The sequence below is a fragment of the Cheilinus undulatus genome, linkage group 5, assembly GCF_018320785.1.
Source record: "Cheilinus undulatus linkage group 5, ASM1832078v1, whole genome shotgun sequence".
Lineage (NCBI taxonomy): Eukaryota > Metazoa > Chordata > Actinopteri > Labriformes > Labridae > Cheilinus > Cheilinus undulatus.
The window spans coordinates 37,501,515-37,645,693 of NC_054869.1; the positions used below are offsets into that span (position 1 = coordinate 37,501,515).

The following is a 144,179-nucleotide window of genomic DNA, read 5'->3' on the forward strand; positions in this document are numbered from 1 at the left end:
GCGGTCAGATGGACGAGTCTGGGTTTGGCAGATGCAGGGTGAACATTTCCTGCCTGACTGCACTGTGCCAACTGTGAAGTTTGGTGGAAGGATAACGGTTTCGGGGCATCTTTCAGGGTTTGGACTAGGCCCCTTATCTTCAATAAAGACCAATCTTAATGCTTCTGCATGCCAAGACATTTTGAACAATGCTATGCTTCCAACTCTCAGACAACAGTTTGGGAAAGGGCCTTTTCTATTCCAACATGATTGTGCCCCAGTGCACAAAGCAGGACTTTAAAAGCACGGCGTTTATAGTCGGTGCAATTTTGGGATGAACTGGAACTGAGATCTAGGCCAGGCCCTCTCATTCAACATCAGTGCCTGACCTAATAAAAGCTCTATGAATCGGCATAAATTCCCACAGAGAAACACAAAAGTGGGAGATGTTAGAACTGCAAAGGGGGGCAACTCCATATTAAAGCACATGTATTTGATTAAATGGCTTTACAGTCCATGTTGGTGTAATGATCAGGTGGCTGAATACTTTTTACCATTAAGAGGAAGATAGTCTTGCACTATTATCACAAAACCAGACAAGAAAAGGCTTCATTATGCTACTTTCTAACAAATAATTGATTATTTACTCAAATATTTTTAATTAAATATTCTGAGTAGTCTGAGACTATGGATCTGACTATATTGGCCATTAGCAGTTTGTTCCTAACTTTATTTTAAAACCTTTCCTCCCCAAAAAGTGTGTTAGCTCATTAATGAGTGGGTTTTAGTAGGTGGTCTGGCCCTGCTCTCCTTCCCTCTGTGGCCATAATGGAGGTTGGATTAGATTGTTGGCGGATGAGGGCGCTTCACCGCCATTTGAAACACATACACACACACACACTCACACACACACTCAGCCTCTGCCTGAGCTACGCAGAGTGTGTGCAGCCCCGAAAGCAGGCTCGATGATGAACCGAGCAACAGATTAGACAACACGATATCTCAAAGCAAAGCGACGAAGAGTCAGATCCAATGCGTGGCTGATGTGAAAACCTTGATCGGAGGGATCGATCGCTGTGGGACGAGCAGACTGGAGTGAAGGAGCAGGACTTTTTTCTCGCCCGCTGCTCCTGCTGCTGCTGCTCACGTTGAACACCAGATGAACAACTTCTGAAAGTCGATCATTGCAGTTTTCAACACGAGTCTTCATAACAAGTAAGTGCTTTCTTATTTATGAAGAGTGCGATAAAGCTTTTCTGTAGTTATCCAAAACTTCACGTTTTACGCAGCCGACGCACGACTCGGTGAAAACTTCAAATTTCAAGGCATTATTACACTACTGGCTGTTTAGGGCTAAAACTTTCGAACCTGTCATAAACTTATGCTCGATTCACCACGTGATATAATGCACAAAGTTAGTAGCCTTAATGAAGACAGAAATCTGAGGTTTGAAGGTCTGACATTACACTGAAAGTTGGTAAAGCTCGAGCAGTTAGACACCCAGCAGGGGATAGGATGAAGTGACAGCCATGGTTAAAATGCATGCATGTAGCCTTGTGTTAATGACTTTTAAGAGACTTTTAATTGGCCTTGAGTCTAACATACATAATAACAGTGATAAACATCAAAATTTGGGGGTAGATTCAGACACATTTGACTGAAATGAAATTTTAAAGGCAAGGCTTTAAATCATGGAGATCATGCTGTATTGTTGACATATTTATTGGGCCATATCTCAGAGTTTTAGAGATAGAGATGTCTGCAGGACATGTGGAGAGCAGGTATCAACTGAATTGAGTGGATGCTCATTTAGATGCTTTAAACTTCTTTCTTCTGTACTTATGGTTTGTTTAAGCTACTTTTGATTGACACTGGATAAGTACCAGAGAAAGCACAGTCCTCTCTGTCTTTTCTGTTTAAGGGCGCTGGAATCAGATCAGCTTTAAGTTTAGGCTTGTTAGATAAATATGTGGGTTGAATCAATGCCACCAGGTGGTTCAATTCAGTTCAGTTTATCTTTATTTATACAGCACATTTAAATAACCGGGGTGACCAAGGTGCTTTTGCAGAGTATAATGTAAAACATGAAACAAGAATACATCATGATAGAATAATATTAAAACAGTAAAATCAACCAAATCATACCTTTTACCAAAGGTAAAGGTTAGACATAACCTTGTCCTTGTGCTCCAAGGAGTCTTAGAATATAGTCATTACGCATGTGCATCAAATATGAAGTACACTGTATGTCTGAAATTACTTTTATTTGTTAAGATGTGTATTCTGAATGTTAATAAGGAGCAAACAGTACACGGATGTTATTAATGTAGATTTTGATGACCAAAAATGTCTCAACAATAAAGCCAAAGCTCCCCAGATAGGACTTAAATATCCTCATATCATGTAAATTATTGTACTGTGTGGTGAAATGACATGCAATAATAAAAAACTATGATTTTTGGCAGAAGAATAGACATTGCAATGGTGAGCTTGCATGTTTTATTTTTATTTTACACCTGGCCTGCAGAGTCATGTTCAAATGTTTAGATATTTTAGACACTGCGCCTTTGAGTTATGGTGCTTCTCTAAGAGGAAGAGCAAGTATTACTGGGGATTTGTGTATCTGTAATTCAGATCTGGTAGTTCTCTGGCTCTGTTAGCTGAAAAAGATGCTTCAAAACATTTCAATAATGTGCTACAACTGCTTTTAGCTATATGGGTAAGAGCCTATAGGGCTGGCAATCTATTTTGCATTAAGACTGACTCTTCAAAGTTAATGGCTGGAATCATTCTAACTTTTTTGTTTAATCAACTGTTATCTCGTTGTCTTCTTTTGCTCTCTCACAGCAGCATGACATATTTCATTGTTTTCATGACTGCTAAAATTGTAATTGAAGTAGAAGAACCTCATATTGTTTTTACTTCCATAGGGGCCTTCAATGACTAAAACTGGCCCCGAATGCCACATTTATTACTCCACAGTGCTAAGTCTAGTGGACTTTTTAATCATATTGCCCAAATTGCAAGAGTTTGCATGATGTAAAAATGATACAACAGATGAGAATAGTACTTATTGTCATTCCTTTTTAGTTCCCTCCCGCTACCTACAACTTAATATTATTTTACTTTGATACAGCAGTCATATCAAACTCTAACAGTTAGGAAATGCACCAAGATATGAAAGGAAGAAAGAAAATATAACGGCAAAAATGTAACAAATGGGCTGCCTGACGGTGAAGGGGTTTGTGTTGTTGGCCTCAAAGTGAGAAGGTTCGAATTCCAGTCAAACAGGGCCTTTCTGTGTGGAGTTTGCATGTTCTCCTCATGCATGATACTCTGGATTTCTCCCACTGTTTAAAGAAATACTCATTAGATCATTTGGTGACTCCAAATTGCCCATAGCTGTGAGTGTGTACAAGCCTGCCTGTTTGTCCCTGTATGTCTGTGATGGACTGGGGTAAGTCAGGGGTGTACCCCGCATCTCGCCCAATGACAGCTGGGATTGGCTTAAGCCTCCACTACCCCAAACCTCAAAGTGATGTAGATAATGGATGGATGAAAATGTAATAAAATACAAAGATGGTAAGAAAGTAAAAAAAGGAAAAATGTCCAGTTGCCTGTTGGATGAAAATTCCAGGCTGCAAAACTTGTTTCACAACAATTTAGTGGAAAATGATCACGCTAGTATTTGCTAAGTGGTTTTCACTCATTTTTATGATCCGGTTTTGAAGGATCCAATGTCAACATAGTTTGATCTTAATCAGTGACTGAAATACTGTTGCACTGAGTATTAATACAGCACCTTTGCTCTTCAGCTGTTTAATATAGAAAGTTTAACACGTTGCAATAAAATGCAATATCCGCACACTCAAATAGTGACATAGTGCCATGCCAGCAGAAGGTAAACATTCTGTGCCATTACGCGTGCATTGTTAGCTTGTTAAACAAGCGAGATGACAGAGAGGACAGCAGGCCACTGTGGAATTATCCCCATTATGATGGATTTTTGGATAAAAAGGACAAAAACAGCATCCTGGTGAACCGTAAGTTTAAAAGCTCCGTTTGCTTTCACTGAATCAGCTGTGCAGCTGTTCCAATTACGCACTGTAATTACGCACAGCGTTCGAGTGATTCTGTCTGCCTTTGCTCAGCTTGTCTGATTGTGAGCATGTTAAAGAGCTGTTAAGGTTTTCCTGTCTGTCAGTGGAGTTCTCAGGCTGCAGAGATACAGATTATGGGCTGTAAATTAGACTGTACATTGGCATTAGAGTCTGCAAATTCAAATGCAGACGCGCAGACTAACGCGCAGTTAGTAATGCAAAAGTACTCTAACACGTTAGTTTTAAAAGTAGATAACGCAGTAACGTAACAAATTACTTTTTTCAGTATGTAACGCAATAATCTAATGAGTTAGTTTCAACAGTAACGCTGCCCAACACTGAGCATGGCACACAATGAGTGGCTGACCAGTATTCAGCTGGGCTGATTATTGATGCCAATATTTGTCATTTAGCCGGTTATCAGTATTAGCTTTTATATTTTACCAATGATTGATAAAATCAGTTAATTCAAAGGTGTGCTACTTTGGCTTCACTACAAAGTGTGCCTTCCTTTGTGGCTTTATTTTCACTCTGTGCAGCAGTGGTACTCAACCTTATTCTACCAAAGAGCCACATTGTCTAAAAAATACTTTAGCAAGAGCCACAATACAAACCTGGAATGTAAGGTAGATAGAAGATCAGTTATTCTGTAGTTGAAATGAAATAAAACAGTGGATTGGTGGATAACTATGAGGTTAAATGGGATACAAATGTCTGTATAGTGTCAGAAGAACCAGTATGTCACTGATAATAGCATATATTTATTTTATTTATCACTAATATCAGGCTAAAACCTTGTATCTAAACTTTTCATGATTTTTATTTGTTTTTATGAATCAGTGCACCCTTTACATCGGTCAGTGGGATTTAACCAATTTTAAATCAATGTGTCGAAAGATTCTTTTTTTTTCATTCCCTGAAAAGTGATCATTTTGGAGATACCAGTCTTTGGCCCAACACCGGCGTTATGAAAGTTCCATCTGGCCTAAAGATTTTTTAAGACATAAGAATGTGCTGAGTTTGAGCAATGAGATGCTTTTCAAAGAAAATGATGAATTATGGTTGGCTATTTGAGTATTTATATCTCACACTGGGGCGTTTACTGGAGTTCTGTGGCTTTAACATAAAAGAGAGGCTTTCTCATTTTTTTCCAGTCATTATTATTTTTTTAGTCAAAGGGGGAGGGGCCTCATATTGGTCTTTGCCCTGGGCCTCCAGATGACTAAAACCAGCCCTACCTCACACCTGCAGCTCTACAGAGACATTGTTTCACCCTGCCTCATTTTGGAGCTTTGGTTTTATATTTCTGCTCTTTTGACAATATTTATGATCATTAGTGCATTAAAGATCAAATTAAACACCCACGTTTAGACAACTTACACTTGATATTCAATATTACGTTATCTCCACATGTGAGCCGTGTGTGTTATGCTCATTGATGATGACACGCACCGGCATAATTGTCATAAGATCTGGGTGTGAGAGAGCATTGGCAGGAAGTGGCTGGAGAAAAAGTTAAAATGTGAAAATGACAGCACACCTCAATGAATGAACTTAACTGAAGACGCACCACTGGCGGACTTCCTCTGCTCTCTTCTCTTACACACGCTCCTCTGTTGATTGCATCCGACAGTGATGATATACAGATTTTAAATAATAACTGTTTAAATCTGGAAGTTAAAGCCTGTATTCTTTGTGTGGGTAACAGATTTATTGATGTGACCTACCATGAATCTTAACTGATGACAGTGTTTTACCTTCATAAAGGTTTTTAGTAAAGGAATTTTTTTTTCAAGTAAGCCTGAAAAGAGCCCTAACTGGTCACTAGAGAGCCACATTTGGCTCGAGAGCCACAGGTTGTGTATCGCTGCTGTACAGTCTCATCTAATGTCCTGCATACAACACTGTATGACTGGCTTGATTTCACACAATCACCAGCCAATTTGTTTTGAAAGTTTGCTATATTTAACATATTTTCCTCAATTGCGTTCATTTCAAGGGCTCTAGGCTACCATTTTATCTATATAACATGTAAGTATATAAAACCCTGCTCATTTTATGTGTATGTGATGCTTTTCAGAGTCTGATCTAGATAATCACCAATCTGTGATGCTGTGCTATAAATGTTATACGATGCCATCGATACCAACTTCTTTCTCTAAGGCTGAATGGTTTGCCGATGCTTACCTGAAAGCACCTTTTAGTGGGAGTTATTGTTGCAAAGGTTGCTCGGTAGGTACTAACGCAGAGAAAAAGCATGATGAGGGACATGCCTAATGGCAGCCATTATAGCATTCAGCAGGTAGCTGCCTGCAGGGAGAGATGTTTTAATAGATGAGGCACAGAGTTTTAAAAGACCACTTCCAGCAGACTCTTTCTTAGTGTTAGCTGCATATACTCCCACATCCAACATTAAATACAAAACTGCTGTACTATACCTTTAGAGCGCTCAGGAAGCTATTTGATTTTACAAACATGCAGGTGCACTAATGCCAGGATGTGTGTGTGTTTGTGTGACAGAGAGCAGATATTAGAGGAACAGGCTGCAAATATACAGTGTATTAAGAAGTCCAAAAAGGACATGTTATAACCTTAGGCCAGGAAATTAATTGAGATTTAGATTAAAGTGGACAAATTTTACCATTTTAAGATGAGTTTATATTGTTCTCACAGGTCCCTAAAACATGCCTGTGAAGTTTGTTGCTGAAAAACACTCCAGTTTTGAATTTTTGAATGTCTAAAAGCCCCTCTGTTTCAGCCCTGCTCAGAACGAGCTGTTTCTGTGGCTTTAAATGTCACTGATCTGTCTGACTCCACCCCTGACCACACCCCTCTCAGGGAATGGATGTAGCACTCCTGATGTTAGAACATTACAGACACTTTTATCCAAAGTTCAGGACCTGACTAGGATTTGAACCATCAACGTCCCAGACCAAAGTCAGCAGGGTAACCCACTGAGCTGTCCTGCATCTCATCTGGCACCTGAGTGGAGGATCAGGAGAGGAGGGTGGGACTTTCTTCCAAGCAGGGAGGGCCAACTAAACCTGGGGGCGGTGCTAACTCCCTGCATGAGGTCATGAGGGGAAAATCTGAGAATGGCTTGTTTCAGCACACATTTTCTGAAAGGTGGAGAAAGACGGGGGAAGGGAATGGATTTTTCTGGTATTTGAGGGGACTGTGAACAGGCCAGGGGCACATTTTTTTTGCTAGAAAAACCTGTCCCCTTTAAATCACAATATGCCCTACTGTGATTTTCAAATCACAGAAGATGCAGTACCTCTTTAACTTGAATTGTGTGTCAAAATACCAGTTTAATACTTTTTATGCAGCATAGATGTTACAATATTATACCAAGTCCAAATGTCATTTTTTTAGAATAGTATGCAAAAATCCTACTTACCTTATTTTCTAATATGTTTTTCTTAGTCAAATGAGAATGACATGAAAATGATCATTCCCTTTAATAACACAATTAATATCAATTTGGTACCAGCAGACTATCATTGCTCTGGGCAGAAAAACTATCCAAAAATGTTCATGTTCTGCTTAAATAAATCGAATGCACATACATCACTCAAATTCCATAAGGTGTTTCGTGCCTTTCATTCGAACTGACAGTGGCTGCAATGAAACCCAGGATCGCAGAGCACCCAAATGAAGCATAGAAGTCTGTGTTGTTAAGCAGTAAAACATAAATTTTAAAAAAGTAGGAAATCATAAAATCTAATTCCATGAGCACATGTAGCTAAATTAAACTTTTCTAGAGTGACCATCAAAGGCATACCATGTCAGTGTCAGCCATGACAGGTGTGGATGAAAAAGTTTGATTTTGTGTGTAAATTGTTTCATTTTTTAATGCCATAGACAAACTGCTGCATGCCCGTGCGTGCACAAATGCTGTGAGGAATGCTGTGAAGCAGAGATTTTCCACAAAGATCACTTTTACAACACAAACGTTCTCTCTCTCTCTGCTGGAGTCTGAAGCGTCTCGCCTCACCTTTCTCCTCCCTGCTCCGATACACACACTTGATTTTGTGCTCTAACACGTGCACACACTCACACACATACACACTCTTTCCTTTTGCTCTATATCCACACACTCTGTTGCTGTGTGTGCAGATGTGTGTCCCGATCTTCTTCCAGCACGGGCTCTTCTCATGCCAGCGTGCTGACTCTGAGTTTTCCACTCTGTCTTATGAAATAAGAGTCAGAGACATTAGAGCCATCCAGATCTGCATGCCTGAGAGCACAGAGCTTTAAACTGTTGATCAGTCTGCTCCTATACCCCCTACACAAACACGAACATACTCTCTCCTAATGACTCACTGTAAATAAATCCAGCAGTTGAAGGTCTATAGGAGCAGCTGTTTGAGCTGCAGGTTTTTAGGCCCAGCCCTCTGTCTGACAGGCTCTGCTTCACCAGTGTCTGGTGTAACGTGCAGACTCAGTTTGGAGTCTGCGGTATGTTTACTCAAATTTTGTTGATTTAAAAAAAAAAGAGGTTAGTGGTGAAGGGATGGGTTGAGGGCAGAATTTCTGTTTGCATGATTCTTGACCAGACAGTGGACTTTGTGCGACTTTTTGTGTGATTGTTAAGAAATAATCATGTTAAAATTTAACATTTCCACCTGAAATGATGGCATGCAAAACAGTGCACAGATTTAGAGCCTGTTGGAGATGGTGTGTTAAAATGTGTTCTATTTAACCTGAATTAATAGATAAAGCCGTGGCAAATAAAGCCTGTAGTGCTGGTAACATTAAGATAGGCAAGTTGTCACTTCTGTGACAAGTTTTGCCATTTATAGATTCTTTTTTTTTCTTTTTTTAAATATTATTTATATTAACATCTTTATAATAACAAACATTAATCATCATAACCCCACCCCCAGCTACAAAAACAAATAAAAAAAACAACAACAAAACACAGAAACAGTCACCAATATGCACTTACACACTTGATTGATGAGGAGGGGTACAGATACAAAAAAATTCATCTTAACTCTTGACAAAGGACACAAAAAGGTATCTATTATGCCTTCCATGCTGATCCTGTTAAACATAAACATTTCATGATGGAGATTTACATTAGCAAACAGTAGAAGAAAACTGTAACACAATCAATGCAAATGCATCTAAGATGATTCCAAATGTTGCAGAAGGGGACCCCATGTTTCCTCCAGTTTGAGTTGGCACTGAAGATTATCATTTCGCAGTTTTTCTATGTGAATCTGAAACCAGTTCATGCATACAGTTTCTGAAGCATGGTGGAGTTGGTGTCTTCCAGTTTTTTAGAATCGATTTTTTTTTTGCTAACACTATGCCCATTAGCAGCGCTGCTTGAATGTGTGCGGGAAGCACTGATGAGTCCTCTGAAGCTCCGAAAAGAGCAAAGTCCCTGTCAGGAGAGAGTTTCCTATTATAAACCCCAGAGAAAAAGGCAAGAATTCTAGACCAGAACTGGTAAATTAACCGACAGTCCCAAAATGAGTGCAACATTGTACCATCACTGACTTTACATCTATCACATTTAAGAGACACAGAGGGGTAAAACTTATGAAGCCTATCTTTAGAACAATAAAAACAGTGAATTAAATTAAACTGTATTAAGCTATATCTGCTATTGATTGAACAGCTATGAATATGGGAAAGTGTAGTCTTCTGATTTTTTTAAATGTAATATTTATTTTTTTTGGCCTTTCCATGCCTTTATTAGATAGAGGAGGACAGTAGATAGACTCGGAAACAGGGAAGAGAGCGGCGAGAGACATGCAGGAAATGATGCCACAGGCCAGACTTGAACCCGGTCTGCCCGCGTACATGGTGTGCGCCTTAACCACTCGACTACCAGCGCACCTGTCTTCCATAGTTTATCAGAAAACCCAACATTAGTTTCTCTTTCTCAAGCTTTCTTAATACTATTGGCAGGTACTGAGTCATCTGAAAAGTACTTGACAAATTTGGTAATGAACTTCTTACTATTTGGCAAGAGAGAAAATTATTCAAAAAGGGTATGTCTCTCACAGTCTGACTCAAAGTGAGGGATATTTTCTCACACATAGTGCCTTAGTTGCATATAATGAAAAAAACTGGAGTGAGGTATATCATATCTGGAGCTTTACTGCCCAAATGCTGCAGTTATTGTCTAAGTAAAAATCTCCTATACACCTTAACCCTGTCTCACACCCGGATATAGACTGAATGGCTCTGATGAGACATTATTAGTTATGACAGAGGATTTGGGAGAACAATAAATCAATTTAATCCAATCCACGAAAGTCTTTCCAACCCCAAACCTCTTTAAAGTTTCAAATAAATACGGCCATTCAATGGAGTCAAATGCTTTCTGAGTATCCAAGGTTATGACAGCTGCTTTGGTATTTTCACATAGGTCAGAATACAGTATGTTCATCACTCAGAGCACATTAAAAAAAAGAAAGTCTACCTGGTATAAAGCCTACTTGATCAGGGTGGATAATAGTTTCTATGAATTTATTTAATCTGGTGGCTAGAACTTTTGTTAAAATTGTGTGGTCTAGATTAAGCAGAGAGATAGGCCTGTAATTAGCAGGATCTGTGGGATCTTTTCCACTTTTCAATAACAAACATATCTTTGCCTTGTACAAAGACTGCGGCAGTCTTTTTTTTGCAACCGAGTCATTTATAATCCTGAGTAAGTAAGGAGTTAAAATGTCCTTAAATGCTTGGTAAAACTCAGCTCCAAACCCATCTGGTCCAGGGCATTTACCAGTAGGGAATGCCTTGATTGCCTCATTTTGCTCAGCAACAGAAAAGTCCCTTTCCAAAAATTGCTGGTTTCTTTCATTTAGTTGTGGCAAATTTGAAGAATCAAAAAACTGAGAGTAAACTCTATCTGTTGCTGCTGAAGTAGAGGTATAAAGATCAGAATAAAACTCTCTAAAGCGATTATTCATTTCTTTTTGGTCTTTGACTTTGCCTGTTCACCTTTAAGTTGTCTTGAAAGTAATTTATGAGGTTTATCATTCAACTCAAAATGTTTTTGGCGGGTTTTGAGTAGAAGATTATGATTTTCACCTCCCATTATAGAATTGTACTCAGATTTAAATCTCAGAATCATATTATAGTCAGACTGCAGCAGAGAAGTTTTATGTATTTGTTCAATTTGAGTAATTTCTTGTTCTGTTTCTTTTTGTCTCTTAAGTTTTTCCATAGGTTTCAAAAGAAATAATAGCTCCTCAGAATGTGTTTCTGATATTTGAAATCAAACTGGCATCAACTATAAAATAATCAATTCTAGTATATGTCTGGTGAACATTTGAGTAAAAGGAATGTTCCCTGACATCAGGGTGTTTTATTCTCCAGATATCTACCATGTTTCTTGATTTAATCAAATGATTAAGGGTCTGAACAGAATTAATGGTTGGAGGAGATTAAGTGGATGATCTGTCTAAAATTAACCCCCCCCCCACACACACACACAATTTCAATATTAGAAGATCCATCTTCTGGGAGTAAATCAAAAACTTTGCAGAAAAAAGTGGGATCATCAGAATTAGGCCCATAGATATTCAACAAGGTAATGGGAAATGAATTGATAAATCCAGGAATTAAAGTAAATCTCCCATCTGGATCCACAATTTTAGATTTCTGTACAAAAGGAATGCTATTTGGAAAGAGAATTGCAACCCCCCTTGCTCGAGATGTGAAAGGAGCATGGTACACCTGTGAGATCCAGCTTGGTTTTAGCTGGTTTTCTGTAGCTTTGAGAGTATGAGTCTCTTGTAGAAACAAAATGTCTCCCTTCAGTGAGTTCAAATGAGAAAAAACATTCCCGCATTTTAAGTCATTGCCAAGGCCCCTTACATTCCATGTTACCAGTGAAATTGTTTCATTTAGGTTCATTGACTTAACTGTAAACAGATTAAATAATCAGAAATTGAAATTCTATTTAAGAACTTCATACATGACATACATATTATGATCAATAATAACAACAGAGTGTACCCTCTCATAGAGGAAACCAGGATCAACACATCTCTCCCCCACAGCCTCATCACTCGCAAACGCATACCGCCACACCCCACCCCCCAAAAAGGAAAAAGAAAACCCCCATCAATAGTAGAAGAACGCATGGCAAATAGCCAGCAGTCCAGAATCCCTCTGTGTAAATGGACTTGAACACAGGCAATGGACAAAAGAGCCCACAGTCACTCCACAGTGGAAACAGAAAAGAAAAATACAAAAGTATTCATAACACTTAATCCGCCGTTTCTAATGTAGGAGGTAGACGGTAAGCAGATGTAGATAACTTGCTGTTCTCAAAGTTCTCAGTTCAAAGGTCTGCTTCAAGAAGTTATTTTTTTCATGTCATGTTCTATAAACGACAGAGCGTCTCCTGATCTGGTAAAGATTTTTACCTGATCGGTGAATTTTACCTCCCTCTCCCTGAGCGCCTGTCCAAATCCCCTCCGTTGTGCCATCACCTCCGCTGTATAATCAGGGTAATGTACACCCGCTGGCCGTTGTAGGTCATCTGTTGTTGCTGGCTCAGACAAAGGATCAGCTGTTTCTCATGATAGAAGTGAATTCTGGCGACGATGCTCCTTGGCTTTTGAACATTTTGGCACAGGTATGCGGTGCACTCGATCCACGGTCACAGGCTTCGTAAAGTTGTTCACCCTGAGTAGCCTCGGTATCAGCTCTGTGATGAACTCCGTAGTCCTGCCTTTTTCCTCACCCTTTGGTATTCCCACAATCTTAACATTATTCCGTCTAGATCGTCCCTCCAAGTCGTCGATTTTTGTTAACAGTTTTTCTTTACTTTTTTCATATCAGAAATGCACAGCTCCAATGTCTGTATGCTTCGCTCGTGGTCAGACCTTGCTCCTCTATGGCAGCAGTTCTCTCAGTCAGTACCAACTGAGTGCTCATGAGGTCTTCAAATTTATGATCTAGATGGTCGAATCATTTGTTGATTGATTCCAAGATTTTACCTGATATCTTCTCCTACAAAGGCAACGATTCTCCCCCTGCATCAGGCCCATCGTCCACAGCCGTGTCTGATTGTTTGGCGTGCTTCGTTTGACGTGTGTCAGGCATTGTCATGGCTTTCAAAAGTTGCAAATGAATAAAAAATCCCACAGTGCTTGATGCAGTGGTCAGAGGTGTTGATACAACTGATAACTTTAGTAAATATGACTTTAAGGCAGGATTAAAAGACAGAAAGAACTTGATTTCCACCTGGAGCTCTGAGAGACCTGACTACTCCATTTGCACCTGACTTGCGCCCCCTTGAGCAGACCCTCTCAGCTATAGATTCTTTACCGTGGTTTGAAACCGTGTTTAGTAATCAATCAGAAAATGTTTTGATCAGAGGGATCATGTAATGTGTGCAACATCAGGCCCTTTTCCAAAGCACAAGCTATATTTAAAAATAAATTATGATCCAAATTTTAAAGTGCCACAGATTTTCCTCAAAACACCTGAGTGCTTTTATAAGCATATTTTATGCTTTTATATTTCATATGAATGCCTACAGCTCAGTTGGTGCAAACCTGCACTAAACTGACTGCACATGCTCCATGATGTCCACTATGGGCTTTGACCTTGAAGTCATAACTGTGTACAGCAGAAGTCATGCCGTTATATATTTCTAGGGATAGCATCACATCTGTAGCAAAGGAAAAACCTGTTTGCCACTTGCTAGCTTGTAAGCATTGTTCAAAGGATGAAGGTCCATCTGTTAACCACCATGTTTATATAGATGGACGTTAGTCCAGGAAAAGGCCTTTAACGCTATAACTGGTGTAGGAGTTTGCAGCAAGGTTTTATTTAAAGAAAATTACAACACCTGCTGTTCTCTTCTTCTACTTTTGGTGCTGGAGTATCAAACAAGTGTCAGTATCTTTGTGTATGTGTGTTTTAAATCCTTGTATCACGACAACCCTGTAGAAAGATTCTATGTGGTTTTACAGTCCTCACAGATTTCTCATGGCAGCACTCATGCCTTATTCGTGTAGGCTTTATGCAATGATTACCACTGATTGCCTTCAGCTCAGCTTTGTCAGCCTTTATTTGGAATATCAGACTTTTAAAAGCTTGGGATTTTATTACAATTCAGACTAGTAATTCAGCAGCTGGTTCAAAATAATTAACAAGGTCATACTAAATTGATTCACATCATTCCTTTTCTTCCCCTTTAGTCCCTTGATTAGCCGTAAGTACTGAAAGGACCGGGTATTTTATAGTGACGGATGAGAGAATGAATAAGGAGAAAGGCTCAGATAAGGCCATAATGACAAGTGAGAAAGATAGAGATTAGAAATGCACTAATAGGCAGCATTATATCCACACTAATGTATCAAAGACTTGAGGAGTCCCTAGCACCTTGAAAGGGAGGCTCATGTGGCCTGGCATGCCTTGTACAATATAGATAGTTCAGCTTTTATTCAATGAGAAAAATCATCAGAAATCTAGTGGAATAAAGAGTGTCTCATACTCACAGCAGTGTACCACAAGGTGAGTGATTTGAATTAGAAACATTTCATTATGCTTCCACCAAACTGCAGACAGCACTGGCAAAGAAAACTATTTAAAAAGCAGAAATGTTTTTCTTGAATGAAGTATATACAAGAAGAATAACTTGGCTTTGCCAAAATGACATATAGTTAAGTGTATGTTCATGCAGGTACATACTTGTTAGTGGGCCATCAGGGCTCCATGCTTTAATGCCCACGAGGTAAACTGTGCAAGCAAAAGTGATCCCAAAGGTTTATGGCGTATCATATAATACCAGATGGGTTCATCAGATCTTGAAATAAAAGAATATAATCAATTATAAAACATGTCAGATTGTTTAATGAATGCTATTACACTATAAGGCTTCTGTGGAAATGGGAAAAAATCTGCATGTGCAATAACATTGTGTGTTATCATAGAATATATTTTATGGATGACAGTGCAACACCTCCTCACCTGTGAAGTCAAACAATTTCCTCTTCCCAATAACTGGCTGCAGTATACCTTCACATGGATCAAACTATGAAATCAAAATGCATCTTTTTTTTCCCTTCTAACCAAGTTGTGATAATTGTTGTAATAATAAAAGTGATCTTTTTTTTACTGAGAGGTTTGTCTTAAATTAGTTAAATTAATTAATTAATTAAATTAAACAACCACAGGAGTCACTTGTCTTTGCAAAGTAGGTGGACTTGTCAGATTCTATCTGTGTCATCAGGCAAATAAATCTTGAAAAGCTACAATCTACGTTTGTGCCATACTGATCCTTTTCAGACCAATCTGCTTCATTGAGGAAAATGAGGCAGTAGCTGTAGTTGTACTCAAGGCCATTTAAAATGGCTGCCTCTTGTTCTTTGATTAGCCTTGATATAGCTCAAGTCTAGCGTCAAATTTACCAGAGCTTGACTATGTTTCTGCATGAAACAATGAATCAAAACAACACTAAAAGCTTTTCATGATGAAAAATATCGTTTACACTCTTCTGCCGACCTTCTGCCGGATGAATTTGTGATAGTTGTGGGGGGAAAAGGTTTATTGTACTTTGAGTGGATTTGTACAATGGCTGCTAGTGGAGTGACTAGCTCAGACTTAGCCACAGCGGCAGTTTTGTCAGAACTGAGCAACATTTCTTTATTAAAACAAGGGCAGAGAGCAACACTGAAAACTTTTAAGAAAAGAAGTTTTTGCTCTTCTCTCGGTCTGCTTGGGCATGAGTTTGCAATTGTTACTGGTGGGGTTTGCCGGTGTATCCAATGGCTTCTGCTATGGTAGCTGTTACCTCAGATGTAGCTGTAGGAAAGCAGCAGTTTAATCAGAACTGAAGCGCATTTCTTTTTAAAACAAGAGAATAGAGCCACACAGAGAGCTTGTCCCAGCAAAGAAGACGTTGCATCAGTTTTATTCACCGAGAAGCCTGAACAGTAACCTGTTAGCACATGCATAGGTCACTTTGGCCGTTTTCGAATTTGCCTACTATACTAGCAGTGCATACTGGTTTGCCCAAAATGTAGTATGCAGTATGCGAACAAATGTGAAAGTTGCAGTATGCCAAAAATACCCGGATGACGTAATGATTCAGGAAAATTTTACAGTATGCATCGGACCAGTCTGCTTCGCCTACTTTTACGCAAAGCACCGGGTCAGAGTTCGTAATGGGAGAGAGCGGCGAAACTTTCACCGGAGCGGCTGACGGTTACAAAAAGTTCCACTACCTTTTATCTTTACCTTTTTAACATGTACTATAGCGAAATAAGTTGTATTAAGGTCACTGTTGTTTTTGTTTTGCCGTTAACGGCTTGTAACAGTCGGAAAGGTGCTGTCAATTGTGTCCTTTCACTGCACTATACATGCTAAGCTAAAAACAACAGCTATAAAAATCCCCAAAAATCTGATAAAAACACTTCCCAGATTTTTTCCGTATGTAAATGGATGTAACGTTGTTTGCAATTGACCAGGGTATGACGTATTTCTGTATACCGGAAACCAGCTAAACCGGGCCAAGCATACTACACAATAATGCCCGACTGGCAGTCATACTGCATACTACTGTCGAATGCAGTATGCAGTGCGCAATACATACTGCATACTGTGTTTGGCAGAAGTATGCAGTAGGCCAATTCAAAAACAGCCTTTGTCTTGTCGCTCTGATTGGCCCATCATGAATGTGATAGAACATTCCTCTAAACACCTCTCGAGATTTTTTTTTTTATATAAAAGTCTTGTCCTGTCTTGCTTTGGAGCTTTTCCAGATGAATGTGAAATATATTCATGCAGTGGATCCATGGAACAGTTGATCTGGTGTGTCAGATTATTAACTTTCAGCCAGACTCTAATGTTTCTGCTGTAAGTGGGATCTTTGACATTTTATCTAGAAGCTAAATGTGTGTTGTCATAAGCAGAAACAGCATGGCGTCAGTACTACAGTACTTTCGTTCAACTTCACAGACTTTGGCTCCAAATTCACAGTATGTCAGCTCCTGTCATGGGTATTTTAGGTGCATCTTTGTGCAACAGGGAGCAGTTCAGGTATGTCGTCCAACTTTATTTATAGTTTATGTTTGATATTGCAATGCAATACCTGTACCTGAAAGACCCAGCTCTTTCAAGGACACTATGCACAGCTAGACTCTTCTCCTCTATTGTGGTAGAATGAGTTTCCTAAAGTTTCCAGTTGGCTTGCACTGTTCCACTCCACTTCTCAAAGTTTTAAGCCCAGCTTTTTTAGAGCAACCCAGCACTTGGTTCTTTGGTGCAATATGGTGACGACAATGCAATTGATGATGATTAGAGGTCTCACACTAATGATTTGTTGTTTCATTGCTAATGTTTAGAGTTTAGAGGAAGAAAAGGCTTCTATACTATGTGCATTACTTCTTGCACTGCATGGCAGCACCTGTGTCTGATTGGATTATAGCACTTAATGGCACTCATTGATGTTGTTTCTTCCTGTCTAGATCTTTGCTTGTGTTGTACTCACTCTCAGATGTATGTCGCTTTGGACAAAAGCATATTCAGTGTGCTATTATAACCTTGAAGCTCCTGTATTCCTGCTGCTCCACATGTAGTGCATGTCCATGTGAAAGGCCAGTTTTTCAAACACAGATGTAAGTGCTGTAACCTTGCAAAGCTGCTGAACTGGCCAGACTCCATGCCTGTCATCAGGTCGTTTTACCTTGTGAAGCTTCAAGCAGAAATTTTTGCTCCCGGTCAGAGAATGAATGGACCAATCAGCATCATTTGAGGGGATCGAGGCACAGCTACAGGCCTGGTTTAGTTACATTTGAAACCTGTCGGCAATGGTTGAACTGAGCAAACTGGACATTTGATTTGCCAGCTGACTGCACTGATAGAGAACAAAGATAACGGCTGCCCGCTGATGTGTGTACTTTACCTGCGTAACATTTGCTCAGCTCTGATTGGCCATTTTTGAATCAGACAGACAGAACATTCCTCCAGTCACACTTTTTTCAAGGTTATCCCTCCCAAACAGCGTCTATGGGGTGTTGCCCAGATGGTTGGGAAATATATCCCGTAATATGTGAAACAGTTTATCTGGTTTGCCAGGCTGAATGCATAATGCATGCACATGTTTTTCTGACCAATTTCAACAAAGTTAGTCTTTTGAAATATGTGTTTAGCCCATCCTTGTATCACAAAGATAACACATTCGCAATTAATTTTACTACTTTATGTAAAATCATGTTATCATTTTCTAAAATACAGAAACGTGTTTTAGACACGAGTCATCCATGTACATTGTGGCAGAACAGATAGTTTTTTCCACCTCTTTCCTAGCTTGGTTTAATTTGGGCATGGAAAATATAGCGACCCACTGGCTTTTATGGGGAATCACCCCGCCTCACGAACGGCACAACAATATAAAATCACCGAGTAGTACATCTCAGTACAGTCTGTTGTTAGCTGATGTTACTGCCTTTATTGAAATATAGCTAGCTAAATGCTGTGTTTTTGTTCACTGTGAGGTAAATTTCCCAAGTCTATCAGGTACAATGACTTTGAGTCATTAAAAGCATCATAGCAGAGACATTTGTGCCAGAAAACAGTAAATTCAATCCCTAACTTCTGTTTATCTGCCTTGGCACAGAGCCAGGCAGTTGTGTTCTGGCCAGAATTCACCACAAGGTCAGGGGGAAGGCTAACTGCTGGAGTGCTTGTCTATTTTGTACTTGAACCAGATGCAGCAAGAACAGACATCTTATCTCTTGAAGGTGTTTTTTTAATTCATATTTCACTTGTCTTTGGTCCTGGCTGATTAAAAGAAGCAGGCTGTGGCTTTGTCTCTCTCAAAGCAGCACAGTTCAATCCCTCCTGTCTGTTAGTGTTAGAATGCTAAAGTTTAGTAAGGTAACCAATGATAGACTTGTTTTATTCCTGCCAAGTGTAGAGCAACATAATAAAATGTATGTCTTGGGTCACCTTTTCAGTAGTTACAGTAGCTGTACATTGGGCACTAAATATAACTACCAAACTGAACTGGTGCCTTCAATTGTAAGAATTTTAATTTTAATCATGACATAGGCTGCTTTGGCTACTAAACTATTTTACTCCTAGTGCAACTTCTTGAATCAGTGATTTGATTTGGGTGTGATTCTGCCCAAGTTGTGAACTTTCCTCATTGACAGTCGAATAGAAATGCATGACTCCCTCTCAGCAGCTTCACTCATGTTGTTTTTATCTCCAATGACACATCCCCCCCCTTACCTCCGCCAGCCCTTCTCTCTCACTGTGTCCGCCTCACACTTTGTTTCCTCTGGACCTGCAGCTGACTTCACTCAGTCAGTCACCACGACTATGTGATATTACAGGAATGTGAACAGAAAAAAAGGAAAGACTAAACACAAGACAAATATGAAAGCTGTCGTTAATTATCTTAACACTTTGCTGAATGTTAACGCTCTGTCTTCCACACTGTTCCATAAGAGCCTCACACACGCTGAGATGACTTTTCCTCCGTGGTTGTCAATGGAGAAAGAATCCACCGGAGTAAGGGTGATAATCCAATTTAAGGTCAAAGTCATTTTCATGTAAGCCTTTAAGTCTGTGCTTGTATTTGTTTATTTTAACGACTGTAAGTACACACTCCAGGGGAGTTTTCCTTTAGGTTTTTAGTACTTATGTCAATAACCAGAGTGTTCACATCTGCTTTAAAGTATTGTAAAACATACTGTGAAAGTGTTTACTTCCTCTTAAAACATTTGTATAGCTGATTATTTAAATAACTTATGCAATGCATGTGCTAGCAGCTATCTATACTGCAGTATCTCCTAATCAAAGACCGGCATTACATAGCTCTCATGCAATCCTCAAAATTTCTTGTGCTTAAAATTGCCACTGAAAAAATTTTATGCAACACAAACGCATGTGTTGTGTTGTGTTGTAGTGCACACACAAGGCATGATCAATGATGGAGGGTGATATATGATGGACAACAGCTCAGTCTGAGTCCAGCAATCAGTATGTTTCACTCCAACACTAGAGTCGCCAGGTAACAAACCTAATGTCACCTGTTTGTGTTGAGGTAATTAACGTGAAGCACAGTAATAGGATAAATGGGTACCGAATTCGATGCTTTTTTACTGTACTGATTCACGTAAAATCAAATGGTACCATGTTTTGGTACCTAAATGCATCCTTGTGACTGCAAGAGAGTGGAAGAGTAGTCAGTTTTCCATGCCGGACACGAACGCAGCATTGCACACATGTGGTTAATGACGTGGGTAGCAGCCAAGTGAATCAACAAAACAAGCATGGCTGACCGGCTCCTGCTGTTTCCTGCTCGTTCGCCTCCCTCCCTCTCGCTCTCTCGTAGCGAATCCTCACTTTAAACACCGTGCTTTCCCGTTTATCATGTGAATATCTACCATGGAAATATACTAGATAAAGGGATACATTTTTTCGCTCAGTCACCTAACAGACATTGAATCAAGGCATGGTGTGGATTGCCTAGTGTGACCGCTTCCTAAAACTTGCTCTCCATCTCTCCAACTTGACACAGCTGGTGCCGTATAAAGCGCTCTGTCAGGATGAAATGGATTCCTTGCTGCTTATTTCATCGCAGAATGAAACAATTTGCCACTTTCTATTAACTTTTTGCAGTAAATACAAATATAACGTAGCGGACCCTGTGCGTGACGTTTATGCTTCTGCATTGACGGTCACAAGACTGATTGATGAGTGAGGAGCAGACTCTGCTCTTACCAGAGAAAGATGACATCTTAGATTTGTTAGAAAAAGAAATGCATGAGGAAAGATGTGCTGTACATGTAGTTCATGGTAGAGGAAGTAATTTTTTTACTTTCATTTATAATACTTTAATTGGTAAAATTTTATACCTTTTATTTATTTAGTTAGTTATTTTGGCTCCATACTCTATTGTTCATTTGTTTTAAACTTATTCTCCCTGCATAGACCCCAACACACATTTTTCCAAGAGTGGAAATTAGAGGAATAGGAGGTAGTGGGCTGGGTTTTAATTTGTGCAATATAAAGAAAAAACACTGGGTAGTTATAGTAGTTTAGATTTTCCATGTTGGAGTAATTTTTTAAAAACACTTTTTTAAACACTGGTATTTGATAGCGTTTTTAATTGAAAATTCAGAAGTTTTGAGATTATACAACATTTATTATTGCATATTATTCACACTCAAAAGTACCGACAATGGGTACCGTTGTGTACCGGTATCGGTTCACAGGTACTAGGAATCGGTACCGTACCGGTTCAAATGCGAAAGGTACCCATCCCTGAATATGAGTGTTCTTTTTACTCCAAGTTTGATGTCTGTAATAACAGCAACATACAGCCAGTATGCTCACTTTACAAAAGCACCTCTGTCACCCTGTCTGGGGTGAGCTCTGTGCTCTAGTATATCAACTTGTTTTATCTTTACCCAAGTCCTGCAGCTATAACAGGTTTTCATGCTGTGTCACCTTTGTTTGCTTTGTTTTTAATAGGGCACCTGCACAGTCACCTATATTTTTTCTTATACAAAAATTAAAATCTCTAAGCGTACTTTTTGATGCCCAAAACATTTACATTGTGACGTTAATGTGCCTGCAAACACCAATTAATTCTTATTATAAAGAAACAGGGGATGAATTTGTATTTTTGGTGTAATTTGGGAAGGAAACACAAGTTGTCGAAAGCCAGACCTCCTAAATGTCTGCCCTCACTATCACCAGTTCATTCAACACTAGTTAATCTGTGACATCACCTGGCAGCCCTAATAGTAAGGCACAGGTTAGCGCTGCTCTCTATAACTCGATGTTTACTATGATTTGAAGTATGAAACTTGAAATTTATCATTAAAACATGCAAACATGATATATATGGGCAAGAATAAACTTATTCAAATTTTGTTTGAGGTAGTTTTCACTATTATTAATTATTCTTCCCTCCAGATTACGAACCCCTACCCTAGAAAATAACCTAAAATGTTTACGAGCAGGCATGTCCCTTTTCAGTCAGGACTGAACCTTCACCTCCTTATCCTGAAATGCCCTGCAAAGGCCCTATATAAATATCAACATGTAAATGGGTTGAAGTAGACTGAAAGATCAGCGTTGTTACATAGCTGGGCCAAGAAATGTGGAAATAGTTAATAAGGTAGGATAAGCAAACACTGCAGTCTTTCTGCTTTCTCTTTAAAGAAGTTTCAACTAAACTTGGACTCGCAGCTCTGTTTGCTCTTTTCCTCTGCAGTTATAGAAGAGCAGATACAACGTGTCCTCTCACTCTTAACCTTTTCTGTGCCTTCCTAGTCATACTATCTCACTCCATCTGCTCTTAACCTTCTCCCTGCTCTCTTGTCAGCTCCTCTTGAACAAACCCCGATGATTAATAGAGATTTAAGGGAACATGGGAGAGGCATGGTGCTGGCAGCGGGGTGGTAGGTCGAGATGTTGCGTACATGTGGGTGTCTGTGTGTGTGTTTCAGGGCAGAGGTAGTGGGAGGATGGTTGACCACAGAGGCCTTAAATGTTTACCGAGGGACCCCAGGAGGCCTGTACTGAGCCTCCCTCTTTCCTGATTGGCTTAGCCTGCTTTGCTGTGAATCTAAAAGCCTGTCATTGGCTGGCAGAAGGAAAGGAATGGGGGAGAAACGTGCAGGAGATGGAGATGAAGAAACAAGCTTTCACAGACGCGTTCACATGAAAAGGACAGACTAATATTGGGGTTACTTTGTGGCCTTCTAGTGAACTGAAGGGGCTGTTTGTCCCCCTCTTTTCTTTTGTTCCTGAACTCATCAAGCATATCTGGCTTTTAACAAAAACAATGCAAACCAAACTAGAAAAGGAAACAACTTAAGCCAGCATAGAGCCATTATGAAACTGGTTTGAAAGCATTCATTGAGGGTTGCTGAGTTCACCAGAATAATAGTGCACTGGCTTTTGATGAGGAGATGGATTTAATCATGATGTCAGAATGACAGATGATGAAAAGTAAAGAGTTATCAGGACAGAATGAGAGAGAGAGAGAGAGAGAGAGAGAATGGGGGAAGATCTGACGAGAAGTTAAGGCAGGATGATAAGGCAGGATGATAAATGCAGAAAATGAGCAATAATTGGTTGTAAATGGAGCATTTTAGTCCGGCCAGATGAGTCTGCTTCTTGACAGCCATAAATTCTTACATTGTATAACTTGGTTTTGTCTGGTCTCTAACACATGGAATTCATCCACACATCCTCTCCCACCACACATAGACATATACATTCTTGTGACTGAACAGTTGTACTAATGGAAATTTCAGTACAGCAGGCTAAATTGTGACATTATGAGTCAACAAGTTTTACAAAATAATAGGTCCAAACATAGATTTTATAAAGATGTTGTGTGTCTTTTTCTGATAGATTTAGTAAATGTTAAATGGACGGCACTAATACAGTGTTCCTACTTTTCCTGCTGCTCTGGACCGCCCTTTCACACACATTATTAACCCATTAAGCTAACCAGCTGGTAGAACAGTGTTATAATACACTGGACTGCATTGCAAATGTGGTGGAGGGTGGTGAGGTTTTTTTTTTCTGTATTAGATATTATGTAATCAGGCTGCTGATGTAATCAATGTCTAATGCAAAACAAATAATGTTAAGATGAACTGATTAAGGTTCTTACATTAGAAACTATGTGATGTCTTTAATCCGACTATCCATGCTGCTGTCACAGTCAGCAGGCAGCAGCAGATGCTGAGATGCCAATGCAGTAAAGGCGGCCAACACCAGTTGGCAACACCCACAAATCAGCTGCTATATTTGAATACACCTAAGGCCTGTTTTTAGGTGTTCTAAATATGCAGTCACACAGGTTGTATCCTTAGACTTGTGGGTCACTAAAAAGTGTGGGACATAAATTAAGAGTACTGCAGGCAACACTGCAACAATAATTGTATCTTATCATGGCATGTTGTGTATGTAACAAACTGTATTATATACATACTGTACTGCATTGCATTATATCGTATCCTATCTAACCGTATTGTATCGCTGCACTGCAGTGCATTTTATTATACCATTCTGCATCGTATCATATCATGTAATGCTGCATTGCATTGCATTTTTTGTAGCATACTGTTTCATATTGTACAGAACTGCATCCCATCTTATCCTATCAGTGTATCACATCATATTGTATTATATAGCATTGTATCGCACTGCACTGTATCTCATTGTATCAAACCTTACTACACTGTATCATATTGTAGCATAATGTATTATATGATATTGTACTGCATTGCATTACTTTGCTTTGCATAGTGTTATATCGTTGCTTAGCATATCGTATCATCGTCTAGTGTTGTATGGTAATGTACTGCAAGTATCAAACTATATAAGTATATTAAATCATACGTGATATCATATTAAAACTTTACAAAATTTAACCGGAGTGTATGGTATTATAACCAGTTGTTCAAATACCATGTTTTATAAGCACTTGTTCCTGTGAACGTGAAGGTACAGTGAGCAGAGTGCACACCTCTGCATTTGCGTCATAAAATCTTAAACAAAATACTCTGAGTTAAAAAAACAAACAAACAAATTGATGACAGGGTGACAGGAAGTGATTAAAAGTTCAAGCACTGTTTAAAACTTCACCGGTAAGCAGAATAAATGATGGCCAAACTGGCCCTCCAGCATGAGGTCTGCAAATTTCCTCCAGTATAAAAATGTAATCTTAACCTGGATAATTTAAAATATCTTTGTTATGTTATAAAAATTTGAAATTTGAAAATTATAATTATTATAGATAATTAGATCAAAAGTCAGAAATGTGGGAAAAGAAATTAATTTGTGTTTTGAATTCATATTTTCAATTTTACACCTCATAATTACAACTTAAACTTATGCTTTTGACTTTTTATGTCATATTTTGACCTTTTAGGTTTACAGTTTTAAATTGAAGTAATATTTTGATCTTTAAAACTTATGATATCGAATCGATCTATTATTATGGCCTTGTCAACCCATGATTTAAAATTGTATGTTATATTTTGACCTTTGAAACTCATGATTTCCAATTTTTATTTCATATTTTGACCTTTAAGACTTACAGTTTTGAATATAAAGCCATATGTTGACCTTTAAAACTAATAATTTTGAATCTCATCTCATATTTTGACCTTTAAAACTCATAATTTCAACTTTCAGTCTCACATTTTTGTATTCTAAAATCATTATTTTAACTTTAATTTCATGTTTAAACCTTTTAAACTAACAAGTTTGACTTTTTATCTCATTTTTGGACTTTTTTAATCTCAAAAGCATTTATCATCAGTGCTAAGTTTTTTTCCAATAAGTCATGACAGGTGACAATGAGGCTGACAGTTTATGGTTTAATGTTGACCCTGTTAGACTCTCAAGTAAGACCTAAATTCAGAATCCAGCTCCTGCAACTCTTTTTCACCCAAAGGGGAAATATGAGAAATAATAATCTACAACTATTACATGGTATCTAAAATTGTGAAATAATGTTCAGCATGCTTCTAAACAGATAAAGATTGACCTTGGTTATACTTTATTTCCATGTTGCAAAGCCTGGTTTGCTCTGTCCTGCAGCAAATTCACTTTACAGAAGATGATAAAAAGTTACAGACTACTTTAGAGCCTAAATAACCAACAGGCACTGATATATGTTTATGTATGCACATATATATTAACATGTGGTTATTAATGGCTTAATCTTCATCATTTTTCATCTCTGATCGACACAGAAAAGGAAGAATTAAAATGTGTTTTAACTCATGTTGCTGTGGATCACATTACAGCCTGCGGGGCATGTTTTAACAGTTTGACAGCAGCTGTGTCAGGCCATGACACACGCCGGTATGGCATTGTCGTTTACCAAAATAGCCTAAAATCATTAGTGACATTTCAGCTGAACTGAATCAGATCATATCTTACATGCTGTTTTGTACTGTACTGCATCACTTCAAATACCATCCCATTGCATTGTATCCTGCAGTATCGTATCCAGCTGTCTTGTGATTCCCACCCTCACTTTGATCTACAGCCAACCTTAAATGTATTGTGTTTATGATTTTGTTTCTCTTTACCATTTTTGCACTTTTCTCTGGGGGGGCAAAGTTGTATTAAATTTAATCCAGAGTGAAGGAATGTCTGGGTTTTCTCTATTTTAACTAGGTGCCTTTCTTTAATGATATTATAAGAAGACTTGTAAATTTTCCTGAGGCATTTCTGTCCACTTGGGCCTTAAATTAGAGCATCTCAGGCGTGAAAATGTGCTTGATGTTACCACGTTTTCTCAGAAGTTGTCGCTTTTTATATGAAAGTGAAAAACTGCTGTAAAACAATCCTCTTGTTCTAAAGTTGTGTCAGTCTGAGGTTAAACTGCCATGGCGCTCCAAGTGTTGCAAAATCTCTGGGAATTAAAAGGCTATCTGTTACTGTGTGTGTTTGAGGTCCTCTGTCCTCAGACTTCACCAGAAGTAGGGAAAAATACAGTGAGTGTTGCCCTCAGAAGCCCAGCCTCCACGTTTAGGTTGTTGGCTGCCCAGCAAACTCGTGGAGAGGCTGCTGTAAATAGCCGAGGGTGCGGACGGAGAGTTGGGCCTATATTTAGTGGTCAGACTTGCTGGTAGAACTTGTCCTCAAACAGCAGCTCAATGACCAGGAAGTCTTTGTCATTGTTTGGTCTTTATAACAGAACATACTAGTCCAAAAAAAACCCTCTTTTTCTGTGTAGGTAGGTGGCCTGAATGGATGATGCAGACACATCGCATTGATATGGGGAGGATCTCTTGCTGTATGGGACGAGTGAAAGGGGAAATCAAGAAGATGTAAAGGGCAGGCTGTGCTGAAGTGAATGTTAATGTTGCTCCCTTTCTCCTGGATGGTCAAATGCTTGTGATTTTGTTGACAGCATCTTGACAGATGATCATCTACCAGTACTTTTGTTTTTCAGGCTGCACATCTGGAGACTCTTTTATGCAGTTTTATTTATCCCTCGTCATAGCCAGGGCCGTAAAAGGCTTAACATCATTGACTGTCCTTGAGAATAACTCATCAAAAGTTTAAAAGTTTCATTAACCAGATTTAATATGCTAGATGGCACAACTGGGAGTCACATAACAGTAACTTTTCACCGCTACTTTTCAGAACTAGATATAAAGAAATTAAAAATACTAATTCTCTGATACTTTTTCAATACTGCACATTTAAAACTGCGCAGTCTGTTAATTAAATGACTGATTGTTTTTGCAAATAAAGACTTTTAAAACATGTATTTCTTAGAAGAGAGCTTAATTCTTTGGCTACAGCTAAGAAGTCCTAGGCACCCAGTGTTGGGTTTCTTGTTTTCAATTATGAAAAATTGCAGGCACCATCTTAATTGCAAAACATCATTGGTAATGTTTCAGTAACAATAACAGAAAACAAGATCATACAAATTTGAGGTACAGAGGACTTGTTTTTGTCATTGTGGTATCAAAACAGGTATCACTTTTGTTAGATTTTTATCAGCCTAGCTACATTTCCACCAAGTTTGGTTTAGTTCAGTTCAATATGGTATGCAATTATTTCTGTAAGTTTTGGACTGTCAAAAGTTGATTCAGTTAAGTCCAACTCAGTTTGGACCTAATCTATGTGAATAGGTCTCAATCATATTGGTCTCATCAGACCAAATAACTGTCTCCCACTTGACAATGGAGTATCCCTCATGCCTTTTGGTGAACTGTTGTGGAGATTTAATATCAGTTTTCTTCAACAGTGTCTGTCTTTTCCACTCCCCATCAAGCTTTGACTGGTGAAGAACCCGGGCAACAGTTGCAGTAAGCAGAGTCTCTCCCATCTCAGCTGCTGAAGCTTGTAACTCCTTCAGAGTAGTCATAGGTGTCTTGGTGGTCTCTCTCACCAGTCTCCTTCTTGCACGGTCACTCAGTTTGTTAGGACAGCCTGATCTAGGCACATTTACACATGTGCTATGTTTCTTTTATTTCTTGACCTTTTCTCTGAGTTAGTTGAAGTGTTCTTTTGTCTTTGTGGTGTAAAGGTAGCCAGGAATACTGATTAACTGGTGACTGGACCAGGTGTCTTTGTCTTTGTCTCTTGCTCAGGTGATCCCCTTTTCACTAATTGTTAGACTACTAACACCAATTTGCTGGGCCTCTTGAGTTTGGTCAGTCAAATATAACATAATTTTTATAATTAACATGACTTTGTAGAAATCTGTTTATGGTTTATTGTATTTTTTTTGGTAAAAAGAAAAAGGCAAATTTTATTTACCATGATTGATTTATAACATCAATAAAATGGTACTGGACCGCTCAGTGGAATTGCACCAAAACAAAGGTTCAAAATTCTGGTATTGCAACATTATAAATGCTGGATTGTAATCCTTAAATTGTTGTGTTCAAATAAGTAGTGATCAGTTTCAAAATTGTATCAAGGAGATTCCAAAAACTCTATCAACACATGAACAGAACAACCTCCTTCAACTTCTAAATGCTGCGGCAGCAACCTGACATGATAATTAATTATGCCCTGTTCAGTGTTAGGTTTCACACACCCTAGCTGAAAATAAATGGCGGCCAGAGTTTGTGCTCACAGGTCAGGAAGAAGGAAAGAGAGAGAGACAGAGCGAGGAAGACTAAGAGGAGAGAGGGAAGGACTTTCTTTTCACACAGGCATGTCATGGAGTCCCACAGTTAATTATAATCACAGTGCCTCTGTCTTTCTCTCATTCTGCCTTCTGTCTCTCTGCAGCATCATGGCCGTCTCGTCATCATCACCCAGTCTCCTTCTCCTTCTCCTGGTTTCCTCCCTGGATTGGCTGTCTGCTCCGGGATCTGGATTTCTTGTGGGTCAGGACCCTGTGACATCATCAAGTAGGTTTTTTTTTTTTTTTTTTTAATGTCAGGACAAAGTAAGAGGAAAAAAGAGATGATAAACAAGTGGTCCTTCAGACAGTTAATCAGTCCCTCTCATCAAACATTAACAAATGGGATTGAGGTTGTGTGCATGACATGCTGCTGCTGCTTGTTATCAGGACTTATGTCAGACATCAGTTGCAGAATGCCATGTTTGCTCTCATACATGTGGAAAGGTTTGCTGTTGAGCAAATGCGCCGCTTTCCTGGTTTGGCTTGTCAAACAGGCTGCTGATCAATAGAGCCTGGGTAAACATACAGTCTGAGCTTTGCTGTCAAAGTCCAGGGACAGGACACAGACGTGTTCAGCCAGCTCATCCGGCCATCACCAAGCAATTTGGGATGATTAGGCGAAAGAATGTATTTGGCTGAGATCAAAAACCAAACTTTAATTTTGATCACATTTACCGCATTAAATCAAAAAAGCAAAGATGACCAAGAGATTCTCAAGGGCCACTATGTCGTCTTTAACCACATAATTTCTGCAATTGAGATGCATCTACATTAACAGACTGATTTAGCATCTTCTCTACAGGATTCAGCCAAAGTTTGAAGCCCTGCATCACAAATTATTGTACTGTCAAAGAAAGGACAGGACATGACTGAGAGAAAGTCTCACAGCCAAGCCAAAATATGTCTCTAGACTTTGGAAAGAACATGACCTTCTTTTGCTGGATTTACTGCACACATTTCTCTTTTTTTAATCAGAAAACTTAACCACTCTAATCATCATAATCTCCATCATTAGCTATGCTCAGGAGACCATTCAGTACATTTACACTTAGAAAAAATTGAATAATTAGTCCGTCTAAAACTGTAGTTTTAAAATGGACATAAATGGCTGGGGATTGATTTACTCTTAAATGTGCCAGAGTCTGACAAAAAATGGTCTTGGCATTCTGCACATGCTTCACAGTTTCCATGCCAGACTGTGATTTAAAAGTTGATGAGCATAAATGCTTACCACAGTGCAAGTTGCATTGTTTATTCAGAGATATGAACGAGCTGATGGGATGGTGGGGATCTTCATTCTGGTGTAGCGCTGATTTCACTGATGGATGATCTAAATATTAATGTTTGTGATAAACATCTGCACCAAGAGGGATAGGGTGCATTATTTTTGTGCCAAAAGTAAAGTGCAGAGTATGCATAAAATATACTAAGCTGTAAATTTGTCCATGTTTTCACTGTGCAACACACAGCCTGTTTACTTGTCTGCAGTGTAACAGGAAGAAGGTTCATAGCAGCTTGCAGAAACGGGTTGAATTGCCATCTTCCATAGTAGAGGCCTCCTGTCAATAAACTGACTGTCCCAATGTGCTTGTATACAGCTTAACTTCACCATGCATTTAAATGTACTGATCATGGAGTAGCTCTGCATTCAAACATTTTCTGTTTCATTTTGGATTATTGCACTGTCATATACCAACTAACTTCCTGTTTGGAAACAGACCTATTTTTATGGAAGGGATGGAAAACTTATAACCAAAAATCACTGGCAAAAATAATCCATGTCCAGGCACTCAAAATGGTTTGAAAAATGAAAAAGGCCTTATTTCATAAATACACCAGTGTTTATTGGCTTGCGCATTCTCCAGGGTGTAGTGAGCTTTTCCTTTCATCAGCACCAATGGTTTGAGGGACACCAGGATTTAGCAAAAATGTCCAAACTGACATGTGCGATTTTAAACCTGTGAACATTTCTTGGTTCTCTGTTGTTCAACCTTTACATGCTTCCACGTGGTTCAATCATTCAGAAACGCAATGTCTCCTACCATTCATATGCTGATGATACACAGCTTTATGTCTCATTCTCCCCTGGTAATCTCAATCCCATGAATCACTTGGTCAAATGCATCAATGAAATAAACCTCTGGATGTCACAGAATTTACTTCAGCTTAACACAGATAAAACAGAAATCCTGATTGTCCACAAAAACAGAGACAAGAATTCATTTAAGTTTATTTTCAGTTCTTTCAAGTGCAGTGAGCAAGTCAGAAATCTTGGCGTTATCATCGATACAAGCTTAAACTTTCAACATAATATAACTACCATTACCAAAACAGCCTTCTACCACTTAAAAAACTTGTCCAAACTAGGGCTGAATGATTTGCAAAAATAATCTAATTGCGATTTTTTTCCCCAATATTGCAATTGCAACTTAATATGTTAGTATTAGGTTCCTCATCGTGTGTGTTTTTCATCAAATTCAAGCAATAGATCATTCTATGTTATAACCTACACTCAGTCAGGAACACACTCATCATACATTTAAAAATTTTATTGCAAAATGAATATGCAGTTTTACTTGGCAGAGAAAAATCTGCTTAAAAGATGCTCCATTGGTTTGTCAAGCAGCATGCTTTGACTTTCCAGGGAGCACATGGCTAGAAACCTCCATATGGATACATTTACGCCACTGGAATTGATCTCAATGATATTATTTAAGAAGTAATCAATCCATATTAGCATGAATCTGAGTATGAGAGTGCAACAAGCTTTAAGCTATAAAGGAGGAGGCTTGGGTGGAGGAGGTGAAGCTTTGCCAGAAGCAACCTGGTGCATCAGCATTAATGCAAGCAGGGATTAGTGAGTATGTCATATTTAAATGGACCGCAATGTTGACACTTTAATGTTTGCATAACATGCACAACATCTCTGCTGCAAAAAAGGAATCTATCAAACTGGAATTTTGACACAATTCAAGTTAAAGAAATATTGCAACTCCTGCGGTTTGTAAATTGCAGCTGGCCATGTTGCAGTTTAATCTAATTTGTGATTAATTTCCCAGCCCTACTCAAAACTTAGATCCTTCATGTCTCAACCGGACCCTATGCTGGACTTCCAAAAAAAGTCTATTTGCCTCCAACTTATCCGAAATGCTGCAGCTCACATTCTAACAGGATCAAAGAAAATAGAACACATCACACCCATTCTGAAAAAATCTTCCCCGGTTTCTGGTCAAATACAGAATTGATCTTAAAGTATTACTTCTTGTTTATAAGTCACTGAACGGTGTGGCACCCCGGTACATTTCTGACCTGCTCACTCACTATCATCCAACCAGGTCGCTCAGATCTTTGTTTGTTTTTAATCTTCTGTAAGCACATTAAGTTTATATATGAAATGTGCTATACAAATAAAGCTGAGTTGATGTGTGAATGAGGATGGAAACAGTGGAAGTGTGACCTGCTGTATAAGGTGTTTTGAGTAGTCAGATGACTAGAAAAGGGCAGTTTAAGCTCATTTACATTTAGTAATTTACAGACTCAATAAAGAAACTGACAAGCTTGAATCAAAAAACAGATGGAAGAAAGGCCGCTCAGTGGGGTGATTTTTTAAAATTTAAGATGATAAAAATTAATGATAAAATACAGTAAATACGGAAAAGCCTAAAATATATTAGTGTGAAATAGAGCTCAATAATTAAATGAAATAAAACTGGATTGGACTGTATACTATATCTGTAGATAAAACATTACTCAAATTCAGCCTCTCCTTACTGTGGCACTGGTGACACAGTGAATGTCATATCAATACTTTAAGTCCCCGTGAGTAGATTTTAGCCCGTTAAGGAACAGCCTGCATCTTTTTGACTTACAAAAGCAAATTTCAGCAGCAGTAGCATCGTCTATTTCTACTGTATGTGATTATTTTTGCCATCTGAAACTACTTCCATGTGGTGGGTGTCTGTCGGCATGGTTAACTGCACACAAAACTATAGCTTTTTTATTTTCCAGGGCAAAGATTCTCTGCAAATGATTTATTTTACTATTAAAAAAGCAGGACGAGACTTTTTTTTTCTTTTTTTTTTTACTCAGACGCGTACAGTCCAAGATCAGTAAACACCACTTTGTCCATAATGATCTCAAAATCTATGCAAAATCCTGAATCTTCATTTAAAAATACTGCAAGTTTTCCTTTACCTTACTGTTTAACTTCAGTCAACTTGGCAGAACTTCTCTCAGTTAAAGGAATGTTTGGATGAAGTCAGTGGCACTAAAAACATTTGGCACCAAAGATAAAAAAATGTCCTTGAATATAAATTTTAATAGACGCCAACTACTCTGTGTATTCTTAGACACATCAGCTGAAGGCCATTTGTCTTTTGAGACCTGAGACATCTCTGAAACGTCTCTGTCTGGCAACCACTGTGAAAGAGTCACCTGAAGAAACCTTGTGGGGATTGCAGTTCTGAGATTTGGGAATTGTTTGAGGCTCTATTCTAATTTAATACCAGCTCATGCACAGTGGACAATATCTCAGAACCTTACATTTGCTGTGGTATTGCCTTTCTGTCCTCATGATCCCTTTAGAAATACTGAAAGTGCACTTGTGGACAGCTGCAACATGACTCCAATGCTATTTGAGTTATGACAGTCCAGACAGCAGAATAAGGCTATATTATCTGTTAAGCCCAGTTCAGACCAAAGATTCATGATGCTATGACAGTTTTAAAGCATTGTGTGGGACCGTTGTATTTGTCTTAGTGAGCCATTGCAGCTTGAATCAGGATGATTTCTGATACCTTAAGCTTCTAAAGTTCAGTTTTTCCCTGTGATTGAATTCAAAAAGTTAAACTTCCATATATTCTAGATTTATCTTAAACAAAGTGAAATAATTCAAGACCTTTTGAAAATAATGTGGTTAATGGTTACAGCTTACAGCTCACAGAAAATAAAAATCCACTTTCTGAAATAGAATATTGTGGAAAGTCCAATTTCTTGTCATTTATTTCTCTTATTCTGGTTCAGTTCACACAACCGCAATCATGAGGAAGAATGCTGACTTGACATTTCTCTAGAAGACAATAACTGACATCCTCCATGAGGAGGGTAAGCCATGGAAGGTCAATGCTGAAAGAGCAGGCTGTTCTCAGACGCTGTTTCAAAGCTTATTCATGGAAAGGACAGGAAAAGGTTAGGAAAAGGAGCACAAGCAACAGGGATAAGCTCAGCCTTCAGAGGATTGTCAAACAAAGCAGATTCAAGAACTTAGGGGAGCTTCACATGGAGTCAGATAGAGTCAGTGAATTAAGAGTCTCCACAGCAGTGCCACAGACTGGTTGCCTCAATGCCATGTCACATAGATGCAGTATTTTGTATAAAAGGAGCTCCAACTGAGTGCATAAATGAGCAAAATTTCCCAGGCCAACATATCTTGTTATAAATCCTCTTTATGGACTGGTGTTTTGTGATATTCTAATATTTTGGCATCATTGATTTTAAGTCACAATTAGTCTGCATAAGAGTTATCTTCCTCTACCTCTTTAAGACCCTTAGAATGTTATTATGCCATACAGAAACAATGACTCTTCATCTTTTCTTTGTGCAATGTTACTGAGAAACAGATGGAAGTATCAACACTGACTAGATGACAAATACCAACTCATTTGTATTTTTTTATTTAATAAAGACCAGCTCCTCTCCTCTTATTGTCTGTTTTATTTTCTCCTCATGGGAGAGTTACTTTCCATTGGCTTAGCCAGCTCACTCAGCACAAAGATACGGTAAATAAACACAGGAGGACATTGAAAAATGAGCATTGGTAAAGTCAAGTTTTTGAAACTACTCAGTGGACGAATATAGTGCAGTAAACATTGGTTATCCTCTGAACATGTTGTCCTTTGAAATCATGTTGAAATCCAGTTTAGTTTCTCCAAGCCAGACCACAGAGCCAGATGTGAGACCCAACCAGATTTTGGTTTTGAATCGGCTTTTTTGTGTTTTCTTTTAGAGGGCTAATTAGACCATCACTTAGAGGATATCTGCTATAACGCTGAAATCATTCCAATATGAATGAAGCAATAAATATTGTCTTTCTGTCATTTTGGCTCTCTAATGAGAAATGAATGGTTGTATTTGGGTTTTTGGCTTATTGTAATTTATATTTTATTATTTCATGCCTTTTGGTCTTAATTTTATTTGTGTTTGTGTTTGGGAGCAGAACAGATGCTGCCTGAGTAGGCTGAGTGATTTTGTTGCCTTATTGGGTGCACATGAGTTTTCTTCAGAATCAGAGTCTGTGTAAGATGTGGGATAACATCAAACTAGAGCAGCTCCATCATTCACATGATTTTTATAGAATGGGGCCACTTACATATATCCTTTATTTATACTGGACTATTTTTCACAGATAAAAGGTGATGTAATATTCCAAGGTACATTAAAAACACTAGTGTAAAACAGAAAGGCGTGCTTGCACTGCACCATTTATTATTTGGAAAATCGCACAGAGTCCTGAGGTCTTTGCCCTCTGGCTTTGTGACTTTCTATTTGCTCATTGAGTGTAGCAAAAGTCTTTATCTGTATGGGTTTAACGATAAGCTCACAGACAAACCACTGAAAGCCAGGTGAGGTCAAACCATGAATCGATCTGACTGGCCCGCCTCCTTCAGTCGTTAAAATGGCCTCCAGTGAGCTCTTTGGTATCTAGCTCATGGTCCTCCTCAACAACCATTAAAGCAAATGTAAACACAAAGCAGCAGCTGATAACATGAGCAAATACACACAGCTTGTGCCTTTCTCAAATGCACTAATGTATAAACTCCAAAACTGATAGTCTGCTTTACTTTAAACCTCCTATATTTGACCTTTTACCCACAGCTGTTTCTCTCAGATATCAAGCAGATACTCATAAGAATGTAAACAGTTATGCTTTCAATTTTGGTTGTTTCATTAAAAATTCAGAAGAGAATCGTCACACAGAAGGCATACAGTTCATGTGAAAAGCATTCACCCCCTTACATGTTATGTCAAAGTAGTCAATTAAACAAAAAACATGTACGGTAAAATAAGTGATTGCATAAATACTCACCCCTTTAAAGCGAGTGACCTACTTCAACAGAGGTCCAGACAATTGGTGTTAGTAGTCTCACAATTAGGGATCACTTTAGTGCAGTGAATGTGTCTCAAGTGTTTGTAGTATTAAGCCATCTGTGTCTGAAAGGTCCAGTCACTGGTTAATCAGTATTCCTGGCTACCATTACGTCATGAAGACAAAAGAACACTCCAAGCAGCTCAGAGAAAATGCTTTGAAAAGTATAAGTCAGGGGATGGATACAAAAATTCCAAAGCACTGAACACTCCCCCGGAGTTCAGTTAAATCCATTATCAAGAAATGGAAGGAATATGGCACATGTATAAATCTGCCTAGATCAGGCCTTCCTGACTGAAGTCCTCACAAACTCTGAAGGAGTTACAAGCTTCAGCAGCTGAGATGGGAAAGGATCTGCTTACTGCAACTGTTGCCTGGGTTCTTCACCAGTCAAAGCTTAATGGGAGAGTGGCAAAGAGAAAGCCACTGTTGAAGAAAGCTCATCAAATCTGGACTAGAGTTCTCCAAAAGTCACGTGGGAGTCTCCATTGTCAAGTGGTAGAAAGTTCTTTGGTCTGATGAGACCAAAATGTTGATTTTGGCCATCGGACAATACGCTATGTTTGGTGAATGCTAAACACTGAGCTTGTCCTCAAACACACCATCCCCACTGTGAAGCACGGTGGTGGCAGCATCATGCTGTGGGGATCATTCTCGGCAGCCCTGGAAGGCTTGTAAAGTTAGAGGGCAGAATGAATGAGGCAATAAATAGGAAAATCCTGGAGCACATAAGATTTTCGGCAAGATACTAGTCCTAAGCACACAGTGAAAGCTACAAAGAAATGGCTGCAAGAAAACAAGGTGAATCTGTTTTCACTTTGACATTAAAGTTATTCTTTTTTCAAAAAAAGCCAAATCGTACTGACTATGATTAGTTTATAAGATCAACAAAAGGTAAGAAAGTTTCATCTACTCACAGTTTTACTTTTAACACATGCTTAAAAATTGATGGTTAACCACAAGATTTAAGGTGTACCTAGCTCACAACAGTTATGGCGCAGAAAGCTTAACTACTTACTTAAAATACTCAGTACAGCTAATGCTGATAGTAAAACAAGACTAAAACAGTGCTGAGGCACTGAAGGATTAAGCTATGATGGCTTTCCGTACAGCAGCTAACAGCTACAGTAGGGTAATGTATGGTTGCAGCAGCTAAATGTAAGAAAAATTTAGTTTACTTCTTAATTCCTGATAGTAAATTTACAAGAATTAAGGTAAACTAACATGTCTGCAAAGGCTTACTGCTACTGTTACCTTTAATACATGCTCATAAGTAAATCTTATACTGAAGTTAAACAACAAGACTTGAGCCTAACTGAGGTAATGACAGTTATAAACCTTTCCTGAAATTCTGTGGTTCTTTCCACTCTCTGTAGGATTTTTATGTTTTCTGTTGTAGAGCTAGCCACACAACAAGCCGAGAGAAGACATGTGGAGACACTCCTATATATTTAAAGGCTAACCAGACGATTACAGCCAGTGATAGTCATTTGTCTTCCCTCACACACAGACTTTTTCCCCTTCCAACCTCTCCTGTCGTTCTCAGGAGCACTCTTGGCCCTGGCTCTTGCATTAATTTTGCTGAGTGAGGTTGTGTTCTTGGCCGCAGAGGTGGTAATCGTCAGTAAAAGTGTAGAGGCTTGGTCCATCTGGCTTCTATATACAAGCTACGGTTACAGCTGCTTCAAAGACCAGCAAGCAGTGGGTGTGTTTGCTCTCAGCGGTGAATGTTGGGGCCTTCTGTGGGATATGCTGTTTGAAGCTAAACACAAAGTTGCAAAATGTATGCTGCAGAATGTGGGAGGGAGAATACATGCTTTTCTTATAATGCAAGAACAGCTGCGGAGAAACAGATGAAAAGGGCAACACTCTGCAGGGTGTTAATGCGTGTTATTAAAAAGGCCAAGTTTAAAGGACAAGATGTATGAGAAGCAATGCAGCTGAAAAAAATAAAGAGGAAATGTTGTAGAGATTAACATCTATGATCAACTGTGCTATGAAATTATTTCAATAATACTGTGTATAATTTTACAACTTTACATGTTGACTTTTTATGATCATACAATGGTGCTGATACTAGGGCTGAACGATCTGCAAAAATAATCTAATTGCATTTTTTTTTCCTGCAATATTGCAATTTAAAACAATTAATTATTTAGGTTCCTCATTTTTTTCTGTTGTTCAAAAAACATGAACAGGAAATCACTCTATATTATAACAATATTAGATAAGTTAAACTAGGGCTAAATTTAGAAAAAAATATCTTACTGCAATTTTGGCTCGTATAGCAAATTTGATATCAATTGCTTTATTGAAGGGGATGATCATTTCTTATATTATTCACATTTTGATGAATAAAAATAAATGCATTAGTACAAAAAGTACGATTTTTGTAAAAAAAATATAAAAGGTTACTTGAAGGTTTGAAGGCTTTTTTGCCTGTTTTGCCACTTTTATCCCATTTTTGCCCTTTTTTTACCATGTTTTTCTCCCCACTTTCACCCATTTAAGCTACCTTATGCCATTAAATACCAATTCTTTCCATTTTTTTGTCAATTTTTGTCACTCTTGACTGCTTTTTGCCCATTTTAGTAACTCTTCACTCATTTATTTGCCACAGTTCTGCCACTTTTGGACCATTTTATGCCAACTGTAACTCATTTTTTTGTCACTTCTCACCCAGTTTTTGCTACTTTCTGACCCTTCTCCTCCCCATTTTTGCTCATTTTCACCCATTTTTGTTGCTTTTTGAGCATTTTGCCACGTTTAACTTATTGTTATTGCTACTTCTAGCTGTTTTTGCCACTTTTCACCACTTAGATTGTGGCTCTTGCAAAGGTATATTTTCAACATTTTGGCTCTTTGGTTGAGCAGGGTTGAGTAACACGTGTATAAAGCATAAAAAAAAAGAATGTATCAAACTGATATTTTTAAAGCTTTTCTGGTTAAAGAAATATTGCACTGTCTGTGATTTGAAAATTGCAGCATGCCATATTGCGATTTAATCTAATACTAATTTGCGATTAATTGCCCAGCCCTAGCTGATACCACAGTAAATCTGAACTAATACATTTCAGACCCATACATACAATACATGCTGATACGATATGCTGTTACAAAAGCCAAAAGACGACAACAGTCCATCTTAATTTATTCCAATTTACCACACTTCTGCTTAAATAAGCAGAATTAAAGTCAATTAGTGGACTTAATGATCTGTTCAAGGTCAGCACAGTAATGTGACTGGTTGGCCACTAAATAAAATGTCAATAAGTGTTTGAATGTATTATTTAGGAGAAGGAAATGTTCTTGACAAGAAACTTGAATAAATTACAGTTGTGAGGATGAGTTGTTTTTTTTTCAGTAATATAAAATAGCTGAATCAGATGGAATTACAATTTTTTGACTCAAACTCTACTCAGTTTATGCCCCTTCAGTTAAAAATATGTTGTTGTATCTTTCCACCGAACAATGACAGCTGATACTCGCTTCAGTCCATGGCTTCTTGTTGAATTTGACACATGGGCTCACACGTGTATTCAGTGACCAGCTGAGCCGAGCATGTTGACACATTTAATACCCTGCAGGAGACCTAAAACAACCTGCCAGAATATAAATAAATAAATAGTGCAGGTGTCTGCCATCAGCCATAAACCTGCTCATTTTTATCTTCTCTACTTTGGACACAACATGGCATTACAAAGAGCCGCACTGTGGTCTGTAATGGCATTAACAGGAGATTAACATCATTAGTTCAGGCTGATAAATCTGCAGGACTAGAACAGGCTGTTTAAGGTCGCCTCATGGTTGAGTGTGTGTTAAACTTCAAAGCTGTGAACGATGATGGGAGTCATGTGGATCATATGCTGTCAACCTGCAGTTTTTAACTTTAACCCAGAGAAAAAGCCATAGGTTATTGTTAAATGGAAGGAAAGGCTTCATGTATTCAAGGAATTGGACAATGGCGCTTTGATATTCTTTGTCGGTTTTTGTTTTGAAGGTGTAAATTCAATGCGTGTGTTCGTACAGGCTGTGTGGTGTCCTGAGGTTATTTATACCACCTGTTTACATCCCCTTGTTTGTATCTTGTTGCAGTCTCTCACCTTTCTGCCTCTCTCTTCTGGCCTACTTCGCAAACTTTCTGGCTCTCTTGAATCCTGCACAGTGTCCTCCTCAGCTTTGACCTTTAATATTAAGCCCACTCTATCATGTCCAAATATTTAAAAAACACAATTTGGAAAATTTTTGGTTAAAACAACAAAATTCTTCTAAATTTTCCAGACAAGTCTTAATCCTCTTTTCTGGCATTTTCTCTTTGAATCTTCCAGTCATATCTTCACCTCAGCATCCAAGAGACGGTCTCTTTAAATGAGAAATGATGCCGTCTGCTAAACACATATCTATTGCATGTGCTTGCTCTTGCATTCGTGTGTGTGTTTCTATGGGCTGTGGAGCTGGGACACTCAGAAGCTTGGCCTGTGCAGACTGATGGGCAGTTTTATTCTTCTTTTAAAGTATCAGCACCAGCTGCCAAATTCTTCATCTGCTGAACAGAAACACACATGCAGAGAGGGTGATGTTTCAGCAGAAAGTAATGTGGATCATCCTGCATGGATGCTGCTATGGCAAGACTTGGTTCACTTCAACGCATCTATAAATTGAAAATCTTCATGTTGAAAGAGCTCCTACTGCACCCTACAGAATGCTAAACGTGCAATATTGTTCTACTTCTGTCTCGGTTAAATTTAGACCTGCACCTGCAATTCAGCTTTGAGTGCCTTGTAAAGGGCCTATAAAAAGTATTCATCCCCTCAGATGTTTGAATAATAACTTTATTTATATAGCACTTTTAAAAACAGTTGTTTACAAAGTGCTTTACTCACAGCCAGATCAAAACTCAGGAAAAAATGAAAATTAACAATCAGAGCAGAATAGGAGCTCTGTAAAATCAAACAAGACGGGAAGAACATAATGTGGACGCTGGGGAAAAATAACAAAAACGAAAATGACACAAGTAGATCTTGAATGGCAGTTACAGTAGAAGATTATAAAATCTAAAATATAATGGAGTCAGTGAAAAAGAATATGATTCCTATGATAATATTCCAAAAGATATCGTAGGATGTGGGAGAAGGAGAGAGTTAAATACATATATTCAAACAATAAAACAAACAAATACATGAAGAAGGTGACATCACATCAGTGGGGATAAAACAAAGATAAGATTCAAGACAGAAAACGCAATAGAAACGAGTACAGGTAAGTAAAATTTAGGTAGGTGAAGACGAGATGATAAATCAACATGAGATAAGAAAGAAGGGTATAAAATTATAAAAAAGATAAAGAGTGGCAGTGTAAATAAAAGAGAAGTATTAAAATAGATAAATAGTTAGAAGGGACGTCACATAAAAGCAAGTCTGTAAAAGTCTGTTTTAAAGAGTGATTTAAAAGATAACACCAAATCTGCCAGTCTTATCTCCTCGGGCAGCTTTACCCTTATATTGATTTTTTAATCAGTCATGGGAAATAAAATTTGACTTTTTGACAAAAAAAACAACTATTTAATGTCAAAGTGAAAACAGATTTCTACAAAGAAATGTCAATTAAATAAAAATATGCAAAAATAAGTGACTGCATAAATATTCACCTCTTTCAACTGAGAATTTAGTAGATGCACTTTTGGCTGCAATCACAGCACTTGGCTGCCAAGAAGCATCCCAGCAGCATGATGCTGCCACCACCGTGCTTCATAGTGGGGATGGTGTGTTTGTAGTGATGTGCAGTGTTTGGTGTCCTGTCTGATGGCTAAAAGGCACTATTTTTGTCTCATCAGACCAAAGAACTTTCTACCACTTGACAATGGAGTCTCCCACGTCTTTTGGTAAGCTTTAGTCGAGATTTATCGAGTTTTCTTCAACAGTGTCTGTCTTTTCCACTCCCCATCAAGCTTTGACTGGTGAAGAACACAGGCAACAGTTGTTGCATGTAGGGTCTCTCCCATCTCAGCTGCTGAAGCTTGTAACTCCTTCAGAGTAATCATAGGGGTCTTAGTGGCCTCTCTCACTAGTTTCCTTCTTGCACGGCCACTCAGTTTGTGAGGACAGCCTGATCTAGGCAGATTTAGACAATGTACTATATTTATTCCATGTCTTGATGATGGATTAAACTAAACTCCAGGGGGTGTTCAGTGCTGTTGAATTTTTTTTATCCATCCCCTGACTTCTACTTTTTAATAACCTTTTCTCTGAGTTGCTTTGAGTGTTCTTTTGTCTGCATGGTGTAATGGTAGCCAGGAAAACTGGACCTTTCACACACATGTGTCTTTATACTAAAGTCACTTGTGACACATTCACTGCACTCAGGGTTTTTTTTTAAAAAGCAAAGTGTGCAAATATAATAAATTGTATTGACCATGATTGATTTTTGAAATTAATAACAGGGTAAAACATCCATGGGGGTGAGTAGTTTTTATAGGCACTGTAATTACGTTTGTCTATGTCAACAGAGAGCAGGGTATGAGTAACATGAGTGACGCGATCTCAAGGACAGGCAGTTGTACTGTATAGCAGCAGCTTTTGTGTTCTCTTCAAGCACAAGGCAATCTAATCAATGACATGCTTTTGCCAAGATGAGGAGATACTAAAGAGCCTAAAGTGTTTGTGGTTTTGATGGCATGGTAGGGAGGCTTTTGTCAGACAGAAAATAAATACCTCCTACAAAAAGAATCCCAGAAGTGGACTGGGATAGTAATTCAGGCTGGGAGTTTGACTCCACCCCAGTTCACCCCGTCCACATGAACCATCGACTGCGTCGAGTAATTTTGTTCTACTGATGTCAAAAACATTACTGTTTGGTTAACACATCAATAAATGTCACAACATCATGATTTTACTTATTAGAGAAGAAAGAATGAAAATTTAATCATCTCTCTCATTGTGAATTCTAATCACATATCTGTCAAAATATCTGCAGTAAAAGTTTTTGAACATATTGAGCATCCCTAACAAAAACTCTGCACAACAATAAAAATCTGGATTTCTTAAAAACATATTTTACCTCTGAGGGTAAAACATCATTTTACAGGTCAGTGTATACAGTCACATGACAAATACAGGTGCATCTAAAAAATTAGAATATCACGTAGAAGTTTTTTTTTTTTCTTTTTTGTAATGTATTTCAGAAAGTTACATTTTCATATTTCCAATATTCATCTCTTATAAAGTGAAACATTTCAAGACTTTTTTGTTTAAACTTTGATGATTATGGCTTACAGCTCATGAAAATCAAAAATATGTCTAAAAATATTGGAATATTGTGGAAAAGTCAGATTTCAAACATCACTTTTTCAGGCTTTTCTAACAAAAATATATGCCCCTGGCGTGTCCACAGTCCCCTCAAATCCATTCCCTTCCCCCCTCTCTTTCTCCACCTTTCAGAAAATGTGTGCTGAAACAAGCTGTCCTCAGATTTTACCCTCATGACCTCATGTGGAGAGTTAGCACCACCCCCAGGTTTGGTTGGCCCTCCCTGCTTGGAAGAAAGTTCCACGCTCTTCTGCTGATCTTTCTCTCAGCTGCCAGCTGAGATGCTGGATAGCTCAGTGGGTTGATGGTTCAAATCCCAGTCAGGTCCTGAACTCTGGATAAAAGTGTCTGTAACACCAGAAGTGCCACATCCATTTCCTGAGAGGGGTGTGGTTAGGGGCGGAGAAATGGCTCGTTCTGAACAAGGCTGAAACAGAGGGGTTGTTAGACATGCAAAAATACAATACTGGAGAGTTTTTTTCAGCAACAAACTTCACAGGCATATTCTGGGGGCCTCTGAAAACAATATAAACTTGTCTTAAAAGGGTAAAATATGTCCCCTTTAAAAGAAAACAGGCAGACGTTTGCGTTTGTGCATCAGAAAAAGTGCTATGGGTATCATTTCTGCAGACAGCTTCTGGGACACAGTGGCAACTTAATAAGCACAATAGACCAGTGGTTCACAGCAACCCAACAGTGGGTCCAAAGCTAGTTCATGAATGTGTGCCAGGAAAAAAAAATGACAAAAGTCTGTCAAAAAGCTCAAAGTGGACTGTACATTACACTTTTTTTCCTGTGATGACTAGCAAATATCAGTCTTTTTCAATATTTCAACCTATTTATCTCCTTTTCCTGGATAAAGAAAGAAAATGAAGCATGATGCATGCATGTCCTTCTCTACTGATGTGTTTTTAAACATGTTTCTTCTGTCCTGCCTTGTTGTTCATTCATGTTTTTCCATTAAGGGTCCAAACTGTAACCTTATAGTCCGAAATACATTTGAGATTTTGTTGAGGAATGTGGACGTTGTGGTGGGCCCTGATTAGGGCTGAACGATTTTGGAAAATAATCTAATTGTTATATTGGAAAATAATCTAATTGTGAGACCCAAAATTGCCACTCTTTAGTGAATGAAAAAACTTTATATTTTTCAGTTAATTTAACACTGATCATAGCATCTTTTTGAAATTTGTATCGCTTTACAGTTTGTTAAAACCCACTGACAGATGTAAAAGGTGACCAAAAGCACTGATTTATAAAAGAAGTTAAAAATGGGGATACAAGGTTTTGGCCCAACACCAGTGATAGTGCATGCATGCAGAGAGCTCCATTCACTCATTGTTGCTGTCTGCACTGACGGCTCACAGCAGGCCAGCTAAAGCCTCAGGTTACTGTGAAATGTTCTAGTGCTCCTGACATTAAAATCAGGGCTTCAGCACAAGTGATGAATGTTTTTTTTTTTTTTTTTTTTTTTTTTTGTACAATGTGTGCAAGCATAAAACACCACATGTAAAATCTTTACTTTCATCCAGACAGCACCACAGAGCAGCGTTCTGGACTAAATTAAGACAAAAATGTCAGTCTGTGAAATAACACAATGTAATGAGTCTCTGTAGTCAAGTGTGGGAAAATGTAAAGGCCTTTTCTATAGAGGAAAAGTGAAGGCAGAGCACAGTAATGGAGCCAAAGTTGAGCCCTGAGGGATGCGACGAAGAATTAGAGGTGTGACAGAAAATGAATCACCTTCAGACTCTCAAAGGTTTGTTGTTGAACAGTCGTAGATGAGCTACAACACCAGATCACAAAACAGCCATCAAACATGTCATTACTTGAGCTGTGAGACAACATCTTTGCTTTACTGTCTGGTTTTCATTTTTGAAGCCTAAATAACATCAGTATTGTCTATTATGTAACGACTCAAGTCGTCTTCACTGTGGTATTTCTGGTTTGCAGCCAGGCAGTTCTGATTTACGACTTATTAATCTACACGTTCACTTTTTCTCTGCCATTCTTTTCTCCTATATCCTTACCTTGAATCCTTTTCTTCCCTTTAACAGCTCTCTGAAATTTTATTAACCTTAAACGCTGACTTAAATCTACAAATGAGCTGGAAAAGGTGGCATTTTATAGCATCATAGCCTCATTTCCCCTCGAGCATTTTACATTTCTGATAAGGCCTGCTTGCACTTTTCTCTGCACCTTTTTAATGTTGTTTACCAGCTGTTGCAAGGACCTGGATAAGAGTGCTTTATTCAGGCTTTTTACTGGATTTTAAACCCTAATGGCTAGAGCTTTGGTAAGTGGTTTTCCTCTGAGTGGACTCCTGTGCTCACACAGCAAGACATTCAGTATCTAAAGCAAGGAAGAGCATGAACAATTAAGTTTCTTCTTCCATGGGAATCGTTTAATATCAGCTGGCAGGTACTGGCAGGATTTAGCCCCTCATCAGTCACACAGTTATTTATTAGGAAGAAATGTACAAGTCTGCATAAGGCAGACAATCCACACATAGCTGTGGAGATGTCCCCTCTGGCTTGTTAGCCGGTTACAACTTGAAGGTTTTCCATTTTAGGGCGCACTCACACTAGGCCATCTGTACAGTGCCTGGGCCCGTTTCAGCCTTAAGTCCGGTGCGTTTGGCCAGTTTGAGTGCAATCGTACCGTTCTTCGGTGTGGCACGCTTTGCGGCCTTGGCACGAAAGGATGAGGTGGGCCTAAGCACGGCACGGATGCAAATGAAGGAGCACAAGCGCGGTAATGTGACATAACATGAAGTAACAACAAAAGAACCCGCTTCATAGCGCAGAGAGCACACCAGGCAGCAGCTGCATGTTAGAGACAGCAGGATTTTTTCTAGAAAGATAGCGAGAACTATGTAGTTTGTCTCATTGTAGTTCAACAAGTTACAAATATTTTATCAGAGCTGAAGAATTTAACTTCACACAGCTCCACTACGACCTTATTCTAATGGATCTCAGTCCAGTCCACATTTCTGGCCAGTTTCTAGCAAAGTCAGGCTTTAATGACTGTGAGAAGTTTTTTAGTTTGTGAAATAAAGCTTCTTCCCTTGACTTAGTCACAAACTGCAGTTCACAGGATAACAAACACCTTTCATACTCTGCGCATAAAGGAGAGTCTGCCAAATATGCGGACAAGTGTGTTAATCTCACGACTGATATAACCTCTTTTATCATAAAATTAAAATGCCATACTATCATCCACTGAAGGTTAGAATACGGCACGTTACGGATGGCCTCATGTGAGTGCGCCCTTATACTGTGAAAAACAATCACAGTTAAGAGAGAGGATTTCCAACTGTAAATTACACAGCCACACCATAAGACACCACAGAGGGAGAGCAAGAGACGGCATACTGCGAGACACTGAGAATAAGGTGAGAATTTTGCAGGTGTTGCTGCACTTCTTTTCACCTCTGAATCACTTCACATCAGCCAAAGTTGTCGACTCACAAACTTTTAAAAACATGGCTGACTCTTCTGACCTTTAGCAGCAGAGCCTCATTATTTATGATGAAGAGCATCCAAACAAACTCCTGTGTGTGTTTCAAAACTTGTGCTACAGAGGAGAACATGTGAGATGACACTACAAGATCCCTCATTAAGTGAAATATCAGTTTTGAATGTAATATAATAATTTAAAGAGCAAAAAATTAGAAAAAGAGTTGTCTAATGGACTGAGTGATGGTAGAAAAATTGGCATTACAGTATTTTTCTTTGTTATTTTTATTGCAAAAATTATAGACTGTGGAAAATGTTGGACAGTATGCGTTATCAGCGGTTCCTGAACAGGGTAAGGCACAAGCGATGACCCTGGAGGGATATCATCAGCATATTTTACTTCAACAGAGCAGTTAGGAAATAAGCAAACATCCCCTGTTTGTGTTGGTGTAATTAACTTGAAGCACAACAAGGATCACTACTCTCCAAGTATAATGTGTGCAATTAAAGCAACATACAGCAAGCGTGCTCCCTCTGCAGACTCTCTGTCGGCTTGTGTGGATCTTTAACACAAGCTGGGAGCTCCAGCGGTCACCTCAGTTTGACATGAACACAAAGTGGCGGTGATTCTAAATGTATTTTTATTTTATTTATTGATTGATTGTAGGTGACAGTGAACATTAATGAACATGGACATGTAAATGTGCCAGATTGTAGCCATAGGCTAATTTCCATCCGAACCCCCCAGCAGGTTGATGGTATACATATAAAAGTGTACATCAAGCATGTACAGAATTAAAATAAAAAATATACATAAAATCAGACAACAGAAGGTGGCTATATGACTTTGCTTAAAACTGACCAGAAAAATAGATAGACCATTGCAGTGAAAGTGCATAGGGAAGATGGAAAAGTGCCATAGTGCTAATTTGCTGTTGCTAATGTTTAAAGATGTGAAGTGTTTTTTTTTTCATCCTCATCCCCAGCACTTAAAAGTCTGTTTAAAGTACCGAACTTTGTTAATTTGTTTATCCTCAAACTTTAAACTAGATCAGTGGTTTTCAACCTATTTTTTGCCGAAGACATACCTAAGATCAAGCCGAAATTTCAAGGCACACCAAATCCATATCTATACAAAATTGCCCATTTAAAACATGTTACAGTTAAACAGGAATATAGCATTAGTGAAGGCAGGCATGGAGTCAAGCATTGCTATTTAATTGAGAGCAGCTGATCTCACGCAAGCCCTCATTAGCAGAGGGCCAGGTGATTTGATCTTTTGGTTAATTGCACTCATGCTGCCATATTAAAACTGCTCTAACATGGCTTACTGCGCCCTCTCCAAGCCACGTTTTACAACCTTCCTCCACCCCAGCTCCTCCTTCCCAGAACAGCCACATATGAATAACAGCAATAAGTGCAAATTTACAACTACTAATAAAGAAAAACTACTTACGACTGCAAAACATGTGTGTTTGTTGACAAAGTGATCCTGACTGGGCTTAAGTTAATGTATAGCTGCAGTCATTATGGATGGTTGTACAGATTGCTTAAACACCAAGACTTGGCTCTTGCCACACCACTTGAGAACCACTGAACTAGACAGATACTTTTTTGATCTCAAGGGAAAAGTCAGAATGAATTTAACTGTTCTTTCATTTTGCACACTAAGGCCTTGTTTACAGGACAATGTTCTGCTTTGCTTTCTGTTTTCGTTTTTAAATAGTTCCACATTTAGACAGCAACATTTTGAAAACAATCTCCATCTACACTCTGTAGAAAAGTGTTTACTCCCCAATAAATCTGTCTCTACAACAAGGACAGAACTGCACATTCACAGTCTTTTATGGCCAGGACCTTTCTGTGTGGAGTTTGCATGTTCTCCCCATGCATGCCTGGGTTTTCTCCAGCTACTCCAGCTTCCTCCCACCACCAAAAACATGCTCGATAGGATAATTGATGACTCTAAATCGGCTGTAGGTGTGAATTTGAGCGTGCCTGGTTGTCTGTCTCTATATATCAGCCCTGTGATTGACTGGTGACCAGTCCAGGGTGTACCTTGCCTCTTGCCCAATGACAGCTGAGATAGGCTCCAGCCCCCCCATGAGATATGCGGTATAGAAAATGGATGGATAGAGTTTGTCATGCTGGTTCCGGCTTGGACAATGTAATGTCAAGGTCACCCCATTATGGAGGTCTGCAACAGATGAGCCCAAAACATCCCACAATTGAGGTTTGCAGCCAGATCCTCTTGGAGATAGGAATTTATTTTTTCGCCTAACACCTTTAGTACATAGTGAGTAAAAGTGTTTCTTGAACTCTTGTATTTATTGGGATTAAACTGTGCAATTTGTTTTTGCAAATGCTCATATTATGATAACAAAATTGTGATAACAGGGTGCAGTAATAGTTCTGCAGATTCCAATGACTTTATTTAAAAATCAAACTATATCCTAACCCATTTCAATACAGCAGAAATTACAACTGAGAGATCCAATATTTGGTCATTTCTTGTTATAAATGGCCAAAAATGTCAGGCAAACTTCTTCCTCACTGTCTAAATTGCAAAAATAATTCTTTGTGTTTCTGTAGAGTTTACACAGTGCTTTTAATCTGTCTTGTGTGGGAGCTTTGAATTAACGGTAATGTAATTGTTATGATACACATACTGTGAATAAGTACCAAAAAAAGTGAAAAGTATTCGAAAACTTTCTACAGATGAGTCACTAAGCTGACAGGAAAAAGATACATTTCAACCCTGCAGCATTTGGTAACAGATTGCTGTTGATGTCAATTTTCTTGTTTTAGTTCTTAGTTCCCTTTTTTGCCCAGGGTCTGCAGAAGCTCTCTGATAATCGCAACTGGGTTTTGCTGAGTGGGGGAGGGAGGCCTGGTTGAAATATTGGATGAAGGAGAGGAAAGGGGATGGTAGGGTTTGAGAGCTGGAGGCACTATGGTATAGGAATGCAATGAGTGATGAGGTTACACCAGAAACTAATCAAAGTAATGGTGTGAATAAATTCTGAGTATTTTCAGTCCTGCTTGTCTCAAGTTGGCCTTTTTGAAGTTGTTTTGCTTTAGTTTCATTTGTAGAAGGGATGCATGCTGGATGTGTGCTCAGTTCGTGTAGGCATGCACATTGTGCGCATGCTTCATTTCATCATTTTGAGGTGATATTATGAAGCATCAGTGAGTCTATGTAGAGACGATTGTTTCTCAAAGCGATCTTATGCCCTGATGCATGTGCACAGTGTTTCTTCTGTCTGCCTCTTATTCCCAGTCTGGTGTTGTGACTCATGTTTATGCTCTTGCTGTGTTTGTGATTTATCCTGCTGCCAGCTCTGGAGGAGGACGGCCCCAGCAGAAATCGATGATACCTTCAGACGCTTATTTATGGTTGCACCAAACCCAGACTGGAGGCTGGATGAGAAACAAGTCCCTCGCAGGAGAGGAAGATGGCAGGGGGTTGGGTTTATGGGTAACGAGAAGAGGGGGGTTGCTGAGGAAGGGGTGATAAGGATTGGGTAAGGGCCTCAGGGTGGGGCAGAGGACAAATGGTACCAAACGCGTGGACAGATTTAAAGGTTCCAGAGACATGGTGATGGGTTTTTGATTCGATGCAACACCTTCTATCACAAGCTGTGAACCCACATGTGCATCAGTGGTTTACAGGTTGTTTAAAGCTATTTTTAGATTATGGTGAGCTGCAGACTGCAAACTAGCTTTATCTTCAGCCTGCAGAAGGTGCTCAAGTGTTACAAGGCTTTTATCCAGGCACTCTCTTGTTTTCATGCTGCCATAGGTCAGTCAGTCCATCTTTATTTGTATTTAGCCAATTCATAACACACAAAGAGCTGGTTTAGACTATACTCTTTATAATATTATTTACAGAGACCCAGCATTAGTCCACCATGAGCACAACACTAAACAATCAGGAAAGTTAATGTTGCGCCTATACCTGACTACAAGCTACATCACTAAATGACATATTTGGATTGCTAATGCATGCTGCATGTGCTCATTTGTTAGAAAAATGGATTGAAGTACATTTACAATCATAGATACTTGAAATCTCATGCTTTGACTTTGAAGCTGGGTTGTGTGAGGCACATATGCAGACAACCCTGAAATTTACTAGAAATTTTCAGGTTAGCCCACCTGGAAATTTTCCTGACTTTCTTGTTCACACTTGTCCCTCGCAGCGGGAAGTTTTCCTGCAGAGTTCCTGTCAGTCAGTGAAAGGATGGGATGGGGAAATACAAGAGTGCTAGAGTGCATGGAAATTTTAGGGTGAAAAACTCTGCTGTTAGCATCCACCCAGATGAAGTACATTTTCCAAGATCGTCTGTCTGCAGACCGGAGCTTTCAGACGCCACTCCTTGCAGACCACTACTGAGAGACAACAATCTGTCAGAACAAAAATATGCGCTACAACTTTCAAAATGATATCAGATTAAACCTCTGGTTTGGGTTAAAGTAAGGATTAGGATACCAAAAATTTAAAGTAACAAACCTAGCCCACAACACTTAATTACAAGATGTTTATCAAAGCAGAGTAAACAGTCTGCCTACGGGACAAAAGCATGTCCTCCATGAAAACACTCTAATGCAGCTAAAGTAGCTAAGGCTAAAGCCAATGAAGCAGCTACACTAGCTACACAGATAAATAAGCTATGTATCTACTGAGCTAATTCTAACAAAGCTACATTAGCTACGTTGGCTATTTAAGCTACATAGGTAATGTAGCTAAATCTAAGACTACCAAAGATACATTAGATATGTGGGTAACATAGCTGCTAGGGCGGGAGAAAAAATCAATACAGCATAGTATCATGATATTTTGTCTGGTGATATAGTGTATTGTCTTGTCCATCAAGTATCGTTCTTTTTTTTTTTTTTTTTTCAAATTAATCACTGATATAAACTGAAGTGAATGATAATAGAAAAATAAAATTGTTTGTCCAGTGAGGCTGGCAGAGGTGACAGTCATAGAGCAGGAGGAAGTTAGTACAACAAACATGGCAAGAACTAGGGGAAGGACATTAGGAATGCAAGTAGGGCACAGTTAAGGTGGACATGACACATGAGGTTTGCAAGAAGTGCTACATGAAAATACTAGAAAAGCACTCGGAGAGTGCAGACCTCCGCCATTAGCCCTATCTCCCAATAGTACAGAATCTTTTTTAAAAAATTCCTGGATCCAGACACTGATCCGGATCACTCCGAAAATCTAAGTTCTTCCTTGTGCCATTTCTGCCATTTCCTGAAAATTTCGTCAAAATCCATCCATAACTTTAGGGTACCAGGGAGGTAAAAATACTGCGGAAATCACACAAACATGAGGGCAAGACTAATGCTAAATCAGCCAAACAGTTCAAAAAAATGGTATAGATCGCAATATATTGTATCACAATACTCACTGTATTGCAAAATGCTTAAAATCACTGTAGTATCAAACAGTGACCAAAGGATCGTGATAATATTGTTTCGTGGGGATACTAGTGATTCCCACCCCTAATAGCTACCAACATAGCTATAGATAAAGCTAAAACAAATGAAGCTACATTAGCTACACATGCGATCATGCCATATTTACTAAAGCATTTTGGAAGTAGTTATGTTAACAGTGGCTCGCTTAGCTTTAGCTAAAGCTGACGTAGCTTCATTGCCTTATGATGTTATTGTATTCATATCTACGCATGGTAACGTTAATTACATAGCTAGTTAGCTATGTTAGCTTTAGCTAAAGATAAGGAAGCTAGAGAAAGCCTGGTACTGGTACGTTCCTTCTATTCTGACAGATGCAGTGTCCCACAGTAGTGGTCTGCAGTCTGAGATATGGGATCTAAAGCCAGACCCCTCTTAAATTTTCAGGAGTTTTGTACAAGTGTGAATAGCACTACAGTGTTTTCAAGCAAACACAATACAGCTGAAAATTACCAGATGTGCTTCATGTGTGAAAGCCAACTAACTACTTTTCCTGACAGCCCATGAAAAATTCCTGTACCAGGTTGGTGTGAGCCCACGAGTGGGACTGCATGAAATAATCAGGAGCTTGATGCTGAGACATAATGGAAATTGTCATTAAAAGACTAAAAGAATATGATCACAGCAAGCTTGCTAAAGAGCTGATTTATTTTTCCTAACAGTGTCAAATATAGTAGACTGCTTTTTAATAGTCATTAGTCAAAAGTTGGTGCCCTGTGGGCAGAGTAGACCAAAATGATCAATCAGTCAGATCAATCAGAAAGTCAATGGGGTTTGTCATGGCCCTTGTCTCTCTTTTACTCTTTGGGAATGAATGGAAGCTGTTGCTTCAGTTTTAAGCTGTTCAAAAATCTCCCCAATTGGAGCTATTACATTTTTTCTTGTAACTATCAGCTTTGGTTTCTACTCTATGCTTCAGCAATATGATTCTAATTCTAAAGAGCAATATTTCTGAGGTGCAGATGCCTTGTGGTTACGTTGCGCCCCATGTGCCTGGGTGGCCAGGGTTGATGTCCGTCCTGTGAACTCTCACTGCTGCCATTCTCCGTCCGACATTCTCTCTTTTTGGTTCTATCCACTGTCCTATCTTTTTCAAAAAAAGGCAAAAAGCCCCAAAAATAAGTCTTAAAAGAATAATTTTCTTGATGCTAGTTTAGAACAATTAATATTCTAAAGTTTCATTTTGGACATTTTATTTCTTTATTGGGATTGGGCAGTGAATGGAGTTGGGAACTGGGAAGAGAGAGTGGGGAATGACATGTTAGAAAAGAAACAAAGGCTAGACTTGAACAGTCCTTACATGGGGACTTCCTATTTTTAACAATGAAAGAGTGAAGATAATGTGAACAGTGGCGTAAATTGGCCAATGACAAATTTGACAGCAGAATAAAAGAGGAGGAGGACAGCGGAATAATGTGACAGGTGAAAAGAACTTAAGAGACGAAGCGTGGTAAGAAGTGAAACTGGCTCTGAAATGTGGTGAATTGATACACTAATCTTGTACTTGACCTTTGGGACTATTTTTTGGACTTTTTTCTTCATGGATAATATTTTAATTTTCTCTCTAGAGTATGTGCAATCAGATCTGAATTTCTAGCAATGCTCTAAAAAAACAAAATAGCTTTTTTTTAGCATAAAGACAAGTTGTCCAAAGCTTTTATTTTAGCAGTCATTATCAAATGTGTAAGTAATTGATCAGTCCAGTGTAATCTTTGGTTTGTTCAGTTTCTTATCCTCACATTTCCTTGTCTTCCTCTTGCTTTCTTTCAGATTTGTCTGAACCACATTTCACAGAGTGCATATCCAGAGACTGGGAGACGTTCCGGTGTTGGTGGAATACAGGTGACTTCAACAACCTTTCCCCACCTGGAGCACTCAGAGTCTTCTACCTTAAGAAAAAGTGAGTCTGATGGGTGTGGTACCTACATAACTCCACTTACTGTTTTGCATGTGAAGACCTAAATGTATCGGGATCCACAAATACTTTAAAATTCTACATAACAGTGTTTAGGTGGCAATCATTCCTTCTTTCAGTCTTCTCTTCTCTGCCTCTTATTGTTCCCCTCATTCAGCTCCCCCACCAGTGAGTGGAAAGAGTGTCCAGAGTACAACCATGCAAACAGGGAGTGCTTCTTCGATGTGAATCACACATCTGCCTGGGTCCCCTACTGCATGCAGCTCCGCAGCCCAAACAATGTCACCTATTTCAATGAAGATGACTGTTTCACCCTGGAGAACATCGGTTAGTAACACATTTTGGCAGAATATCTGGATTTGATTAATAGATTATTTGTAGGTGAGGTATTTTACCACAGAGAGCTTTCTTACAGCATTTTAGGTTTTTAAAGTTACTCCATGACGGACAAACAGACCATATATGAGCATTTATGACACCTCTTGACCTGATGTCAGACAGAAGATCTTTGTCTGCTTCCATTTCTGTGTGAGCCATTTCTTTATAGTCAGAATATGTTGCTACTTTTGGGACTTGGGCTTCAGGGCTGACTACAAAAGCCAAAAACTCTGCTGTATTGAAATGCCCTTTTTGACAGCAGAAATACACATTTACAGTCAGGTTAAAAACATTGGTCTCTAAAGCTTATTTCTTTAATGATAAATCCTGTGCAGATGGTGATTTAAAAAAAAATAATCCAGAAGAGCTAAGAGTTATGCATAAATTTAACCATTCTCCAGGAAGCTTAACCCTTTGAGACCTATGGTAGTGCCAGAGCTCCCAATGCATTTCTATCTTTAACCATGTGTAGAATTGTAACCAAATGAGATAGAGCAATCATTCTTTTGGCATATAAATCTGGAAGAGTAATACTAACATATACATTCAATGAGTCCCAGAGTACTGTTTCCTTCCAGAAATATCCTCCCTTCTTTTGCATAAATGTACTAAAAAGTGCAAACATCAAAAACAATATACTATAATGTAATCCAGACTATTGCCTTTCATAGCACTTCCTACTTTCTCCCTTCTATGGTAGGTCATAAATGGTTAATGCCCACCTCAGATCCACCCTTGCCCTTGTTTGCAGTTCAGATATGGTGGCCACCATTGGTGGGCTTCAAAACATCTTTTCACAAACAAATTGGTAGCATCACTGAAGGCTACGACCATATCTTGAACAGGTCGATGATTTTTGCACAATATTTCCAGGAACTGTTGCTGTCTGCTGCATTTTAACTTTAACAACAAATGTCATACCGTTCAATATTACAGCAAGAGATACCAGACACTGAGTGTTTACTCAGTCTGTGTTTTCATGTCTGACAGCCTTATCTTATTAGGACTGTAGAAGATGAAGATAAATGCTATCTTATTGCATGTCATATGTTTACTGATAATGCAGCAACCTTTGCTTGTTTGCTTCCTTTTCATTACATCCAAATTATTATAAGCATGTTTTTAATAACATTGGGAAATTGATTTCAAAAACTATTAAAATCTTTTGATAGTCTCCAGATTTCATGATTCCTTGCACACAATCAAGGCACCCAGTGCCAGAGGCAGCAAAACAACCCCAAAACATCTTTGAACCTCAACTATGTTTGACTGTAGCTACTGTGTTCTTTTCTTTGTAGGCCTCATTCTGTTTTGTGTAAACAGTAGAATGACGTGCTTTTCCAAAAAGCTCTTCCTTAGTCTCATCTGTCTACAAAATGTTCTCCCAGAAGGATTGAGGCTTACTCAGGTATATTTTTGCAAACTCCAGTCTGGTTTTTTTATGTCTCTTTGTCAGCAGCGGGGTTCTCCTCAGTCTGCTGCCATAGCGCTTCATCTCATCTGACACTTTTGCACCCTGAGTCTGCAGGACAGCCTGAATTTGTGTGGAAGTTGACTGAGGATATTCATCCACTATTCCAACTACCCTGCATTGCATTCTTTTGTCAGTGTTTCTCTTCCGTTCACGTCCAGGGAGATTAGCCACAGTTCCATGGATTATAAACTTCTTGATTATATAACGCACAGTGGACAAAGGAATGTCAAGATCTCTGGAGATGGTCTTGTAACTGTGAGATTGTTCATATTTTTCAACACTTTTGCTTCTTAAGTCCTCAGACAATTCTCGGCTCTTCTTTCTCTTCTCCATGCTTGGTGTGACACACACAGGCACACAACACAAAGGTTGAGTCAACTTTTATACATTCTAACTGGCTTCAGGTATGATGTATATATTGCCAGCACCTGTTACTTGCTACAGGTGAGTTTAAATGAGCATCACATGCTTGAAATAAAATGATTTACCCACAGTTTTAAAAAGGTGACAATAATTTTGTCTGGCCCATTTTATAAATTTGTGTAAAATCATGTCAATTTTGACTTTTTTCTTCTGTTTTTTATGTTGTTCCAATGCACATAAAGGAAATAAACATGTGTATACCAAAAACATTTGTAATTACAACAAATGGTGTATTTTCTGGAAAAATTCCAGGGGTGCCAATACAGTCTATGACTGTATAAATTTCTATATCAAAATGATCACAGTATCTATTTGAGTGGAAAATAACACATCTCTTAAAACAAATTTCTTCGATCTTTCTCCTTCGATTTCTTCCCTTGAGTTTTTGAGGGACTAAGACGCAACGAAAAGAGATACATAGGCACACCTTGAGAGACTTGGACTGTAAAAAAGAAAAAGTTCTTGTAGAAGTAAAGCTTGACCGATCAATGAATTGATTTTAACTTTTATTTCTGTTCCAACTAAACTTTTCCCCCTCCTCTTTGCAGTACGTCCCGACCCTCCAGTGTCTCTGAACTGGACTCTGCTGGATATAAGTCCCTCTGGACTAAGCTATGATGTCATGGTAAACTGGGAGCCCCCACCCTCTGCAGACGTCAGTGCAGGCTGGATGCGTGTAGAGTACGAGATCCAGTATAGAGAGAAAAACAGCACAAACTGGGAAGCAGTGAGTCCTTTCTGTCTTTTATAGTTGGTCTGAAATCCTCCCCTCCTCCTTACTTGTATGCACACATACAGACAGACATAGAGTTGCATGTCCTGACACGTGTAAACACACACCACTAAACTTAACAGACTGTCTCAGTGCATACGCACAAGCTTACACAAATGCAAACATTCATGCACCCCCTTTAAAGTGAAGTGTAGGTGGGTCATAGAACCTCAGTGTCATGTTTCCTTCCCCCTCCTCCTCTAAACTTTGTGGTTAAAAGGCAGTGGAAGCCTGAACAAAGCCCTCTGGGAAATCTCAGCCTCTGTGGAGGAAGTAAAGGGTGGGATCTGTAGGTCAGGGGCCATGGGGCCTTGAACAGACACATATTCATTACCACCGGGTCAGCTAGTCCTACAAAGACAGCCTTGGATACTGTCCAGGAGTCATTCATTATAGCAGTATGTCCTATATCATGAGGGCTAAAAATACACCAACCTTAACCCTAACCCTGTGAAATGATCAGTGCTACAGGTACCTCAAATAAACATGAACCCCCCTCACACCTGTGAAGGGGTTCATGAATAGTACCTGTTTCTGGTAGATTTTTAATTGTAACACAGCAAAATCTTTAATTTTGCTCCCTTTTTCTCTCCCTTTGTGTTTCTGTATATATCAGTTGGAGATAGAGCCACAAACCCGGCAGACAGTCTACGGCCTGCAAATAGGAAAAGAGTATGAGGTGCACATCCGCTGCAGGATGAAGGCTGTTACAAAGTTTGGAGAATTCAGTGAATCCATCTTTATTCAAGTGAATGAGATACCTAACAAAGGTAAGTTCATGAAGTTCAAATTACCAGCAGGAGATGGGAAATGATTTTTGATTATTTGAACAATCCTCCATTTAGAAGGTGCCTGGTTATGATGCTGCACTGTAAACCTCAATTAGGAAACCTTACTTAGCATGTAAACAGATTGCCTTATAAAAACTAAGTAGAATAACTTTTCAACCCCAGTAAAGTAAACTAGATATTTTGTTGCACTGAATACATTTTTTTAGTGTTGTGCACTTGCATTTGAGTTTCAGTAACTTAAGCTACGTTGTAACTGAGGCTTGATAAAATTAAAGACCCTGTAAAGTGAAAATAAATCTGTATTTAGGTTTGTTGTATGACAGGTCACTGTGTTATGAACCCCCAGGTCAAATTTCAGTCAAATAAGACATCTCTAAGTTTATGAAATTAAGCTTCAAAATCATGAAAAGGAGCAGTAAAATCTGTTCCAGGATGATGTGGACATGTCTGTTGAATGAGATGAAGCCACGCCCACTTAGGAGGAGAAATACAATCCTCGCAGATTTTAAAAAATGTTACAGTCTGATTAGAGGACAGCACTCACGCCATTAGCCTGCCTTTTGACCTTTTGTTGACCTCAGAAGACGAGACATAGTCCGTTTTCTGGCTCAGATCTCTGTTATGTTGCATTCAATGATCCATAGACCACTGTGACTGATCGATTTGGCAGATTTACCTCACAACGAACAAAAAAACAGCATTTAACTGTTAACTTTCAATAAAGGCAGTGACATCAGCTAAGAACAGACTTTACTGAGATGAACTGGGATTTTATACTGTAGTGTTGGGGGGGGGTCATTCCCCACTCTGGGCTTGTGACATCATGAGCCCACATATTGGCCCCGCCCACATGAAACAAAGCCAGGAAGGAGGTGAAAAACTTTCTAATGGTCTCAATCTAGAATTCAGTCACATGTAGATCTCAGTGTTTTCACATTTACAGCCACCATATTCCAACATATCTAGTGTGTTGAGACAAAACTTTGGATTTCACTTTACAGGGTCTTTAAGTAACATGCACAAATGACTAAGTGAAGAGTCAATTTCAATTAAAATCAACTCGGCTTTACTCATGCATTCATGTTGGGTTAACTCAAGGTTTTTTAGATTTAACTATACAGTGGAAACTGTCCTAAACTTAAATACAAGTCAAAAGAACAAGTTTAAGTACTTTTTGTAAAGTTACATGATCTTTGTCAACTGCAATTTCCCTTATTTCTATCACATACTTTAATCTTGAACATTTATACCACTCAAGATAGGCCAACATCAGTGACAACAACTGAAAAGTGCACACTAAACCAGGAAGTCCTCTTCCACAGGTAGTCCTCTTCCATTGGTATACCATCCACTGGGTATTGTGGTTGCTCCCTGATGGCTGGACTTCTCTAACTGAAGCCTTATTTATGCCTCTGTGTCATGTCGACGGCGTAGCTACGCGTAGCCCTCTCCGTCGACGTGGACCCCTACGCTGTAGCCTGACATGCATCTCCAAAAAATCCTAACTATGGTGACACGGACCGCAAGGGCTGTGATTGATCTGCTCAAAACGTCATTTCTTCATCCAGGTCCCTCAGTGGGTGAACCAGTGTTGTAAATTTACCCATTCTCAGCCTCGACTCGTTTAGTGGTCATACAGACCACCTCCGCAAACGTCTTCCTGTCGCCTGAGCTTCAACATTTGCAACTCGAAACACACCCGCTCCACCTCAGTAGCTGTGACCGGAAGATAAACAAGGATTCAGATGTGACCCCTCTGAAACCACACACACACACACAGAGCCACACCCCCCTAGTGGCATGGCGGTGAATTGCAGAGCGACGCGTTCCCTCGACAAAGAACTTCGAATGGTCAATGACGGCGTCGCATCGACACAGAAGTATAAATCAGGCTTAAGTCATTAACTTCATTTATGGTGCAAATGTGTCTAATGCTCAAAGGCATTCTGAGAAAACTCTGCAGATTAAGGGATGATCTGCAAATAATTTGAGTACAGTGACAAAAAATACTAAAAGTTATTGGATAATATTTACTTAAAACTAAACTTGTTCAATCAACTCAGAAAAATAGAGCTGAAATAACAATTTAGGATTTTTAACCCTCCTGCATCCCTAAAAATAGTGCAACACCCATGTCCCTAAGGCTTAAAAATACCCTCCAATAAAGACTGCCATAAAAAATTATGTATTAATGTATAATTCCAATTTTTTGCTTAAATACTTAAAGTAACTTCAGTCCTCACCATGTATAATGAAAATGATCTGTTTTTCAAAATTTTAACCCCTTAAATGTGAGTTTTGTGATGAGAACTGGATTTTTTGTTAAACCATAAAAAAGGGGGGGGTGGGGGGGGGGGTTTCCATCACACACATGCAAAATTGATTTTTTTTTTTTTTTGGATGGAATTATCTGAGCCTGGGATTGTCAAAGATTGGCAAAAAGATTGATTTTTAACAACTTTTATTTTTTATGCAGTGTCCAATTGTATAAAAAGTGTGACACCTATGTCCTTAAGGGAAAAAATTCCCTCCAATAAAGATTCCCATATAAAAATTATGTATTAATGTATCGTTCCATTTTTTTGCATAAATACTTAAGTTAACACATCTTTTTTTTTTTTTTTAATGACCTTTAACTGTTGGGTCTTACAGTGCAGGACAGTTGTATGGTTTCTCGAGTACAAATTAGTGGAATTGGATGCACGGCTTCACCTCTCTACTTTATTAAGAGCAGCTAAAGTAGGAAAGCAGATGTTTGTCTTGCTCTGCCAACAAAGAAAAACACATTTTTTAGAATTCGAGCAATATGGCAAAGCTACACACTTCTTTCAATCAGAGCAGTTATTAAATTCTAGGCCTTATAATATCTCTGCCTTACCTTATAATTTCAAAAACATCCAAAGAACTGCACACAAAAGCTGAAATCACAGAAATTTTGTGTTGTCCTCACATCTGTTTACAGAGCAGGCAAACTTGGCTCAAGCACACGCTCAGGTGGCTCAGAATGTTAAATATTCTCTTCTTTTTCAGCTTGTTTGAGTGTGGAGACAGTGGTGTGAATCAGCAATTGGCTGCCAAGCCCTGAGATGTTATTAGTTACTTTAAGTTTACTTTACTTGAAACAACCGTAAAATGGTTTCTTTCACCCTGCTATTAAACATTACTTGATAAAACTTGGTAATAAGTAAATATACTTGATTATTAAGTAAGATCACATAATTTGTGTGAGTGTGCATAGCTGTTAGGGATTATACTGTGTACAATTGCAAGACGGTGCCTAAGGTGCATGTAAAGCTGTATGCTAAACACCACCTACAAAAGAAGAAAGCAGTAGTGTCCAGTGACACAACTTAGGCGCTATGTAACTAACTTCTCTTCTCTTGAGAAACTAAGTTAGTTAAATCTGTTAGCCCCTCACTGGTAATTTCCATTATGTGTTAGCAGTAAGCTAACAAATTTAAGATGTACATCTCAGCCCACCTCTTAGAATCTATAAGTTTTCTTTAAATAATTGCTGTTGGCTTTCTAAGAATGATTGTCTTTGAATGTACATCCCTATTATTAGCCTGGCTTTAGATTAGAGAACATCTGAAACGAGGCTGCTATATTGTGTTTCATGTTTCGTTTCAGAGTCTACCTTCCCGCTCACACTGGTGTTCATTTTCGGGATCGTAGGAATCCTCGTCCTCATCTTGCTCATCATAATCTCTCAGCAGAACAGGTAGGAACAGACCAGTCACACTCTCATGCATGCTCAACAGAAATACAGTCCTTCAACCACTGCTTCAATATTTATGATGGCCTCAGAAGGACTAATCTCTATTTACAGATTCAATTGGAGCCACAGATCTGCTTGTAAAATGTAGATTTTATGAACCGCTGAAAGGCATCAGAGATGATTCATCCAACCTCAATCTAACCAGCATTTTAAAAGTTCCTCCTATTGAGACATGACAACGCTTGGCTTTTTCCCTTTTTTAAAATTTGCAACATGATGGTGTAGTTCCGGGAAATGTATAACCCCTAAAATACCTGTAAATCACAAGAAAATTTGTTTCTTTTTTGGTTCATACCACCGAAGTAACCCAGAGTGATGCTGCTGTGTAACACTAGTTAATAGCACGTCAGATAGCTTTGGTTCTCAGCATGTTTCTTCTTGTGTCTGTTCAGATTAATGATGATTCTGTTGCCGCCCGTTCCTGTACCCAAAATAAAAGGCATTGATCCAGAGCTGTTAAAGGTACGTTCATGTTGGTCCAGTTAGTCTGCTATATCTGTTATTTTTTATGTGGCTATTTAGCACATTGTAGAGTACAACACATATATAATGGTAAGTGGTTATGTGCCATTGTGTGATAATGGCCATTATGTAACCAGAAAGCACTCTATGTTTGTGGTTATTTGAACAGCATTGACATAACATGTTTTATTCACCTCAGAGACATTGATAAACAGTTTTTTCTTTACACCTTTGAAGCGTTCGGGCATTTTAATATCATGATCAATTTTGAGGTTTTCTTTTCTGAAACTCAAACACACTGCAGGCATCAAAAGGAACATTGAGAAAACACTTCTCACTTATCCCTACTTTCATTAATGCTGATGCATCACGCTGCTGCTATTAAAAAAACGTAACCTCCTTCACCCCAGCCTCCTCCTTTATAGAAAAAAAGCTTTACACCCTCAAAATCACTTCATGGTACCACAGATTTATTGCTTTTGAACACAATTTATTGTTTTCAATTCGCTTTGTCATAAATGTATCAATCCAAACGGGGGTTTCTAACCATGTGCTACCTGGAAAGTCAAAGCATACTGCTTGACTAACCCAGGGAGCATCTTTTGTGCAGAGCCTCCTCCAAGTACAACTGTATTTTGCAAAAAAAAAAAAGGTTCAATGTATGACGAGAGTGTTCCTGGCTGAACTTTAGTGCTAAAACCCAAAACATCTCAATGTGCCAAACACACAGTGCATGCACCCTGCTTACCATTTTTTTGGTGCAGGAAGCATTAACAATTTACAAAAAAAAAGCTGTAGTAAATGACTAGTGACCCATTTCATTTTTTATACATATTTTTTCCAAAGTGGCTTTTGCAGAGTGCCTACTGGTTCCACAACACATTGATGTTAATAAAAAAAAGATCTTAGGATATACAGGTATACAAAACTGACTTAAATGGAAAGAGAAGAAATGAGAGGGACAGGGGAAGAGAGAGAAATTGTGCCAGTTTAATACCTGGTTTCATTTGCTGTTTAATTGTGCCACTTTAAGAGCACATGGCAGTTGGTGCTGGCCTTTGTGGATCAGTTGGGATTTGTACAGAGGCTGATTTGCATCTGAGTGGAGCAGTTTTGCCCAAAACTTTTGAATGTTCCCTCATTTACACTGTTTGCTCAGCTGAGCATAATGCGTGTGTTTTCTGTGCAGTTAGCATGGATTTCGCCTTTGCGTGTGCTCTGTTGATCAGACATGTCAGGGACCAGGCAGTAAGGCATGAGACACAGGAGTACTTTTAAAGAAAATGTGGGCTTTTATTTTACCCAAACAAAGGAAAACCAAATTTACAAACCAACTTATATGAACAAGGCCTATAAAAGAGGTCAACTTAATAGAACTTTAAGTAAGCAGAACAAAATTAAGGTGTAAACTGACTAAACAGACCTCACACACTGAGACAAAGGGAGTGAATTTATAGGTTTGGCCAAACCAAATGAAACACAAGAGGGGTAGACAAACTGGACACTAAACTAAACTAAATACAAAGCAAACCTAACTAAACCCAACCCCCCCCATGACATCATGGCTCGTGGTCTGCTCCAATGATGTGGCTTCAGCATAAAAGTCCTCTCTGCCCTTGGCCACACCTTTTGTCTGTACCAGGAAGTTCCCTCCCCCACCATCCAGGTAACTCAAAGAAAGAAACAAGGATTAGAACAAAAGAAACATGTGTAATCTTACATTGACCAAACTGTGCGCACCTAGTTCAAACAATCTAAGATTAAACACATAAATAATCTAATACCAAATCAAATTGTGTAAACTATCTGTGGTAAAATGAACAAATCAAACTAATGTTTATGTGGTTTACTGTAAAATAAAGGCTTGTGAGGAACATAGGAGGTTAATGTGTGGGTTTGAGTAATATTACCCTTGTGTGGCGTCGGCCATCACAAGACACTATGGTTTTTTTTGCCTTTTTCACAGCTAAAAAAGGCCCTTAAGGCAAGCTATTCTTCAGTGGATCCACACCTCAATGTAGGAAATTATAGCTTGTTAGCATTAGCATTGGAGTTTAAAACCTGCTTATATGTAGCATTATGGGCTAGGGGAAATTGTAATTGTAAAATTGTACATGAGACACCCTGCCCTCAACTATGACACAATGCTGATATACCTACAATGCTGTGAAAAAGTATTTGCCCCCTTTATGATTCCTGAGTTTTTTGCATTTTTATCACACTTAAATATTTCGGATATTTCACAATGACAATCCAAGTAAATACAAAATTCAGTGTCTCAATGATTATTTAATATTTTATTATATTAATTATTGTTATCGTTGATTTATCTGCTTTTCTTAAATTATTTCATATTGACCCAACACTCTTTAACCAAAGCTTTTTAACCAAAAATTACAGATGTTGGCTTTTTACAGAGTTTTTCTGTGGTATGTGCCCAAAGAGTAAAACTCTGAACATCAATAACTCACAGGCAGCAACATATGAAGTTGTGTGTGGTTTATTAGTGAATTGATTATGTAATGTGTTGTGTAATCTCTGTTTCTTTTTTTTTGTTTTTTTTGTTTTTTTTGGGGGGGGGGGGGTTACATTTCCCTTGTAATGTAGATTAAAAACAGACATTACTGGGCGTCCATGTGGCTCAGTCAGCTTAGGCACTTCGAGCCTCGTAAACATCACGTCTCCCACTGTCCCTTCTCCAACCTAGGCCCATTTTCACTCATGTCAACCATCTAATCAAAGCACAAACAACATAAAAAGCAAACATGCTCTCTGTTTTTTGAAGGTAAACAGGAACAGGAACAGCACTAGGGGATAATAAGACGTGAAGATGGTCTTGGTTATGTTGTGGGTGTATTATTGTCAGTTGATGTGGGATGCATTAAACAGGCAGCATGCTTACTCTTTACAAAACAAACCTCACCCCTGGACCTCTGCAAAATAAGTCCCGAATGTAAAAAGCAGCTATTTCATGCACAGACAAAGGTGAAACACATGCAGCTGAAATTGACACATTATGCACGAGCTGTGAGAGAGGTTCTGTTTTCCTGTTTCAAAACACACTCATACAAATACAAATTGTTTACATGCAGAAGGGGAAGCTGGATGAGCTGAATTTTATCCTGAGTGGTGGAGGGATGGGTGGCCTACCAACCTACGCACCTGACTACTATCAAGATGAGCAATGGGTGGAGTTCATCGAGGTTGATGCCGAGGATGCAGACGTTGGAGACAAGGAGGACAACCAAGGTTCAGACACCCAGAGGCTCCTGGGTGTGCACCAGCCTGTCAGCCACCACATGAACATCGGGTGCTCCAATACCATCGGGTAATGTTCAGATTCTTAAAAGCTAATTTTTTAGATTTTATGATCAAATTTGTGTTATATTTTTTTTAATGATCAGCTTTCATTACTTTTAAGGTCTTGAGATGTGTGAAATTAAACTTGTTGAAAAGCTAAGAGTTAGATTGGAAGCCGTTCATGTTAAAAAAAATGTTAAACACAAACAAGTTGTCAGTGAGAACACTGAGCTGAGAACAACAAACGCAGAGAGTTTGGCTTAACTCTTTAAGGCCATACCCTACAGTATAATCACTAAGGATTAGAGCTTTCAAGCTTAATTGCATAAGTCACTGTTGAAAAAAGTCTACGGTGCATCAAAGTGCATTAGTGCATCAAAATATATATCTTTATTATTGGCATCATTTTTGTCACTTATTTTTACTTGAAAGAACTCAGCCAGCTCAGTGGGCAATCAATTAAACTTTATATCTGCAATTTATAACCAAAACGATCCTAAGACATTTTACAAAGAAGGCATGTCTAGACTGTAATCATTATAATAGTAATAATAATAAAAAGAATAATAATAATCATTATGATAATAGGAGTGATGATATTCATAATAAAAAATACAAATGATAATACAACTATAAAATGATTTTAATAAATTGATTATAATGACAATAAAAAATAATATTAATGATAATAATGATAATAATCATTATTATTGTTATTGTTATATTATTAGTATGATTGGGATTATAATTATTATTATTTGTAGTATTATTTTATAGTTATGATGATGATGATATTTATTATGATTATAAGAGGAATAAAAGAGATGATAATACAATGATAATAATGATTATTTTTACTATCATAATGATAATAATAATTATTATCATGAAAATTATTTAATAATAATAAGAAGAAGAAATATAATAGTTGGAGTCAGATGATTCCATGGCAGCAACAGGCTTTTCCACATCAAAGATCCAGATGAATCTATGTGGCACAGGGGCCAGGACGAACCCTCCAACACAGGCATCTACACCTTGTGTTATCAAACATTTACAATTTTACCTTTTTTAATTTTGGTCTAGAATAAGTTCCTTTTGTCATGGTTAAGTTCATGTTATAATCTTCAGTCCGCCTATAAAGGAAGGTCTTTGTCCAAGCAAAAAATCATTACACTTAGAAGTAATGCAAAAACGCAAAATGAACCAAAAAAGTTTAAAGGTAAAAAATAGTACAATTTTAAAATGCAGAAAAAGTAACAGGACGCTGTTAGATTAGTTGCAATCAAAATTTTAGCAGCTCTTGTAAGGATATATTTGAAGTTGAAGTTGCGTATTATACTTTTAAAGTTAAATTGTTTTCAGCTTTTTAAATCTGGAATTGATTTTATTACATTGATAATGCAATCCAGAGGCAACGCTCTTGCTCAACAATCATAATTTCATCCCCTTTTCCCCATCTGTTTCCACATATTTCTTTCTTCTCCAGCTTCCCAGATGATGACTCAGGTCGGGCCAGCTGTTACGACCCAGATCTACCCGACCAAGATGCGCTGACGCTGATGATCACCCTGCTGCCAGGCCAACCTGAGGACGGAGAATCCTCCTTCAATGTTGTAGAAATAACCCCAGACGCAGAGAGACCTCTCCTTCAAACCCAAAGTGGAGTGCCTCAGACGTGGGTCAACACAGACTTCTACGCTCAGGTGAGCAATGTGATGCCCTCTGGAGGAGTGGTTCTTTCACCAGGCCAGCACCTTCGAATCCAGGAGAGCAATCCAGCCATAGAGGAGGAGACACAGAAGAAGGGAAAAGAGCACAAAACAGATGAGGAGGAGGTGGAAGGGAAAAAGTTGAAGGAGTTGCAGTTTCAGCTGCTGGTGGTGGATCCTGAAGGGAGCGGATACACCACAGAGAATAATGCCGGGCAGATTAGCACGCCCTACAGCTCACCAACACCCGGCGAAGGGTATCAAACCATACACCCTCAGCCGGAGACTGAACCTGCCCCTGTAGCAGAGGAAAACCAGTCCCCTTACATTGTTCCTGACTCTCCCCAGTGCCCCTTCTTCACCCCTGTTGCAGACTACACAGTGGTGCAGGAGATGGACAGTGAGCACAGCCTGCTCCTCAACCCCCCTCCACCCCGCCAGTCTCCCCCTCCCTCTCTAACACAGCAGCACCCCCTCAAAGCTCTACCAGCTATGCCTGTCGGGTACATCACCCCAGACCTGCTGGGGAACCTCACACCGTGAAATGACAATGCCGCTGACGGCCTTTAAGGTGTAAGTCTGTTTGACCGCAAGGTTCCCTGCATTCACAAACGCTTGTCTCTACCTGATTCTGCTGGAAACCAAAAAAAAACTTGCTGCACAGAATGTGGATGGAGAGTACAGGTGTTTTATTTCAGAGGGTGCTGAAAGGGAGATGTGACAAGCTGTATGAATGACTTTTTTTACTTCTGCTACATCAGTTAATTTGACGCAGGGGTGGGACAGTAAACACCGCAAACCAAACGCACAGCTGGCTTTTTTGACAAATATAAGGCTTAGTCTGGGACAGTGATGAGTCAAAAACATTAGCCCAGAGCTTAACTGCCTTGGTTTGCAATTCTACTTTGGCTAATCATGTAACGCTTGTGTGAAGGCCCTAAGCAGACATGCATCCATACTTTTAATAAACTCCATTTTCTCATGATAACAAGTGAAGATTGATCTTAGGGCTGTTATGCCTTCATTAGAGATACAGGTCAGCAAACAGAGCTGGAAACTTGGCAGAAATAGAGGGAGGCAACAGTCCTCATACATGGGACACACTGATGTAACCACTAGACTACCAGTGCCTCTCTTTTACATTATTAAAGGACTGATTTTTCTCATTATCTTGACTTGAAAAAGCTAATTTTTTATTCTGATGGTTGGATACAATACTGGTGCAACACTGTTAAAAAAAGTGTCAAAGAGGAAAAAGTCACTCTAGTAAGTGTGCAGGTGTTACCTTTTCTTGTTCACCATACAGAACCTTTTGTCAGACTGCTCCCTACCCCCCTCCCCCTCTCGTCACCTCTACTCTGTTTTCACGCTCTCATGGAGAATCCGCCACATTGAGTGCCATCCAAAACCTTAGAGTGTGGAGTGAGATTGGGCTATAGAGATGCTGACTTAGGCTGGCCACACAATGGACGATTTTCAAATCTTCAATGGTTTTAAAATCGTGGGGGACTGCAGACATGAGGACAGTGTCAAATGACTTTTCATCTTATAATAAGATGACTCAGCCAGACTCTAAGGGCGCATTCACACTGGTGCTGTTTGGACCGCTTTAAACGAACTTTGGTCAAGTTTCCCAGATAGTCCGGTTTGTTTGTAGTGGTGTGAAAATTCACACCAACTCTGGTATGGAATAGACAAGCAGACTCTGGTCCACATAAAACAGGGATCTCAGTTCACTCACAAATGAACCCTGGTGTGGTTCGTTTGAGGTGCGAACGCACAGTGGACCAACTTATGGACCAAAGGCATGAAGTGGCATAAGGCATAATGGTGTACGGATTCAGATATGTGATTTGATACACTCAAATACACTTCACTTGGCGTCCGTATAGCCATAGCAACATGTCGTAGTCTCTCACTCACATGTTGGTTGCCTTTTTCTTTGGTGTAGATTTATTCATTTCATGTAAAAATGTGTTTTTTTCATTGTTTATGAGGAATAAAAGACCAGGAGAAGGAGATGGATTTCCGGTTTCTTCTTCTTCTACGTCTCCTTTTCTTCTTCACCACTCTTTGTGAGCATCACCAAAAACGTATGGTTTGATTTGTTTGATCAAGGGCTATGTGAATGTGAACCAAACCATAGGAAAGTGAAATAATGTTGCAATTTGAGTTCTGAACTGAACAGAGTCTCCCAGACTATCAGGTGTGAAAACGACCTAAGACCACTGACACCACACACCTGATGAACTCCCAGCGGCCTTGTGTGTTCATGTGACTTCAGAAGAATGACAAACATGTTTGTCCATCCATACCCTCATCTTGCTGTTCCTCCACCACAGGCTGTCTTGGCATGTGCTACAGGTGCAGCAAAAATCATAAAACATGAAAAGAATCAGGATGAAATCCTTTCTCGGTAAAGGTATAGTTGTATTAATGCTTGTCAGCTGCAAGAGTATGTATGATCCAGTTTGTCGCTGCTACCTGGTCTGTTAGCTCTCACTGGTTGTTTTTGGCATTAAATCGGAGGCACTACGACCTAGAATCGTAAATATTAAACATGTTTGATATTTGAAATTCAGGGTCTGGGAGGCTACGACGCTATTTGAAGCAGTAAACCAATCATGTTGACACAAGAGAATTATACAGACAAATAGTGGTTTGTGACTAGGCTTTACATGAGATAAGCCTCCACAACCGTCAGGGGAGGCAAGATTTCTTGCCTCAAATTGAGCTTAAAATCCAGCATGTGTGGCCAGCCTTACTGAACAGGTATAACAGGTTTCCGTGTTCATCGTAGAGACAATCTCTATGTTAAAGTTCCACATTATCCATTCATCCATTAACAAAGTTTGAAAAAGTATTATACAGAAATTATGCACAAATGCAGCTCCCCATTACATTTCAGGAAGTTTTAGGGGCTTTGTGAAAATGTGAATAGGGTTTATGTTTTTTTTGGAGGGGCTTTTTCAACTCTGGGAGTATGAGATTAATTGGTCTATATCTCAAGAAAACAACCAGGGATTAGTCATTACATGGAAAAAGTAAATAAAATGTAAGGATGCATGTTTGCTTTGGGCTTCTGTAGCGCGGAGCAATGATGTGTTGAAGTCTTAATCTGGCTGAGAGAAGACAAGCACATTGTAGTCATGTTTTTCGCATCCAGACAAGACAAAAGCATAGCTGTCCATTGCTAATATTTTATAAAAACAGTTTTTAATTTTTTTTTCCTCGATTCATTGTGCCATTTTATTAGTCATTCATTAGAGATGTATATTTTTATACAAAAATGCATTAGCTTACAGGAAAATCAATCTTTAAGTTTAAAATGGGAACTATGCAGTTTAACAATGCATTCCTGGCCTCTTTTTGTTTAATGGTTATGCTTTTCATGTTATAATTATTGAAAATTGGCCAAACTTGAATTAAATATGTCAAGATATTTTCACTACAGCCACAGAATATGTAATTAGAAAAAACTTGATATGATTGATTAGAATTATAAAAGATGTTGGAAAATAAACTAATACACCAACATGACAAACAAAAGGGAGACAAACATTCCTGCAGTGAAATATCAATCAGTATGTTAAAGCATGAATCTTTATTTCAACAGGGCTTTATTTATTTTGACATGAGAACTGAGAACTTGTCACTCACTCACAGAAACAGGAATGAGTTCCTCACATTAACTCAGAGCTGGGAGTACAAACTGTTCAATAGAACGCTCAGTGCCTTGCTCAAGGGCACAATTATGCCGTTTTTCGGCTAGCAGGATCATAGGGACACACCCAGCCAGCAGGTATCACATTTCATCCTTTGACAGCAGCCAAGGCTCACCTTTGAAACCAGCAGTCGGTCATTATCTGTCATTGGAACAGGAAACTTCAGACTCTAGCGTTCAGCGTTTGGAGATGCATTCTTCTCATGTTTCACTGTTTTTGCAGCAGCAACTAGAACAAGTTAAGAACCTGTGAAAGTATTTAGATAGCTTTTATTTTATCTGCCAAGTACAACATGTTAACAACCTGTGCCTATGATTCTGTGAAAGGATCATAAATTATTTGCTTCACTATGCTCACATATCAAGGATAAAGTGCATTTATGTATCCTTTAGGTAGACTGGTGTTAAGTGCGTTGATTTACTGATTGAACACCAAAACATGTGCATGTATACACTCTCAGTACATGATTATACACCCAATGACCACTATATTAGGTATATCTGGTCAACTGCTCATTGATGCAAATACCTACTCAGCCAATCACATGGCAGTAACCGATTCATTTACGCATATGGTCAAGGCAAGCAGCTGGAACCAAGCATCAGAATGGGGTCAGAAGGGACTTTGGATGTGGCATGCTTGTGGTGCCAGACAGGCACCATCAGACCTGCCTAGGTAGAGTTGATAAGTAGGAAATGAGTGCTGCAGTGATGATGTATTTTTTTAGGTGCGGCCGTTAGCATCGGCTACGTTATTTTTCAGTGGGTTTATGGGCTATTGCTGAAAATAAGCTCTATGATGAAACAAGTTTTGAACAGCTTTTTTTTCTGCGGAATACAGGCCTTAGAAAGTCATTACTGCTGCTGTAATGATGATTTAAGATGCTGTGGGAGGAAAAAATGCCCCAAAGTTGAGGATTCTGCTTGTAGTTCTGTGGTCCATCCGATCGGTCAGGAGCAGCTGGTCGGGCTGTGGCTGGGTCATAAACCTACAATCAAATAGGCTCCAACTGCATATCGGATGCCACTGCTGTGAGCTAAGAACAGCAAACTGAGGCTCACCAAAATTGGACAATATAAAATCAGAAAAATGTCCCCTGGTTGGATTTCTGCTGCAACATTGGAATGGAAAGGTAAGAATTTGGTGTAAACAACATGGAAACCTGCCAGGCCACCAACAATGATGACACATTCAAAGTCACTTAAATGACCTTTCTTCCCCAACCTTTTGCTCGGTTTGAACTTCAGCTGATCATTTTGATGATGTCTACATGCCTAAATGTTTGGGTTGCTGCCAAGTGATGGCTGATGAGGCACTTGCATTCATGAGCAGTTTAACGAGTGTACCTAATGAAGTGGTCAGTGAGAGTATTCATTCAAACTGAATCAAGCCTTCCCAACAGTCATAAAAAAATTTGGCGCTTGTCTGAGAAAAAGGCTTGGGTGAAAATTTACTGAGACCAACAAAATGTAGTTCACACATTTCTGATCATGCTCATAAAACTGATCATGAATCTCAAACGAAATTTGATGATCAGAGAATTTTTCTGAAAGTTTTGAGTTATTCCCCTATTATTTCTTTTAATAAGTAAAATAAGAACACTACTGAGGCATAATATGTTGCTCTATCGCTCATTTAGACACATTACCTAGAAATATATTCTCCACTGTGGTTCATTGATGGCTACAATGGCCTGTGTGGGTGAGGAAAAATTCTTTTTTAGTGTGTGCTTTCTTCTACATTCTCTGAAACCTATAGAAATAATTTGACAATATGCCTGTGGCAAACACAGCAGCATGGCATACTACAAACAATAAGCTATCTAAACATAGGTCAATAGAGGTTTTGTTGTATAACACTCATTGCATTTTCAATTTCAGCATGTCTATGGGTGAGTTGGACGCACTATTGTTGTACAGCATGTAATCTCTAAGAGGGCCTGTCTCAGTGTAAACAAAACATCCCCCACGGTGAAAAGGAAACATCCTGCCTTTAAATTGTGATCTTTTTATGAACCATCCTTGAGAAAAGCATGTTTGGAAAGAGAAGGGGTTTTATGTTAGACAATCTCACAATGTAGAGAGACAAACAAGAGCCATAAGGTGAGAATTCTTTAAAATGTGAATATGATAAATATGTGCCATTTCTCTCTTGTCTTTCTCCTGAAACAAGCTCAGTGTTCTGTCTTTGCTGCCTTGTGCTGATGATACCAGCAAGTTGATGCTGTTGCAAAATGTCTTAATATATAACTAGTGCTGTAAGATCACAGGTATATATATATATATTTTTATGTCATTAATGTTACTAATCACACTATATTGCTGCTCGGTACTTGTAATTTTTCCTGCATTCAGCTGTACTGTGATGGGAAGGGATTTTAAGAGAAAGTGTTTGATTTTCTGATATTTCAAAAGTGGAGGGATGAGATGGTTTGATTTGGTTCAGCTATCAGTAGCAATTCAAGCTGCAACAATGTCACTATTCTCAAACTGTACAGTGTTTACACCCATCCAAAGATGCCAAGAAGTGCTTACTGTAAATATGAAGGAAAATCAGATATTGGTTAAAGCACTGTCAAGGTTCTGTTTTTAGTTGTACGGAGTGCCTAAAAGGACGTGGGTGGAAAAAGTTGAGTTTCAGGTCTGTAAAAAAAACAATTTTGTGCACACAAGCAGTTGTTCCATGAGCATGGGAAAGTTCACCATGCTCACTTATGTTGTTTTGTTTGGGTAAAAAATGGTTCATGGTGCTCACATGAAAGTTCACTCTAACACTTTAACGTTTTTTTTTCAGCTGTACACTGAGGTGTTAGAGTGAACTTTGATAAAACACATCAATGCTGGTGTTATTTCTGACATTTACACCAAACTGATAAAAATCTGCATTTTACGGCTTTTAATTAGCTCGAATGGGCATCTGCTTTGAAAAATCTTTTATGAAAAGGCTTGGTTTATGTGACGCAAAAACCTAAGGCACAAACTCTGTATAACAGGAAGAATGTTACCGCTTCTATCCATCTTTGCCAATCAGATACCACTCCCATCCTCTCCTGCCTGCACTGCATTGCTTCAGCTCCGAGAGCTCTGGCTGTAGTAACGGCAGTGCTGGAGCAGACGGCCCAAACAGGACCACCATGGTCCGCCACCACTCCACAGCCTGCTTCAGGGGACTCTGGAGGGTAAAATTCCTTCGCCCTAAAGATCACCATGAGGCAGCAGTGCTGCAGGACTCTGTCACTTTCTAGCAAAGAGAGTCCCTGTCAAATACTCCTTATCTAGAAAATTCCATCCTTAAGTAAAAAGAAACAAAAACACGTCTCTATCCCATCCCTCCTTCAAGTACCAAACTGCTCACTTTCTGTGCATTTTTTTAAATCCTGAAGTGGGCGGAGTTAGCTCTGAGCTGGGGGTTCACTTAAACTTTAGACTTGGGGTAACTTAGTATTGGACCAAAACCTTGTATCTTCATTTTCCATTGTTTCATTTTATTTTTTTTTACATAAATCAGTGCTACTGGCCACCCTACATCTGCCAGTGGGTTTTAAACAGTGCACACCCATGAAACGTGTAAGATAAAAAGCTAACTTTCACCATTCAGTGTTAAATTAATTGAAGTATACAGTATTTTTTTCATTCCCTGAAAAGTGCTGGTTTTGGAGATACAAGGGTTATGCCCAACACAAGCGATATTTATGATGTAAACTCTTCTGGGCACAGACAGACAACTATAACAAAACAGCTAAGCTAAGGATGGACAAGGCAGCAACGAAGGAAATGTAGAGGTCTGTTTGAGACAGTGACCTCTAGTGGATTAATTTTTTAACAATCATCTCAACGTCACTAATGCACACGAGTATGCAGGCAGCAACAGCTATACTGCATAAAATCTGTTTTCGTATGTAAAAGACGCACAGATAAGCCTTAAGACTGTATTTCCATTATAACAACTGCTGTCTGCAAGCTTTGACAGTCAAACTGGAACCTTCAATAACCAGTGGATGATATAACAAAGATATGGTCTATGTGCATTTACGGCCTATGGTGAAAATGCAATACTGTGTTAAGAGCATGTAACACTTTCTTGTGAGCATGGTTAGCACCAGAGAAGCATTTTTTCACTCCACGTCCCTTTAAAGGCTCCATACTGGTTGTACTGTTGTGATTGTGAGTATGTGCAAACTGGAATATGCAATTTAATTATGAAATAAGTTGGATAAAGTTAAACCAACATGTTTTTCTAGGGTTGCAGTGAGGGAAATAAATTAGGTGGTGCTTTATTTTTTATTTTTTGTTCCTGCTTACTGTATATCTGTTTACTGCATTGTGTTTTCAAATGTTCTGTCTGTACACATTGAGTAAATGTTTGCAGCTGTAATTTCATGCTTTTAAATGTTATGGACACTTTAGAGAAAGCACTTTGTACACATATCTGATGTTTCAAATAGTGTTCAGATTTTGTATTTTGGACTTAATCAAGTCAAACTGTTGTCATAAAAATAGCATTATGTTCTTTATTCAGCACAATAATCACAAAATGAGGAACCTTCAATATCAATAAGCTTTTGTTCTACAGAGTTTATGTTTATAGGATATATTTTACACTACCAGATTGATAGAATGATGTACTGTAATGGAGTGTTTAATGTTTGCTATAAGATAAAAGGATATAGATAGTCTTTTATGAAGTAATATCAAAATAAAGGCAGAGTGAAATAGTTATACTGTAACTTTACACTCTTAACAATGTCCCCTCTATGTGATGTAAGCATTTTATTATGAAAAATGCCTTTGAAGGGGCAACATATTTTTATAAAGATGCGTTTTGCCCTCCTGTTTCATGATGATGTGTCAATCCAGGTTGGAATCTGTCCCTTTTTAATGCCTGGAAGTAATTGAAGTGCTGGAATGTGAGCTGGTTGCTCCTTTTTTTAATCAAAGAGAGAGACATTTCTTAGCTTGTTTTTTGGGGGTAAAGTTAAATTTTTATCCTTAGTACAGCCTGGTTAACTTTAAATGACCATGTTCAGTGGCTCCACTCCACAGATCTACCCACTTGTGAATTATTTGTCTGCTCCCAACCGACCACCATCTCTGACAGCAGGGGAAGAGGCAGAATGAGCAATGTGCATGCTGTTATTCTCCAAAATGTCATCCAAGCTCATAAAACTGGAATATTTTGCATGTCAAAGCTGAATACAGCTGCAATGCAGCCACAAGTGTTAAAAAGGTTGACTGTAATTCATCAGATCACATTGGCTTCATTAAATCAAGTGGCCTTGCTCCATTATAGTCATATTTTAGTCATCTCTTGACCCTGTAGCCACCGTCTTTGTATTAGATTTGGGCCAAGAACTGTTTATGAATTTTTGTAATGACTTAATATTGTCCTCTTAACCAGTGGAGCCTTTCTGATGTTGTATGTGTGATCAAAAAGCTTTCAGAAAGTTACACAATAAATGTATATACAGCATCTCAGTCCTCTTGTCCATGTTTTTTGTCATCACTTCTTAGAAGTAAAGAAAAACTTTAATGTTTCTATTAATATTTACAAGGAAATTTCATGTATTATAAAGGTATCAGAGTAGATGGCTGGTAGATGTTGCACTTCAGCACCAGTCTCTCTTTCCTACCTCCCCACCCCTCTCCTAGTGTTCAGACTAGGATCTGTTTGTGGGGTTGATCTCTGTCAGATTCACGGATGATTTTGTTCGTACCTTTTCACAAGAATTTCAAAGAAATCTTGTCTTTGATTTGGTAAACCAGTTTGTTCTTCTTCTGCTCTTGCAACAAAACTCAGCCATTGTGCCTTTACATACAGCATCCCCAAGTAGTTCAGCCTGTCTATCCTCCCCCATGTGGTGGTAGAGCTTGGATAAGGAGGAGCTCATGCAGACAAAAAAGAGGATTAAAAATATGAAAAATGGTTGAACCAACCCCTGAGTGGCACATAATGAAGCTGAAAGAAGTGTCATCCTGTCAGTGTTAAGACAGAGCTGGAACAACAAACCCAAGAGAGTCTTATCATTACCCAACAATATATTTAGTTAGGATGTAGTGTATTAAATGTCTGCTATTGTATAAATGTCAGGGTGGCAGGGCTAATAATTGTACAAGGAGGGCTTATGTGAGAAAAAAGTATGAAACATGTTTGAACCTCTGTGTGAAACATGCACAAGCTAAAGGAAGCCTGTCACAGTGTGAACACAGAGCTGAGAACAATAAACTCTGAAGAGGTCTACTATAATAAGGTATGGTCTTTATTATAATATAAATGACTAACACTGGTCTATTATAATAAGGTATGGTCTTTATTATAATATAAATGACTAACACTGGTCTATTATAATAAGGTATGGTCTTTATTATAATATAAATGACTAACACTGGTCTATTATAATAAGGTATGGTCTTTATTATATTATAATGATTAAGGCTGGTCTTTTGCAGCCATGGAAAAAGTTACCAAAAAAAAAAAAAAAAAAAAAAAAAAGTATTGGCGCCCCTGGAATTTTTCCAGAAAATACACCATTTCCCCCAGAAATTGTTGCAATTACAAATGATTTTGGTATACACATGTTTATTTCCTTTATGTGCATTTGAACAACAAAAAAAAACAGAAGAAAAAAGTCAAAATTACAAATGATTTTACACAAAACTCAAAAAGGGCCAGACAAAATTATTGGTACCCTTTTAAAACTGTGAGTAAATCATCTTATTTCAAGCATGTGATGCTCATTTAAACTCACCTGTGGCAGTGACAAGTGCTGGCAATATAGAAATCACACCTGAAGCCAGTTAGAATGTTTAAAATTTGACTCAACCTTTGTGTTTGTGTGCCTGTGTGTCACACCAAGCATGGAGAAGAGAAAGAAGAGCCGAGAATTGTCTGAGGACTTAAGAAGCAAAAGTGTTGAAAAATATGAACAATCTCACAGTTACAAGACCATCTCCAGAGATCTTGAATTCCTTTGTGCACTGTGTGTTATATAATCAAGAAGTTTGTAACCCATGGAACTGTGGCTAATCTCCCTGGATGTGGACGGAAGACAAAAACTGACAAAAGAATGCAACGTAGGATAGTTGGAATGGTGGATAAACATCCTCAGTCAACTTCCACACAAATTCAGGCTGTCCTGCAGACTCAGGGTGCAAAATGTCAGCTCAGACCATACGTGGTCATCTGAATGAGATGAAGCGCTATGGCAGGAGACTGAGGAGAACCCCACTGCTGACAAAGAGACATAAAAAAGCCAGACTGGAGTTTGCAAAAATGTACCTGAGTAAGCCTCAATCCTTCTGGGAGAACATTTTGTAGACAGATGAGACTAAAGTAGAGCTTTTTGGAAAAGCATGTCATTCTACTGTTTACAGAAAAGGGAATGAGGCCTACAAAGAAAAGAACACAGTACCTACAGTCAAACATGGTGGAGGTTCAAGGATGTTTTGGGGTTGTTTTGCTGCCTCTGGCATAAGGTGGCTCGACTGTGTGCAAGGAATCATGAAATCTGGGTCTGCATCAGAGGTCACAAGTGTTCCAGCAGGACAATGAACTGAAACATACCTTAAAAAGCACCAAAAATAGTTGGAGACAAAGCGCTGGAGAGTTCTGTAGTGGCCAGCAATGAGTTGGGATCTAAATCCCATTGGACACCTATGAAGAGATCCAAAAATTGCTGTTGCAAGAAGGCACCCTTCAAATCTGAGAGACCTGGAGCTGTTTGCAAAAGAAGAGTGGTCCAAAATTCCAGTTGAGAGGTGTTAAAAGCTTGTTGATGGTTATAGGACCATTTGGTTTCAGTTATTTTTTCCCAAGGGTGTGCAACCAAATATTAAGTTGAGGGTGCACATTTTGGTTTTTTACTCTGCTTTTTTTTGTTGTTCCAATGCACATAAAGGAAATAAATGTGTGTATACCAAAAACATTTGTAATTGCAACAATTTCTGGGGGAAATTGTGTATTTTCTGGAAAAATTCCAGGGGTGACAATACTTTAGTCCATGACTGTATATCGTTAAAAGGTGTGCTTGGGGTGTCTGGATGAGCGAATCAAGATAGCCATAACATAAACTGGGAGAATTTTTTGTCCTGTTTCCAAAACTTGAGGTTAATTATGGAAAATGCTTTATTTTTATTTGAGGCTGTACAAGACCACCCTGGCAATTCAATACATAGACAGTAAAACAGAGAGCCTACATTTACATATCCTCAAAGGTAAGAGAAATATTTTAAACGCCGACTATGTATGATGCTCTGATTATGTTAAATAACAAGGTTACTCAGCAAACTTACTAATGATTTATTGCTGGTAATGTTAGCAGCATGTTATTGCTAGTAAAGGTAGCATAATGTAATGACATTGCTACTCTCTAACATTAGCTAACTGACATTAACATCAGCTTGAAAATAAAACGTTAACGCTGGTTCTGTTAGTCCAGTAAGGCGGATGAGAACATATGCTGTAATAAATATTTGATCTTTTTTTTGTTTTTGCCAAATAAGCACTTTGTTGATGTGCCTTGAAAGGACAGCTAACATTAGCTGGCATCTCCAGCATTCAGCTTTGATATTTTGACAAGCTTTTAGAAGTTTCAATTGTCCTTGTGCACCTTACTGTCTTTGTTTTACTCTTTCATTGAAATCAAGTTTATAAGAGAATTAAATTGATGAGACATAAATGAAAGTTAGTAATCATGGGGTATTTTAAAATGCTTCAAATAAAAAGGAGCCCAGAAAGAGTAACAGTAACCAAGGAGAAGAGGGTTTGTCAAAGAGTCATTTACTTTCACTGTGAAAGCAAAATGATGTATAATTTTCATTAATATTCATAACATATCTTAATCTACAGCCTGAATATTTACAGTACCTCCAGCTGTGCGATTGAATCATAGACTGCAGAGAGAATTGGACAAACCCTGTGTGACGTCAGTCTTCTGCTTACAATAGGCGGACTCAAATGGCTCTCGAAGCCAATCCGTGGAGGCTTCCATATTGAAATCGCAGTTTCAACCGAACTTTGGATCAACCGAACAGCCCGCCAGCTAGGCGCGACTTCCTGTCAGCCTGCCAGCTAGCATTCTGGTTGACAGAAACGGAGCCTCTGCCTGCCGAGCTATCTGTCAATCAAATGAGACGCGCCAATCAGCTTTCATCCTAAATATAATCCAAACGATCGTGGTAAAAAAAAAAAAAAATCACCCCCATACAGTGGGAGCAAAATAAGACACTAGCTAATGAGACACGTTTGGTGTTTTGAACCCGGCTGTAAACCGGTTTATTTCTAGTGTCAAAACCGGCTGTTTAACAGGTGTCCAGACTTCCGGTGTTCCTGCAGCCAGCCTCAAGTGGACAGTCATGGTATTGCAATTTTTTGCACTTGCGCACTGGCTTCATTTTTCAGGACCAGAGGTTGCCCCTTGGATTGAATACATTCAAGCAGCACCTGTTAGTACAGGTGAGGTTATAATTCTGGAATGTTAAAGAAGAAACTATACATTCTGCAATGTTCTGAGAGTACTAATACAAACGGATTTGTGTTTCAACAAGAGAGCAAATGTACTTGTGTGCCTGGGGCGAAAGAGTGCGCACTTGTTTGTGAGGAACACAGTGTGAACGAGTTCACAGGTGTGTATTTCTGTCTCTTCCATGCTCGCTGGCTGCTGGAGAAAGTGGGAGAGGAAACAGCTGTAGAGACAGTCGTACATCTAGGGGAAAGCATATCGGACAATTAAGACAGAGGCTGTGTGTTGCTCTGCTCCGTGTGGGACTGATTGAATCACAGAGACAGCCACTCACAGCTCTCTGTCTCTGGACATCGAAGGTAATTACCCATAAGTCACTGTTCCCCTGTATTGGATCTTCAGCCCAATTACGCCCACACAAGCAGTCCACCTCTGCCTCATTTATTACCTCCGGTTGCTTGTTGACCTTTGCAGACACACAGTCAGACTGGCAATTCAGATACTTTACACCGAGCTGTGGTGTTCTTTGGGTCTTCATGACAGTTTCACAGCTTTGGAGCTTTACTTTGGCATTATTATTATTGTTATATAAGAGTGAAAGCATAAAACTAAGCACATTTTTTCAAATAAGCATAAACGGGTGATCTTTACACGAGTGCAAACAGGTACAAAGAATTTCACTACAACAGAAGAAAATATAAGCTTTTTTATGTCTGTCTTCTAATCTTTAACTACTTCAAATCAAAAGAGTCAAAAAGAAGTTTATCACCATGGAATCCCTAAGAGCATATGCATCCATACATTAGATGTACCCAGTTTAGCTTTGTATCTTGGGATAATGTTTGTTTTCCTGTGATAATGAGCAAATTACCCTTTAAACAAGGTCAGGTAAGACAAGGCATCTTCAGAGCACCATTCATATATACAGCAATTCTAAGTGCTTTACACAGCCACAAGGCATTCATAACATTTGGAGCATCAAAATACATAACATGGATCAAAACAACACATTAAAATCTAAGGCATACCAAATTTCAAGAAAAAAACGTGAATGTATTTATTGAAATTTGGATTCGAATCATTCAAATTCATTAAGATTTAAATATTGTATCAATTAAGTAAAGTAAAAGAATTGAGTAGAAGAGGACAAGAAGGGATTGGAGTTATGGGAATGTGGTAGTAAATGCACATATTTTATGACCTGTTTAAAAGAGTAAAAAATGTTCTGTCATGAAATAAGATAAACTAGGGATGCAAGAAGCAATGAAGTGCACTTGAACAGGCGCATCTTAGGGTGTCCAGCAACTGAGAGTATGAAGCCACCCCTAGGTACTGGAAACCAATGCACTGTGCCACAGCACAGCAGAGAGGCCATGTAAATCCCCCAGGACTGTCATTAAAATAAAACAATAATGAGCATGTTGCACTTTGTTTGAGGTAGTACTGCCTGTTAACACTAGGTGACAGTATGACAAAGCAAGGTGCTAATATGTAGATGTGATCTGGGCAAGACTGATATTTATAATCATAGAAAATTCAATGAAGAAGAGAGATTTTAATTAGGCTGTTTAAATGGCTTCTCGCAGTAGGTGGTACTAAGGAAAAATCAAGAAATCAACCTTTATGTAGAGAGAAGACCTTGATCACACATGTAAGATTTGAAACAGATCACATGTTTGATGAGTTATGCCAGCTTCCTGTGAAATCAGCAAGATATGGAAAATGGTCAGCACTGCAAATGATATGTCCCTTGATTACACATGTCAATGTTACAGAGAAATACTGAGCCCTTTCCATCAAAATCTGAGCTTGATAGTTTCAGCTCAGTAATAAGAATAAAAGTATGGCTCTAGTGTGTCACTTCCTGTTGCCAGCAGGGGGCACTACAGCAAAACAATGCATTAACCTTTGAATGTGTAGACCACGATCATGCTTGTGAATCTGAAGCAAATCAGATATTTCATTTGAGAGTTATGCCACCTTCCTGTGAAACTGGTGAGAAATGGAAATTTGAGATATGTAAATTTTAAAGGATGGTTCCAAGATACTATTTTTCCCCCATCTTCTCATGATACACATGTGTACCAATTTTCATGCATGTAACTCTTACCCAGTCCCCTATCTCACATTTATTCCACTAAAATACGAAGATTTTTCCACTTGGGGACAATTTCCTGGAAGATTTTTGGGACTTACAATACATGTTAAGGCCCTCAAATTAGCAGTTATTTTGCCAAAATGATAATAGTAATTATTTCTTGCACTTCCATTGGGTCCTCGCATCAAGGTTGGTGCTCGGCCCTATCAGGTTAGGATTACAAATAATAATAATTTTGCTTGTTATCACTGGAAATGTATGCATGTATGCCATCTTAGGGCATCATCAAGCTACAAAACTTTGCACATCACAAACTACCTTTAGAACTAAATGAGCAAAACGCCTGAAAATCCAGAATGACAAAACAGGATGGGTTTCTTCTTAATTATAAAGCTTTAAAATGAACTTTCACCCATTACTGACATCTCTTACAAATATTTCAGGCTGGCATTGGACATGTGATGCATGTGTGACAATAAAGCCACGATAGCTTAAACTATTCTAAAGTAGAGAGAGCAGAAGTTTGCACATGCCTGATCAATTAAAAAGAAGGGGAGAAGGCCAAGAATGGTGTATGTGCATGGTTACTGAAAATTTAAACAACAGAGTTCTTTTGTTAATGATTTAAAGTGAGGAGACTCTGTTTTAAGCTCCTGCGGGTGGAGTCCAAGAATGTGGTAAGCCTGTTTGAGGTCAATGAAGTGGTCAAGCTCTATCAGTTAGCTGGGAGAATGGTGGTGGGTTATAATCTGGAGCTTTATCGTCATCTGCTGGTAAACACAGGGAAAAACAGTTAAGCTGCATGCTCAACCCACTGTACGTGTTAAAGCAGTTGTGTCTGCTTGGCAGAATAAAGGACACTAAGATCTGCTTAATCTGGACTTCATAGCTATGCTGTAGCTTATTTCTTTAATCAGTGGTTTTCAACTGATGGGTTGTGACATAAAAGAGGATATTTTGCAAGCCCCACTCACATGCATCGGACGGTCAAAATATTAGGAACACCTCTTTCAACAAAGGGCACCTCTCTGACGGTGTCAACATTTACAAAGTCATACATATTCATTCTAGAGATGGTATTGGTGTGCATTGCATGGTGTAGATGTGTTTAATGAAGTGGTCAGTGAGTAAATCTACTAAGTAGCCTGTCATTCATCATTATCTGTTGGTAATAGATAAGCAGTTATAAAAATCACTGGTAGACTGGAAATGCGCCACTCTAAACGTGCATTCTCATTTTCTCTCCTCTGTCTCTCTGAAACATGAAGTCATATCAAGTCAAACTGACCAGAAACGCCCCAGCATGCAGCTGCCTGATAGAATATTATTGTGAGATACTGCCACTTTACAAAATGCTAAAGTTTATAGCTAGCTAATGTTAAGTTAGGTTATCATAACTTTAGATTGCCAACATAAACAGATAGTGTGACCGACACAACAAGGCACACCGTGACTCAGACAAGTGGGTTGAATTCAAACAGGAAACTCGAGGACCATTGAGTGAAAACTGTTCCAGACAAATCTGATGCTCAGCCAAGCTATCTGTTGCACCAGCTATGAGTAAGTTCTGCCTTAAGTTGTGGTGTAAAGTCTACACTTAACCCTATGTTGACACTAGTTCAGTTCTAACTCAAGTTGTGCCATTGTTCAGTTGCACCACAGAGATGTAAGGGCTATCTTAACTAGTAGAGAGTTACGTCCAAACTAACCAAAATATTGTGGCAGAAATGACGTTTTCTCTTGCTTTGACCGATCACTGAAAAGCATTTCTTAACCCAGTGTTTGCTACAAATGCTAACGGCTAAAAATAACATATGCTAACTGCAATTTATCCTCAAACAGCGTCCAGTGTGGATGAAAAATATGACAAAGCATTTTGCCTAGTTGAGTATTGAAGCCTACAGCATAAACCTACAGCCAGTATAAAGTAACAACACTGACACTGAGTGCTGAAACAACTAATTTCACAAGATAATATAACAGTAGATGGTGGAAATGATCTCCGCTCATGGAAAACACATTGTAACTGATCATTGAGAATGCAGCGCCGACACCAAATTGCCAGTAAAATCCTCCAGCGGCCCATCTCTCAGCACTATCACTATGACAGCCATGTTCTACAGAGGACTTTACACCTAGTAGGAGGTCAGTGTAAGATTTAGGTTATAACTTAAGCCTACGTTGAAACTATCACAGCTGGTGCAACACCTTAAATGTTAGGTAAACTCCAGCAAAAGTAAGAACTTGCGTTCAAACTAGGCAACATAAAAACTTAGGCACAGCTGGGGCAGCCCATAGCTGGGCTCTAGTTCACTCTGCTGTAAGGAGGTAAATATTGAGCATGAGATGGAAGGAGTCAGAGCACCCTCTAGTGGATAATTAATAAAACACTGACAGACCTTAATGGATTATCAAAATATTAGTTGAAGCTCACGTTCAATCTGTAGGTTATATTTCGCTGTTGCTGCTCCTGAAGTAACTATCTGCATCTTTGTAGCAGCAGAACAGCCTTGCGGTTTGATTTTCCCATTTTTCAAAGAGAAAATAATACACTATGATCTTTCTAGGAGTGCAATATCTCAATTTTGTGCAGTTGGGCATGGGCCAAGACTTGTTTTTAATTAGCTTTGCCAAAAAATTAACTTTAGGAGGGATATAAGTAGCTGTATAGCTGTAGATATTGCAGCTCTTTGCCAGATTTAGAAAAGAACATGCTTATATTGGGCATAATTTACATTCAGTTTTAGACGGAGTGGGGGCACATCAAGGATTACACTCATTTATGAAGCAGACGTCACAGCTTAGTGCACAAAACAGAGTCAGTCCCAGCACTTACATCATTCGTTTTGTCATCCAGTGCCTGTATGTGGGCGAGGAGGGGAATGTTTTGCAGACCCCAGCTTGGACGAAGGCCTGCCTGCCATCCTTAGTGTCTCTTCCTCCTCCTCTGAGTTGAAGAACCCATTTGTATGGGAAGTTCAGGGCTCCAGTTTTGTGCTGCTCTGGCAGTGGAACTCCAGAAAAGCATTTAGGGATCATTCCCAGCATGTGTCACTGTGGTGAGAAGGAATGCAGCACTGCAGGAAACTCTGGACAGCATGAATACATGTCAAGGTTGTCTTAGAAGTCACTTCTTATCAAGGTTGTTGCTGTTGCTCATTCATGTGTTCACAGGTTTAAAAGGGCAGTCTCCCTCTCTAGACAAAGTAAAGGATATCTGATGCACATGAAACCTTTACCTTTTTCCTTCAAGTATAAAGAAAAGAAAATGTAGATTTCTCCAATTTAGTTGGTCAGTTTTATAAATCAGTCCCAACAGCATAAAAAAATGATAACTGAAAAAAACATCTCTAGGACTTTGTAAGGAGAAAAATGCTATCTATCCTGTTCTTACCTTGGATTGCAGATAGGTCATCACTTCTCTGCAACATGACAAAAGTGCGTCACTATGTCCTTGTCTACCATGGTGATGTCCATCCTGCAGAAGCAACAAGAGGGTACAGTGCTGTTAACCAGAAAATTAGCAGCCTTCCATTTGTACAAGTGTTTGTACCAAAGTTGTATTTATAATAATATACAATCTGAAATCCAATGTAGCATCTTTTTAAGCATGGCTATGCTCATGATTTTTTATTAATCGAATTATGTTATGAATTTTGCATGTTGCACTGAATTTTATTTGTATTTATGTGTCAAAAAGCATCCTTTATTGGAAAATTAAAAAGCAGTTTTGTTACTGTATTATAATTTTCAAATTAGACATTTTCTCTTGGAATTGTGATCACTATAAACTTCCATACTGTGCTGCATCTGTGTGGCCTAAACAGTTTTTATGTAGTATACACACTTATATTTTTGTTACCATAGAGTATACCCACTTTAAAATGAAAAATATGCCCACCTCTAAAGAGAATATAAATTAGGAGTATACCCACTACTACTGCCCCTAGTATCAACTTAACTGTAATATGTAAAATATAGGGCTGTCTGGAATAATGCACTTATCATGATATCATTAATGTAATGTGTGCATTAATTTATTTAAAATTGCATTTATCACACATATTCATGTTCCCTTTCAGTAAACTTTGGTCAAGTCATTGCACTTCCTGGCCCACTGACCTAAGGGAAGATGATCTGATGGTGATGCTGCTCATTGGTGTTGTGATGTGTTGTGGTTGTTGATTAGCTATCATGGCGGAATTATGGTAGCTATTAAAATGTATAGTGTCTGCTGTCATGGTGGGTGAAAAATGATCTGGGGCATATTGATAATAACAGTGTATGAAATAATTCAACATTTCTCCCATATTTGAAATTAAAACAGGATGTAGATTAGGTGTAGACAGTTAGACTCAGTTCAAGCTGTTAAACTTAGGAGTTAAAAATAGATAAAATAAACTGGGTTAAAACTGGGTGAAAGTGCACTTATAAAAGTGTGTTTTAGAGAGAGATTCTAAAGAGGATAGGGAACTTGCCGGTCTGATCTCCTCAGGCAGATTGTTCCAGAGATTTGGGGTTCTGTGGAAGATTAAGCAGGCCTTTGGCTGAGGACCTCAGGGTTTGACTGGGCTCAAAAGGAGATCAGTGATGCACTTGGGGGTAAGACTAGAAAGTGCTTTAAAAGTTTTTTTTTTTTTTTTTAATCAATTCTAAGAATAACTTACAGATTATACATGTGCTTTATAAAGATGAAAACCAGATGGGGTAAATGTTGACCAACAAGGAAAAACAAGTGTCAGTCTTTTCAAATTAAATGGTTTCATTGGGATCATCTATGCTCCTCTTTTCTTAACAACAGTCAAAATAACTGAAAAAATGTTTTCTAAATTGGAAAATAAGGACTCATCTCATTTAAATAAGACCATACATGTGTTGAACATACATTTGAAAACTATCAAATTTGTTTGAAAAAGTGCATAAGTGAAGCTGGCAGAAATTAGAGGCACTTTATTATGCTTTAAAAACTGTGAAATCAGCAGAGGTGGAAAAAAGTGCATGTATTATACTCAAGTAAAAGTACAGTTACTCTGTTTGAAATTTACTTAAGTAAAATGAAAAGTGCTGGTCTGCGAATCTACTCATGCAAAAGTGAAAAGTATTTAAGTTAAAGTTTACTTTAGGTACTGAATAGCTACTGACGAGTTTTGCAAAATAAGATCTTTCCTTATTGGCAAGAGCAAAAAGAGAATAGATTTCCAGCCAGGCTGTTTAGGATAAAGTAGAATACACAGTAAAATTGACAGTGTTAATTAAACTCCTCCAGAGTTAAATTTAACATTTAACTGTGTCTGTATTGGTCCACACTACATAAAGTTAAACTACACAACAACATGAGAGAACTATCACAATAACTCTTGAAAATCTGTGGTGAAGTGGGGTTTGGCGCATCAAAGAAACGCATATGGATGAAGCATATGCACTGTGTCCTTTAGGAACACAGGATCTCTAACTCAGTGGATAAGTACTGGTGCAAATGTGTCTCACAGGGATCACTGTATAACAGGAAACATCCAAACACATCTAAACACTCTGCCCGAGGGCATGATGGAGAACAACAGCTGTTCTGGGATGTGATGTGAATCATTCTCGTTTTGCTCTACTGTGTAGTCAACAGAGGTGGAAAAAGTACAAGATTATAGTACTCAAGTAGAAGTACAGTTACTCTGGTTACAGCTAAATAGAAGTAAAAGTACTGATTTCAAAATAAAAGTACCCCAACAACTACTCAACTACAGTGATTTGAGTAAAGTAATTAGTTACTTTCCACCCCTGGAAACCAGATTATGTCAAATGTGATGCATGAGGAAAATTAAACACAAACTAAATAAAGAACACACAAGGGTTAGAGTAAGGTTATAGGATCCATGTGTTGTTTATGTGTTTAACTCCTCAGACACGTGTAGGATAACTGCCTAATACATCCGAGTGACACTCTCATCAGACACCCAATACACCAAAGACCCCTAAGGTTTGTTCTTCTGAAGATATTTGACAGTCATTTAAGAAATATGAAGTCACTGTCTGTTTTATGTTGTATTTTCAATAAAAACACAAACTCTCTGAGTGTAACTCAACAATCTTTATTCAACTCTCATTCCATGTTCATCAACCTTAACACAATACACTTCTCTGTGCAGGCATCAGGTATTCAGGGTGACTTTAGTCTTCCCACTGAAACCATCATAAAGTACAGAGTGTATTCCATCTCTTTTTAATCCATCTACTTCCATTTCCCCTTTAACCTTTTCTAAACAACTGAGCCTTTTTTATTTTAAAGTACTTTTTTCTTAGAAATGTGTGCAGTTTGTAAACTACAGAGAATATCAGAACAATGCAAAGTAAAAATAGCAGGAATGTGCAGAACTTTACATCCAAAATGTGCATGTTTGTTAGAAGAAATGTCTTCTTGTTAGTTGTGTTTTAGAACAAAGAGTAAACCATATTACTGGTACATGTTTATGCTTGCATTTACATGGATTTCATGACTTTTGCTTTAGAAAAGGGACAGTGCTTTTATATTTCTTGAAACCAAATTTGGTAAATCCAACAGGAATTTATTACTTTATTTTTTGCAACTACCTTTGTCATATAGATGGATTGTCTGTAAAAGTTTCCCCACTTCTTACTTTTTATTGCTTTTGTTGTTCCATTTCAGTATCTTATATGTCCAATCCCTCAAATATCCTTCACTATCTAAAGTGTTTATTATGTTCCTGATCTACCTGCTCCGCCCTCTCCTGCCTGACTTCATACAGACGCCACTAGAGCGTAGTTTCTGCGCCTGGATTCATTACGGATGGAGAGAGCATAATGGAAGAGGAAGTTGATGAACATAACAACCACGTACACACCTGAGAAAGGAAGAGAGTGACCCAGACAGACATGCTGACAGGCAAACAGGTGAAAAACAACATCACTTCTTCCTGTTTCATGATCTTAGGTTAACATGCTGCTCGTCATCGCTTTGGATGGTGCTGATTTAGTCTAGCTCAGAGTGATGTTGGACTCCACCTGTTCATCTCTCCCATGCTGTCATGGATCACCCTCCTCCTCTCTCAGGGCAATACTAGTTGGTAAAAAGAGCGCTGGGCCCCTGGTGTTTCTGATGTCAGAGCCAGCTTACAGCTGCTCTCACGCTCAGCTACCACCGAGGGGTCAGGCTCACAGGGCTGACTGAGGCTGCTGTCAGTCAGCAGGAGGCGAGCGTCACTGTCAGTTCTCTCTAACAGTATTGGCAAAATCGCCTGCCAGTCCGTGTCACTGTCAGGAGGCGGGCAACGCCCTGTCACAGTGTCAGAGACCGACCGGCTGCTCGCTCCCTGCGTCACCAAACAGCATGCGTCAGTGTCAGCATCAGCTGGACTTAGGAGAGGCTTCGTTGTCAGAGCCTGCTGTCCCCTGTCAGCTGTACTTTGACTTTCACCTCACCTTCTCTACTACTCAGGGAGCCACAGGGGCGTCCTGTTGCATTTGCTGCATCTGCGGCATCAGTGCTACCAGCTGCTCTAAGTCTGACTGATGTTGACTGTGAGATACATCTCGCTCCTGCCCTTGCTGTCTAGCACCGTGATGGTCACCGCCATGACCAGCACCACCATGATCTCCATGGTGATTGCCATGGTGGTCATCACGGCCATGACCTAAGCCACGGGGGTGAAAGCCGTGACCATGGCTGTTGTCGCGTCCATGACCTCTACCATCATGACCATTATTGTGATCATGACCATGGCCAAAACCATCATGGCCTCCATGGTGCTGACCGTGGTTGTTACCACCACCATGGCCTCCATGGTGGTGACCGTGGTTGTCATTATGGCCATGACCAGAGCCATGGGGGTGAGAGCCGTGGTTGCCCCCTTGGTGGCCATGGTCATGACCCTGCTGGTGAGCGCCATGACCTTGATGGTGACCAGTGTCTGGTGGGTTGTCATCATCAGGCTGCACATCTGGGATCCTTGTGCACTCTTCAGGTGGCTCAGCGCTCTGCAGGAGAATAGAAAGATTTTTTTCAAGTGAACTCATCTTGAAATAAAAGTCAAACAAGACTATTATTTAAAAAGTTTTGTTGATTGGATTAATGGGCATTCTTTGATTTATGTCCGTACATTGTAGGTGCAGTTTTCACAGACGGGTATGCAGTAGGTATCTCTTATGGCGCTCTCCACATGGCCAAGTCCAATGATGGAATTTGGAAGTGAAATTTGGTGTGTGAGACGGCCACACCTGATTGAACAGAAATGAAAGAAAATGAATGGTAAGACAAATAAAAAACTAAAGAGTTATGGTCTTGATTTCCCTTGAAAATTTGAGTGACTCTTCACTTACCGGTCATAAATGAGAAAGTCATCCTTCACTCCATTGAGTGTCTGCCAGACATTAGGCTGTTGTTCATCCTGTTGGTACAGTGCAATGTTCTCTGACAGTTTCTCAGCCAGCAGTGGGTGCAGGCGCTGTGCTTGCTCCCCCTGGTCGTTGATGACGATGTAGACAATATCCCTCAGGCCCCGACGTTCAAGCTTTTGGCGCAGTTGTTCCAATCTGATAGGTTGAAGAATATTAAAGAACAAAAACCAGTTTACAGGACAGAAAATGTATGAAATACTGTTCAGAAATCAAGAATAAAGAGGAACAGAAGCAGATATGTGAAGGTGAACTTTCTGAGTTACATAAGAAGTCAGACGCGTCATGCCAACTTGGCAGCCATGAAGAGGGGCCATAAAATTTATCAGACACTTAAAATTAAAATTGCTCCTATAATGAAATGTGATGATCCATTCTACTTTAGGCTTTTCCTCAAATAGACTAAAGTGCATAACAAGAGATCGATTTTTTTAACACAAGGGAGTCAAATACCTGGAAGCCTGCACCAAACAGAACAATCAGCTGGCCTGGAAGAGGGCCACCACCGTCACCTTGCCCATGGCCCCCTTCATCGGCTCCACCTCCCCTATCCGCCAAGATGGTGGCAGCTGACACCGTCGCCCACCCCCTCCGTCACTCTCTGCCCCGCCCCCATGGAGCAGGCAGAGAGTGAGGAGCAGGCTGAGGCACGCCCACATGCCTGCGGTGCCTCTTCACTCCCCCGATCTACTGAAAACAGAGAGGAGGGGGAGAAAGGGGAGGGAAGGTTGGAAAAGGAGGCAGGCAGTAAGAGGAGAAAGAAGGAGGAGAGATAATCAGAGACTGATAAAACTTGGCAGACAAAACTAGGCTGGATGGACAAAAGGTCAGAGAGGGGTTATCATTCTGAAATTCTGCTAAATGCCATTGTTGTCCTCTTCAATGTAACTGCTCTTTAAACAACTGCATCTGAGGGTAAACAAAGCAGTTTAATGAAAGTTTCAAATCTGTGCTGGTGTTACTTTAGCACAGATTTAAGTTTGGTTACAAATCATGCATAGAATTTATTACAAAGAAGTCCAGCAAAATGCATGAATACAAAAAGGCAGAAAAGTCAAGAAACAAAAAAAGGGTTCAGTAGCAGCACCATTAACTATACTTCAGTCCCACCAGAAACAAGGTTTAAATGCATTTTAAAGGAAACCCCCTCCTGATTCTCAGCATTCTTCATCAACTTTTCACAGTTGTTAAATGTGACACTAACACAAACATCTTGCTTTCCATCAAACAGGTCAAATTAATGAATTTTCCACTTACCCCTCCGTTAAAAGCGTCTTCTTCTCTGTGCTCAGCTCTGCGTTGCTTCTACTCCTCGAACAAAAACAAGTCCCGTCCTCCGCCTCTCCCCCCTTTTATACCCTGCCTGTTGTTTTTCTCTCTGCTGTGAGGACAAAGTTCAGTCCCAGCTCTGTGCTGATGCCTACACTTTTCTCCAGTTGAAAAAGTTACAGAGCAGAAGTTCCCCCTGCTGACCGATTAAAAAAGCCTGTTTTTGCTGGAAGATGTTTTGTAGCTACTGGCAATTTGACAAAAATTCCTTCAAGAGAGAAGTTTGAGAGAAGCTGCCTCTTTATTATGGCTTCAAGAGATATGTCAGCACTAATATTGTGCATGCATTTACCTTGTAAATTAACATAACTGCTTACATTGTGCAATTAATATTATAAGGGTTTATTTCATGAACATTGTGCAATATGTTTTTGACTTGTTGTACAAAGAGAGGGAAGGGGAAAGAGGACAAAGGGAGGGTCTTTGGTTGGTGTCCAGTATGCTTTTGCAGGATCCACACAGACAGTGTGTGACTTTCAGCATGCATTTCTGAGACACCAGTGTGCTGTTGGAGAGCAAAAGTATAACAAATGTACAAACAATGCAAACACATTGGAGTTCCTTGGTGAGCAAATGGTTAGAGGTGTCAAATTAGAATGAAACACAAATTAGAAGACGAGTTTTCTAACCCACTTTCCAGAAGCACATGAAATAATGGACTTTATACCGCAGGGATCACGTTGCATCAAGTTCCATTTGAGGACTTGATCTTACATCACACTTAGTTAAAGGTATATGGCTGTGTGGTAAAAGGTTTTATAGTATATAAAACAGTTAAAACTTGCCTTAAAGTCTAATCAGGCAGGTGCTGGTGTCTGTGTCTGTCAGCAGATATAGGCAATTCAGTTCAGGGCAATCAGTACGCAGTTAAGAGATAAGAGTCAACGATACGTTTATCTAGGGCAGCAAAGTCTATGACCAAGTAGTCTAAAAAGAACAAAATTAATATAAACGGGTGCCGCATGCAAGTTTAGACACTCACACCCTCTTTTCGGTTAAAGTTTTCAGCATGATTAAACACACAGCTTTACCTCCAAACATGCATAAATTAGTGTAAACAATAAATTAAGAGGAAATAAGGTTATGCCTGTAGCACTAAAAGAATGGGCAACAACATGTAGATTTTAGTGTAACACATGCAGCAGAAAACATGCCTAAGTGTACAGAGTAAATTAAAGTATCAGCGTCTGTCAACACCAGCTTGGATGTGACTTTAGTAGCACTTGGCTGATTCAGCAGAATATGACATGTGACCTGGAGTGTCCTGCCAGGACAAGTTTTCTCAGTGACCCGAGGTTACCCATTCACACTATCAGACACTGTGTTATATGTTGTTTATCAGGACACACTGACCTGCAATATAAGACAGTACATCAATAAGAATCACGAGATCTGAATAGATAACATTCATCCAAATATACCTCATATATAATAGACGTCATTTTACTCTTCTCAGAAAAATGCAACCAAAGAGTTGCATGCAAGGCCGCCCATAATCGGGGTATAAGGAGGAAGTCTTTCTGGGGCCCAGCCAAACTGGGGGCCAACAGAGGTCAGCAAAATCATGGTCAATTGTAAAGTTAAGCTTTGATAACCATATTTTAACCTGAATAATAACCACTCTGATAAAAGCAACAAAAATGGATTTCATTGATTCATTTATGCTGTTGAACAATATAGCCTTTTTCAAAATGCAAAGCCCCTTTATTAAAACAACTTATTACCTTGTAATTGGTAATGTTAACAATGTGGATGGACGCACTGAACTTTTAGGAAAGTAAAGTTAGAATTTATAGGAAGACCATGGTGTGCAGAAATGTCAGGATGCCAGAAAATAAAACAAAGGAATCTAAGACACTTTTGTTTTTAAATGTAGCAAATAATTCAATAATTGTGAAAAGAAACTAAAATGGGTGAAAAGTGGCAAAACAGGCCAAAAGTTGCAAAAATTGTCAAAAAGTGGAGTAAATGGGCAAAAAGCAGCAAAAACTGGCAAAGGTGGCAAAAAGCAGCTAAAGTAGGCAAAAAGACTTTGCAGAAATGGGCAAAAAGTGGTTAAAAAATGTTAACAAAAAAAATGTTCAACAAAAGTAGAAGAAATTGGTGAAAAGGGGCAAAAAATTGGTTAAAATTAGCAAAAAAGTGGTAAGAATGGGCAAAAAGCAGCAAAAAAGAAAAAAAAATGGTTAAAAGCAGTAATGGATGCAAAAAAAGCAATGAAAGTGCTTAAAAAGTACAACCAATAAATAATTTCAACATCAGGTCCCAATAGTGGCTTGACACAATTTTCAGCTCCAAAATGAGGTAACTGTTAGCTAGGATGTTCACACTAATGCTGCTAATCCAACATACATTCATTGATAGCATCAATAAATCAAAACTGTGAGGGGCCCATTCTCTGTGTTTTTCAGGGGTCCATCCAATTCTGTGGGTGGGCCTGGCTACAAGTGTGTAAATGGAGGGCTACTTCTTCATGGTCAAGAGTTGGTCAAAATTTCCAGTTTCAGATATTCTTTATAGTCTCTTTCACCAGCATAAATCTCAGACATTTGTCACCATATAAGATTTTTCCCCTGAACGATTAAACACTTTGATGTGGTCTCAGACTTTGAGCCCACATGGCTAAGCTATTTGCTTTACATTATCACAGCTGTATATATATCTACTTTTTAAATTTAACCTTTATTTAACCAGGTTACATACATATCTACATACATGTTGTTAATCATGAATGTAGAGGTAAGATCATATTATATGTATATTTTATACTAAAGATGTCCTTGGCATTAATTTAATTCATTTCAGATATGTATGTTCCAGGACAGCATCAGGGACAGTGTTCACATATCTTTGAAGTCCAACATGAAACGTATAAGCAGCTGAAAACATTAAAATAAACAAAAACAACAACAACAAAAAAAAAAAACCTGCATCAATACAATTATTTAAAAAATAATTTCAGGTAGTTCAGCTGACTTCAGCCTTACCCATAGGTAATACAGCATGCTACCCACCTTTTTTTTTTTAGATATTACACTTACATGTCACTTAAAGCAAATTTGCACAATCTTCAATACGATATCTGATCTGGGCTTTAGTCAGATTCCCAACCCCAGTTTTTTAACAAGGCGCCATAAAAACTTTATAATGTTTTATAATATTTTCTCAGTTTTGGGGAACAGGAAGAACCAGGGTTGGTTGGCACACAGCTATTCAGTCACAAACTCACAAACTTTTTTGATGATGGTAACTTTTAAAATTCAGAGTATCAAAAGTTTAAAAATTAACTTATGGATGGAACATGCGGTACAAATGTGCAACAGAAATTTGAAATGATGACTTCCAAACTGGATCACAATTGAGTGGGGTTGGCTGGCATTGTCACGATGTGGTTCATGTTCATCAAATTTTATATGACAAAATATTAAGGAAATGATTGAAAAAAATACTAAAATAAAAGGCAAACCAACATAAGAAATAACTAAATGAACAGGCAGTGTGTCAAGCAGTGATTGCACTTTGGAGGGGAGCAGAGAGAGTGTGGAGCTAAAGTGCCAGGACTTACACACCTGAGGGACTGGCCAGGTCCTGCCCAGGTGTGGCAATCACCAACTGCCAACCGGCAGGGCAATTTGGAAGACAAACATAGACACAAGGGAAAACACACAGCAGGCCTTGGTGGCCAGAGCCAATGACAGCCATATCATACCTATGACTCAGACTGCAGCTGAATTGAGTCACACACTGATCCACAATAAGGGTTAGTATAAACACAAGCACACAGAGACACTGCAAAGAACTAAATGCAGTTTGTCACATTACAATAAAGTTTTTGTTGCACAAACTACACTTATCTGTTTTTTATTAGTTTAATTAATATTACACTTGAATGTTTTTACCCAAATACTTCATTGTTTTCAGTTTTCCTGAGCTTTTAGGAGTTAGTTCATATTTTGTTGGGGTTTTCTAAAAATGGTAAATGAACTTGAACTTTTATAGTCAACTGACTACTCAAGGTGCTTTTATACCACAGGCCTTTCAACACCTACCCTTTTGCACCCACTCACTCCACATTATTCACCTGCTATTAATGCAGTAGTAGGAGTATATTGGGGTTAAGCACCTTGCCCAAAGACATATCAACACATATACATGTGAAGGTAGGCGTTTGAGATCGAATCCATGACCTTCCGATTGTGAGACAACCAACTTTCTACTGAGCCACAGTTAGTAAGCAATTTCAGTCTTTGAACGACTGAAAACCAATGTTTTATCATATCGTTATTTTCTTTTGCTTGGCAAAATGATTCAGACATTCTAATGAATGAACTGCTAACTGGTTTTAAAATAGGGAAATATTCTAGTTAATGTTTATGTTCTCAAGTTTTTTTGAAATTATATATTAACATTGTTTCTATGATTCATGTTTTCAGGTTTTCATGAATTTTTCAGGAAATGACAGAAATGGCAAAAGGAAGAACTGACTGGATTTTGGGACTGATCCGGATCATTGTCTGGATCCAGGAATTTTTTAAAGGATTCTGTACTATTGGGAGATAGGACAAATGGCAGAGGTCTGCGCTGTTACCACTTTACACCAGGAGATGGCGGACATGAGTAACTTATTCAAATTTTTGGACTTTATAGAGTTTGAAAGACACTCGCCCGGTTGAGGAAACGAGTCGGAGCGTAACAGAGAGAAAGCAAGCGGCAACATCTGGTCCTGAAAAATGAAGCCAATGCAGAAGTGCAAAAAATTGCTATACCGTGAGTGTCCACTTGAGGCTTGCTGCAGGAACACCGGAAGTCCCATATGGACACATGTTAAACAGCCAGTTTTGACACTAGAAATAAACTGGTTTGCCGCCTGGTTCAAAACACCAACCGTGTCTCATTAGCTAGAGTCTTATTGTGCTCCCACTGTACGGGGGGTAAATGTTTTTGTACCACGATCGTTTGGATTATATTTCGGATGAAAGCTGATTGGTGCGTCTCATTTGATCGACAGATAGCTTGGCAGGCAGAGGCTCCATTTCTGTCTACCAGAATGCTAGCTAGCTGGCTGACAGGAAGTTGCGCTTAGTGGGCGGGCTGTCAGGTTGATCCAAAGTTCAGTTGAGACTGCCATTTCAATATGGAAGCCTCAAGCCTCCATTGGCTTCAAAAGCCGATTGAGTCTGCCTATTGTAAGCAGACGACCGACGTCACATGGGGTTTGTCCAATTCTTTCTACAATCTATGAGAGAAAGACAGCGAATTGTAGCGAGAATACTCACCATGCTGGGAGGAATAGAGGAATATTCACCCTCTGCCATGACTCCCACATGTAGCGAAGCCAATGCTTTGCCTCACCTAATCGGCGAATTACATTTTGGGAGTGATCCAGATCACTGTCTGGATCCAGGAATGTTTTTAAAGGATTCTTCACTATTGGGAGATAGGGCTGGCGGGTCTGCACTCTCTGAGTGCTTTTGTTCATGAAAACATATTTATAGCTAAGATTTTAACCTTTAATTTGCTTTTGATAAGAATATTACATCATGAACATACCACAGAAATACAGCAGAATAAACCAAACCCAGTCTCACCCATGCCAATCCACTGCTGGTTAGCTTTAGCTTTGTAAGCTATTAACTAAAATGTAGGTGATGGTGTTGAGCCTTTAACTTGGATAAATATCCATATTTATTTGCTTGACGAACAAATATGTCGTCATTCAGATATCCTGAAGAAGATACTAATAAAAGCTCTGCATTAATGGGGAGGTTGGAGCGGCATAACCACCAGTCTAAGGACAGGACATGTTAACGTTTGCCGCTGTCTCTAAGCAACGCTCTATGGCGTCCCTGGCTTTGCAAGGGTTTCTGGGAATCTGAGGCTGGAGGCTTGAACGACCGCCCTTTTTGGAGCTTCGAGAGTAGAACAGCGGTACATGCGTCGAGGGAAATATAATCTCAAAACAACATTCTGAAGCATCGTAATCAGACTTCAGGTATGTATACCGATGGTTTTTTACGTGCATTTTGCCCTATGGTAGCTGTAATTAGGAAATCTGTCTGGGAAAAGTGTATTTTAATGCGCGGTTTGATGACGTAATGTTGATTGTCAAACGCGAAATGGCGAGCGTGCTAAGAGGCCCGTTACCTACAGCTCTCTGCGGTTTTATAATGTTTATTTATTTCATCTTTCGTTACCGAAAGGATTATATTCATGTGTCATATCTTGGTGAGTTGCACTCTTGCTACACATATTACCGTGGTGTTTAAAGTACCTGTTGTTTTCCTCTCACTGGGTAGGTCTGTAATTGGCTAGATATGCTAACATGGATTAGCAAAGCCGTTCACGATGGCCAAATAAGCGACTGCAAGTCGGATCGTCTGTTTAAACATATTGCAATCTCACTTAGCATGTCAGTGCATGCCCTTGATTTCCAGCGCGGTATTGGTTCTTCTGAGGCTTGCAATTTCGGCATTTCTGGCATATATAGGTTTAACAGTGATGTTCTCTAGCGCCATCATGTTGACTTCCTCGTTCTGTGTGTCATCACTGTCCTGAAAAGCCCTTTCCACCCTTTGAACCTCCAATAACTGAACTTTATTTCCGCCCAGTACAATTATTAAGGCTCGTTGGGATGCAGGTCTGCCATAGGCACATTAAGTTATTGCATTAGATTAAGTAGCTTAATATTTAACACTGTCAGCCTAGGAAAGCAGATTATTTTTGACGCAGTTCTCTTCCAATTTAGAGCAAATTTGAGCTCATAAGTTCATAGTATCCTTAAAAGTTACACCATGTGATGAAAATCATAGTCTGCGTTGGCTCATTTAATGTAGATACACGAGGAGGTATAAAATCCAAGATACCCGAGTCACTTGTAAAGGGAAAGAACTGAAAGAGCTGGACAAACCGCATTATTAACATTTGCTGACATGATTTTAGCTGCACCAAAATCGTTTTAAGCTGCCCTTTCACAAAGAGGTGTACTAGAGTCAGCTGAGAGCATGTCCAGAAATATTTGTATTGTTGTATTGTTGTAAGTTTTGGCTTGTTTAGCAAGGTATTTTTTATAAGAGATCTTCAAATCGGATACATTATTAGTCTTAAAATTCCTGTGCCAGCTTGTTCCAACACTATAATGTATAAATTGTGATACTACAAATCATCAAATAAAGTCTTTGCAGTGAATAAACTGTATCTGTCACATTTGGAACTTAAATCAAAATCATGCAATATGTGCAATATTATTGATGTTATTGCTGTCATTACCACTGGTTATTATTCTTTCAGGAGATCCACAATATACTTAATGTGCACACTCAATATACCTTAAATGTGGCATATTGTAGCATGTTGCCCTTTTAACTCATACTTTTTCCTATTATTCATGAGTAATATTAATATGTATACTACAATCCAAAATGGTCCTGTTTATCTGTATATATCTTTATTTTATATAAATATTGTATTTGTCTGTAATGCACGTGTAACATCTTGTTCTTATTGGACCATTTTTGCACAAGCCCATGTTCATGTCATACCAAAACTCTGTACATAACTGGCTGCTAGAAGGTGTTCCATGTCACTTTGCACTAACTTTGCACATTCTGTGCAGTCGGTCTCAATTGTATGTAGCTCCTGTCCTTTTTAGTTTAACGTTATTTAGTCTATTGTTGTTGCTTTCTCTTATGTGAATTCCATTGTATTTTTTTACTGCCTCCTTTCTCTTTGTTGTGTTGCTGCATTGCCAGAATTTCCTCTCTGGAGATCAGTAAAGTAATATCTTATCTTACATGAGCAAAATACAAAAATGGACAGTATATTACAAGATATTTTGTAGTTAAATTTAAAGAAATTTTGTGTAAAGGATCAATTAAGGTCTAAGATGTTCAGTTATAGAGTACAATTAGTACGACAGTAATGCCATTATTGACAGTACAAAGACCCAGACTTTAAAGAAGGTCCAGATAGTTACAATGTGGATAATACTACATAGTGGTAAAGAAAAGTGATATTGCTTATGCTAGTTGTAGTGAAAGGAAGAAACATAGCACATGGTAGTGAATGTCAGGAAACCTGATATGGGAAAGGGAATACTGAACATGGTGCAAAACATCTAAAACAAAGTTTATTCTGTTTGAAAAAAAAGTAACATTGCACATTAAATGAAATATTTTGCACAATATGAAGGAACTCATTGTGCAGGTGTGATACTAAAGATCGTCAGATACAGTAGTTGCACTGAATAAACTGTATCTGTCCAAAAAATGTTTTTATTGTCTTCAATGTGATGAGAAGAGACAGGAAATATGGGGAGAGAGAACAGGGAATTGAGCTAAGCCAGTACTCTGGAAATCTTGTCATAGTGGATTAAAACACTGGAGAAAACAGTTTCTAGGAATGCTTATTTTAACAGTGACATTCATGCTTGTGTCTGACTGTAGAAGTGGTAGCTTCTTTACCTTTTCTTTCCCAGACAATATTAAGAATTGATGTAAGAACTAATGTAAATTTCTTCTGACCCCTGTAGAGAAAAATAAGGAAAGTAATGGCGGCGGAGGTGGAGGTTGAGATTGAAGGATGCAATGAGTATCCTGCTCATTACAAAGTCATGATGGACAAACTTAATGAACAGCGGCAGCTGGACCAGTTCACAGACATTACTCTGATTGTTGACGGTAAGTTGGCGCACCTTGTAGATTATGATGTCCAAGGAAAACTCCTAAGTGATGCTCCTCATTTCAGTGTCTTTTATCTTACAGGGCATCAGTTCAGAGCCCATAAAGCAGTGTTGGCAGCATGCAGTCAGTTTTTCCACAAGTTCTTCCAGGATTTTACCCAGGAGCCACTAGTGGAGATAGAAGGTATACCGTGTTAAAACTGTAAACGCAGCACCCACTATTGTCTCTTTCTTTATTTGTGACTGTTTGACATCAAGTAGCTTTTACTCACAACTGCTGCTCTTGTCACATCACAGGAGTGAGTAACACAGCCTTTCGCCAGCTGATGGAGTTCACATACACAGCAACATTAGATGTGGGTAAAAAGGAGGAAGCTGATGTGTGGAAGGCTGCTGAATATCTACAGATGCAGGAAGCCATTAAAGCACTCAGCAAGTAAGACTAACATACAAGCCAAAATTATGTAACTATCACAGTTGGCATGTCATTTACAAAGAAAAAAATGTTGTTTACTCTCAACAAAGCTCATCCTGTCTTGTAGGATGAATGACGATTCCTCCTTGACAGCAAAGAACAAAGGCAAAAAGAGGAAGATTGCTGAGACATCAAATGTCATTACAGAAAGTCTTCCTACTGTGGAGGGAGAGCAGGTCAGTTTGCTCATATTGATCACATGAAGATGATGCTTTGTGCTACAACTGCCCTATGTGCCTCGAACATTGTGTGTTCCTGTCTTTAAAATTTGTAATGACTATATTCACTGTTGTCCAGGTGGAGATTGAGGTGATAGGAGAAGGAGTCATTGAGGTGGAGGAAGCAGGACTGGAGGAGGTGGTTGATGCAGCAAAGAACGCTCAGGCCTCAGACGACTCTGCTTTGGCTCTTCTGGCTGAATTAACCAGCAAGTATCAGCAGGAAGAATCTACAGTACATATCGTCAAAAAAGGGGAAATTGAAGAGGTATGGTAACCTGGTTATGAGCAAACCTTGATATTAGCTTAGCTGCATGTTTTGTGGTGTATTGATTGTTTGACTGCCTGTATGTTTTCTTATTAGGAGATGGTGTACCAGGAGGAAACAGTGACAGCGTCCAAAGTGCTGGAGAATGTCGAGTTGGTTGAAGTCCAGATTTCCCAAGTAGACAACATGTTCCGCTGCAACAAGTGTGATCGGGGCTTCAAGTTGTACTATCACCTCAAGCAGCACTTAAAAACACATCTGGGCTCACTGGAAAAACCCCATGTGTGCAATCACTGTGGAAAAGCTTACACACGGGAGGGGGCCTTGAAGCAGCACATCAGTACGTTTCATTTCGAAGCAGAGGAGCTGTCCCGAAGCCAGAAACCACAGAAGAAAGTGCACATATGTGAATACTGTAAAAAGCACTTTGACCACTTTGGGCACTTTAAAGAACACTTGCGAAAGCACACAGGTGAGAACTGAAAATTTTCTTGTTTTACCTGCTTTATATACGATCATATATTCCCTACTTGCTGTTAAACATAGCATTGACATATATGTCTCGCTTTCATGTTTTTATCTGCAGGGGAAAAACCTTATGAGTGTCCAGATTGTCATGAACGATTTGCAAGGAACAGCACACTGAAGTGCCATATGGCAGCCTGTCAGAATGGGGCTGGAGCCAAGAAAGGGCGAAAGAAAGTCTATGAATGCCAGGTACAATTTGTGCAGAACAATGGTCATTAATATATCAGTGCAGTCTCTACAAAGAAGTACATGTTTTAGTTGTTTTTGTTTCACTCCCTTTGGTTTTTTACATGTGGTTGTGCCTAGCGATAGTATAATTTATATATTTTTATATATATATTTTCCCCTACTTGGTCATATGATTCATAATTGGACAGATATGCTTTTCAAGTGAATAATGCATGCCTGTACTAAAATAATGCATATTAAGACATATTTTCTTTATTGGATTGTCTTTTGAGCATAGATTCACATGTTGGCTGCCACTGCTGTGTAATACATTCTATGTAGTGAGGTCAAGTGGTTGCATTTTTCTTCCTTTTGATGTAGAGAGGAAAAAAAGGAAGAAGTTACTGTAAAGTAAATTGAGGGGGGTACAATCAGAAAAATGTGGGAAGGTGAAAAAATGAAATCATTTAATATCTCTATCCAGAGTGCATTGCACCGTGGCTGCCTGCATGTCAATCTACTGACTGACTGATTGATTTATTTTTTAATGTGTCATGCACAGATAATATGCCCAGCCCAGACAGACTTATAATACACAGTTATTAAAACTTAGAGGTCAGAACCAAAAGAAGATGCTCAACAAATAAAATTGTAATGAAATGAACCATCCTGTTTTTTCTTCCAGGCTTTAGTGGTAAATGTAACCTTTGAAATTATCAACCATTCCATCCTGTCATTAGTGCTTCAACATATTTGTAATACATTATGTTGATTCATTAAAAGGTGTCCTTAAATCATCACAGAGGAGAAATGTGTAAAAGAAAAAATATTTCAACTTGTCCTGAATCACAAAGACCACACATTCTCTGCCCCCCCTGGGAGATGTTTTTAAATCTGCTGACTTCAAGAGCCAGAGGAAGGATTCCTGTTATTAACAGAGCAACCTAATGTTTTCTTGTTAATTTTGCTTTAATATAAAATTCAATAACATAATTCTGCATTTTTCAAATAGGCATATATGTCTATAATTTGGGTTTTAATAGGATACCATATCACTATTTTTCTTCAAATCCATAAAGAAACTTTCAGAATTGTGTTCAGCCCGCAGGTAAAACTATTCATGGAGAATTCTTTCACTCCAAAGAAAACATTTTTTATGGAGTTTATTATCTGACATATTAGTGAAACAATTCCACAGCCTTGTTATGTCACATTTCCTCCTTACTGAATCAGGAATCCAACCCATGTCACCCCGAGCAGCTGGAGAAGGAGCAACTTTACAAATACCTACAAAACAATGAATAGCTCTGTTTTGCATTAAATGTTAAATTCTATTATGTTAAATCCCAAACACCATCAGCATATTTCAAACTAGGACAAGGTTACCATTGAGAGTAAGTGGAATATCCAATGTCTCTACATACATTTAACTTGTTAACAACCTCTACTTTGCAACTACTACTCTACTTTTTAAATCAACTCTAAATGTAGAAATCTAGTGTGATTCTTTGTCAAACATATATATAATAGGCAACAATGTTGATGTAATAGAAAAAATATGTCCTAATGTGTATAGTTCCTTATAAGAAAATACAATTGAAATGTCACATTTATTTCTTTATTTGTGATCACTTATGAAGTGCAAATGCAATAAGGAGTTGATCTCTCAATGATTTGATGAATGGAAGGTAAATAATAACAAGTAAAACAATTGTGGGAATTTTTAAGTCATTTCCTACCAGAACAAGACCATTTGTGACCTCACAATTTTTGATTGTGATGGGCAACTACTGAAGTTTTGTGACCACCCTGATTTATCTTTTAATCTTCCATGGGGGATTAAGAAAAACTAACATCTTTTAACATCACGTTATCAAAAGAAAGAAAATGCTGATAGACCTCTCTTTCCTCCTCCATCAGGTCTGCAGCAGTGTGTTCAACAGCTGGGACCAGTTCAAAGACCACCTTGTGAGCCACACAGGAGACAAGCCCAACCACTGCACCATGTGTGACATGTGGTTCACACATCCAAAAGACCTTAAGGTCCACCTCAAACAAGTCCATTCCATTGAGGACAAAAAGTCAACTGAAGAACTGGTCATCGCTGACTCTGCTGCCACAGCAGCCATCGCCATCGCAACACAGAGCGGTGAAACAGTGCTGCTGGACGATGGAATCCAGGTGGAGCACATGACTATGGAGCCCGTCCATGTGATGGAGATGGAGGAGACCACGACAGTCGTGATGGAAGATGGAGGGGTGACAGAGATGTGTGAGGAAGATGTGGAGAGACTAAAGCAGGCTGGGGTACAGATCCAGGTGGTTCACGTGACGACGACTGAGGTCGACGAGCAGCAGGTGGTGAACTCTCAGGTGGAAGTGGAGGTGGATGGTGAAATGGTGAATGTTGAGGAAGCAGTGGAGGCACAAGCTGTGGTTGTATGAGAACGTAGCAAAGACTATCACAAATAAGTCACAGGAGACCTTCTCAGTTAGCTGGCATGTGTTTTGATAAAGAACAATGGGATAGAGCATGCCACAAGTCCTGCATTACATGAAATAACTTGGTTCCCATTACTATTTGTCTTTGACGACAGAGCAATAGACTAATTTTGAAACGTCAGATTTCCTTGTTATATTTCTGTATTTATTTTTGAGCCAGTTGCTATCATACCACATATCCTTGGTGACCTCACAGTGCTTCATCAGTCTCTTTTCATGTGTCTTTTTCCGAGTTTATATTTTATGTCATGTAAATTTTTTTTCGTTCTGATTACTCAGCAAGACAATAAGAGAATAAATGCAATATGATATAATCCTGTTGCAGCTCATTAAACTGCTGAATTTCTGTAGAGACCATGATGCATGTCATCTTGTTAAGCTTATTTTGATATTCACTTTGATGTTTTTGCAGAAAATATTGCAAATATGGAAGTAAATTGTTTCCCAAAATGAGGAACTGACAATGTCCTGTTTTGCTTAGTCTTTGTATTTCCTTGTTGTTGCATTTAACAGTTTTTAAAATTATTTTAAAGAAAGTTGCTAAATGAATTACTACCCAATTCTGTTTTTTTTAAGTGCCATGGCTTAGTGCTTTGTTTTATTGCAGTAACTTCATGTTTATTCCATTATCAGTGTAATTTTCAGAGCAGGCAGCTGTTTTAAGCATAAACTTATAATGCCTGTGTGCATTTCTTTGAAATACACAACAACTTCCTGTCAGTTTTGTGATATTTAACAAAAGAGGAACACAGGTTTCCCTTGTGATTTGGTGGATACCCAACTGGAGCCAAAGGGAAAGATAACACTGGAATCATGATTTTTTTTCTAAAATTTGCAACCAAAAAGAAAAGCTTAAATCTCTGTATTTTTTAAATGCAGTGAATACACAAGACTGCTGCCAGGTTTCCCCTCAGCACATGTGAAGTAGATGATTATCCAGTATGTACAGGTTTAATTTACAGCTTGTTTCTACTGCACTCTGGTGGCAGAAAAGACAACTACAGGTGATTTCAGAAGATAGGTGTAATGCAGACAAATTCGAAGCTTTTTAAGCTATATTTCAGAGTAAAGCATAAATAAGATAACCTACCATTTGTACTTAAAAAAATTAAAGATTGAAGAGGTGTTTGAATGAAGTAAGAAGAATTGGTTCGGAGTGGTGTAGTTGAAAGTGTTTCCTATGCACTGATGTGCAAATAGAGGTGTTTGCCTTTCCAAATCAAGTACAATTAATTTAATTTACCACAGGTGGACTCCAATCAAGGCGTAGAAACACCTCAGCAAAGATCAAGAGAAATCGGAGGAACCTGAGCTAAATTTCAAGTGTTTTGCAAATGGTCCGACTACTTACATAAATATATTTCGTTTTTCCTGTACTGTTAATATGTGACTATTTTTTAAAATTGTTTTTTCACTTTTTCATTTTGGGGTACTAAATGCAGATACATGAGGATAAAAATGTAAGTTTTCCACTATAGCATTAGGCTGCAACATAAAAGAGAAAAAATCTGAGGGGGTTCTGAATACTTTCTGAATGCACTGTCTATGAATCCAGTCAATCAGTGAGGTAAAAGCAATGGCTGTAGTAATAATAATCTGACTTCACCTTATTAAAACATATTAAGTGTTCAACTGACTGTAGTGAAAACAATTTGCTCTATTATAAAGACATTAAAACACAATAACAGTGAATGAAAACATAAAATAGTAAAAAAGAAGAATGGAATAAAGGCCTTTTGTCCTAGTTCATAACAATCAAATTTGTTGTGTATCCCCCCTGAACTAAACTACATTGACTTCATGCCCATATGTTTAGCCTAGCATTTACACATAGGCCTTTATTAGTGTTGTTCGACCTTTCTGTGGCTATAGTATAATTCAGTCAACTGGATATTAACGCACACTAGCGATTATGAAAAATAGACGTCGTGACCCCACTTTGAATCCTGTTTGGCCCTCTTCCTGAACCCCCTGACCCCACGTTGAACCTCAGAGACGCGTGCTCAGTCACCATGGTAGCTAACAGGTAAGGTTACCTGGTCCGTCTGGACAGCTCCCGTGGTACTGAACCAAAGCAAAGCTGCAATTCTCGCTGCTCATTGGATAAGCAGCGCACGTTTTTCTCCCTAGCCCGTCACTGATTGGTCCTTCAGTCTGCTCGTCAGGCGGATTTCCCTCACAACAGGCAGACTGAGCCGGGGGGAGAAGCTGCTGCAGCAGAACTAGTCCGCTCAATGTCACCGGGCACCGGGAGGAGATGGTTTAAAGCCTGGCCCGTGGAGACTGCCGCCGTGGGGTGATGAAGACATTCAAACAGGTAAGTTTTAGAAACATGTCAGCTTTATATTCTGTGTTACAGAAAGAAACGCGCTGGTTTCAGCAGAGAATGGCCTGCTGTGAGGTTGTTATCTGTTGACTATAGTGAGCACCGACTGAAAAGTCACTTCACTACACGACACTGAAAAGCTCATTTACTCGAAAGAAGATATTTGTTAGGACATGTTTTCGTTTAAAACCGGGATAGAACAGCTAAATTATACCAATGTAGACTTCTCAGAAACGCCTACTTAACTAATCTCTGAATAGACTTGAGAACCATGGTAATAAAGCGTTTAATTGTGATATAGGGCTGTATTCCGGCCGTAGTTTAGTCGTATTTTACACATTTGTTGTCGTTAGGTATAGCGCAGCTTCTCTAAACAGGATAACAATGCATCACTCAGCAATTACGCAAGCACGTGAGGCACGCACGCGCAAATTGAGGCATCAACTTTGAGGATCTGCTTCGATCCTCCTTTATTACTAACCAGCCTCATATAGCCTACCGTTTTTGCTCTCAAAGAAACCATAAAAATCAGATGAAGAAAGGTAGAGATCGGCTGTAGCACTTGTTGCAGTGAGACAGGGTTGTCTGCCATTATGCAGTATTCATCATTATTACTCACAGGGGTGAATTAAGGATAGTATGTTTACATCATCATAATGCTCTGTTGTGGAGGCCTGGCAACAACAGAGTACAACAAGGGGTGCTTCAATCAGAAAAAATGAATTACAATGAAGTGTAAAAAATGTCTGCAAGAGAACTGCAATAGTGTGAAATTACTAATAATTTCCTGTGGCTGCTAAAGCCGAACAGCATACAGCATATTTTTTTATATAAACACTGCCTGATTTATAAGTATTTGATGCTATCTGTTTGTTGATAGCAGGGAGTGAATGACTCAGCAGCCAAATATGGATGTTAAGATAACTCTTAAATACAATTCTTAGCAAACTGAGCAACAAAATTCTTCTTGGTGAGTCTGGGACATGACATATACGCACTTGCCACTTCATTAGGTACACCTGCTCAGCTGCTTATTGATGCAAATATCTAATCAGCCAATCACATGACAGCAACCAAAGCAAACATGTACCCAATGTCCACTATCAGAATGATCTGCTGAAGTTCAATCCGAGCATCAGAATGGGGGAAAAAGGGGATTTGACTTGTCATGGTTGCTAGTCGGTGCAACGTGAGCTGGTGTAAGTATCTGGAAAGTGCTGACCAATTGGGGTTTCTCACACAGCCATCTTTAGGGTTTGCAGAGAATGATGCAAAAAGAGAAAATATCCAGTCAGCGCCAGTTCTCTGGGCCAAGCTGCCTTGTTGATGGCAGAGGTCAGAGGAGGATGACCAGACTGGTTCAAGCTGATAGAGAAGCAACAATTCAAGTAAGATTCTGCATGCACAACACGTCAAACTTTGAGGCGGATCAGCTACAGCAGCAGAGACCACACCTGCCACTCCTGTCAGCTGAGAACAGTAAACTAAGGCTACAATTCACATGGGCTCACCAAAATTGAACAATAGAAGTAGGTAGAATGAAGTGAGTGCTGCACAGGGCCAAAAAATAAATGAAAAGGGTGACATGGTTCAGGTGCTCTTCAATTATAAGGGGTCAGAATTGCAAATAAAGAAATGGCTCTCCAGGTTATTTGCAACCAAAGTACAAACTGTCTTTGTTTTTATTTTGTTTTAAACTGTCTGAGCAATTCCGAAAGAAGGCGGACCTTCTTAATCTTTTTCAGTTTTCTTTTGTTGCAGCCTGATGCTGCAGTTAGAAAAACTGTTTCATTCTCATTACTCAGTACCCTATCATGACAAAGTGAAAACCAAATTTAAGACATTTTTGCAAATTTGTTGAAAAATAAAAACACATTATCACATTTACATGAGTATAGACCCTTGAAAAACTCTTATAATTAAGCTCAGGTCTCTATCATTTCACTGGATCTTTGAGATGTTTCCACGCCTTGACTGAGAGTCCACCTGTGGTAAATTAAATTGACTGGACAGAACACAGAGCTCAAACACAGGATTGATTCAAGGCACAGGTCTGGGAAAGGCTACCATAAAAGTTTGGTTGCACTGAAGGTTCCCAAGAGCACAGTGCCCTCCATAATTCTTGACTGGGAGAAGTTTGGCACAACCAGGACTGTTCCAAGAGCTGGTCAAACTGACCAAACTGAGCAATCAGGGGAGAAGGGCCTTAAAGGTGACGAAGAACCCGATGGTCACTCTGACTGAGCTCCAGAGATCCTGTGTGGAGATAGGGCAAAGTCCCAGCAAGACAACCAACACTGCAGCACTCTGATTTGGGCTTTATGGCAGAATGGCTACACGGAAGTATCTCCTCAGTGCAAACCCACAAATGCCCTCTTGGCTTTCACATGGAGTTTTTTTGTAAACTCCAAGTGGGCTCTCATGGGTTTTGCACAGAGGAGAGGCTTCCGTCTAGCCATTTTGCCCAGAGGTGGAGTGCTGCGTCAGGCTGCAGCATAAGAAAACTGAAAAAAGGGAAGGGGGTCTGAACATTCTTGACTGCTTTGAGGTAAAAGATGACAGTCCAAACTGAAAATCACTCAGATCAAGCATCACTACTGTGTTTCTCACACCAATGCAATGCAATGCAAGTAAATAACTATAATTTGACATATTAATCAAGAAATATTAATGTGCTTTACATTTTTTCTTTTTTTTTTTGTGAATCAGTAAATTTAAAATTTCATGGATAACAATGATAATTATATTTTAGCATTAAAGCTATCTTTTGGGTTAAAGAGCTTCTACATTGCAGAAACATAAAAAATGATTTTGGTAATTACCAATACTGTTAATTTAGGGCAGCTGTGGCATAAACCTTACTTTGGTTAGGGTTAGGGTGGTCTAATAAATTTGTCAAGCACTGTAGATCCAAAGGTGAGATAAAAATGTACAATTTTAAATCGAAAAGGTTTATATTTGGGATTAAAATTCAAATTTAGAATTTGAAAATGTCAAAATGTAAGATTAAATTCTAATTCATAATTTTAAAATGTCAAAATATGACTTAAAAATTAAAATGGTGAATCCAAATGGTCAAAATATAAGATAAAAGTCAAAACCATAACTTTAAGTCATAAATGTGAGATGCAAATTACAAAATACAAAATGAACACACAATTTTTCTCCCCAAATTCTTGACTTTTTATCAAATTATTTGAACTCTTTTCTCTTTCTAGTTCTTATGACTTAGCAAGGATGTTTCCAATCATTATGGTCAAATTTACATTGTTATACTGGAGGAAATCTGCAGACCTCATTCTGGTGGGCCAGTTATGATAAAAATATGATATGATCTGGTGTGCCGGGTATAACTGTACCATGGGCTGGATTTGGCCCCTGGGCCTTGAGTTTGACACCCATGTTCTACGGCAAAAAGAAGGACATGATCTTTACTGTATTGTCATTTTAAAGCAATCTTGAAACCTGTCACAGATCATGCTTCTCACCATGTGAGAAAAAGAAAAAAAAATGGTCTCTTTAGGACTTTTGGGGATTTGTGTATCCCTTCCTAAAAATAAACCATTCCTGATTTTTATTCTTCTGATGTCTGATGACGTCAATCAGTCAGAGCACATGAAACATTTGGCTTCAAGTGTTCTCTCTGGTGAAAACCTCTTTGGAGCACTGGCAGTGAATCACATGTAAACTCAATCAACTTCTAATAGTGTGAAGAAATGATTTTACTAAATAGATTTTGCTTTAAGCCACTGGATGCTGGTCTGACAATGCCTTCTGTGCTCTGCTTCTGTGCCCCTTGTTGAAATTGTTATGTTGACTTTGTTAGGGCCTCTGCTACTTGTAGCACATGCTTTGTGTCCCAGGCTTAGGGAATAACATCTTTCAACCATAGGATAGCACTAACTGATTAAGAGGCTGTCATAATAGAGAGAAATGTAAAACTAAAGCTAAACATTTGTCAAACCAGGGTTAAAATTTTGTGTTTTGCACATGCAAACAAACCATTTGCAAACCCAGCTGCTGCATCTGCTTTTTAACAATCTCCTTTCGTTTTAAAGGTGTAGACTGTGTATGTGTGTCGGGGGGGAAGGGATTTAGAGGTCAGTGTGTTTTTGGAAATGTGAAATATTTGTCCCATAGATTCCAGTGAGGCCTGCCCGTCTGTTCCTAGGGTGCACAGTCTTCATTGTGGCAGCTCTTTCACTGTTGAGCTCTTTATTCTTGTCAGCCGTGCGTCTCAATTAACACACAGGGGAGCTTTGTGTGGAGAGAGTCGCCTCTGTGTGTACGCTCTTGTGTTTGTGTATCTTTACACCACTGCGCCTGTGCATGTGTCTATCTGAGGAAATGGTTTGTGCGTTGTCTTTGTGCTTGAATGCATAACGGCAGTGAAAAAGAGAGAGGGGGACACAGGCACAAGGGAACGAGGGAATAGACGTGAAGCAAAAGTGAGGGAAAGTAAAGAGGAGGAACTCTGGAACAGATGGAGGTGCTGTAACTTGTGATGTAAAGAACAGCTCCTTGTTCACAGGAACAAACAGGCGTTGAGGAAAGAGTGACTAATTCTCGGACCCCAGCTGCTGTGGATGGGCTCTCCTGTTTTCCGTTGTTGAAGAGGCTGCTGATGCTGGCAGTGTGATCAGCAGCAGCAGAGAGTGCCAGGCAAACCCTCCTCCTTGTCTTTAGGGATCTTCAGACAAATGATTGATTGCCTGGTGAGTAAGGAGCCGTCTTTGGCAAGGCTTATAGTGTTTGCTGATGAAGGGCTGGCTGTGGCTCATAAGCCTGCTTGTGGAAAACAGTGTACTGGATTAATTGAGTGAGTTTTTGAATGGTTCATCTGTTGGTTAAACTCATTTAGATTTAAAAAATGTAGCATTGTCTTTATTTTCTCTTGATCCCCTCATAGGTTGACAAGCCCATGAAAGCTCCGGAAAGGGTCAAGTTTAGATCATGCCTATTAGATGCCTGAAACTCAGCATTTTAATTTTAAGGAACGTTATATATAAGGAACGAATTTCACCTGCGATTTTTCCAAGAAGATTCCAGGATTACTAGAGATAGACTAAAATGTAAATCTGAGTTTTTCTTCTTTTTTTAGCTTGATGCTAACATATAAACTGCCTTTCTAAGGCTGACAGATTTGGCATTGCTTTGTGCTCTTTTTAATTTAAGAAACAACCTGTTTCTATGTGATATTATGTAGTCAGTTTTTGTCAATAACCTTGCCTGCAGACTTCTGATCATTTGTAAAAATGGAAGAGGATGTCTGTGTTTGTAATCCTGTGTAAATCAACCATGTCTGTATTTTGTAAAGTAAAAGATCCAGGGAAAATTACCAACCATATTGTTTTAAAAGGTCTGCTCTTCCTGCTCAACAGTATGGACATCTGGTCATGGAAAATGCAAACTAAAACCAGAAGAAGCAGAGGTCCAGAAGAGTGATTAGATGGATGACATACTTTGCAGCGTGCAGTAAGGCGCATCCAGTTGAAATAAAATCCCTTATAGTGCTGCAGTATGTATACAAACAATGAGGGGCACTATAACGCTTTTCTTCATAGATTTTAAAATGGAGAGTGCCATGCTTTATTTATTTTTGATTTACTGTGTAAGTTTGTATTCAGAGATGTCAGTAAATTACAGACTCTGCTCATCCAGTGCAAATACAGCACACCAAATAGTGACACTGGTGGGTAATTCCCAAATGACCAGAGGTCCCTAGTTAGTAGTAATCCTGTGCAACTACGCTGACTTCATCGGGTATGCATAAGGGTTAACCTGGGGTGCACACCTGGGGTTCACATCAGGTGCTTGAAAACCTTTCAACTGTCTTGTTTTTGAGAAGTAACTCTGGTTAGGGTCTGGTTTCAGAAATGGGCAGTAGCTTTTGTTAAGTCATTAAATATTCTAGCTGAAATGGGAGATATTTCAAAAATGTGTCATTAAATTAAAAAATGTGATAAAATATCCCATTTATCCCAGTCTTGATTGGAATTTTAACCTTTGATATTTTGTGCAATATTTACTTTTCTCTGCTATTCAGGTCTTAGATGTGTTTATTGATAGGGTAGGTAACACGTATAGTAACGCTTTAAATAATGGCTGTCTACAACAATATCAGCAGTCACAAATTAACATGACAGTATGGCTGCCTTTAATCTGATTTATTCTTCAAATTTTTTTACTAAAGCCTGTGCTTAGTCTTCATGTTGCTTTATAAAATTATTCTTGGTCTAACCTTGACACCCCCCCCCCCCCCCCCCCCACACACACACACACGCACAAATAAAGATTTTAATAACCAAGACAGTTCTTACCAAATTGTAGGCTGAGGCCAACTGGTGAAAAAGGTGTACAAAAAACACATTTATTTTTCATAAAATACATAATTAAATGTTATTATTTTAAGTTTGAGATGCAACAAGACACTGCCAGAAGTTTTAAGCCATGTCACCTTTTTATCATCTATGTTGTTGGTGTCATGGTTTAACTGGTGTTGGATTAGTTGGTGACACCCGGTTAAACATCCTACTATATTGCTTGCTGATTTTATGAATAATCAGTGTCTCTAAAGATATTAATGCTACTTGGAAGGAGTTTGCTGGGCAACAAAGTACATTTACAGTGATGAATATTATAAAAGAAAATTTGAGTGAAAATTTGCAGATGCCCAATTAAAACAAAATAAAAGCCAGTGACTCATTCATTTTACTTTGTGACTCCTTTCTGAGGAGCGTAAACATCATTGAAATTCCTTGTTTGCAAAACAAAATATGATAACTAAAAAGTGAATATTTACATCTCGTTTTTTGGTTGTACAAGGGTTTTTGGCGGCCCCAGAAGATTTACAAGTCTTAAATTGGACCGCATCATACTGAAGTTTGGGAAAGGCTGGAATAAGAAAACCAAGTTGTCTGTTTTGACAAACTCTAATCTTCACCTTCCTTTGACATGTAGAGATGATGCACTAAACACTCTGCGTGTTTATTCCTGCTTTAAGCCACAATCAGGTGTTAGATCCTGTGTGTTTGTAGGGTTTCAAATTCATTCCCTGTTGCTCTGTTTAGCTCTGTTTTTGATGTGTGCATGGGTCCATCGGTCTGCTCACATGCATGATTAATATGAGTACCCCGAGACTCAATGCAGCACATAAATAGCACTGGTTAATGCCTAATCCTAAGGATGAAAAAAGGCAAACAAACATGCTTGGTCAGTGTCCATCACCAAGCAACCAGGTTAACATCATCTTTGACAACACTGATAAAAGCAAAGCACAAAACAATCTGACCAACTAATACTCAGCCTTTGTGGATATGCAAAAAGGAACTATACTCTTACATGTAATATTCTGTGTAAATTCAACGTAAGGATGGCATTTAAATAAACAGCAATTCAGAGTGCTTGGAGAAGCTTGTGGAGTCTGTCTGTGGCTACCCTGAACTATATGACCCAACGTGCCCGTTCTACCGGCACAGGAATTAAAAGGAGCACACTTGGAGGAGAGTGAGTGAGGAGGTCAAGTAAGTTATAAATACATTTGACTGTCTCTTGATTTCAGTCATCTTTTCCAGAGTTAGCAGTCTGTTGGTCTTGGGCTTTCCACAGCAGGTAAAAGCAGCAATCCTTTCAGTGTAGTCAAGCTCAGTCATGTATGTTAACAACTGACTGAAATGCCGGTGCGTCAAACATGCAATGTGATGCACAAGTGGAGTGAGATATTTGCGCCAATTAATTAATGAGTAAACTCCCTGTATTTAGAGCGTTCAGATACACACAAACAGGCGATTGTTCCCGCTTGGTGTGAACATAACATAAGAATGAACATGAGACCCAACTGACTTGACCTGTGACCTTCAACCTCCAAAATTTATTCACTTCATAGTTGAGTCAAAGTTGACATTTATGGAAAGTTTGAACTAAATCCCTTAAATTGTTCTTCAGCTGTGGGCCTCATGTTACAAGCAAGAGATGAACATGAGGCCCACTAACCTTGACCTCTGACCTACAACCGTCAAAATGTAATCAATTCATCCTTGACTCAGGGTGGATATTTGAACAAAGTCAAAAAGATGTTATTGTAAGATATTATTTTAATTATGTTCACAAACAAGAGATGAACATGAGGCCTTCTGACCTTTGCCCCTCCACCTCCAAACTTAACCAGTTCATCCATGAGTCAGAGTGGATGTTGGTGCAAAGTTTGAAGAAAATCCCTATGAGAATGGTCCTGAAAGAAGAACAAACCAAAAACACAGCCCTTATTAGCACCGATGAGGAGGTATAAACATCTTTTAAGATCTGTTTTGATCTAAATGCTTAAGCAAGCCTAGGTTTGCAGGTGGTTTGTTCCACAAGTGAGGTGTCTAGACTGCATTAACTAAAATCAGAACCAGGTATAAGATATGTGATGTAAAATAGAGATAATTAGATCATTTAAAACAGCATACTGCTAGTATATTCAAATATGTTTTATGGAATTCTCATTCATCAAAAAATACATTTGAACCATCCACAGCATCTTGATAATCATTTTGTCTCTGAACTCTTCTATTATTGATATGATTTTGTCATGCACAGCTATCGTGTACTCTTTTATTTACATACATAAAAGGCTGGTATTCAGGGCTCATTGCTTTGTACTGCAAAGTGGAGGCCTCTTCTCTCTTAGTAAGTCCTGTTAGGCAGCCTGAGATCAATGCCGAGATATTCATGCTGTGATGACAGGAAGGTGTTTGAAGGCTGGCAGACTGCAGACCTCACAAAAGAGAGTTGCTTTGATTTCCTGGCCAGGTTTTAGCATAGATTCATTTATCTTTATATAGAGAGAGATGAGAGAACACCTTCCAAAACACCATGTTACTTTACAATGTCCTGTACACGACATGTTATATCAGGACAGTGTGAATGACCTGAGACGTTTAAGGATTTTATTGAAAATCTGTACATATTTAGGATTTTTTAATGGTGCCAGTTTCAAACCAGTGCAGGTCTTTTGAGAAGTTTCAAGCACAATTGGAGCAATGGTGTGGCTTGCAAATCAAGACACAAAGACAAGCCAACAATTATGGTAGTAAGATTTGCTCAAGCTTGTGCATCAAGACACTCTGCCAAGTGCAACAATTCCTGCTGAGGAGAGAGTGCATCTTTTAAGTTCAGTCTCTGTTGTGGTGCGTGGTTATGAGTACATACAGTATTCTTTGCAGTTGATATTTAGAGCAATGGCTCGTTAAGAGTAAATAATCTCATTTTAAAAAATCAGCTTTTTAGCATCATAGCAAGGTCTGATGTACTGCAAGGTTTCAAAACTTTTGTGGATCATTTAAAAAGAAATCTTGTTTTTAAAAGTCTTTGTGTGCAACATAAACAAAGTTAGGCTAATCCCTTTATTTTGGTCAAATCTATAGATTATGCAATTTCATATTTGGCTTTAATGTTAGCTTTAGATAGTCTTTATTTTTCCAGGTGTTAAAGCTGTAAACAGATCTCTCTTTTGTGATTTGTGTTAGGGCTGAAAATTAGATTAAAGCACAATATGGCCTGCTGCAATTTTCAAATTGCAGGAGTTGCAATATTCCTTTACTCTGAAATTTGTGTCAAAATATTAGTTTAAAACTTTTTTTGCAGCAGAGATGTTATGTATTGCATATCATGCAATCGTTCAAGAGCTATTTTTTTTAATTGTCTGCAAAAAATCCTACTTTCTTCATTTTTGTTCATTTTTCTGATTAAATATGAGGATGACATAAAAATGTGTTATTCCCTTCAATACAATGATTCATATCCAATTTGCAATACAAGTCAAAATCATCACAGTTAGATATTTAGGTTATTTCAAAATTATTCAGCCCTAGTTCTATCTAATATTGTGTTGGCTATAACGTATAATGATTTATTGCTTGTATTTGTTGGAAAATACATAAGATAAGGAATTAAGGAATAATTGAGTATCAAATCGCAATTGCAATGTGGGGGGAAAAAAATCACAATTAGATTATTTTCCCAAATTGATCAGCCCTAATTTGTGTTTTACCGTAACTACTCAGCTATAAAAATGACTGTTTGGAAAAATCATAAATTCGAGGAAATTGTGTTTTTTCTCAATTAAGAATAAATAATTTGGTATTTTTAACTGAATTTCCTCCACAATTTTTTTTTAATAAATATTCTTCAGAATTCAGGGAATTCAATGTTGGATGCTCAAAATTTCCTGGTAGAAGACCCCATGACCCCCCACTTATTTCACAGTACTTGCTGTGACTAGATCAACTCTGTAGGTGACCACTGTAAAACACTAGTCCACTTCATCTTGGCTAAGAAGTTGCCCACTTAAATATTCATGCAGCTCACTCAAAGGCCGTCCTTGACAAAAAGCGTCACTCTAGTTTTTAATAAATTAGTTTAACTGTTGGGAATCAAAGTTCAGGTCTTAAAAAGTCTTAAATTTGATTTTTTTTTAAATGACTACCTGTCTGGTATTGGTTGTTATTACAGAAAATGCATCTTTTCTTTAAAATCAGGTTCAACCATCTCTTTTGAACACTCCTGGGACATTGTTAGAGCTTTGTTATCTGAGCAGCTTGCTTTTATCACCTTATTACAAGTTACTTACACACAAACACACGCACAGGCTCTCAAGGGACCATTGGTCATCACTTCACTTCTCTCAATTCGAGAGAGTTTGTTTTGTAGGTAAGTATCTTCTTTGTGGTCTATCGTGATGCGAATGGTTGATTTTTTTTATCTGGCTCTTACAGTTCAGTAACAACAGCCTGTGCTGCCCTTTGAGTTGGACTCAAGCTTTAAATTAAGTTAGGATTACAATGAGCATTAACAGGCACTCCATCAGAGTCTGCACACAGCCACGGTTGTGCTGACATGTGCACACAAGCTCATTCACTTACCAACGATGATTAACTGATGCTTCAAAATAAAATGGTTTAAAAAATAAGAATCACTTGTAAGAATTACAAAAGAATAAGGGAAAGGGAAGGGGTGACTGCATTAACACTAAGATTATGATTAATAATGCTCATTTTTGTGTCTCTCTCGTGTTTTTTTTCCAGGTTGTCTCACTCGATGCCCCAAGGCTGTACCCTGACACTATCATCTGTTCAACCCCTTCATTCAGCTCCTCCTCCTCCACCTCAGCCTGTGGCCTATTTATACTCCTAAGATTCAGAAGAGCCCATTAAGGCTCAACAGACCTCTTCAGCAGGGAGACAACTGTGAGCATGGGCCTGATAACACACGGTCGATCTGATCCCCACAGCATCATTACTTTTCCTTCGACAGCTTCAAATAAGGAAAGCTAAGGCTTCTACCACTGGGAATCTTTGAAATGCAGCAAGACTACAGCCGTGTCCATCTTAGATGAGAGCTTGCAGCTGATGATCCAGGCAGATGGGACAGTTTGCAAGTACCGCTGATAGTGGATATTTTGGATGCAGCGTTTGCTTGGATTCACCCCTTTTTATCTTAAAATACAGAAAACACTATTGACTCAGTTGTCTAAAGAACTATGAGATTCTTGCAAGGAAAGTAGAAGAATTAACCCTTTAAATGGCTTACATATGTGACGGTAAGTTAAGGTTTTTTATGCTTATAGGTGTATTTAAAACAACTCAGTGATAATAGAACAGTTGATTTTCAGAATGATGATTTAATGAAGATTTAATACTGTGATATGATTACATGTGGAAAAATATATTACATTAAAGTGGTCTTTAAAAAATGTTACAATAAAAACTATTTTAAAAGCATTTGTACTTTAGCCATTGTGCCTTTTATTTTAAGTTAAAGGCATCTTTTAAAAAGTCATTGGTGCACCAACAGCAGCTGTATTTGTGCAAACCAAACACTAAAGAAGCAATTAATCATAAAATACCAACAGTAGAAATGAAACCGAAGAATAATTATTTGTTCTCTTATTTTCCATCCAGACCGCTGTCTACTCAAACCATGAGCTAAACACACACCACCCTGGGCATCCCAAGCAGGATGACTGCTGTCTACCCCTCTGAGAGCAGCCCAGAGGGGGCTGAAGCTGGGGCCGGGACAGCAGGCTCCAGGGGATCGGGGGCAGCAGGAAATTCCAGGAGCATCTCAGTGTCTGCAGCTGAGACCACTAATGGATCTAATGGAGACTCGAGTAGAAGTTCGGTTGGAGGCACAGCTGTGGGCCAAAGGTACTCTCGCTGGAGCCGCCAGGACAGCTCAGACATCAACACAGACGACGAGGGGGCCACCGTCCGCCGACTCACCCCACTGGAGAAGCTCAACCTGGATATGTGCCAGGATGAACGGTAGGCATCAGAAAAGTGGTGGAAAGAAGTTATTTTTGAATGATTAAAAAAAACTGTAAATAAAAACTTATTTTGTCCTCTTAGGAGGTGGAATAGTTTTGACGACGGTTATGTTTTTAACTTCTGCTATGTATTCTTGTCTCAGGGTGGTGCGGGAGCTCACAGTTGGCAGAAGAATCGGCTTTTACAAAATTCGAGGAGAGATTGGATGTGGAAATTTCTCTCATGTCAAGCTTGGTATTCATGCGCTCACTAAAGGTAAGGAACCTGATAGCAGCTGTGAAATGAAGCTTTTTTAAATATTATTTTAACTTTTTCTATGGAAAAGACTGAAAATTAGTCTGAATTAGACTGAACAGTTAATGTTCACGACCCCCTTTGACCACAAGCTGTTAAGCAATGTTTATGTGGTGAAATGTCAAGACGAATTTCAAAAGTAGACTACTAAGCCCTATTTGGCGTTGTTAAAAATTGAGACTTTTTTAAAAAATAGTGTTTATATGACTGCATTTCTAAAGTTTCACCATTCTAATGAGTATGGGAGTTGAACTACACTCCAGACTGCCCAAAAATGGGCTTCATATTTGATCATTTTTTAAAATTAAGTTGTGTCATGGCTTGAGTTATGAACAAATTTTTCATTCTGTAAGATTTAGCCTTTAGCAATGTAAAGCTCCTACCAGAGGGTAGGAGCTCAAATTTAGCATGAAGATGATGATCAGGACTCTGTATGATGTTAGAGACAGATCAGGTGATTTAAAACCAGTAATTTTACTGGCAAGCTTAACGATATGTTCTAACCCCTTAATGAGAGGCTACCAGGCGAGGTAGATAATGGCAAAGGTTTGGAGAGATTCAACCATGGAGTGATAGAACATTGGCATTAGTTTGCTGCACACCCCAAACTGATAGAGCCTGTGGAGGAGATACAATCATTGGTGGGATTTTTTATAAACTACATCAGAATTTTCTTTAAAAGACAGCTTACTGTCGATGACAAAACCAAAGTGCATTACTTACTTAGTACTTAGATATAGTGACATTATAAAGTACTTCTAGCTGAGAACGCTCTCCACAGTCTCCCCCTAAAGTTTTCTTAAAAATGGTGGATTTAAGTTTATTCTAAAATCTATGCACAAATCCTTGGTCTTCGTGACATTCAGTTTTAAAAATTAATCACTACATCACTGGTTCAGGTGTTGTGCCCCCCCGTAACAGACTCACTATGACTGTATTGTCCGCAAACTTCAGAACGTGTCTCCCTGGTTGGGAACTTCTGCAGTCATCAATGTAAGAGATATCAGTTTGCCCACAGATGATAACAATTTTAATAAAAGTTGAAAGTTGCTCATTATAGATTCAAAATGTAAACAAAAAATGATCCTGATGTGATTAAGAAAGATTCTTGGACACACAGTATGTAAATTCAGCTGCCAGGGAGCACTCAGTCAAAAAATAGTGGCCTCCCAGGTTTGGGGACTGCAAGCTACTCACCTAGACTTCTGAGATTGCTTGCAGCTTAGACCAGGGAGGACACTTTTAAAAGCTTTTCCCCATTATTTTGAGAAATTCATGAATGAAATCTAGGGCTGTCAAAAAGATCAGCATTTTTAAACATGAATAATCTTAGGATTTCTGTATTTAATCAACGTTAATTACACCCTCTATAGTACATTAATAAGTTCTGTTATTTTGCATTTAAAACTGCTCTTGTGTTTGTGATATAACACAAGAAGCAAGATGTTGAGGAGGGCAAGCTGAGCACTGGGCCTTGTCTCTGTTCAACCCAGAAATTCCTTGTGGGGCTGCATACAATGTTTGAATGGAATTGTAAAATTGTTATGTACAGGAGAAACACGCATACTAAAACACTTTCACAGCTTCAGGAGACGTGCATTAAATAAAGAGAAAATAGCCACAAGTTATTGGAAGTGGACATTTTAACTGAATAGCCTCTTAACACATCCATCTTTATGATTAAAATCCTAAGTTTAGCTCCTGTTTGCTTTTTACTCTGAGATTTAAGTGATAATTTGGCTGATTATCTTATTTCCATCAATGAGTTGCAACTAAAAACTGTGTCCTTATGTAGCAATTCACTAAAAAGGCGATGTGTGCACCCGGCCAGGGGGCTGATTCAGCCACACAGAGACAGACTGTCTGCTGCCCTTGAACAGATGGATTGATTAGAGATCTCCAGTTTCCTTAGCGACGGCTAAATTTGCTGCATGCCTCATCAAAGGCTACAGAGAGGCAGTAAAATGACTGTGTGAGTGTTTGTTTGTGCATGCTTGATGCTTTTGGGGTTATATGTTCTCTTTATTGTATTGGCTATGCTATGTTTGTGTGTGTGCATGTGCATGTAGATGGAATCATTTAGTCCTGGTAAAACAATATGAGCAGCGATGCATTTTAAATGCTCCTATTGAGAGCTGAACGGGAGCCTAATACCAGCCTGAATAATGCATACTGATGCACAATAAGATATCTCAACACATTTTGCCCCTTAAGAACTTTTCTGTATTCAGTTACCTGGGGTCTATGTCAGCTGTTCCTATTTAATAGACTGGCTGCATAAATGCATACACTTTAAAATTAGCTCTATCTTTTTCCTCTCAAATAATTTTAAGGGTGGTAAATTAATTCTTATCCCAGCACAATGTGGCTGGCTCAGCACTTTGTCGAGTTCACCCTTCACGCTGACCTGATCCCCTATATCAGATAAGAACTGGAGCATATCAGGGGCCATTTTTTCTTCATTTACAGAGACAAGGCTAAAAGTAAGAATCGATCCCCTGGGAGAACATGATCAGGGAAATTGGTTTTTGAGGGCAGTTAATCCTGAGGCAGATTATCTAGAGCACATTTAGAGGTTTGGTCACTTCAGATGCAGCTCTGTGTTAGACTGGTGGAAGCAGGCTCTGATTTCCTATCATGTATCTGCAGAACATTTATGTGGCAAATGTTAGCCATGAGCTGTCTGTTAAGATATTTTAATCATGATTAAAACAAGTCAACTATTGATGTGTCTATTGTCAAGTTTTTCTTTTCATAACATCGTCATTCATCATCATCATTCCTTTAATAATAACAACATTGTCATCTTCATTGTTTTCTCTAGATAAAGTGGCCATAAAGATCTTGGATAAAACCAAGCTGGATCAGAAGACACAGAGGCTGCTGTCCAGAGAGATCTCTAGCATGGAGAAACTACACCACCCCAACATCATACGCCTCTATGAGGTTCGACTCCTACACATTCATGTCGGTTTAGTTTACTTCATTTGATGATAGTGACACACAAACCATGTCACTGACTGTGTGTTCAGGTTACACACATACAGATGCATCTAAAAAAATTAGAATATCTTGAAAAAGTTTTTTTTTCTTTCTGTAATTTAATTCAAGAAGGGAAACTTCCATATATTATAGATTAATCTCATACAAAGTGAACTGTTTTTGTTTTATTCTTGATGATTACGGCTTACAACTCACAAAATCCACCTTCTCAAAATACTAGAATTTCACAAAATACCAGTCCAAAATAGGATTCATAATACACAAATGTTGACCTTCTGGAAAATTAAACTTATTTTCAGTACTTGGTTTGAGCTTCTTTTGCTCAAATTACTGCTTCAGTGTGATGTGGCAGGAAGCCAATCAGTCTGTGGCACTGCTGCTACTGCAGCTCATCTGTATTGTTGAGTCTGATGCCTCTCATCTTCCTCTTGGCAACATCAAAGAGATTCTTTAAGGTCAGAGTAGTTGGCCGGCCATTCAAACACAGTAATACCACGGTCAGCAAACCGGTTTCTGGTAGTTATGGCTTCACTGTGGGCAGGGGCCAAGTCCTGCTGGAAAAGGAAATCTGTATCTCCATAAAGCTTCTCTGCCAATGGAAGCATGAAGTTCTCTTAAATCTCCTAGTAGACGGCTGACAGCGTTGACTTTGGACTCAACAAAGCACAGTGTACCAATACCAACAGATGACTTGACACTTGAAACTGGAAACACTGGACTTGAAACACCTTGGATTCTGTGCTTCTACCATCTTCATCTAGACTCTGAGGCCTTGATTTTTAAATGAAATATAAGATCTATTTTTTTCTGAAAACAGGGCCTTGGACTACTGAAGAATGGTCCCTTTCTTTTTCTCTTTAGCCCTGGAGAGAAGCTTTTGAGGTGTTTCAGGAGTGGCTCGACACTGAGAACAAGACACTTGTAGCCCATTTCCTTGACCCATCTGTGTGTGGTGACTCTTGATCCAGCCCCAGTCCATTGCTGTTGAAGCTCCCCGTCTTGAATCTGCTTTGTTTAGGGCTGTAGTCAACCAAAGAAAATCTTGACTGAAATTACACCCACACACTGACCAATCGATTGGTTGTGCAGGTAAAAGAATAAAAAATCAGCTTAATCCGTAACAGGCTCCTCATTGCACCCTCTGGTAGTCTGAATGACCTTGAAAATCAACATAACAAGCTTTATGAGGCACTATTGATTATTTTCATCCTCATTTTGTTGTACTAAAGTAACAGCTGACTCAGAGACAATCAGCATGCACTTACCTTTAATCATATAATTTCAGTGATCATGGCACAATAGCTTTAACTTACAACATAACTATTAACAGGATCACTTGTTCCAGCCGGCACTGTGCCATTGATGAGCATATATTAGACTGTATACAGTGTTTATTTAATGAGGTGAAGGGAAAAAATTCCACTGGTTGTGACTTTATGACAAAGAGACATAGTCTTTTCTCTCTTTGCTCTCTGTCTGCCTGTAACAGACACTAACGCTGACATAAACATTTAATTCTGATGATAAACGAACAATATTATACCCCGTATTTTCTGACCAGGTCACGGGAGTTGGGGCTTTGATGGAGGACAGAGCAGAGACACTCAGCAGTGCCACTTCAGTAGCCTGCAAAAAGCCTACATCTTTGTGTCGAGTTTAAAACCTGTTGTTTCCAAGTTATTTCCAGCCTAACGGCTGTGAAACAATCAGAATAAATAAACAGAATAGAATGCTCTGCGTCACTTTGTGTGCTTCTCTGCCTGTAATGCCCAGCATTGCTCCTCTCTCTCTCCTGCTGCGTCTGTCAGTCAGCTGCACACTCCGATGTTTTGTTCTCGCATGCACATGCGTGACCAACCGACGAACAGGAATCTTGGTTGGATGAGAGCATACAGACCAACCATCCGACCAGTCAAATGAAAAGTATCAGTCCTAGCTTTATTTGACAGTCCTCTACAGGCTGAGCTCCTGTTGCTTGTGCACCTTTTCTTTACACACTTTTCTCTTCCAGTCAACCTTCCACGAATATGCTTTAATACAGCCTCTGAGAACAGCCTGCCCTTTCAGCAGTGACCTTCTGTGGCTTACCCTCCTTGTGGAGGGTGTCAATGATTGTTTTCTTGATATTTGTCAAGTCACCAGTCTTCCCATGACTATGGTTGTGTGTGCCACAATGAGAGAATAAAGTCTCAGGAAACTGGACGTCACAAGCCTCCATAATATTCTAATAGGAAGAGGATTTTTGATTTTTATGTAAGCCGTAATCATCAAGATTAAAACAAAAAAAAGTCTTGACATGTTTCACCTTATAAAAGATGAATCTAGAATATATGGAAGTTTAACTTTCTGGAATAATTCACAGGAAAATATAAACCTTTTTATGATATTCTAATTTTTTGAGATATACCTGTAGATGTATGCCAAACTTCTCCCTCTCAACCAGCATTTTCAATCACTCTTATAAACCCTGCAATCATATTTCTTTAGAAACATAAACAGTAATGCATACTTGAACATTTCGTTTTAGTGTTTTTCAAAGTGGGGATTTCCAGGGGATGCTGGGAGGATTGCTAGAACTTCTATGGTAGAGGGGGTAAAAGCAAAAATCATCTAATAAAATGTTAATGTAAGTCTTTAAAGATATTGTTTATTACAGCACATTAAACAGGATATGCTCATTTTCTATGTTAATCTTTCAGTTCAACAAACATGCATCACTAGAGCCAGGCAGAATGAAGCAACCATTCAGAGTAACACAGACGTATCAGAAAGTTTCAGCTTCAGTTATCAGCTGCAGATACTCCAACAAACAGAGGGGTGACATACTGAATTTGCTGAATTAATAAGAGATAAAAATCTTAAAAAGCTATTACTGTTGATATTACTGCTTACATTTTCTCCTATTTTTTCCCAGATATTTTCCACTGTCACTCAGGATGCAGGTTAGAATTAAGAACACCATCGCTGCTTTTTGTAACTAAAGCTTGCGAGAAACTCTGCAACAATGATGGATTGATGATTCACTTTGTCTGATCTCAAGTGGCTTTTCACTGATCACTCCACCTCTACAGCCTTTTTCATATTGGTCGGTGAATATCAAACAGGCTGGACTTACTTTTGTTCTCGTTTTCTTTTCTAGGTGGTGGAGACGTTGTCACGGTTACACCTGGTGATGGAGTATGCAGGGGGAGGGGAGCTGTACACCAAGATTACTACAGAGGGAAAGCTCTCTGATTCAGAGAGCAAGATTGTCTTTGCGCAGATCCTCTCTGCTGTTAAACACATGGTCAGTACAGATAAATTGGCTTTTACATTTACACACTGTGTTCCAAATGATTATGCATACTATATACTTTTTGATCATTTTTTCGTTAATAGTCTTTATAATTGACAGTCAATAGGATTTTTCATTCTCAACAATTATATTGTAATCTGGGTTTTATTTGACAAAATTACCAATGATGACATTTATTTTGCTGAATAACTTAAAATCCAGTGTTCCAAAATGTTATGCAGAACAGTTTCAAAACACTCAGTAGTTTCTAAAGAATTTAAAACAGAAATCTGTTGTAATTTTTTGCATTAGGAGGTAATTTTTCTCAAGTCAAAGCTATTTTATTCAAAAACATTGTAACAGATCAAGTTCCATATTAACATAGGAGCCCTTCTTTGATATCACCTTAACAAATCTCTCATTCATTGAACTTGTAAGTCCATGTATAGTTTCTGCCTGTGTTTCCTTTGAGGATGCCAGAATTGCCTCCCAAAGCTGCTGTTTTGAGGTAAACTGCTGTCCACCCTCATAGAGCTTCTTTTTAAGGATGCTCCACAGATTTTCAATAGGGTTGAGGTGAAGGGATGATGGTGACCACACCATGATTTTTCTCCCTTTATACCCATAGCAGCTAATGCCATGTGCAGCATGGGGTGGTGTGTTGTCTTGCATGAAAATGATTTAACTCCTGAAGGCATGATTCTTCTTTTTGTACCATGGCAGAAAACAGGCAGTTAGAGACTCCACATATTTGCTGAAGTCATTTTGACACCTTCAGGCATTTTAAAGCAGCCTGCCTACTCAATTCCTGTAATTCAGCCCAAAACATCACTCCACCACCTTCTTCCTGACATTGAAGCCTTGTTGGGACATGTTGCTCATCCACCAACCATCCAGAACTCCATACATCTGGACCACCAGTGTAGCACAGCATTCATCAAAGAATACAACTGTTTGAAAATTAGTCTTCCTATATTTCTGAGGCAACTGCAATCATTTCTCCTTGTGGGCATTGGATTGGAGGATCTCTATCCAGAGGTTCTTGGGACTCAGGAGGCACTAGCAGATTCAAATACCTATTTGCTACTCACAGCTGCTCTCTTAATACGATAAATTTGCCTTACAGAAACTTTCCTCAGTATGCCTTTATCTGAACAAACCTGTCTGTGCTCTGAATCACACGCAAATCTTTTCACAGTATGATGATCTCTCTTAATTTTTCATTAAATATCCAGTGTTTGTTACCTTTTTAGAGATACTGAACTAGTTCACTGTGACTTGCTTAATAATGTGGAAAAACCTTAACTAGTTTCCCTTTAATTAGGCTCACCTGGCAAACTAATGACCAAATATGTCTGAGATTGATGCCATTGATGGAACTGGCAGGAGCAGCAGCACAACTGAAACTTTAATTAAAAAACTAAAAATTAAATGTTTTTTAATTGGAATCTTACTTGCATAATAATTTGGAAAACAGTGTAATGAACATATAATCCAAAAAAATTTGTTTTTCATAATCCCAGACATTATTTAATTTAGGATGGGAAATTTACACTGATTCTGATGCATCACTTTTAAATGTATTATAAATGACATTGTTTTTGAATGACAGGGGATTTTAGGCTTCTTCTACTAGGATCAATACTAGAAGAACTCGCTTCTATTCAACCCAAAGTCCAAGACTTAGACAGAATAAATTTAGAAATCATTTCATGTTTGATGACAGAAATCCACTTATTAATTACCCAAATGTATGTGGTTTCTTTTATTAAAATATTAATGTACAGAATATGTCTGTATCATATTTATAGTTACGGTCTTTTTTGATATAGAAATGGTTGGATAAGTTTAAAAGCATGTTTTGCAGCATAGAAATATGTATATGTCTGTATTACATGATGGTGTTTTTTATCTTTGTCTCCCACAGCATGAAAGCAACATCATCCATCGTGACCTGAAGGCAGAAAACGTCTTCTACACCAGCAGCTCTTGTGTCAAAGTGGGTGACTTTGGCTTCAGCACTCTGAGCCGCCGTAGTGAGACTCTCAACACGTTCTGTGGGTCGCCGCCATACGCCGCGCCTGAACTCTTCAGGGATGAGAATTATGTTGGCATCTTTGTAGACATCTGGGCCCTGGGAGTGATGCTTTTCTTCATGGTGACGGGAACCATGCCGTTCAGGGCTGAAACTGTAGCGAAGCTAAAGCGATGCATCCTGGAAGGGGCCTACGTTCTTCCCTCTTGGGTGCCTGAGGCATGCCAGAAGCTGATCAGGGGAATCCTCCAGCCCATACCAGCTGACCGCTGCACAGTGGAGCAGATGATGGGCTGTGAGTGGATGCTCCCTGTGGACTTCCCACGTGCAATGGAGCCCTTTAAACTAGACCCATCCTACCTAGCAGAGTGCGAACCATCTGATCTGGAGGAGGAGGAGATGGAGGTGAAGACAGCACTGGAAATGCTGGGAATCTCCTCAGAACATATCCTCAACAACCAGGGAAAAGACTGCAGGAGCTCAATCACAGGGGTCTACAGGATCCTGCTGCACCGATCTCATAAGAGGCGGGCTGTCGAGAGCTTACCAACGGTCACACAGGCGGCCGGACCGAGTACAGCGAGTAAAAAGGAAAGAATCAAAGTGTACCGTAGTCTGAGGCACACATCTAAACTCTGTGTGGTTCTGTGACAAAATGCTATCCTTCAGTCCGAGATGAGATTGCATGAATTTTATTAGAAATTAAACAGTGCTTTACAGCCAGCAGTTTAAATTTGAAATCATTTTATAAAACCTCATGCAGCTCCCTCAATCTGAGATTTCTTACTTTAGCCTTTTTCTAGAAAGTTAACTAGTCTCTGTGAGAATGTTGCTGCTAGGAAAACATTATTGTCAATTTTTTTCACAAGGCCAGCAAAGTCCTAGTCTCCTTGAGATTTTGCTATGTAATGACATATTAATCTTCTAAGTAAAAGTTATGATGACTGAATGGCAAACATTACTTTTTATTTGGGTCATGCAGGCAGGATATTTATAGCTCTCCCATTCTACTGTAACACCAGTAAACCCATCTGTGGAATCATTGTAGCATATTTTAAGGAAAAGAGAGATGAACATCATGCCAAGGTGATAATAAGTGGTGAACATGATGACAACATTACATTTATTGTGGTGTATTTAATGTTTACTTGCACTTTTCTTTGATGCCTTAGTTTTCTTTATTACATGGAATCAAATGGACTGGTTTCGGTATGCTCCTTAATGTTTGTGATGAGAGATTTTACATCTTACCTTCTTATGTGGTGTATCTCTATGAGATGTTATTCTAACTGAGCTATGTACGTGGGCCTACTGGCCTCACTTGGTTTTCCCTGTGGGCAGAAGAAGCTAGTAAATGAGATTAAGCTAGGAATACCATCCACCAAAGTTTTTAGTTGTCTATGTGACAAAAATCTTAATCCAGTTTTGACTCAGGCAATTTCTGAATTATTTTATGGTTATATATTTTTATCTGATGCCATGTTCATGCTCCTATGATTATTAAAAGGAATTTAAACACGCTGGTCTTGTCCTATAAATCCTTATATAAAATTATTTACGTCCTGAGATGAGGTAGTGTTGTATGTTGTTTCTTTCATGTTGTCTCTAAAATAATTTTTCCCTGTGTTTTACTTTTTTTTTTTAGAATCATTTGTGAGAAATGTATGCCCGTGTTCAGCTAGGATAAGACAGTGGATAGTTAGACACATTGAAGAGAGTGAGAGTGAGAGTGAAGAATCATATGCAGGAAAGGAGCCACAAGTCCATCTGAACTTGGGTGCCTGTTTCCAGAATAACTGTCTATACAAAGGAAGGTGGACCTAACCACAAGGCCACTGGCATCCCTTGTTTTAGATCCTCTATTAATGCATGTATGTATCTCAGTCCAAGATGCTTTACTGGCATGAGTAGTAAAAGCAGGTGTTGCCAAATTAAAATTAACCTTATGAGACCTGAACTTTTATTTGGAATGCATTTAAGTTTATCCTACTTATTTGGGAAACTTAGGATGTAATATGTCAAAAAAAAAAAAAAAAAAAAAAGATCAGCAATGTATTTGGACAGGAATTTCTTGGATTTTTTTTTCCCCGTTCCAACATCCAAACAAATTCCCTGAGGTGTCAAAGAAATAACTTCAGATTTTTGTGAAAATTCTTTAAATTTCCATATAAATTCTTAAAAATTTTAAATGAACCAAAATCCCATGGCAATTCAATTATAAATTCAGAGCAACGTTTCCTAAAACTACCAATAAAAATGTCCAAAATATACAAACATATCCCCCAAAATTCCATGAAAATACTTAAAAATTTCCATCCAAACAGCAGATTTTCCAACATTTCAACCAATTTGCTATAACTTATATGGACATTTCTGACAATCTCAAAAATTCTAATAGTAGAAATTATTCCTATGTTGTAGGAAAGCCCAAATGTAATGTCCTCATATGTAAATACAGGGTCTCAGGAGTTTAACAAAATAATTAATAAAATGTACAAAGTATTAGATAATTCTGTAATAACTTGATACTTACATATACATACAGTCATTTTGTTTTTACTTGTCATTATTATTATTGTTTTATTTGTTGTATTTTACCCTGACACTTAAAAAAGTAAGGCTTTCCATGTCCATAGCATATTTACGTAACGTACTACACTTCCCAGAAGCCCCATGGAAACCGACGTACTCATTTCCGCTTTTACGTGATGACGCATTTTTTGCCTTGTTGGAAGGTGGTTTCACTAGGAAGCAATCTGACGTTAGACGATAGCGGCGAAGAATCGCTGAATAGAGAAACCCAAAGACAACCAGACGCACTCACTCGAATGGTATTTCGTGTCCTGCCGTCAAAAGGTAAGGAGAAAGAAGTTGAATTAAGGTATTGTAACGTTTTTTAGTCTGTTTCATGTCACGACGAACCACATCTTTGCTGTTTAAAAGTCATAACAGGATTCTCACTCTAATATGAAGCGGCTGTCTGGTAGGTGTTGGCCTATTATGAAACACCCTCAAATGTAATCATTCGGTAAACATAATGCGGTATTTTCCAGTCTGTTAAAAACTGAAAGCCTGTGCACTACATTGCTCTTATGTTTTAAAACTAGGTCAATTGGTTTTGCATGTAAACGACCATGCTGCAAGGTAATACCCCCTTTTATGTAAGACATCATAGACCCCATGCATTAGCCTTATACTCTTTTATCCTCGGAATGCAATGCAGCTGTAAAATGTGCTTTGCTGCAACGAATCAAAGCCTCTGCTGTACATTTTATGTGTTTTGATACTTGATATTGTATTTGGATCTCGTGACAAAGGAATGTGGGGGCGGGGCTCGATGAAAGATGAGGTCATTGCTGAAGCAGCATGGAAGTGATGCAACATGAAGATGTTTACACGGCATTATTGTGTACGTGTCATTAACCCATTATTGTAGGAGCAGGAACACTATCTGGTAAGAAACCGGTAATCTGTAATTCTGCAGAAATGAGTCCACGTGTCTCTGCAGCCTCTTCTAGATTTGGAGGTGTGTGGACACGAAATACAGCACAACAGCCAATAAGGGCTTAGAAGACCATCTCTCCATTTAGTATGTGTCACAAATGTTAATACACGACCCATAACACACAGTCATCTACTCTTGGACTAAAGGCAGTTAAATTCCACACTATTTTTTTGAAAGAAAGTTTTATTTAAGACACTTCAATGTTGATTTAGTTACTTGATATGACACTGGCACAAGTAAACCTTTAAAGTTTGCACAGACTCATATCTCCTTACACCCACTGCTGCTCCTGGCAAGATAAATACTGTTATGCAGCTGCATGCCTAGGTCTCCTTTTTTTTTGCATGCAAATTTCAGTGTGTGTATAGGTTGTTAGTTTCATTTTTGCATAGGTCTGAATTTGATTTGTAGGCTTCATTGTCATCTTTGGAGGTGTTTCATTGAAGTTTTTAACAAAAACATAAACGTACAGGTAGGGGGACAGAAGATGTTGTTAGATGTGATGGATTTTTCACAGCATGTCTCTTATATGCCGCTGTTTGATGCCTGAATTTATATAGGGAGCAATAAACAATTAATCTATCTAACCTTTTATCCATCTAGTAGGTATCAAAACAACACATCTAATGATTATTTTACAAATAGATTACCAACGCTTACTTGCAAGGTGCAAGATGCATAAAAGTGAGAAAGAAAATAAGTGTAATGGACAAAAGTAACAAAGTGTCAAAACTGCTTAGAGAAGGCCCCAAGACAAAATAATTTTCGGAAATGAATTAGAAGTTGACACAGCTGAGATCCTCCAGCAGGGAATTTTCAAAGCTTTGAAGCCCAAACAGCAGGGGTCTGATCCCTTTAGTCACTGGTCTAGATTCAGGAACAAACAGAAATTTCCTGCCAAAGGATCTCAAACACTTGTCAGGTGCACAAAAAGTTGGATCAGAAATATAAAGTGATGCCTGATCATGTAAGACTTTAAAAACAAGCTAAAAAAATCATGGTTATATTGAAAAGGGAATTTTCTTATTTGGCAATTAATATTATTAAGTATCAACAGTTTTTATTACATCTAAACTCTGATTATTTTCTCACTGTTAATGCTACAGATAGCCGTGGTTGAGAAGTGTGGTAAAATCTCTGTTAATAAGAAGCATGTGATAAGCTATTTCACTCAGCTAGAAATGTGAAATTTGCTGAGAAAATTGCATCAGTCAAGACTGTTTAGTCTAAAATTCAGTCATCTTTTGTCTCTACTAGAATTTTGAAGAGTGATAAGTGATTTCATTAATTATGTGTGTTATATGTGTCAAGTCAGTCTTCACAATTAAAACCAGGCCTACATGTTTTATATAGAATAGAAAATACTTCATTGCATACAAAGGAAGAAATCTTGTCTTTGACTTCCATCCATCCATCCATTTTCTATACCTCTTATCCCATTGGGGGTCGCAGGGGTGCACCTACGGCCAATTTAGAGCCACTAATGAGCATGTTTTAGTGGTGGGAAGAAGCTGGAGAACCCGGAGAGACACAGGGAGAACATGCAAACTCGGCACAGAAAGGTCCTGACTGGGAAGTGAACCAGGGACTTTTATATTGGCAAATATTGACCTTGTTTTTGAACTTCAGCTATCTGCAAAATTTTGTGTCATGAACAGATATTATTTGCCTGTGTTTATCTGTTGTGTCCAATCAATTTTATGCTTGCGGCTGGCATATTTAGTTGCTGCTGAATCATTTATTCATTCATTCAACCTTTAGCTATTTAATCTTAAAAAATCATTGAGGATATTCCCTCACTTTCAGTGATGTCGAGAGTATATTCAAATCGATATTATTCAGGGCTGGGCAAATAATCGCAAATTAGATAAAATCGCAATATGGCATGCAGCAATTTTTAAATTGCAGACAGTGCAGTATTCCTGAAAGTGTCAAAATACCAGTTTGATACTATCATTTTTCTTTTTTTAAGCTTTGCACATTATTCAAACATTCAAATGTCTTTTTTACCTTTATTTTTTTAACAAAAATCCTACTTTTCTTGCTCATATATTTATTTTTCTTCATTAAAATGAGAATAATATAAGAGATGATCATCCCCTTCAGTATAGCAGTTGATATCAAAATTGGCTATACAAGCCAAAATTGCAGTAAGATATTTTTTTCTTAAATTTTTTTATCCCTTGTTTAACTTAACTTAAATTGTGCTTGTTATAATATTGAATGATTTGTTGCTTATGTTTGCCAAACAACACAAAATGAGGGACCAAAATAATTGCGTATTACATTGCAATCGCAGTATTGCGGGAAAAAATTGCAATTAGATTATGCCCACAAATCGTTCAGCCCTATATGGTATAGTATAATCAAATACAAGATTATTAGCTGAGCTGAAGAAATGATCTGTTGGACAAATTCTGATTTGTTTTCATGATCCAACATAAGAGAAAATGCTGACGTAGTGAGAGTCCACCAAAAAACATTGGCATTGACATTGGAATAGGCTAATTGTTGGTTAATTGTTAACCATCACTGTTAATGTTGGCCCTGATTGTTCCACATGGTGTATGTCTTGTTTTTAAACACATTCTGTGTTTTGTCTTTTATTGTTTGTGTGATGTATGTGTAGTTCTGCTGGCTATACAGCAAACTGCCCCCCGAGTATGATAAAGATACCCTTGACCCTTTTAATACATTCTAACCTTAATTTAAGTGGGTCTGTCTCTTTTGTTTTGTGTTGCTGCAGATGTCAGTCACTGAGGATCTACCAGACATGGATGGAGCAGATCTCTTAGGGCTTCTCTTCCACAGTGGAGAGGGTGGAGCTACTGAGCCTCTCTTTCCTGATGAGACTGGACTCATTGAATCCTGGCTGTCTGAACAAGATGTAAGAGAAAAAAAACTTTTTTTTTTTGTTGATTCATAAAAAAGCATGTTGGAGTGTAACACAGTTTGTTTTCCTGCACAGATGTTGACAGGTATGGATACTGAAGACTTCCTGTCTAGTCTGTTGGAGGGAGAGGACAACATGGGGGATTTCTGCCCCTCTCGCTCTCCCTCAGGCAGCGACAGTGGGATTTCTGATGACAGCAGCACTGGAGTTGGAAACACCAACCATCTGGGATGCCCCAGCCCCCAGGGTAGTGATAGTGATGTTGTTCCCAGTCCCAGCTACTCCCAGCCCAGCCCGGTGCCCTCTGACAATGCCCTGGTCCCCGGTGAGCAGCAGACAGAGAGCCTGGAGGCCCTAACAGTCCAGGCAGACCACAGCTACTCCATGCTGCAGAGCGATGACAGGGACATGGATGTGCTGCAGAGTGTGAGGGCGGAAAAGCTTGATACAGATGTCTTCATTGATCTGGGTATGTTTAGGCGAAGGAACCGGATTTTTGAGGCTTTGAACTTGGAGTATTTTATAAATTAGTTGCTAGCCATGTTGTTAAGTCTCGTGCAGCTGCAAGCAGTTGTGGTTATGATGTTGCATGTCTCAATTTATACTGGTACATATATTGTCTTGTTTTATAAGCCCCAGCCAACTTTTTAGAACAAAAAGAAGTGCAGCTTATATCCCAGATCTTATGGTATATACAAGTCAAAGGCATCTAAAGGTTTGCACCATCTGCATTTTATTGTACTTGTACTGTGAAAATAAAGATGTCTTATCTTATATTTTAATTAATATGAAATATGATCCTGTATTTCCCCTGTGTCAGATGACTATGTGAGCGAAGTGATGGAGGAAGACATCAGCAGCAGCGAGCTGCCCTGCACTCTCGCCATCGAGGACTCAACACAAGCATCAACCGAGCCAAATGCAACAGACCAGGTCAGTTTTTCCTCTTTAACTCTATCACGTACTTGTTTTTTGGTCCTGTAATGTAGCTTTCCTGAAGATAAATCATTTCTTTGTACGTAACTCAGATATGCAATACAGCTGTAAAGTGGTTCACTGCATGTTGTATGACGCAACTGTGGTACAATACTGTATTTCAGTGAACTATCGAAAATGTAACAGGTGTGAAAATCTTCATCTTTTCTTCCTTCAGTTCCAGTTTAAAGAGATTGTGCTCACTGAGGAGGAGAAGCGGCTTTTGTCGAAAGAGGGATTAACTATTCCCACACACATGCCTCTCACAAAGGTAATCAAAGTCTACAAATGTTTATCTTATCTTGGGCTCTTTTTTATTTTACTGACTGATACTGAAAGGTGATTTAAGTAAGAACATCTTCCAAAAGCTGTAAATGTTTATAGCAGTGACATGTTTCTGATAAATCTGATAAATCGTCTCTGTGCGATAGTTATTTAATTATTTCCTTTCAAACCTTTGTTGCCATACATGCTGATGTTATCATGTTGACATTGTGTTACTATTTTTTTGTCTGTGTGCAGGCAGAGGAGAGGACCCTGAAGAGGATCAGGAGGAAGATCCGCAACAAGCAGTCTGCTCAGGAGAGCCGCAAGAAGAAGAAAGTGTACGTTGATGGACTGGAGAACAGGTGAGATTTAAAAGCTGAATTTAAAAGCTACTGTACAGCTAAGTCATTCCCTATGGGAGCCCTGTCCTTGTGGAAGTGTTCGTCAGTAGAGATTATTATGATGGCAGCTTTTTTAAGAATATCTTGATATCAAAATATCTTAAGAGTTTCAAACTGGACTGGTTGCAATTAGTGGGTTTTCAAGGTGGTCCATAAAATATTTTCAAAAATTAAAATGCCTTTTTTACTTAGCCTTTGGGGACATCTTCTAGAAAACCTTTTTTAAACAGATCAACACTCCTAACCTAAGGAAAAAGAGAAAATTATGAAACATAAACAATGATCAGTTTTCCTCTTCCAAATGGCCAAAATTATTTTTCCAATATTAAAGTAGCTGTAAATCACTTTTGTAAATTGGCATGATTATGTTAATGTGGCTCTACAGTTTGATAACAGTATGAGGAGTTTTAGCTTAAACTGCAGGAAGATTGTTTTTAGTGTGTTAAGTAGGTTAACTGGTTTTGAAAATAATCAATGTAAAACTCCCCCATGGTTAGTAATACTGTTGAAATGTATTCATCCTTTAGGGCCTGTGTCCATAGCTGGCTTTTCTAGCACTGGCAGTTCTTATTTTCAATTCAAACCCAGTGTAGTCCAGCGTTCTGAGCGCTCAGCACCCTGGGCAGAAAAACGCCCCCAGCTTCAGTTTTTTTTGTCACTGCGCTTAGTGCACTTTCAGTTGAAAACCGTTAACTTTTGGAACAGTGCTGCACTTGTCAATGTTGCTTCTCCCTCACTTGCCAATCAAAATCAAGAAGGGGCGGGACTTCTGGCAGAAGTGGAAGAGAAACTGACCCGTCTTTTTTCAAGGGTGAAAATTCCTGGTCTGCTGCTGCTGCCTGTGTCAGGACAGGGTTCCTTTTATATTGTCTTCATTTTTGTCTGTGCGAGCTTTCCTTGAAATACTGAAATATGAAGTACATGGTTATTTTAAAACAAAGAAACATATTCTACTGAGGACAGCAGGATTTGTATTTTTTGTAACATAGTAATGCTGGTGAGAAGTCCTCTGAGAGTGAGGTTACAGGCATTAGCACTAAAAAGGCCGGCTACAGACACTAGCCCTTGAACAGTTTAAAACTGCACATGTTAACCGAGGGCACAGATCAGAGTTTGTCCAAAAGGTGACTCCTCCCTCATGAAAAAATCTCTTCTTTGATTCAGCAGTTAGGTTTATTAGATGGTAGCATTAAATTGATTTGACAACAGATTTGTTCATGCCACATTATTCACTGATAGATGGTGTTTGTCACCTGATACTGATGTTAAATCAATGCACCTCTAACTATTTTGGTCTCTGTGATAAGAAATTTTCATACTGTTACATCTCTGGTCTTATGGTAGTGTTGTACATCCAATGTTTTATTTAATGTTTTATTTGTTTTTGTTCAAAACTTTAATCATTGAATCACTGTCCACCACAGGGTTGCCATCTGTACTGCACACAACCTGGAACTACAGAAGAAAGTCCAAATGCTTCAGAAACAGAACATGTAAGAACTCTGAGATATTTTATCTTCTACAATAAATACCACATTTAGATCATGTTTTTTCTCTTTGTTAAATGTTCCTTCTTTATTTTTCAGTTCCTTGATCGAGCAGCTGAGGAAACTACAGGGAATAGTGAAGATGTCGACCATGAAGGCCAGCACCACTAGCACCTGTGTCATGGTACATGAGTTAATATTACTGCTGCTTTTCCCCTCATGAATACTGGTGTCATATTGAGTGTATAAGCTCTTTGTCATGGTGCTTGTAGTGCCACATTATGTAATAATGCCGCATTATGTAATAATGTAATAAATTTTCAATTCATTATGTAATAACATCACATTGTGTAAGCCACTAAGTGGTTAGGGTTAGGGCAAGGTAGTAGGGTATACCCTGTAGCCCACCTTAAGTCCTAGGGTTAAGGTTAGGTGTTTAGTCTAGAGCCCTGAAGGGGGTTAGGTTTGGGCATAAGTCACTAAGCGGTTAGAGTTAGGGCAAGGTAGCTGGGTAAGGCATACCTTGGAGCCCACACTAAGTCTTATGGTTAGGGTTATTACATAATACGGCGTTATTATATAATGTGGCGCTACAGTGCTGTACAACTCCCTCACTCTCTCTTTGTCTTCGTCCTCCAGGTGTTCCTGCTCTCGTTCTGTCTCATCATCTTCCCGTCAGTCAATCCGTTTGGCGGAAACACAGAACAAAAGGAAGTCTACACACCATCATCCAGTAAGTGTCCTCATTATAAAGAAAAGTCTTTCCCTTTTACTATAAAACACCGTCAGTTTTCAGCATTTTGTTAAAGAACTGAACATTTTCTTCTAATGGTTTTTAATTAAAATGCCTAAACGTGTGAATACTCACTTTGTTTGTTCAGCATTGTTTACCACTTTCCCTCTTTAATTGCAGTCATCTCCCGCGCCTTACGCTCGATCAATGTAATGCCACAGGAAACAACAGACGCCAAGATTTACTTGGATTCTGATGACGAAGAACAAGAAGAGCTTTTCATCATACACCAAGCAGAAATAGAAAACCATAAAGCTATCTTTGCCGGCGGTCAAAATAACCACACCCCTGACTACCAGAGGGTGGAGAAGTCCGAGTCAGAATCTGGAGTGAACAGCAACTCATCTGCAGACTTCCCCGGCCCGGCTCAGGCTGCAGAGATGTCCCCAACAGGAGTCGGCGCCTTAAAGGATGGATCCACTGATGCTTCTGTGGCATCAGCTGTGGCGTATGATGTCACAGGATCCAAAGATAATTGGATAGACCCAGACCCTCCATCTGTTATATTACAACAGCATCGCTCAGATGAGATGTAGTAGGGAGTTGAGGATACATTTTACCAGCAGAGGGAGCCATATTTTTGATTTTTAGCAGAGGGACATTAAAACTTTCATAGGGATAGGGGAAAATATTTGTTCTAATCAAGATATATGATAATCTCTGTCCCTACTTTCCCCCTTTAACAGCCCTCTAATGTACTACTCTTACTTCATTTGCACTTTTTTTCTCATTCCTTGTTCCAGAGGACAAGAAAACTGGAGAGATGTCCATATTTCAGCAACGTAAATGCTGCAGTTTTAATACAGGCCTGTGTTTTGAAGGCTTATAGTGCCGAGGGCTCTAAAATGATTGGACAATATGGTGCTGATGACCAAATTTTCAAATACAAACACCTTAAAAAAAACAAACAAAGATGCAGTAAGTTACTTCAAGAGAAGTATTACTTGATTACTTTAAACCAAATTTTAGGGAGAGTTTAGTTTGACTCTCCTCTGTCTGATCACCATCAGATCCAGGCATTAAGCTGCTCATTAATGACTCTCATAGTAAATTAGTGTGAATGAAATCGTCCAACAGTTTGCACCGCAAACTAGCCAGAAAACTCCATTGCTTAGTAGGAGATTAGCTGCTTGACTCATAAAGCTTGATCAAAGTGGTTGTTGGACCACATTAACGCTTAAGCCATTGCAGGACATTTGGCCATGTAGGAGACTTGTAAAGTTTGTTAGTATTTCCCTTGTAACAAGGGTATCCATGCTGTTTTTATTTTATTTTTAATTTTGGATGCATTTGTTTTATGTTGTACAGTAAAGCACGAAAAAATGCACAATAAACAAAATGCCGCTCCCTTAATTGTTAGTGACCCACAGCCTGTATCTACAATCTCCTCTTATTGAACTTCCTGGGACTGTTCTTACCTCCGTAAACCTGACTGATATTACTGAATAAGGGGTCTTACATATTTGCCCAGAACACCGTGTTGCAGTAAAAATACTCAAAAATGTAATGACCTGTTGTCAGTGATGCATTTTTGTTCTTTTTTGTGTATTTCTCACTTTATTGTCAGTAATTAATGGAATCTAAATGGTATTGGAACTGCTGTTTGTCATCGACAGTCAATGAGATTTTAAATGTTGATCATGTTTAGCAAATGCACTGACATTTGACATAGTGTATGAAGGGAATGTAAATACGCTTCTATATGATTGTAGCTCTTCTGTACATTTGAACTCTATGTATAAGACATGTCTGGACCTCTATAATAATAAAATTTTTATAAGTCACAAAGATTTGAGCTTTCCTGAACATATAGAATCATCAAGGAAAATAGGTGAGCGTAGTCTTGTCTGCAGTGTTAACTTCAAATTCCACAATTTGAGGCTGATACCCATGCAAAACCCATTATTTAGAGATGCCATGAGAGAGACAGCAGTGTGGACAATATATAAGCTGACTGACTCCAGAAAGGAAGGTTTCATGATTTTCGTTTCCCAAAAGAGGAAAGAAAAAGATAAATATGTGGAAATTTGTGCTGTATTTTACAACCGCCTCTCTTAAGTGCCTCTTCTGTTGAAGATTTTGCTGCAATTTTTGACTATGATTATTTAAGGCTTTGGGCAACATAGAATTTTAAACTTGCATGCAATACTGAAAAAATTCAGACTATATTTATACCTGTTTTGACCTCTAGGTCAAAAATATTAGTCTTAGTCTCACTATTTCTTGCTTATAATCACCAAAACTTAAAGGCAGACTTCTATTTAACACTTTTCATCCTTACTGCATGTTTTGGGAGTTACATGACTTGATCAGAGGTGCTGGGATTTCAGAGCCAGTCTTGGATTTTCCCCCATCCTCCCAGACACTTCTTACAGCATTTAGAGCAGCAGTTACCAAAACTTTTAGCAGCTTAATGTTGTTGATGTGACAAGTATGATGAGTGCCTTGGGTTTTTTACCCGTGGTAATCCAGGGTTATTTGGGGGATTTTGTTTGGAGAGAATATGAAGTTAAATTTCATGTGCAAAGATCACTGAACTTTAATGAATAGCTGGTAAACATTTCCTGCCTGGCTTTTAAGGTAACATCAGCTGTTGGGGAATAACAACTGACTATATAAGGAGCTGCTGATGACTCACCATGTGTGAGGCTGTAATCATGAGTCACGAGCTTATTCAACATGTTGTGACAAGTTAAGCAGTTACAGAAAGGTCACTTTATGAACGACCAGCAGGTGGCGATCTCAGTCCATATTTCTGACATGAGTGCTCTGCTGTCTGCCCCATTCATGGTGTATTTTAGGTTAAAGGTCGTCCCTGTCTCACAGGCTGTTAAGTTCATTTGCACTGAGCAAATGTCAGCGTAGTTTTGCATTCATTGTTTCTTTTGATAAGAAAACAACTCTCAGGGAGGTGACAGGGGTTAGAATCAAGCCTATTTCGGGTGAATTTACTCCAATTGTAGCATATGTATGGTGGCCCTGAGGGTCAACTACAAAAAGGTTTCCCCTGAATGATTAAAAAAAGACAAGTAGTTAATAAGTTAAAAAAAAAAAGAAAAAACAAAAGCATTTTATGACATGAAAACCCCTTTCATGGAAAAAAAGCCAAATGCAACATGATTTGTGAAATATTAAAAAAACTCCATGAAACACAAAAACATTTATGAAACAAAAATATTATGTGACCCATAAAAGCAACAAATGATATGTTTTTGTTTCATTTGCTAGTTCATCTAAAGTTTTAATTAATGCCTTTGAATTTAAAAACATCTTTTTGTGTTTATTTTTAATTTTTTTACATGAATAACAAAAACATCAGATTTTTAAGCATTTCATTAGTGGTTAAAAGTTAAATGAGTTTCATTAAATGTTTTTGATTTACAAATGTTTTTTGAGTTTCATTACAGGTTTTTTGATCAACAAGTTTTTTTGAATTTCTGAATTGAATTTGAAGTTATTTAAGGTTTCGTTGAATGTTTCTGATTTATGAATGTTGCTCAGTTTAAGCAATTTTTGTTTACGGTTTTAAATGTTTTTGATTCCTGAAAGTTTTTGAGTTTCAGTAGCCTAGGTTTTTTTTAAAGGTTTCATGTTTTGATTCCTGAAAGTTCTTGAGTTTCAGTAGTTTTTTTTTAAGGTTTCATTAAAAAAATTTTTGACTCATGAACGTTTTAAGTTTCAGCATTTTTTTTTAAGTTTCAGTAGGCTAAATGTTTTTGGTTCTTGAATATTTTTTTGAGTTTTCTGTTTTAATTTTTTTTCTGTGTTTCTCTCAATATTTTCACTAAATGTTTTTTTTAGTTAAGTGAAAGTGTTGCAGTTCACCTTCAGGGCTGCTGTAGTTGTCAATGTTTGTGAATGGAAAATTTGCTTCATGATTAGTTTATAGGCTTCTCAACTTATTCCTTTAACTTGAATTCCTCTCATTGATTAGTTCTACTGAACTGACGCGATGTTCAGGTCAAGACAAGGCCACCTAACCGATGTAAACACCGTCTACAGCCCTCGGCATCTATCTGTAAAGGGAATAATGTTGAATGTAAACACTTGCAGTGCAGCCCTGCTGATAAGATAAACTCCTGACCGTGGCACGTGGCGCTATTGAGCAGGGGTCCACGCGCATCTGTCGGGCATCTGCCGCAGAGTACTGAATGTAGAGGGCTAATTAGAAGTGTTGGGGTGCACGCAGAACACACACACTTAGCCTACATCCTCCCCAGCCCCCTGAAAGGACCGGGGGCAGGTGGAGGACGTGAGTATTGTTGTGACACAAAAGTGTGTCGCCTCTTTTTCTCCTGAGGAGAGACGACACGCGCCAAGTCAGCCTAGCAATTAAGCCCCCTTTTAAAAGGAGCGAACAAAAAGTGGCGTGTGCCGGACACAAGCTGTTCCACTCCCTCCTCCTCCTCCAAAAAGGAAAAAAAAAAAACATTAACAAATCTCATCCAAATGCAGGTCAGAACAGTTTCCTTGATCTCACTACCTTAAATCTCAGGTAGACTCAGGTAAACACAGCAACACGTTGAGTAACAGGTCTGGATGAAGGCGCGTGCAGGTGCGCCATCAACAAGCTGTTTATTCAGGGCAAGGTAGGCTAAAGCTCGGCGACAGGGAAAGTTCACACTAAATTTAACACAGCAGTGATTCCCCGGGCTGGGAAAGTCCAGTTCTTAAGAGATTGTTCCAGAAGTTATGGTTGACTCCTTTCGCTTCCTGCACTTTAGCAGGCACTCACCTGGTCTGCTATTCTCAGATTATTTTACCCATCTCGGAAATCATCGGTTGTTGTTGCAGAACCGTTACATAATCGACAAACACGACAGGTTTGATTCCTGGTATTCACTGATGAATTATTATTGGTGAACAGGGGAATTACACGGAAATAGATAGATAGATAGATAGATAGATAGATGCTACTAACAATTATACTAATATGCTGTTATGCGCAGTCTTAGGCTAAATATGACTATTTCCAGCCCCTTTATAAGCTATATGTTTTTATAAAGAGGGTATATAGTAGTAAAAATATCGTTATATGCATACATGCATACATATTAATGCAAATAAGGATATACCCCTTTATTCGTGCATATAAGCCCTTACATGTAGGTATAAGGCACGTGAAATCAGCTACAGATGAGATGTAGCCAGTTTGGTCCAAACAAAAGCATTAGGTTACATAAAATAATTCGGTTTATCATTTTAAAAATCTATTTTAAAAGCATGCAGCACATGATTTAAATTATGTATTGTATATTGAATGTAGGTCATTCATAAACAGGCATTTGTCGTAATATTATCGTGTCAACAGATGGCCACTTTAACTCGTTATTGTGACATTACAGCTGTTTGCACAGACTCTATTCGTCCGTCGTAAACAGGACTTTTAGTTTTTGCTCATTGTGATGATGTTGGATGTTGACAACGCAGGCAGGAATCGTTGGTGGGTGGGGGGGGGATTTCTTGAAAGGTTGTAATCTTGCCCCACGTGGGGTTGTCAACATGCTCCGCGTAACTGCCAAGGGACTTTTGCTTCCCTTACCCCGGCTGATCCGAGCCAATGGTAGGAGACCGATGCGGAAAGACCGCCCCTTGCCGAGAAACTACGCTGAGCTGCTATAAATCCTCCCACAGCCTGTTCCGAGCTCAGAATAACGCAGGAGAC

General features: G+C 38.8%; 6 protein-coding genes across 9 annotated transcripts in view; 5 read left to right on the top strand and 1 right to left on the bottom strand.

Moving 5' to 3' along the window:
- The first annotated feature begins 897 nt into the window (after positions 1-897).
- ghra (growth hormone receptor a) lies at positions 898-69,945 on the top strand. Of its 2 annotated transcripts, XM_041786588.1 has the most exons (11): positions 898-1,194; positions 28,812-28,933; positions 41,685-41,732; positions 53,871-54,000; positions 54,173-54,342; positions 56,839-57,017; positions 57,679-57,832; positions 61,484-61,574; positions 62,024-62,093; positions 65,186-65,421; positions 66,883-69,945. In XM_041786588.1, the coding sequence occupies exons 2-11, from the start codon at positions 28,816-28,818 to the stop codon at positions 67,646-67,648; spliced, it is 1,962 nt and encodes a 653-aa protein (XP_041642522.1). In that variant the 5' UTR covers positions 898-1,194; positions 28,812-28,815; the 3' UTR covers positions 67,649-69,945. The 2 variants fall into 2 exon arrangements, with proteins under 2 accessions (XP_041642522.1, XP_041642523.1); XM_041786589.1 differs by lacking the exon at positions 41,685-41,732.
- An 18,507-nt stretch (positions 69,946-88,452) lies between these two features.
- On the bottom strand, positions 88,453-92,201 carry LOC121509889 (selenoprotein P). 2 transcript variants are annotated; one of them, XM_041787671.1, is made up of 5 exons: positions 92,046-92,201; positions 91,242-91,478; positions 90,714-90,926; positions 90,494-90,611; positions 88,453-90,371 (listed from the first exon to the last, which is right to left on the bottom strand). In XM_041787671.1, the coding sequence occupies exons 2-5, from the start codon at positions 91,445-91,447 to the stop codon at positions 89,550-89,552; spliced, it is 1,359 nt and encodes a 452-aa protein (XP_041643605.1). In that variant the 5' UTR covers positions 91,448-91,478; positions 92,046-92,201; the 3' UTR covers positions 88,453-89,549. The 2 variants fall into 2 exon arrangements, with proteins under 2 accessions (XP_041643605.1, XP_041643606.1); XM_041787672.1 differs by having other exon boundaries at positions 91,242-91,475; positions 92,046-92,167.
- Positions 92,202-97,995: 5,794 nt separating this feature from the next.
- On the top strand, positions 97,996-105,406 carry znf131 (zinc finger protein 131). Of its 2 annotated transcripts, none has more exons than XM_041788647.1 (9): positions 97,996-98,109; positions 100,645-100,792; positions 100,877-100,978; positions 101,092-101,230; positions 101,337-101,445; positions 101,567-101,755; positions 101,852-102,227; positions 102,342-102,472; positions 104,372-105,406. In XM_041788647.1, the coding sequence occupies exons 2-9, from the start codon at positions 100,663-100,665 to the stop codon at positions 104,894-104,896; spliced, it is 1,701 nt and encodes a 566-aa protein (XP_041644581.1). In that variant the 5' UTR covers positions 97,996-98,109; positions 100,645-100,662; the 3' UTR covers positions 104,897-105,406. The 2 variants fall into 2 exon arrangements, with proteins under 2 accessions (XP_041644581.1, XP_041644580.1); XM_041788646.1 differs by lacking the exon at positions 97,996-98,109 and adding an exon at positions 98,200-98,342.
- A 1,741-nt stretch (positions 105,407-107,147) lies between these two features.
- nim1ka (NIM1 serine/threonine protein kinase a) lies at positions 107,148-129,679 on the top strand. The gene is made up of 7 exons (XM_041786810.1): positions 107,148-107,270; positions 118,346-118,860; positions 119,222-119,584; positions 119,730-119,842; positions 122,706-122,827; positions 126,024-126,170; positions 128,086-129,679. Exons 3-7 carry the CDS (start codon positions 119,280-119,282, stop codon positions 128,842-128,844), a joined length of 1,446 nt encoding a protein of 481 aa, XP_041642744.1. The 5' UTR covers positions 107,148-107,270; positions 118,346-118,860; positions 119,222-119,279; the 3' UTR covers positions 128,845-129,679.
- A 1,248-nt stretch (positions 129,680-130,927) lies between these two features.
- creb3l3l (cAMP responsive element binding protein 3-like 3 like) lies at positions 130,928-140,293 on the top strand. The gene is made up of 10 exons (XM_041788097.1): positions 130,928-131,049; positions 134,445-134,585; positions 134,667-135,060; positions 135,412-135,524; positions 135,745-135,837; positions 136,089-136,195; positions 137,659-137,727; positions 137,821-137,905; positions 138,361-138,454; positions 138,635-140,293. The coding sequence occupies exons 2-10, from the start codon at positions 134,445-134,447 to the stop codon at positions 139,048-139,050; spliced, it is 1,512 nt and encodes a 503-aa protein (XP_041644031.1). The 5' UTR covers positions 130,928-131,049; the 3' UTR covers positions 139,051-140,293.
- A 3,871-nt stretch (positions 140,294-144,164) lies between these two features.
- gadd45ga (growth arrest and DNA-damage-inducible, gamma a) overlaps positions 144,165-144,179 on the top strand; it is a 1,574-nt gene continuing 1,559 nt past the window's right edge. Inside the window, exon 1 of the mRNA XM_041787670.1 lies at positions 144,165-144,179. This exon is cut by the window's right edge and continues 119 nt beyond it. The gene's annotated coding sequence lies outside the window, so the exon portion shown is untranslated.

Excerpts from the sequence above, each read along its gene's own strand:
- ghra (XM_041786588.1), top strand. The coding sequence starts at position 28,816 with ATGGCCGTCTCGTCATCATCACCCAGTCTCCTTCTCCTTCTCCTGGTT. Across the intron at positions 28,934-41,684 it reads GGACCCTGTGACATCATCAA|ACCAAAGAACTTTCTACCAC; the intron begins GTAGGTTTTTTT and ends TTGTCTCATCAG. Across the intron at positions 54,001-54,172 it reads GTCTTCTACCTTAAGAAAAA|CTCCCCCACCAGTGAGTGGA; the intron begins GTGAGTCTGATG and ends CCCCTCATTCAG.
- creb3l3l (XM_041788097.1), top strand. The coding sequence starts at position 134,445 with ATGTCAGTCACTGAGGATCTACCAGACATGGATGGAGCAGATCTCTTA. Across the intron at positions 135,061-135,411 it reads AGATGTCTTCATTGATCTGG|ATGACTATGTGAGCGAAGTG; the intron begins GTATGTTTAGGC and ends CCCCTGTGTCAG. Across the intron at positions 135,525-135,744 it reads AGCCAAATGCAACAGACCAG|TTCCAGTTTAAAGAGATTGT; the intron begins GTCAGTTTTTCC and ends TTCTTCCTTCAG.
- znf131 (XM_041788646.1), top strand. Across the intron at positions 100,979-101,091 it reads GCCACTAGTGGAGATAGAAG|GAGTGAGTAACACAGCCTTT; the intron begins GTATACCGTGTT and ends GTCACATCACAG. Across the intron at positions 102,228-102,341 it reads ACACTTGCGAAAGCACACAG|GGGAAAAACCTTATGAGTGT; the intron begins GTGAGAACTGAA and ends TTTTATCTGCAG.
- nim1ka (XM_041786810.1), top strand. The coding sequence starts at position 119,280 with ATGACTGCTGTCTACCCCTCTGAGAGCAGCCCAGAGGGGGCTGAAGCT. Across the intron at positions 119,585-119,729 it reads GATATGTGCCAGGATGAACG|GGTGGTGCGGGAGCTCACAG; the intron begins GTAGGCATCAGA and ends TTCTTGTCTCAG. Across the intron at positions 119,843-122,705 it reads TATTCATGCGCTCACTAAAG|ATAAAGTGGCCATAAAGATC; the intron begins GTAAGGAACCTG and ends TGTTTTCTCTAG.